We start from the raw sequence: 144,179 nt of genomic DNA on the forward strand, positions 1-144,179 counted from the left end.
TTTGTGAACTTCACATTTACAGCAACATTCTTCCTTTGCTGTGAACCTTTAAAGGAAAATCTCTGTAGCATATATCTTATCCGTCCCCACAATCTCTCATGGCCAATAAAATCTGAAGCGGAGAAGCTCTTGTCACACTGAGAATTTTTTTTTTTTGTATGTGTGTGTGTGTGTGTGTGTTGTGTTGCCACAATTTGTCACAATACTGCAAATACCACTATTGGATATGGTAAATTAAAGTTACTAAAGGTTTCTCTCACAAAAAACAGGAGTCACACAAACTGCATTAGAGGAAAAAAAAATCCACATACATACAATCTACTGGAAACATACACATTTCACCGCAAATATTAAAATATTTTTATAAACAATAACAAGGCTGCAAAAGCTAAATAAGCCCTCTAAAATAATAGAGTATTAAAGAAAACTGGAAGAAGAGATGATTCAATGCATAAAAAAGCAAAGTGTGCACAGTTTTGTCTACTAATGTGGTATATGTGTAAAAGTGTTCAGAAAAAGTGGACCTTGTATTAAGTCAAGTATGAAAACCACTGTAATATTCACATTTACTGCAACATTCTTCCTTTGTCTCAAACCATGTCTTAAAACCGTTGAGTCAGTGATGTATCCACTGTCTTTGCATCAACTTTATCTCATCTATAAGAACCTTACAAATCAGACATGAGACAGGTGAGAATATTGATTTTAAATATATCTGGGACCAACAGACTGATGGACAAACCTTCTTCCTGAGGTTCATGGACAAAATCTTACCAATATCATATTCATTCTTACAGTCTCTAATGACCAATAAATATTTAAAGCCACGCAGCATCTTGCTCCCAGAACAATGGGTTTTTTGATGACTGTATGCAGATTCCATGACTGAGTGTCTTATACTAACTTTAGTTCAATTGTTTTCATTCCATGACTTACATAGAATTGTGCCGTTGTAATAGTGGAAAATTATGAACATCTATCTTTGCTTTAAAATATGCTAAATTGTGCATGACCATTTCATTGCCACACTTACGTATCATAACAACAAACCTGATGTTGCTTATTTCATGGGTCTATTTTCATTTTTTTCTGGCACAGTGTGGCAAATTTTCATCTGTAATCTTATGTTTCATTGATGTGTGACATGAAAGCTGACTGTTTTGAGTATTTGAATCTTTGCTAAACTTACTGCAGTTTTACTGAATCCTGCTTGTGGTGAACTTTAGGAAGAACTGATGATTATTGTATGTGGTAGATGTTTGAACATGGTATTGAAGCTAAACCAATGTGCAAATTATCTAAAAAGAACTGCAAAGAGTAAACCCAATCTTTAATTTATAACAGTTTTTTTCAACCTTGGGGTCACCTGGAATTCAAATGGGGTTGCCTGAAATTTCTAATAATTGATAAAAATAAAAATAAAAACCAACTATAAAAATATATGGTGAGTTGAGAGAGACAATCATTATACATAAAAGACATAGCAAACTGTGAAGCTGAAACTGAAGCACTGTGGTACTGTTTATCTGTCAAATGTTCATTGTGGTCGGTTTCAGATGCTGCAGCTCTTTCATAATTCATAGTTTGAGTTATTTGTTCAGTATTAATTGTCAGCCTTGTAAATACAAGCTGGACTGACTGTACATATCCTGACCAAGAAAATAAAATTCTCACTTTGTGCAGTAATCTACACCTGGCTTTTCTGCCTCTGTCCATAATAATATACAGTATATAGACGAAATGTCATCTAAAATTAATGTTTATTTGCAACATAGTATACTATTAGCAATATATTATAGCAAATAATAATATACTATAGCAAACTATTACATGATCAAAAACAAATTAATTTTAACCAAAAAAAAAAAAGGTCTCCGTCTTGAACGTTTGGGGTCGCCAGACATTTGTGATGTTAAAATGGGGTCACGAGACAAAAAGGTTGGGAACCACTGACTTATAAAGACCCAGTGCTACTTGTCTATCAGTTCCCAAATGTCAGTTCTCTCTGTTTAATCTTTCCCAAGTGATCTATCATCATTTATTGCAATATCATGTTCTCTATTTTGCATTTTTTCATTGCGAATTAGGTATTTTTCAATATTTAATTCACTGATCGTGTAGATGTTCATTAAAGCTCAGATTAAAGTTGAGGGTTATTTTATTAGAAACAGAGAAAACTGATCAAATCCATCATTAACTGAACATAAACCAAGTGTCTCCATCCACTCCAACTCCATGGGTTTAACTGGTGAATCAATTTTGTAGATGACAGTGTTTCCATGTTTACTATGGAGCCTCTGAATGTCCAAATGGGTGGTATCTGATGACAAACTGTATTTTCCACCAATTATTTACATGGATTGATAGGATTAGTGGATCAACAGGTACTAAACATTTTAGATCAGCAGATGCTTTTGGTTGCTGGTGGATGTTTGGTTCTTTATGAGTTAAAAAAAAACTTCTTTCTTAGGTATCTCTGTCCAGATTTTTTTTTTTTTGTACCTATGCATGATAAAACATTAATCTTTGCAGTTAATATAAGCACCCCATTGTTGATTATGTAGAGTAATGGAGAAGCTTTTTCTGGAATAAAACATGCCGTGAACAATTTTCATAGGTACTATGTCTTCAGTGCTAAGTAGTTTTCAATGAAAACTATTTGCAGCAAAGCCTGGACAATATCCAGGATCGGAGGTAGAGTGTTTCTACAAAGGGATATTGGTTGTTTAATTTTAATTAAGCTACTGGCAAGGCTAAAGACAGAAATGGCAATGTCCTCCTGGTCTTCATTTCAGGCCAAAAACGGTGTCATTCAATGAAATATTAATTCTGTCCAAATTCATACAATGCTAATGACATTAACAGAGGGCTCGGTTTGACTAACATACATAACCTGCAAACATGAATGCATGGCATTGTCACTGGGAGTGTGGGAGCTCGCTAATAGCATTACCATGGCTTGATGTGGTAAAATACAGCTTCACACAACTGTTAATACAGCTGTAGGATTTTACATCTCATTGCGGTCGGTTCAACAAAAAACAAAAATGTAAATATTTTTTGTTGTAATTTGGGTGAACCAACCGTTTGGTGATGGCTGAAGTTTTGCAAATATGAACATTACATTCTCAGAGTTGACAGCTTCACTTAATCATACAAACATATCGCTGACATAAGTCAGAAAACACATGTCTCCTAAATGTCAGCTTCTCAGAAATAGGGAGAAAAAAATGTTGTTATCACGCATTTGTTTGGAAATATAATTGGCAATGAAAAGGTTTAATAAACCTGGCAAAGCGTTCTGGCAGCCTGTAGGCAGGACCGCTAAGCACCAGCCTTATCTAAATGTAAACCATGAAATTTACCAAGTTAAACAGGAGGTTAGGGACCTTAGAGAAAGACATACCAAGAGACGTTTCTGCTGACAGAAAATTCACATGTGTATGTATATTTCTCCATCCGTCTGTCATTCATGCTCTCTGAGGGACGTACAGTTACATCAGTGAGGCAGAGGGAAGGACAGCGACTGGCAAATGAGCCAATTTGTCAGATTAAGACAGACGCGTCCTCTGGGAGCAGCGGTGTTAATAGATCCATAAAAATGTCCACACTTTAATTAATATCATGTGGAGACTGTGAGGTAGTTTACACTGTGTTTCCATCAGTGTGAATGTGGGTGAGACTGGGTCAACATCAGCCTGGGTTGGCCCTCATTAGGACGTCTGTCCACCTCTTCTAATATTTGTAGATGTCATGTGTGTGTCTATGTGTATGAGGAGCTGTGTGTTTTACATTTGAGAAGGCCCTGAACGTGTCAGTATGTGTGTGTTTTCGTGGTGAGTTTTAGCACATGCAAACATTTATGTGTAACTAGAGGAATGCAGCGGTGCCTCTGCCTTCCTCAGTGTCAGGATGATGTGCGGAGGTGGCAAAAGTACACACATTCTTTACTCAAGTAGAAGTATAGATAGCATTTCCATTTCGTGAAGGTTTACACTTACTACTCCACTACATCTCAGAGAGAAATTTTGTACTTTTTATTTGTAGAGTTAGTACATTTTCATATTTCAGATTTAATGTCCTTCATGTCCAGTAAAGCCATTAAATTGCACTTAAATGGTATTTTTTACTTAGTTACAGATACTGAGTAAAAAATGGCATTTAATCAAAAATATAGGTGATTACAGGATACATATGAACAGGATATGTATTTGTTTTCCTTTATTACAGATAGACTTAAGTTTGTGATAAACATATTAGTGGACCACAAATAACTATAGTAATTGAGGTTATATTATAAACATGTTTCACAGACATTTGACAGTAATGAGTGTTAAAAAACACAGCTTAATTTAATCCTTTAGGTGTCTGAGTTTTTGGGGGGATTTTTCCGAAAAATATTCAGTATTAATATCAAGATTTCAAAACTTTGCTTATTTACTTACTAAACCAGCTCGGGATCACGTCTTTCAAATTTGATTTTCTTCTTGACTTTGAAACATGCTCTGAAATGGTGTGAGGATTGAAGGGGCACATGTCTGCCATTTATTGGTGGGAGGTGGTAACAAGACTTGGCTATTCTATTTGGAGCTATGGTCTGTTTCATCCAGTTATGTTGCTTGTTGCAATATTGCAGGGGTGTCCAATCCTGGTCTTCAAGGGCCGGTATCCTGCATGTTTTAGATGTATCCCTCTTCCATCACATCTGATTGACATGATAAGCCCATCATCAAGCTCTGCAGAAGCCTGATAATGACCGTCAGGTGTGCTGGAAGAGGGAAATATCTAAAACATTCAGGATACCAGCTCTTGAGGACCAGGTTTGGACACCTCAGCAATATTGTGACTCAAAGGGTTAAGCTTTATTGGCCACTTTAAAATATCATTATAAGTTACATTAGTTTAGACTCAGTAGCTGCATTATCAATAACTGCTTCTCAACCTAAATAAAGTCCTGTTCATTTTGCTGTAAAATGCTTTGGCAAGAAGCTGAAAACAGGACTCTTCCTGAGCTCATAGGACAGTGGTGCTACAAACACATAATGATCTAATAGAATGTGATGTATATTCTATACTTTATGTAAAGTAGTTCAAATGAGCTCAACCTTAAACATCCACATGAAAGAAGCAGTGAAAAATTACCTTAACATACAATAGTAAAACACTGACAGGAAACATTTTACTGCACAATGATTACTTTTGATTTTTTTTTTTTTTCATACTTTAAAAATATTTTGCTGATATGTTTTCAAACTTTTCTTGAGCGAAGTTTTGATCGTAGAACTTTTCCTTTGTATTGAAGTATTTTCACAGTGCGCTCTTGGTTTTGGCTTGGGTTTAGATGTCAGATCTGTGTTTTTTGGATTGCAGTGATGACTGAACGTTTGAGGCTTCAGTAGAAAAACTACCTACTGTCTGACATGACCGTAGAACATATGACAGACCTTCTGGTGCAGTAAAGAAGTAACAGTCTGACACCCACACAATGTATGCTACAACTCACCCAAACTCTGCTAAGACTAATGGGTTTCTAATGAGAGAAACAGTCAAGTTGAGACTTGCATTGTGTTTCCGTCTGATGGTCTGGTGGAGTTTGAAACAGTGGACTGTCTTAAAGGTGCAGGAGACTTTCGTGACTAATTTTTCATCAAATCTGTTAAACCTCAGTCATAGCTTATAAATATCATGAATCTGTAAGTCTTTCTGTGATTACTCACCTGAATCTCTTGCATTACGGTGAAAAATTTCGAAGTGCCATCCACCATAAACAAAGCATGTGTTTACAAAAAGAGTCGAGAGGTAACTCGGGCATCTTCAGGATTTTGTTGCAATGTGCATTGTGGGAAGCGAAGGCTCGTGCCGCTGCCTGACAGCGGCAGTGCGAGCATATGATATTATATGGCTCAAACACGATGCGGAAATGGCTGAAATGCAGAAATGGCTGGAGGAATATGCATAGAGGGAAGGGAGCTCCTGCCGTTTCCTCGTTGTGTCTTTAGCAGCTGCTGCTGCCAGACAGTGGCGCGAACCAGCGTTTCCCACGGTGCACGTCGCGACAAAATTCCGAAGATGCCCAAGTTACCTCCCGACTCTGTTTGTAAACATATGGTTTGTTTATGGTGGATGGCACTTCGAAATTGTTCACCATAATGCAAGAGATTCAGGTGAGTAATCACAGAAAGACTTACAGATTTGTGATATTTAGGCTATGACTGGGGTTTTACAGATTTGATGAAAAATTGGTCGCGAAAGTCTCCCACACCTTTAAACATCTAAAACCAGTGTCCTGCAAAGACCTGATGATAGTAAACTGTTACATATACTCTTTAAGTAGACAAAAATGGTAAATGCACGCATCATATCTAATTCCTTGTTTCAGGTGTGGCAGGTTATGATCAGCCTCAAAACACAAGATGTTCAGTCTGATGACTCCTGAACATCTATGAGCTGCATCAGGTGGCTTCGAGATCCAAATGTCTTTGCTGGAGGAGATTCTGATGGAAATGTCTCAAGAAGTGGTGAAGGGTTTCGGGCTGCCTCCTTCTCTCCCGGCAGCTTCTTAAAGTGGCTTTTGGAATAACAGACTGATGGAGTGGGTCTTTAGATCCCTGACCAGTGGTGTTCCATCCAGTCAACTTCTCCCACTCCATCCGGGATTACATGAGCTTGTCTATAACAGGAAATGGACAGATGTGCCCTACAGACATACTGAAGACAGGGTTTGACTGATTTATAGTCAATGTGATCAGCACAGTCTTGGATGTTTCATCAGGAGTCATCAAACTGTTTCAGTCATCTAGTGGTGCAGTCTCTCCCCACCTCAGAACAAGTCTGCCAAACCCGATCCCCTGGTCCCACCAGCCCCCAGGACTCCACCAGTGACCGCACCAGCCCCTGTGATCTCCAGCACCAATCCTCCTGCCAAGATCCAACATACGCCCTGCTGTGGAGTGGATGATACATATTCCACCGTCCTCTCCTCTGCCTTCTTTGACCTGCAGAGCACCAACGATCCAGTCCACAGAAAGACCCTGCTTTGGTTTGTACTCCATCCACTCTTACCGACCTCCACCCCAAGCCCTCATCCCAGGTGACCTGTGGAGTCTCTGCTGGGATTTCAGCTCCACCTGCTTTACAAGGCTATTTGTTGGAACTCCAGTCATCATCACTAGCACATCCATCAGTCAGGATAAGGTCCAAATGGAGACTGAGGGTGGAGTCTGCTGCCTCTTTGGCTGGGTTGGTGGAGCATTCAGCAGCTGCTTCCTGGCTGAAACTGAGGCGACTCCTTCCATTTTTCATGATCTATTTCCATTTAACTCTTAACAGTAATATCATGACTATAGCATTTAGACTCTATCACAATAATAATAATAATAATAATAATAATGATAATAATAATAATAATAAATACTTGGACTTATATAACGCCTTTCATGGTACCCAAGGTCGATTGACAAAGCAGAAAGAAGGAGGCTGATGAGGAGGTTAGGGGTCAAAGGACTTGGTGAAGAGAAATGATTTGAGGTGCTTTTGAACTTGGGTAAGGATGGGGCAGAGCGGACGTGGAGCAGTAAGCTGTTCCAGAGTGTGGGAGCATTGACCGAGAAAGCCCTGTCCCCAAGAATCCACAATCTGGTACAGGGGGTAGCCAGCAGGTGCTTGTCAGAGGACCGCAAGAAGCGTTGCTGACTATATGGATGGAGGAGATCTGTGAGGTATTGTGGTGAAAGTCCATGGAGAGACTTGTAGGTGAGCAGGAGGATCTTGTAGGTGATGCGTGACTTGATTGGCAACCAATGGAGCTGTTGGAGGATGGGAGTGATATGCTGCCAGGGCTTTGTGTGGGTTAGAACCCTGGCAGCTGAGTTCTGGACATATTGGAGTCTGCTAAGGTCCTTGATGGACAGTCCAGACAGGGCACCATTGCAGTAGTCCAAACGGGAGGTGATGAAGGTGTGGATGAGTGTCTCAGTTTCTGAATGTGTGAGTGAAGACCAGAGACCTGAGATATTTCTAAGGTGATAAAACATGGACTTGGTGATAACGTGGATGCGGGACCAGAAGGAGAGTGTAGAGTCCAGGATGATGTTCAGGTTGCGTACCTCGGGAGAAGGGGAAACGGAGCAGCCATCCACAACCAGGGCCAGTTCACCAACTTTCCTGAGCAGTGGTGCAGGGGCCACCACCATGACCTCTGCCTTAATACTGTTTAGTTTGAGTAGGTTTGTGGTCATCCATGATTTAAGCTCCTGCAGGCGCTTAATGGCAGATTTATATTGAATTGGATGTGCTCTATTGTACATTATAGCCATAAAGGTGTTAGCTGGATGTGAGACAGATAATAAACCTAGATTTAAAATAGTTTTATTTATACTTTGATGCAAAAAACTACCAATTTATATTGCATCCATGTTTCTACTTCCTCCCACAGTGATTTAAGTGGAGAAATGGTTCATAAACTCAAACCCCCCAGGAGAGAGGTTGATACAGGAAAAATTCCTTCTCACATAACAATCTCTTTTGTCAATGATAAAACTGCATTTTACCGAGTATTGTGGTTCTGTACTTGACTTGACTTAATGTATTTATTTGATAGGGAAAATGCACATTTATGAACATCTGTATTAGAACTATACAAGATGTAAACATTGTGGATTATAGCAGATTTCTAATTTACATCTGTTACCCTTTACAGGCAATGAAAAACAGAACATTATGACCAACAACTTACTGTCCTTAGAGGTATCTCTAATGTTGGAAGAAGAATGGAAAACAATTAGTCACAATCAGCGATTGCTGTTAAGCAAAGACAAGGTTACACTTCCAGTGAGTACTCTGCCTCCCAAGAGGTATTTGAAAGGACAAAGGGGCTGTTAGCTTAGATGTGCTTTTAGACAGAAAACAGCCACAGTGAAACCACAGATCACATCCATTTTCCATACAGTTTGTGTTGTCAATAGCTGCACCAACAATCCATTTTGAATTTTCCAAACAATGTTAGAAATTAGATAATAATATAATTTAATAACTTTATACCTTCACAAGCCTCATAATCAAACTCACCAGTGTAGAAGAAACTCTATTCTTTTCATTTAGAGCTGTGTCCAGTGGCAATGCTTCTATTTATTTCACTTACTTTATTTGACTCAAGTTGTTTCTGAACAGTTATTGTCCAGATCTCAGTCTTGGTGTTAGTTTTCCTCACCCTCTAGTATTTACATGAATTCAGAGTCACATGTTGACCCATGTCTGTGAATACATTCAGTTCATTTCTACGGTACAGGACACTGACATCTTTGACATAATTTCAGAACTTTGTTCGAAATACATTAATGATACTCAGAGATATTTCTTTCTCTTTTAAATAGAAATACTACATAAAACTCATTCAATGACACTTCCATGTTTCATTTTCTAAAAAGGCATTTTTCATTTTTTGCTTATTCCTCATGTGGATCCAGGACGTGTTGCCAGTTTGCCACAGGACACTTCCATGTTATGTATGCAATTTTACAATTTCAAGCCAAATGTCCACAAGCATTAAGGCGTTTTATTAGATTTTAAAATCACTTGGTATTTTAGTGACTGTGGTATCAAAACAGATAAACAAATGCCACTTTTTGCAAAATGTGAATTTGTAATGTTTCCATCTGAAAAACTCATCAGACACACATTTCTCTCTATTCACTGCTCTTATGACATAGAAAACTAATTTAGCATCACAAAAATTTCCCAGTTTAGAATATTATCTCTAAACATCAAGCACTTAATTGTAATCTCTATCAGGGTTCTTGCCTCGGGAAAAGTTTTCCATGATATTTACTGCACAGTTTCAAGTGCCGTGCAACATTAGGGGCCAAACTGTGAGCCTGTACATTCCTGGGCCTGTACGCTGGTTGCTGTCTGCAGCTGTGGGGCTGCTGGCTGCTTGATGAATGAACCAATAGCGTTCTGGCTATGTGATGAATGGACCAATAGAGGATGATGGATAACACTGGAGGGAGCGGGTAAGAAGCGGACGGTCTCACCGAAGCCCGAAACATGAATGTAGAAGCAAGATGTAAAAATCTGAGATAATACAGGAAGATAGAAGGAAAAAAGATAAAGAAAGATTAAGGAGACAGGTAAGATGGAAGAGTGTGTGTTCAGTTATAAGTGAGGAGGAAGAAGGAGGAATGGTGGGAAAGAGCAATGTGACAGTGTGTTAGTAAGGGGAGGAGAGCTGACAAAAAGAAGGAAGACTTATGGGCAGGAGAAGAAGTAATTTGAAGGACTGAGGAAAAAAAACAAAGACAAGGAGGCAAACGATAAGAAAAGGAGAAAAAAAAGAAGAAAGGGGGAGGGATGATAAGATGAAAGGGACGATGCATTGAGTAGATTACTTGTGGAATCTCTAAAAACTTGCGATAACAAATTCTTCTGTGTCATTAGTCCACAAACATACCACAAATAAGAAAGAAAAGCAGGCTGAATTTGCTTGGCAACATAGCAAACAGATTATCGCAAACACAAAGGCTACCTTGCTTTTTTTTTTCCATCAAACTACTAAAACCAAACCAAGAGTGGAAAAAAAAGGTGTGAGGTAACTCCTAGAAAAACTCTTAAACCGATAAAATCCTTGTCTCATTCAACATCAAAAAGCTGTAAAATATGGGACATTTTTTCGTATCTTTTGAAGATGTGTGCAAAGGTTTTCATGCATATCAAAACTATCCCGATACAGCTCCTCCTGCAAGTCAGAACTGAGCCTCAGGTGTCCTTTCTCCTGCCAAGGCGACTGATATCAGTAACAGCTACGTGGGGTGCAGCTTCATGCCACAAAGAGCTCCATAACCTGTGGCAACTTGGCAGAAAACCTGTGAGGCAGTCATGCAGGTTGGGCTCCGAAGGTCTCTGTCAACACCGAGCAGCATTTCACAACAAAAGAAGACTGATTAAAGTTGGGGAGCGTCTGCACACCTGCTCATCCTCTGATATCAAAAAGAATCTCCTGTTTCTATTCAGGAAACTGTGCACCGCATATCTGTCTGAGTCTGTAAGAGTCATTAGGAGCAGTGGAGCACAGAAGAAACTGAATGGATAGTTCATACACGTAGCTGAGTGATCCTTCTTGTGTTTGAAGTTGGCTGATGATGGAGAACATGTGGGTCAGTTTCCACCTCCTGGAGTAAGTCGTACCTTCAAACAGGGAATTTCTAAGTAGAGGTGAAGAGGAACTGGAGGGGGAGAAAAAGGAAATTGCAAAAAAGAAGTGATGTGATATCTCAGAGTGAAAAGAGCAAAGGAAAATATTGTACTTCACTGCATTATTTGTCAGTTTAAATTACTTTTAAGATGAAGATTTAACATAAAGAATACATTTCCCAATCAACAACTTACATGAAGCAGTGTGTAGTCAAGCTCATATTTCAGGTTTTTATGAGTTGTCAACAGCTTCAGCAAATAATAATTCTTCTCTCTGAATATCTTAACTCCCTTTATCTCAGAAATTATCCAATATGTTTACAAAAATTAAAGTCCAAAGAGTCAAGAGTCCAAAAAAACAACAGGATTTCAACTCTTTCATGCATGAATTATGAGAACCTTAGTCAAGATTTTTTTCCTTAGTATTTTTATTCCTCTTTAGGCATGAAAAAAACAATGCGGTTGAATTTTTTTTAGTGAACATTTTTTTCATGGAGTTGCAAAAATTTCCACTCAGCTGGACACCATGTATTTAATTTTTGAAGCAAAGAAACATGTATTTAAAATGCAATATCAGAAAGTGATAAACTGTGTGAAAACTATGAAATAAAAATATTTTTCATGCAGCTAATCGGATGTTTTGTCACATTTTAACATACTGTAATACTAGTTATTATTCACTTCATGGAGATAATATAAAAAACTAATTTTTTTAAGAAAACTGTACAGTCTAATAACAATTAGCAATTGATTTGCACACAAACATGTTACTACAGATCAGGTTTATCCAGAACAGCAAAGTTACAGTAATGGTATGAATGTCAGTGTTTGGAACGATGTATGGGTGTCCACTGTGTCGGCTGATATGGAACTAAAACAACAAAACCCATGAATATACAAGAACAGCTGTAGAATAGTTGTCCACTGTAGTGACCAGTATGCATGAAAGGGTTAAGTCTTCTTCCCTCTCTTATTAATCATGTGATGGACTGTCAGATTTATGTGGTATCCCTGTATATTCATTCATTCATTCATTCAAAAAACTATTTTTCAGTGATATCAAGAGCATAAATAGGCAAAATTACAGTTTTTCTGAACTGCTAAAACACTAAACCCCATTGTCTCGCTCAACTACTCAGTTGTGCAAAGTCATTTATCAAATCAAATGCTCTTTTGGCACAACTTCAAGCTGATTCTCATTCTTAGACACAATGTTCACACCTGTAACACACTTTTTGCACAACTCTACACACATTCTCACTCTCTAAAACACATTTCTCACTGTGGTACACATGAGTTACAAAATGGTGAAAACAGGAGGCAAACGTTAAACACAAATACAGCAGAGTTGTCAACAAGTAGACACAACCAGTCAAAATTGAACACAGTATTTTCAGACCAACTGCACATGATATGAATCAGTTCAGAGTGCACCGGACACCAACAATGGATGGAAACACCCAGAGAGGCAGAGGATTCTGTCTATGTTGTGGTTTAGGACAATGTCCAGATACAGGAGTGGTTCAATATCAGCCAGAGTTTCATAAATGTTTGTCTTCCACCATTCAGCCTTTTCCTGAACCCAATAGGAGAATGTTTATCTGGATGGCACTGGAAGGTCTATGATGCAAACCCATAAACCAGGGAACATCTTTTAGAACCAGTGGAGATGGTCTGGGTCTGTGGTGATGTAAGTGTGGAGTGTTGTCAAAGCTGGGTCCAACACACCAGAGGTTTTTCCTCCCATTGCCTGGAAAGGGACAATATTACCTGTGATGTGAATGAAGTCCTCAAAGACATGACACTGAGGCAGAATGAATCTGTCATCTATTTGATTTGAAGATGTACAAGATTTTTTTTTATTCAAGATTTTATTTGATTTTGTATTGGAGAATTTACATGTTTTACATTCACATGCGCATATAACATTTTACACTGTTGTTTTCCATATTTCTTTTCTTCTCTTTTCTTTTCTTTTCTTCTCTTCTCTTTTCTTTTCAGAAAAGAGCAAAACAATCTATCTGTACATTCATTTTCTTGTGTATATTTTCAGTGCTTCTTGGGTGTACAAGATTTTTGAGTGTTTTACAGTAATGTGCTTTTCTTTTACAGTTTTCTTTGGTCTTTTAAGAAATGCTAAATGTATTTACAATATGTAATAAACATTATATTGTGCATGCGCTGGATACAGTGTTTTCCTTTTTGTTTTGTGTGTGTGATGACTGCTCTGTAGTGTTTACATGTTGCCTGGTTGTGTGTGTGATCTGAAAGCAGTGTTTACAGTGAGTGCAGGTAAAATAGTTTTGAGGCAATTGTTTGCCTTGGCAAGAAGAGTGAGAGATTTTGTGAATGTAGTTCGATTTCTGGGTTTTGTGTTTACAGTTTTGAGAAAATGGGTGCAGCTTTGGAAAAATGTTTTAGCAATTATGAAAAATTGTAATAAAAATGGAACAAACACCAAAAGTCAAACATGACAAGTGACAATTTAAAAGAGAGTGGTTGGTAATCATAGGTGAAAATTGACATGTAGTCGGCACATTTATGTTTTCAAAAACTCTATACAGTTAAATGTTCCAGGTAAATGCAACATTTTGCTATAGTGTTTGCTGAGGATAGAATAGAATAGAATAGAATAGAATAGAATAGAATAGAATAGAATAGAATAGAATAGAATAGAATAGAATAGAATAGAATAGAATAGAATACAACACAATACAATACAATACAATACATCAGATCTTCATTGTCACTGTCACAGTAACAATGAAAATCAGTTTAGCTGCTCAGTTCAATTTAGCAGCAAAACACTCAGTGCAAAAGGGAGTGTATAAGAAAAAAATAAGATAAAATAAAATAAAAAATATCACACAGAGTATTTAAGAAAAAGTAGGACTGTTCAAAAGCTAAATGTGTTGAATGATGACATACATGTGACCAGTTAAATGAAGAAAGGTTATATGGTGCCTGGTCCGTCTACCACGGAGGTATAGTCCATCTAACATTGTGTGGAATGACTGTCTCTGTCTGAGTGAAGCCGATTCTATATAAAACTGTATATGAAGTAGATACGTACTGTGATATCACTGGTGCTTCTGTATTAATGTAATAATGTCTTGTACAATGTTCTATCTTAACTAATACCTCTGATGCTTTAACCATAATTTGCTGCTAATGCAATGCTGACAGTAAGATTTTTCATGCAGCACCTTTGCATGTTATGGAGCCTTTACTGAAATATAAGACCTGAATTGCTCCTTCACCACTGCCTCTGTCTGCACTGGCATGTCACCAAGTACTTTTCAAAATAAGGGAGTCATTTTGTTGTAATAGATCATCAAGCAGTCGACAGCTCTGATATCTTCATTTGCACTGTGTGTGTATGTAAAGAAAAAAAGGGATCATTAAAGGCGGGGAGCAACCTAGACCATTAACTGAAGAAAAAAAGACACAAAACACTGCTATTATCCAACTTCTCTCTAGGGTTGCCATGCTCCTGTCATGGTAATGAGGTAAAAACAAACAGTAACTGTAGCCCTGTGTGTGTGTGTGTGTGTGTGTGTGTGTGTGTGTGTGTGTGTGTGTGTGTGTGTGTGCGTGCGTGCGTGCGTGCGTGCGTGTGTGTGTGCAGACATACTATATCCCTGTGTGTACCTGCAGTGCTCTCTCGTCTGGTATCAATGGCAGTCACTTAGAGAGTGTGAGTCAGTGTGTTTACTGTTTTCACAGATGGAGCTCTGACACTGTCTGGATAACTGAGATAAATGACTTGCACTCCGGCTCAGCAGATGGGAAAAACAACAGCCAGTTACACACAAAACACACACATACACACACACACAAATCTACTGTATGTGCCTTATGCATGCCTTTGTATTCATGGATACACATGGCTGTATATGTGTGCAAATCCGAACACATGCGCAGAACATAAATAAAAGTTATGAATTGATCTTTTTTGGAGCTGGTTAATTCTTATTTGGCACAGATACCAGATCAACATTCCCCTAGCTGAAACAGACTGTGTCTTGTTAGAAATGGAGTATTTTATCAAGTAATATGATTTCTCTCTTAATCACGGCAGAGCAGAAAGTCAATGGAAAGAGAAGCTACTAATTAGTGAAAACGTCAGCTGCCGATTGGCTCAATATGGCCACCGACTCAAACCAATACACTGTGCAGAGAGCTCATCTGCAATCAATTAACAGCTGCAGGAACTTTCAGGGATCTGACTGTGACATAAAGCAAGCGAGAGGCACCCCACATGTAAAGACATTTAACTTACAGTGTAGTGATATGTGAGATTTTCTGAAAAATGTGGTCATCCATCTAGCTGTCTATAAATGACTACCAAAGGTTAATGTGGTTTAGTGGAGGCCAGTGCAGCAGGTGGGTTACAATCTGCAGCTTCTGGTCTGCAGATGACTGTGGTCTGCCTGCCTGCTGCAGCTTGTCCACTGAGTGTCCCTGATACGCCTGACAAACACTGCCCCCATGTGGCTGAACACACTACAGAGGTCAAGTAGGGGTTGCAGAAGAAAAAAGGCTGTCACAACCAGAAGACACAAACCCAGCACAACCAGTGGTGGATTCAGTTCCTTTACTGAAGTAAAACTACTAAATACAGAAATAAAGCCATGCATCCAAAACCTTACTTATGTTAAATTATTATTTGCAACATCTACTCAACATATGAAAGTTTTAAATGTCAGCTGAATGGTTTCTGTCACTATGTTTCCCTATTATATCTATATATGATGGTTTTGGGTTCATGAATATGTATCTTGCATTTTACTGCTGTCCATGTTTAAGGTTGAGCACTACTTTATATACTGTTGGAAATTTAATCTATAAGCAGGAGTTTCAAACTCATTTTCTTTCAGAGGCCACATTCAGCCCAATTTGATCTGCAGTGGGCCAAACGAGTCAAATAATAGCATAATAAGCTATAAATAATGACAACTCCAAATTGTTGTCTATGTTTTAGTGCAAAAAAACCCCAATTAAATTATGAAAATATTTACTTTTATTAACTATCCAAAAAAAAAGTTAACCTGAAAAAAACTGAAATTTAAATTTAAAAAATTAAGAAAATTTAGTGCAATTTTAACAATATTATGCCTCAACTTATTATTTCTACATGTGCATTATGGATTGGATCTACAAAGACACTAAACACCTAGTAACAGGCAGAAAATTTGTTAAAATTGTGCTTAATTTTCTTTAGACATTTCAGGTTGTTCCTATTTGTACAGGTTATTCACATTTTATTGTTACAGGACAGTGTGTAAATGTAAATACTTCCATAATTTAATGTTATTTTTTACGGAGCCCGGGAGGGGACATGCAAAAAATAAAAATTATTGCGTTATAACGCAAAAGTATTGCGTTATAACGCAAAAACTATTGCGTTATAACGCAAAAACTATTGCGATATAACGCAATAGTTTTGCGTTATAACGCAATAGTTTTGCGTTATAACGCAATCATATATGCTCTCTCTTGATTGAGGTCCGTACATAATACATTGTAATCCAGTTCGGGTCCGACCGTGCCAGGTCTGACACGCCCCCCTGTCCTGTGTAGTATGACCGTAACTCTTTCATTATTAGTCCGATCGGAAAAATTCCAACGGTTTTTGAATTAAATTCCTATTTGCCCAGCTTCACGTCTGTGTGCAGCTTCATGGATACAGATGTATGTGCGCCAAGTGTGAATGATCTGCGCATGAGAAGGAGGATGTGCGCATTGTATTAAAATCCTTTATACTCCTGAGCCTCAGATGGTCCACCTGGACTGGTTTTCTTATTTTGATCATAAAAAGGTCGGAAAATATGCTTTGAGTCGTTTTGTCAATTTTTGCAGACCACTTCGAACGTTCAATATTGCAATCACTATTTGTTTTAATACTGTAATAACAATTTAAAATGACAAAAAACACAAAAACGGAATTAGTTTTTTTTTTTTTTTTTTTTTTTTTTTTTTTTTTTAGTTTTAGCAGAAAAACACTGAAATTAGACATGGATACAACATTTGAAAGTTAAATATGAACTTTAAAAGTATAAAAACTGTTTAAAACAAGCTGTGTGAGTATTTCCCTTTTATTGTGCAAAAACAGGGTAAAAATCCAAACTCTACAGGTGTGTCCCCCCCCACACACACATACACACACACACACACACACACACACACACACACACACACACACACACACACACAGGGCATTTGTCCGTTCTGTGTCTGCAGAGTTCCTTCATGTTCGTGGTTCTGCAGAAACAGTTGTGTCAGTTCACAGCTCTGATCCAGGCAGTGCTCCTATGGCACAGTCTGCACATGGAAAATAGTCTGTTGAAACGAAAAGTCCGTCCTCCTGTGGATGTGTTGAATGTCTGTGGTATTTGGACTGATCATCATCAGGCTCTTCCTCCGTCCTTCATCTGTGTGTGGACTGTCTTCAGTCTCTGCTCTCATCACCAGAGCCTTTGCGCATCACCGTGACTTCTCTCTCTTCATCCTTGAATGTAACTACCGGTGGACACGTGGAAAAATAACACACATAGAACAATGTATTAGACAAACAAAACAAGGTCAAATTGTACTACTGAAGAAAAAAAGTCACCGAACATCAGCGTATGCGCTCTTATTTTGGAGAGCGTCATGCGCACTTTTACGCACAGAAAGTCCAACATACTCCGAACTAACACATATTCTACACGGTTCGTACTTTATTCTATAAAACCACGATGCAGTATAAGCGTCAGTTTACACATATACTAAAGTGAAACAAGTAAAAACTCCATAGAAAAAAGCAGACAGTGCTTCAGTCATGTAGAAAATCCACTAAATGGAACTGGGTGAACTTTACCTTTCTTCTTCAGATGTTGCTCCATCAGTCGCTCCTTCGGTCACAAATCCATCCGTAAACCTCCAGGGGGGTCATGGGACTTGGGATATCCGTCTTGCCTACATTTTCCAAAACTAGATCTAATCCGTTATCCACTCCGTTATGCGCTCCGGTTCTTCGCTCCATGAATCCGCTCTGCTGTGTGCGTCCCCAGTCACCGAATGGCTTATTTTGCGTCTTCTAGGACAGGTGCCCGTGAAATTTTCGCACTGACCCGAGAATGTCCATAAAGCACAGAGTCTCAGGTTTCAGAAACCGTTGGAATTTTTCTGATCGGACAAATAATGACAGAGTTACGGTCATCTGAACTACACATGCATAGGGCACAGGACTGCAGGTACAGGTGTGTCTGACCTGACGACCTGTCCGATCCCGAATGCAGATCCCAATGCAAAAACTATTGCATTATAACGCAATACTTTTGCGTTTAAACGCAATACTTTTGCATTATAACGCAAAAACTATTGCATTATAACGCAATACTTTTGCGTTATAACGCAATACTTTTGCGTTATAACGCAAAAACTATTGCATTATAACGCAATACTTTTGAACTATTGCGTTATAACGCAATAAATTTTTTTCTCTTCATGTCCCTTCCCGGGCTCCGTAATTTTTTGCACAAAAACAAAGAAAAAAAATTGAAGTTTTTATTATTTATAGGCATAATGTAAGATTATTTTTCTCACATCAAAGCAAGAAGAAAATATGGAGTCATTTTTTGTAGGTTATTATGCTATTATTATTATTATTTTTATTTTTTATTTTTTACTGCAGATCATATTTGTCTGTATGTGGATCCTGAACTAAAATGAGTTCCACATCCTTGACTGTGGAATTTTTGCACTTTACTAATTCATCCCGCAGGCCAGATTGGAACCTTTGGTGGGCCACATTTGGCCCCCGGGCCGCATGTTTGAGACCCCTGATCTACAGTAATACATCATATTTTATACCATTATCGTTTGTTTGTAAGGAATAACAAAGAGTCAACTTTTCATGGGCTCATTAAATCAGGCCTGCTTTGAAGAATTAGCTAATCTACTCTGAAAACGACAAGAATTTTCTTAAAGAATTTTGTCATTTCATTTTATCGTGAATATTCAAAATCAGCGTATTTCAAGATATGAGATAGGAAACAGATGGAAAAATGTAATCTGGAAAGTAACTAATGCTGTAACAGAAATGTAGAGATGTAAAAAGCCTAATATTTGCCTCTAAGATATTGTGGCACAGAATATAGATTTATACATATAGAATTGCATCAAATATAAAAAAAACAAACAAACAAACAAAAAAATTTATTTGAGCTTTGGCATTAAGTCAATCTTAACTGCAACACGAGTGAGTCTGTCTGAGATTATGGTTTACTGCTGTTAATTCATGGTTTACTTGTTGACTAAAAGAACACATTTTTGGAATAGCTGAGAGATGGACCTAAAATGAATGTTCTCTCCAAGATTATTGTATAATATTGGCGTAATTGTGTGTAAAACAATTGAAAAAGTAAGTAGAGTTTACCAATACCCCTGCCCGGTTGCACACCACTTTGCCCCTCCTGCTCAGTGATATCCTGCATACCCAGGGATGAATTTTGACTCTTAACTTATTAAAAACTTTTGAAAACATTTGTAAAAAAAAAAAAAAAAAGCAATAATTGAAAGAAAGGAACATGTAAAGAACGTGTGAAATTAGAAAAGAATTAGATGAATGTCTGAGAAATCATTTAGACAACATATCTAAGTTGAAATTTAAAAAAAAATGTATTTAAAAGAAAATCCCAAATTGAAATTCAGCCATCAAACTGGGCACTGCACATCTCCTCACGACAAAGAACATGTGTGAAATGTTTTAAAAATCGGGTGAATGGTGTCTGAGAAATGGGATGGACAAAAATCTTGGAAGGACAGACAGAATTCCTGGTATATCTATCCCCGCCCGCCCCAGAGGGTGGGGGTATAATAATAAACTGCTAGTCAATCATTGAAAAAGTCTAATGCTATTACATGTTCTTCTCCCTTTTCTTACTGCAGCAGGTCATTAAAATACTGCATAAATTGTGTATTACTTTTCAAAAAACAAACTAAACCTTCAGCGTCTTATTCTTTTCATTATAATGTGATGGGAGTCATTAAGCTGGCAAAACAAATATGATGGCATACATCATTTTATAACTGCTGACAAAGAACACATCATGGATGCTTTGTATCTGTATGCTTATATTCATGAACTTATCTTTTTTTTTTTCTCATTTTTATCCCTTAATAATGTAACTCAAGTCAAAATCATGATGCACATGATCACTTCTCTAAACGTTTAGGTCAGGATTGAGCAAGGGCATCACCTCACCCATATTGAGCAAGAATCTTTAAGGTCAAGGACAGCACACACACCAGCACACACTCTTATCAAAACACATTTGAAATATAATTTATTGCACATTTAAAGATCAACATAAAGTGGCACAATACCCATTTCAATCCTGTTACACCAAAACAAAAGACAAAAGAAGTCCTTACAAAATGCTCACACCTTCTCTTTATAACAATTGTTTTTGACTTTAGAACAAAATGGCCATAAAGTTGCAGGAATGCCAGACTGAAACTGCATAGATTTATAAAACCAAACAAAACCAAACAAAAAAAAAGAGAATAAATAAAAAGGCTTCTTTATATGGCACAGAAAATCCAATCATACCTTAGCTTTACTCATACTTGTCATGAGCACATTAACTTCCACATTGTCCTGATGACTAAAACGCGATTCAGAGTGTCAGAACAAACAGGGTAATTCCCCGCTCTAAAAAAATAAGGAAAGCACTGGATAATACATTTTATATATGTCAAGCCCAATTTTAAAATTGTCTTTTGCAGATACAGAGTCCAATATTAAGTCTTAAAGTCCAATATTAAAAAGAAACAAAGAACAAAAACATTCCTTTAGCCCCATTTACAGGAGCATCTTCAAACCTTATGGGAGTAGGCGTGCATCACTGTAAAAACCTCAGCATGGAGGTGCAATTCATCTGAGAGAAGAAAAACTATACAAAAACAAAATACATGATAGTCACAGTCATTTGTGTAAGATACTATTTACATCTTTGACCTTATTTTTCATCTCACATCACAACCGCAAAAACTGTAAGCCCCTTTTCATTGTGGCTTCATCCACATTATTAATTAATTTAGCCATCATTATTTCTTCAGTGAATATTCATTTTAGCATTGGCGGGTAATGATAACAACATTTCGTATTGCTGCATGGCTTGTATTTTGTGGTTTCATCCTGTTTGTTGGCAAAAATCTATAATCATACGTATTGTTCCTGTGCTGACTACATTATTAACCAAACCACTGTGAAATGAGTGACACCCAACATAAATATCTGCCATTTGAAAGTGGCTTACATGATACAAAAACCCAACTCTAAACAGCTACAGTATGTACAGTATGACAGTGATAACTGGAATCAGTGGGTAAGACATATTTTTTAAAAATAAGTTTATATAAGGTTGATGCCACAGATTGAAGTCTGTTAATGATCCCCTCTCCTCGCCTTAACCTTGAGTAAACATACACTTGTTGATGTACAGTACGGCATAAATACAAACCTTGCCAATGGTCAAGAGAAGAACAGCACAAAAGCATGCTAACTGATTTTAAAATCAACTCTCATAATAAGCAATAAACACAGTTTTATTAGGGTTACCTGATTGAAGTTTTACAGTTTCACTAGGGCAGCCTGGTTGCATATTTCATATGAACGCAACAGCTAAACCATAGGTATCATACATACCTCAGCTAACAGTAATGGGTTTATTATCTGTCCTGTCTACGAAATAAACTGATGTTTCATGGGGAAATTGTGTTTCATTAGGAAGTTATCTGGTCAGGAACTAAAAACCTGAGTATGATTCTTGATATTAAAACAGTATATACATGGACAGCAGTGAATTCAGGTGATGTGTTTGGCACAGAGCACAACAGGCTTGTCTTAGGTTCAGGGATTTCCCATCCGGAGCTGATTTGGATATTGGTAGCCATATCAGCCTCTTATATAGTCTAATAAATGCTTAAAAGCTACTCCATTTATGGCTCAGAGGAGCTGAGCTGATAACACGTCAAACTGCTCTTTAGTGCCGCCACAGCAGTGCTGATTATTTCAATGCAATTTCCAGTTAAATCAAGGTTAATCAAAATGACAAGCATTCAAACAATACCTGTTCAAAATCATTTTAATTATCCAGCATATGTCAGGAAATACAGGCTGGAAACAGGAGGAGAGATAAAGGCCTCATTTTAATTCAGATTACCTACTTTACAGCCTTACAGAACCCGTGTGTGGAGTACATTTACCCTGGCACTACCATGATAGTGGTTCTAACAGCCATGCTGATTGAGAATCACTGAAAAAAAAGAGGGGAAAAATATATTGTCTGCCACTGAACAAAACCTTGAACTACAGGAAACATACTGTCCGAGTAAACATAAATAAAGATGCAAGTTCTGGAGCTGAGCAATTTGGAGATACTTTGAAGAAGCAGCATTTGAGAGACTGGAGAGAGAGAGAGAGACATACTGAAAATCAGACAGAAACTGAGAAAGAAGAGAGGGTGAAGGGAAATAAATGACATTAAGAGACTTTCCTTTGGCACCTGTGCCACTGTGGCAGTGCTCTTCTGTGGACGAGGTGGAAAGGTACCAGATGAGGGTGAAGAGACATGAGAGAAAGGGGAAAGAGGGACCAGAACAAACACCCCCCCTCTGGTTCTCTCTTTGTCAGGAGGTTTCATCTTTTCCCCTCTCGATCCGTCTCTAGATCCTGATTTGGTTTCTCCCACACCCGTCACACCTCTCAAAAAATGTACCCGCAATTGTAGTCCCTCGATCAAAGCCAGAATCAGCCCAACAGGAGTTCCCCTTTTAAAGCCATGAACCTCAGTTCTGCACCAAACTGTACTGACAACATGGAGAGAACAGTAAGTTCCTGCAGAAAGGAGGTTCTCCTGGTTCTTCTGTTGCAGTTCCTTCCTTTATGGCACACAAGGGACTTCTGCAGCTCTTCTTTTTACTTCCACAGAGGAATCCTTACCAGATGAGTTTCACAGGCTCTGATCCTCCCAAAGGCGCTCCTCTGAGGTCGGTTAGTGCAGATCGCTCTGTGTTGAGGTTCCCCCCCTAAGGTTGGTTCAGTGTGTGGTTCTATAGGTTCTCCCCAGGCTGATACTGGGGTTCTGTGGAGGTGAAGTAGTCCTCAAGGAAGCCCTGCAGGTACTCGAACGTGGGCCTCTCTTCAGGATCCTTCCTCCAGCAGGAAAGCATGAGCTCGTGTAAGGAGCTTGGACACTCTGACGGACAGGGCATCCGGTATCCACGCTCCACCTGATCGAGCACCTCGCGGTTCACCATACCTGCCCAGAGAACGACAAGACAGATTAAGGGAAACGGAGCTAATTCCAGTCTGGACCAGCCAAGGCCATAACCTGAAGCACACTTGTTGAAATCTGCTGAGAAATGTAAATGTAAATCTGCAGACCTATCTATACGAAGGGGCTCCAAACACTTAGTGGAAAAAGAACACAGCTTTGACATGGTTTAAAATCACATGACCCTCAGTTTTACACAGATGGACTTAAAGGCTGGTACCAATGCTTGCAGAAGTGTATTGACCTAGATCAGGGATGTCAATCATGCGGCCCGGGGGCCAAACCCGGCCCGCCAAAGGTTCCAGTCCGGCCCGCGGGATAAATTTGCAAAGTGCAAAAATTACACTTAAGATATTAACAATCAAGGATGTCGACACCTCGTTTTAGTGAGGTTCCACATACAGAACAATGTGATCTCAACTAAAATAATAGCATAATAACCTATAAATAATGACTCTAAATGTTCTTAGTTTAATGTGAAAAACATAATATTTCATTACACCTATAAATAATGAACTCCAAATTTTTCTCTTAGTTTTAGTGTAAAAACTTACATTAAATTATGAAAATACTAACATTTACAAACTATCCTTCAACAATAAAATGTGAAAAACCTTAGCTGTTGAAAGTGAAATTCTAACATTATTCTTCCTGTTAATAAATATTTTGTGCCTTTGTAGATCCAATCTGTAATATACATGTATAAATGGTAAGTTGAGGTGTAATATTGTTAAAATTGCACTTATTTTTCCTCAAGAAATTTCAGTTTTTTCAGGTTATTCATATCATTTTTGTTTGGATAGTTTGGAAATGTACATATTTTCATAATTTAATTTTGATTGCAGTAAAACAAAAAGAAAAATTTGGAGTTGACATTATTTGCAGGTTATTATGCTACTGTTTTACTGGTCCGGCCCACTTAAGGTCAGTTTGGGCTTAATGTGGCCCCTGAACTAAAATGAACTTGACACCCCTGACCTAGATGGAGCATATGTTGACAAATAATCATAACTTAAACTGTTTTTTCCAATTGTCCTTTTTCCACAAACTTTTTGAAGCCCCCCCCTCCATATATAGGTCTATGGTTTATTCCTCAAAGTAAAACAACAGTAACTGAGTAAATTTTAATCTAACTAATTCTATGCACATTTCTTTTCCATCTACTGGATATTTATTGTTTAAAGATGGGGCACTGCAAAAATCAAAATCTTACCATGCGTATTTTTATCATTTCTACTCAAAATATCTCATCACACTTAAAATAAGACATAATCACCTAAAGAGTAACTTTTCAGTGAGATATAAGAACTTATTTTTAGACAATAGATCTTGAAAATCTTATTTCAAGAAATTTTACCAAGATAATTTTCACTTGTTCCATTGGCAGATTATTTTTTTTTGCTTAATTCAAGATTTTTTTTAACTCAAGTATAGACACAACAAATCAAACACCTAATAGAAAGTATATTTGATTAAAATTGCTTACTCCATCTTTAATTAAATTACCATACCATATTATTACCATACCCACTTAATGTAAAAAGACTTATTATAATCATTACTGTCACCTGTATAGTCTACACATTTGACACTAGACGCACTTTGTGTGTGTGTGTGTGTGTTATATTTTTACTTGACTGTTTTTGTACCTATATTGTCTTTTTTTACGGGACTGTTTTATACTCATATCTTTTATTCTTGACTGTCTTACCTTACCCTTACAGAAGATAAAACCAAATTTCGTTGCACTGTACAATGGTATTTTGCAATGACAATAAAGCCTACTCTATTCCATTGTATTGTATTGTGTTTATTTCTATTTCTAGTAAAAAAAAAAAAAAAAAAAAAAAAAAGTCATTTTGTGATCCTTCACCTGGATATGGGACTCTGCCTTTAGTTGCCAGTTCTGTGAGCAGCACACCAAAGGACCAGACGTCAGACTTGATGGTGAAACGTCCGTACAGAGCTGCCTCCGGTGCTGTCCATTTAATTGGGAACTTGGCTCCTAAAAAAATAATGAGAATTTTAAGAACATGTCAGTATAATTTGAACACATGAGGCCATGGAATAAAAAAACATAACAAAAAACAACAAAACATCCCGTCTGACTATCTTTACCTATATAGAAGACAGAATAGTGTGTGGTGGAAAGGGGAAGTGTGGACTTACCCTGTCTTGCTGTGTACTCATTGTCTTCAATGAGTCTTGCCAGACCGAAGTCAGCCACCTTACACACCAAGTTGTCTCCCACCAGGATGTTGGCCGCTCGCAGGTCTCTGTGGACATAGTTCATCCTCTCTACGTAGGCCATACCGGCGGCAATCTGGAAGTAAAGGAATGACGAACTGCTTTCATACTATGTCACACTTTTCTTTTGGTTGTTTTATGCGTAAGTTGAACTTCGACAGCTCAAGAAACCACAGGCTGAACTTTACCTGAGCGGCCATGTCTACTAACTGAGGCAGACGGAGCATCTTTCCTGCATCTCCTTTCAGGAAGTCCAGAAGGCTACCTGTGAACGCAAGATTTAACATTAAATCTAAAATCTATAATCCCAATAAGTTTATCATTTCAGTTATTATTATTATTATCACTTATTTCACTTAAATGAGAGATATTTTTCTTTTTTAAATGAAATTATGCATTTAAAACATTTCCCTGTGGTCTACATAAACTGTAAATGCTATGCTTAGGTCTGAATTCTTTGTTAATTCAACTCCACAGGTCCATCTTCAACCTTATTTCTGACTAATGACACCAGAAAGGTCCTTTTGAACGCTGTCCCTTTAAATGCAAATGAGCTACTTCACAACCCACCCCCTCTAGGTTGTTGGCTGTGCTGCTCTGTCCCATTCAACAAACAACTGAACATTTTAGGTAATCAGCTCTATGTTTGTACATATTTTCAGTATGGACTACAACTGCTGACAAATAATTATGTCATACTCGGAGAAATGTTTGTCAGAAGTCTTGACCTTCTATGTGCAAATGCTGTGACATAACTAGTTACAGACATAACAAATTAAGCAGGAATTAAAACAGGTTACAGAAATCCACTCAATTTTTGCCAAAATGAATATAAAGATAGTTGTGCAGCACCTGGAGGGTTCAAATTCAAACTTTTTGAACTATTAGGGTCCAAATACAGAAATAAATGAACCAAAGACTAATAAAAGTGGGTTTAGCTAAATTTGACCCCTTTAAATGTTGGGTATGAGTGAAACTTCTGATAGTACTCCGGATATGATGCTTATATTTTGGTATCATTACCTTTTCCATCAAACTGATTTTTCACCCAAACAAGCAACAACTTTAACTCTTTCGGTGCCAGACAGTTAAGGGGCTAATAAGCCTTAAAAGTGCCACAGAATTTGGCCGTTTTTCAGTATTTCGCGTCGTTTTTATAATATTTGAAGAATCCTGCAGGAAACCGCTCGGTAACATCCGACCGATTGCTGATTAGATTCAAAACGCACCAGACGCAGCCGATTCATTATTGATCGTAATTTGCATAATTCATAATAATAATAATAATAATAATAATAATAATCTTTATTTATATAGCACTTTTCATACATTAAAAACTGTAGCACAAAGTGCTTTACATATCAGTTTAAAAATCAGTACCGCCCCCCACCCACACCCACCCGCACACACACACACACACACACACATACATGCAAACCCACAAGCTCACACATACTTAAGAAGACTGACTGAGCACGGGTAGACCAGAACAAAAATGTACAAGTAAAAGTAAAACATCAATTTAGGAGGCGCTGTCTCAGGGAGCCATCCGCACCAGGATGCAGCCGCCGACCCCGGCGACCAGGCACCAGCAACACAGCCCCGCATCCCAACTAGTGGGAGAGGGCCAACTGGGACCCCCACCCACCAGAAAGGAGCGGACCCCAGTGAGAGAAGGTGCCACAGCCCCCGGAGTCCACAGCCACCCCCCGGCATGGAGGGCTCCCTCTGATGAAACACCGGAGAATAAGAAACATTAAAAAGATATAAAAATATTATTCGGTCGCGTGACCTCAAATTCCCGTCTGATTGGTCTCAAAAGGGGGACACAGAAAGAACGTCATCGAAATGTGAGAAAGAAATGGGGGTGGATGGTTTGTTTGTACACAAATGTGGCGTGTTCTCCAAAGCCGATCTGATCGGCCCGTGGCACTTTAAAGGTTGTATTCGTAAAGCTGATTTAATCGGCCCATGGCACTGAAAGAGTTAAAGCAAAATGCAGGATTTTTGATCAGGAATCAGTGTAAAATCTAAAGTATGTGACTCACTTTTCACATCTATCAGTTTTGACCTGTGTTACATAAAACTGTTCCACTTTGTTCCCAGCCCAAGTTATTGTCTTTATCCAGTGTTACCTTGACTCATATACTCTGTCACAATATAGATGGGTTCCTCCGACACCACGGCGTAGAGCTGGACTAGTTTTTCATGCCTAAGTTTCTTCATGACCTGTGCTTCTTGGAGGAAGGCCTCTGGAGACATGGTACCAGGCTTCAGTGTCTTTATGGCTACCCGTGTTGTACCGTTCCATGTCCCTGTAAGAAAACACAATAAAAAAGGATTCCTTACTGATAAGACTAGTTTTAGTTTAGTTTTACTACAGAATCAGTCACATGTTCTTATGTCCTATTCATATGGAACTAGTATTACCAGGAGACCTCATTGTGATTTAGAAGGTACCCCCTGATGTGACTCATGTGGTGCATTCACATGGGATGAGCAAAGTTTGTGTTTTACTCAAGTTTAATGAGATCCCCTGGACATGATGTCGAGGCTCTGTGTAATAAAACCCAGAGTGACATAAACCTTCCTCACTGTACCCGTATACCTGTATATCTACGTATATATTTTTAGTGATTTCAACTTCAAGCAGATTTGTAGTGGACTAATATTAATATCACCTGATCTCTGTGTCTGGTGAAATACAATCAATGAAATTTTATTTATATAGCGCCAAATCACGACACTTTACATTTAGAGCTGGCCTAGACCAGACTCTTGTTATGAAATGGACAGAGTTCATTTTTGTTTTTGATATGGGTATTGTTACGGCTATGAAAGGGACAGAGTTTATTTTGATGTGACATGCTGTTGCAAAATGGACAGAGTCTATTCTTGGTATGTATAACATTTTTGTGTTCTGTGCTTAGTCAGAATTTAGTCTGATATGTGTAGGATTTTTGAGTTACATATGGGATCTGACATAAGAATTTAGGATAGGTAGAAGGATGGGGTAATGGGGCAGGAGATTATAAATTAAACTTCACCCCGCTCCTTTTCAAATGTTTTCCTTTCTTTTTATACAAATCTTTTTGTGGTTTGGTTTTAATGTCATATTCAAAATAAATAAACAACTCTTAATAAGCCAATTCACAGAAATTCAACAGAATCCTGTTTGAATGACAGGTACATTATGGTGGAATTTTACTTTACAATTACATACAAGGGAGATTTGTACAGGATCTATGCTGGTTCCAAGGAAATGGGGCGATAGTTTTTTGTCAGTATTTACCTCATCTAAGCCTTTTGCAATGTATGTTTATTCTCTGTATGTTTAATTTCTGATCTATGTGACATTGGGTGAGACGGACGTGACATGAGGAATCTGTGGTGTTCAGTTCTTACCCATCCAGACCTCTCCAAAACAGCCCTGTCCCAGTTTAAGGTCTAGGCGGAGGGACTCTCTGGGAATCTCCCAGGCATCTCTGGCGAGTCCCTGGGTCTGAGGTTTGGCCACTGGACATACATCTGTTAGAGCGTGGCACAGCCCATCAGAATGCTCTGATAGAAAGAAAGAAAGAAGGAGACGAGGTTCAGGTGAAGGGCAACAGCACGACAAAACTGACTGGAGTAAGTGTGAGAGTTTCTGTTGTGTCCTGAATCAGATGTGGTGGTACTCACTGCGGTAGTGGAAGACTAGCTGCTGTAGGCTGGTGAACTGGGTGCGAGAGGTGATGTAAAAACCTCCGCTGTCCAGCTTCCTGATCTTGTAATGTTTAACATTCAAGCCTTTTGTGTTGTCATAATCCAGCACTGACAGGCAATATGCCCCTGTGAACAAGACGAAACAACAGACAGAAACAGGTTAAACCAATAAAAGCAGGCAGATCCCAGCCTGTGCGACAGCTGCTCTGTGGGGTTTCCTAACAGCTGTGGTGGGAAAGCCCCTGCTGACCCCTGGACACTGAGCTAAGCCCTTCTGTCCTTGTCCGTTTCAAAGTGAAGGCTGATTGTACAAGGCGAACATGAATAATAATTTACTTTTTATGTGTTATCTGTTTGCGAAAAGCTTCCTGGTAACAGTGTTTAATGAGTGCTAAAACACGCAGTGATGAGGTCATTTTGGGATTGAATTAACAATAAAAATGGTCTTTTAGGAAGTGATTCTAATGACTGAAGAGATTTAGCACATCTAGACCCACTAAGAGGTTGTTTCAACAAAGACAGAAAAAAAGAAGAAAATCAATCCCTCTTGATCTGACTTAACTGACTGTTCTGTCCTCACCAGAAAGCAAATCTAGTGCAAGAAAAGCTCCTCTGAACTGACAGCATATAGACGAATGCATCAAATGTCAAGTACAATACAGCAGATAGATCAGATCTATTTCCACACTTCTGTTTTAGAACTATACCAGCACTGAAGATAGGTCTGGATGAAGCCCTTATCATTCTGAAACAGGGTAAAAACTGTGTCTTGTGTGTATTCCTTTAAAATAATCGCACCATCTTAGGCATTACTAAGCCCAGACTGCCTTTGCAAAATATGATAAAGGTCGACTGGTCCACATCGGGAGAGAGCCCTGGCAGTAAATAGCTGTTCCCCCACAAAGGAAACTGGCACATAAAACAATAAAAGATGTAGAATATGTGGACAATGTGATGAGTAGGATGCGTAGCGTGTGGTGTGTACGCAGCTGGCTCTGGGGTTGTTGTTAACAAGTGGAGGTGAGTGTCAAGAGTTAATGACAGGTTCCAACAGACTACCACCGATGAGTCACACCACAGCAGAACACTGGCACTGAATTTAACAGATACAACATGTAATCACTAGGTTAGTTAAAATAAAGACAACTAGAACATGCACCGACACAACCACCACATAAACGCAATTTCTTTTACAAAGACAATAATGGATTCAATTTATTTAACACTTTTCAATTAACGCATACTCAAAGCGCGTACAAAGGATCCATTATTCATTTGCGCTCACATTCACACTCTGATGGTGGTAAACTATAACTACTACTACTACTACTACCGTTTCTACTACTCCTACTACTACTACTACTACTTCTGCCGTTTCTACTACTCCTACTCCTACTACTATTACCGTTTCTACTACTACTACTACTACTACTACTACTACAACTACTACTACCGTTTCTACTACTCCTACGACTACTACTTCTACTACTGCCGTTTCTACTACTACTACTACTACTACTACAACTACTACTGCTGTTTCTACTACTACTACTCCTACTACTACTACTACTTCTACTGCCGTTTCTACTACCACTACTACTACTACTACTACTATTACCGTTTCTACTACTCCTACTCCTACTCCTACTATTACCGTTTCTATTACTCCTACTACTACTACTGCCGGTTCTACTACTACTAAACACTACTACTACTATCATTATTACCGTTTCTACTACTACTACTACTACTACTACTACTATCATTATTACCGTTTCTACTACTACTACTACTGCTACTGCCATTTCTACTACTACCACTCCTACTACTACTACTTCTACTGCCGTTTCTACTACTACTACCACTACTACTATTACCATTTCTACTACTCCTACTACTACTACTGCCGTTTCTACTACTACTACCACTACTACTACTACTATCATTATTACCGTTTCTACTACTACTACTACTACCACTACTACTACTATCATTATTACTGTTTCTACTACTACTACTACTACCTTTTCTACTACTACTACTCCTACTACTACTACTGCCGTTTCTACTACTACTATTACCGTTTCTACAACTCCTACTACTACTACTACTGCCATTTCTACTACTACTACTACTGCCGTTTCTACTACTACTATTCCTACTACTACTACCTCTACTGCCGTTTCTACTACCACTACTACTAGTATCATTATTACCGTTTCTACTACTACTACTACTACTATCATTATTACCGTTTCTACTACTACTACTGCTAGTACTACTACTACTATTATTACCATTTCTACAACTACTACTACTGCTACTACTACTACTACTATTATTACCATTTCTACAACTACTACTACTGCTGCTACTACTACTATTATTACCATTTCTTCTACTACTAGTACTACTACTACTACAGTTTCTTCTTCTACTACTACTACTACTACTACTACTACTACAGTTTCTTCTTCTACTACTACTACTGCTACTACTACTAGCATTATTACCGTTTCTACTACTACTACTACTACTACTATTATTATTATTACCATTTCTTGTACTACTACTACTACTACTACTACTACTACTACTATTATTACCATTTCTTCTACTACTACTACCACTACTATTACCGTTTCTTCTACTACTACTACTACTATTACTACTACTATTATTACCATTTCTTCTACTACTACTACCACTACTATTACCGTTTCTTCTACTACTACTACTACTACTACTACCACTACTACTACTACCATTTCTTCTGCTACTACTATTACTACTACTATTATTACCATTTCTTCTACTACTACTATTACTACTACTACTACTACCATTTCTTCTACTACTACTATTATTACCATTTCTTCTTCTTCTACTACTACTACTACTACTACTACTACTACTACTACTACTACTACTACTACTACTACTACTACTACTACTGCAGGGTTATGGAGGCATGGCTGCCAAACTGTGCCAATGGCTGCTCTGACCACCATCAAACATTCACACTGGAGTCAAGGTGGGTGAAGTGTCTTGCCCAAGGACACAATGGCACATGACTAGTGGGATTCGAACTGCCAACCCTTCAATTATTGGATGACCCTCTCTACCTCCTGAGCCACGTCTGCCCAAGATCCACCAAAAGCTAAAGGAGATTCATTTCCACATCTCATACTAAAACAGCGCTTTAAACAATTTACAGCTTTTTTAATACCGTCATGACTGGAGTAACTGCACTGGGGTCAGACTTTAGTGATGCTCCTGGTGCTAATCCAGAATAATATTGAGGTATGGTTGACAATTACGGGCTTTCTCTGTGGCTTTATGTTTTTCTGTCTTCTAATACGACACCAATGCTTTTATACTTCCTAACTGCTGTGTTTTCATGAACGTTTCATATTCATTATTTTCAACAGGTTTGAACAACTAAACACTAAAGCCAATTCCTTTTTAAGTACTGTAAATGAGTATTTAAGACATTTTAAGGCTTAAAATTAAGTCTATTGGATTTTAATCTTTTGAAGTTTAAGGACCTGCAGACCCTGTATAAGCTTTGAAGTGGGTCACATCTTTGGTGTTTGTAGCTTGAGCTCAAACGATCAAATCCATGTACGAGCGGCAGACTTTTGCTCATCTGTGTCACACTGTGAACCTCATATCTGACATCTAATACAGAACGCACCCCAAGGCCAACTCACCTCCTGCCAGAGCTCCTCCCACTTTCCCCGATCACATCTCCCACTTTACTGCTCTTCATGCGTCTCCTCCCCTTCCTCTGACTGGGTGGGTGTGTGTGTGCGTGTGTGTGTGTGTGTTGGGAGAACAGAGACTAATAGCCAAAGGGAAATCCAGCACCCTCCTAGGTTGACCTAGTTCTGGCAGAATGATTCACCCCTAACCATTCACAAGCCCCAATCCACTCCATTCGGCTTTTTCCTTTTCCCACTTCCTACAAAGCAATCCCCCAAAGAGCCCACCTACGTCACAGGGACTACAACTGACAGGAGGCTTTCACAGAAACATGCCAAACTCCGCCACAAGCCCAGAGAACAAAGACAGAGTGCTACAGGCCGGAGTGAAAGTTAACAAATGACTTAATTATAAGGTCTGCCTATTTCACATTGAGTCCCTGAAGAGCTACTTAATTCAAAGTGAGATCACTTCTACTGAGCGGGGTACACTCCAGGGATTTTGGGAAATGTCATCACTTCCTTGACTCATACACTGTAAATGCCCAATGAGTGCAAAACAACAACCCTTTTGTCCAGTTTTTTTTTTTTTTTTGGTTTTGGGGTTTTTTGCATCAAATTCCACTCGGAGCTCTGTCCTCTCATTCCATCCTTTGATCTTTGGAAATCTAGTGTGGTATTTGTAATGTGTTGCTATAATTCTAAGCTTTTTTCAAACTCTAATTCATATTTTGCTGGTTTAATATGTTATATTTGTGTTAGATTAGATTCACGTGCTTAAATGGGGTTTGTATTGTGGTGGGAGGCAGTTGTTCATTGCTGTCAGTGGACACCATTAATTTTTTTTTTCTTTTGCTTTTTTATGCTTTATTTGGTACAGTGTAGATTAGGGAAGAGAGAGGCCATAACATGCAGCAAATGACCTGAGCCAGAATCAAACTGTAATCATACTGTGGCTTCAGTCTATGTCAGGGGTGTCAAACTCATTTTAGTTCAGGGGCCACATTACAGCCTAATATGATCTGAAGTGGGCCAGACCAGTAAAATAACAGGATAAAAATTTATAAATAATAACTCCAAAGTTTTCTCTATGTTTTTGAGTGAAAAAAGTGTTTACATCTACGAACTGTACTTGAACATAACATAAAATATATATATATATATGAACAACCTGAAAATTCTTAAGAAACATAAGTCCAATTTTAACAATATTCCACCATAGTTTATCAATTATACAAGTGCATTACAACTTACAGATCACAGTGAATAGAACAGAATAGCCTTTATTGTCATTGTGCAAAAAGCAAACAATGAAATTGGTGTGGTACTTCCCACCCACAGTGCAAAAATGAAGTGTAAACATATAAGAATTTAAAAGGCATAAAAGACAATAAATACAGTCCACAGTTGTGGATCTACAAACACACACAATATTTAGGAACAGGCAGAATATTGGTACAATTCTACATACTTCTCTTAAGACATTTCAGGCTGTTCTTATTTGTTCAGGTTATTCACATTTTTTGTAAAAGGCTAGTCTGTAAATGTAAACATTTTTGTGTAATTTTACTTTGTTTACACTGAAATAAAGAGAAAAAAATTGCTTTTTTCATTATTTATAGATTATTATGATAGTATTTTACTGGTCTGACCCACTTCAGACTGAACTGACCTAAAATGATTTTAACATCCTTGATTGTTAATATCTTCAGTGTAATTTTTGCATTTCACAAATTTATCCCACAGGCCAAATTGGAGCCTTTGGCGGGCCGGTTTTGGCCCCCGGACCACATGTTTGACCCCCTGTGGTCTATGTGGTACCAGGTGAACAACTGGGGCACCCATGTGGACCCCGTTTCTAGGTAAATAGTAAATGTGTTACTGCTGAAGGGGTCCTCCTCATAGAAGTCACTGTACAGACTGCTGAAGTACGTTACAGTCCCTTTCTACATTGGAAAATTAAACAAATTAGTTTCACTGTGTAATATTCCGTGACGTCGTCGACTAACGGAATATCACCTGCAAAAAGGCAAAACGCCCCCTTTTGTTCTGTCCATCCAGGGGTTTTTGTTTCTTTTTTTAGTAAAGGGGATTTCAGCTTTACTCCATATAGTCATAGTGACAGTAATGCACCGATCTCTGCTCGATGCTCGATCTCACCTGCTACCAAACCCTATATAATGACCACAAAAGAAGAACAGGAAGTCAATTCTGTGACACTGTAGAAAGATGGTGGACTCTGGAGGCGGTTACACCACCACAAACACACCACTTCCTATTTTTGCGGATGTACACTTATGCATATCACGAGTAGGAGGTCATGAAGTATTGTTACATGAAACAACACATATTTAAGTTTAGGACGCAGTGAAATAGAATATCCTGTATTCATGTTTCAGATATCTTTTTGTTTTTTCGGTTCCTTTCTGGCATTTTCACATGCGAAGTCTGGACAATACCCAAACCTGTTCTGAAACAACAGTGTGAAGTGCTACTTGTGTGAAAATGAGTTACACTTTCACGCATATAACACACAACAGAGGACGCATTCTTACCTACTGGAAATACTCTGGTTGGTTTAGGTTCATATTTGTGCTATATGTCTGATGATTTATCTACATTGTGAGCAGAACAGCGTACAAACTAGCTTTTTTTTTTCTGTCACTCAACCCGACTGCATTTTCACCTAAATACAGGTCACAGCACAAAAGCTAAAAGCACTTCAACCTTCTTGTCAGTGTGGTTTTACCTGTAAAGACCCAGTTTGTGGCAGTTCCCAAATATTATTTATTATTATTTTATTTATCATTTTTTACGATTATTACATTATTCTCTGTATTTTGCAATTTTCACTGTAAATCATGCATTTTCCTATATTTAATTTCATATACTTAAATTAGATGCTTATGGAAACTTACAAGTAAATTCAAAGGTTATTACATCAAAACAGAGAAAACTGAAGAAAAAGTAACTTTTTCAGCAATTATATCAATAACTTAATGCAAATACAAGTGTCTCCATCCACTGTCATTTATCAAACTCATTGGGTTTTACTGGTGAATCAATGTTGTAGAAGATGACAGTGTTTCCACATTCACTACGGAGCCTCTGAACGTCCAAATGGGTCATATCTGATGACCATGAAATGATGACAAACTACATTTTACACCAATTATTTACAAGTATTAATAAGATTAGTGCAGGGGTGTCAAACTCATTTTAGTTCAGGGGCCACATTCAGCTAAATTTGATCTGAAGTGGGCCGAACCAGTAAAATAATAACATAATAATATAGAAATAACGTCAACTCCAAACTTTCCTCTATGTTTTAGAGCAAAAAAAGTAAATTTACATTATGAAAAGGTTTACATCTGCAAACTATCCTTTCAAAAGATGTGAATAACATGAACAAACTGGAAAAATAAGTGTAATTTTAACAATATTCTGCCTCAGTTTGTCATTTGCACATGTACATTATAGCGTACAGATCACAGTGGATCTATAAACACACAAAACATTTAGTAACAGACAGAATCTTGTTAAAATTGTACTTACTTCTCTTAAAACATTCCAGGTTGTTCATACTTGTTCAGGTTATTCACATTCTTGCAAAATTATATTTTTGAGTGTAAATACATGAAAACATTTACATTTACAAAGACAAAAATGTGGATCTTATGATAGTATTTGACTGAATCCTGCCCACTTTGTCTGAATGTGGAACCTGAACTAAGAGGATTGTTAATATCTTAGTGTAATTTTTGCATTTCAGAAATTCATCCCAAGGGCCGGACTGGACCCTTTGGCGGGCCAGATTTGGCCCCCGGGCTGCATGTTTGACACCTGTGGATTAGTGGCTAAACAGTAGATGCTTTTGGTCGCCAGTGGATATTTGGGTCTTTATGGGTTAATGTTACACAGAGTCACATATTAACAACAATGAAAGAAACAGATGAGTTCAGTAGACCATCTAAATAATGACAGCAGCCTCTGGAGTGATACAAACATCTGCTCGCTCACCTTTAGTCGTCTCGCTCTCTCTCACCAAAAAGGTTCCCCGCCTGTTCTGTAAGTTCAAAAGGAGCCTTTCAGAGTCACGGCGAGTGATCTTCCCAAAATACCACCTGCCAAAGTGGGCCAGAGAGAATAAGATCAGTGAGGAGCTACGGTGGAGCGACAGGAGTAGGCAGGCAGGGCTACATTTAGACTGGAAATATAGAAGACAGCGTAGGATGGTATATCTCAAAATAGGGATAGTCTTTAGCTTGTGGAAACAGACCAGAAAAAAAAAACTGTCTGCCTTAAATTTTTGCAGGGGAAACTGCTAAACAGAGTGAAACAAGGAGAGGATAATGTACTCTTCTGCCTGGATGGAGTCGGATGGAGCGACATAGTTGCTGGGGATATATCCACTTTCTCCTGTCGTCAGGGAGCGAGCAAGCCACCAGTCCCCTTCTCTGTGACAAAGACAAAGACAAACAGATAGACAACAAGAGTCAGCCACCAACAGACAGCCAACCAGACATCCACAAAAATGAACCATCCTTCAGTTTACTCCTTTATATTGTATTTACTAGAGAAACAACACACAGAGGAAAAGACTGGTGTTAATCCATAGTCTTTTGATTTGATATCAAAGCCCATTAAAACACAAAAATGATGCATCTCGCTTTACGCCATTTACTGCTACAGAACATAAAAAGCCTATTCAGTGGGTGGAAATATTTATCAGCATTTGACATTTACATTTTATATAGAAGTGAGTAAGAGAATGATGAAAGTAACATCACCCAAAGCAGCGATGCATCTTACAGATGTGTTTTTAATAGTTTTTGGTCAAAACAAACTACATGTTCATGCAAAAAATATTATGTTTTGGCCTTATGTTTAAACATTATTCCTGCACCTTATGAAATTTAACCCTTTAAGTGCCACAGTCGCAATATTGTGACAAGCAACATAACTGAATGAAACAGACCATAGCTCCAGATAGAGTTGCCAAATCTTGTTACCATCTCTTGTTCCCCTTCAATCCTAACAACATTTAAGGTCATGTTTCTATCCAAAGTGAAGAAGAAAATTAAGTTTGAAAGGTGTGGTCTTGAGCTGGTTTAGTAAGTAAGTAAAGATAATCTATTTAAGCAAGTAAAGTTTATTGAGTTTTTTTTTTTTGATGGATAAGGACAGATTTGGCTATTCTGCTGCTTGGCTTAAAAGCTATTAAAACATACAGCATTTTACTTTCAACTCATGTTCAAGTTCATTTATTTTAAGGAAAAGATGACAAAACAGCAAAAACACAAAGAAAACTTCTATGTAAATATGTTCAGTTTTACTGAAAGTTAACCAATCTAATACGGCTACTGCCCTGTGATGACACAATATGCAAATTAGATGAGTAAATTTACCCCCATCATGTCATTTACAGTATGCCTTTATCCACTTCCAATCTACAGCTTTTTGAAATCTTGATATCAAAATTGAATATTAAAAAACACTAGAAGCACTCGGAGAGCGCAGACCTCTGCCAAGGCTGATCAGTGGCCCCCCCCGTGGGCCCCCCCACCCCCAATCACCACCAAAATTTAATAATTTCTTCCTTATCCCATTTCCAACAAACCCTCAAAATTTCATCCAAATCTGTTCATAACTTTTTGAGTTATGTTGCACACTAACGATCAGTGCCCCCCACCCCCCACCACCCACCCCCCGTGGGCCCCCCCACCCCCAATCACCACCAAAATTTAATCATTTTTTCCTTATCCCATTTCCAACAAACCCTGAAAATTTCATCCAAATCTGTTCATAACTTTTTGAGTTATGTTGCACACTAACAATCAGTGACCCCCCCCCCCCCCCCCGTGGGCCCCCCCACCCCCAATCACCACCAAAATTTAATCATTTCTTCCTTATCCCATTTCCAACAAACCCTGAAAATTTCATCCAAATCTGTCCATAACTTTTTGAGTTATGTTGCACACTAACGGACAGACAAACAAACAGACAAACAAACCCTGGCAAAAACATAACCTCCTTGGCGGAGGTAATCAAAACAAAAAACAAAACAAAACAAACTCCAGCACCTAAAGGGTTAATATTCCTCTAATATTTATGTTCACATGCATCTATGCATAGGTCAATAAGCGATGCCCTTACTTAATATGGAAAAGTAGTTGGAACCACTTGTGGAATTTTACTTCTACTTCAAAGTAGGATTTTCCACCTGTGGAAAATTGGTTCAACCATGTGAACACGGCTTCCTACTTTCGTTCCTATAACCCTCTTCTTGAAAAGACAAGGGTGACAATCTTTAAAAGTAGGCGTGTCTCCTAAGAGTCTTTTTCTTTGTGTCCTCTTACAACAGCCTTGTAAACTGTAAGCTGGTTAGTTCGATTACGACACATTGAACTTACTGAAATCAGGTAAGAAGGCGCATGTTGTAAACTATGGTAAAAACCCCAACTGAGACACATATTCTGAGAGTTCAGTATACATGTCCAAAGAACATTGGCAAAACTTGAATAATATCTGCACATCCGTTATGTCTTAATCACAAAATAATGCGGAATATCTGACTGGAAATGGATACTGAAATATGCTCAAATTTGGCATAATCATATAATAAGCTATTTTGATTATGAGTCTTTTTCACACCATTTGTTGGCAGGAAAAAAACACAGAATACCACCAGTCTCATCCTTTAAATACCATGCTATCTGCAGCACAGGGTGTCTCAGATAAGGTCCTCATATCAAGACGTCACTAGGCATATCTTTGTGAAAAAAATCTCTCTATTAGAGGCTGAAATATTCACACAATGTTCTTTTCTAGGCCATGGGAAAAAAAATAGACATGCTTTCAAAAAGTATGCATCTCATCCCACACCTAGAAGTGCACAAAGTGATGTGAAGAAGAACATTAAGAGAGGAAATGGACAGACGTATGCGACCTTTTGTTCCACTTGCAGTCCCTGTGCTGAAATGGCTTTTAATATAAGGCACATGTGTTATCTTCTAAGCAAAGTAGTCTACATCAAAACAACTGCAGTTACACTAAGAGACAAATTCATGCAGCAAAAAAGGGACTGTGAACAAAAGACTATGTTAGATTTTTTTTTTTTAACTGCATTAAGTATTACTGACCTGAAGCTGTACTTTTTCCTAGGAGAAACCATGGAGCATGAGAAAGAAAGAGAGGGGGAGAGATAACAGACACAGCAGACACATCAAAACACAGCAAGGAGGCACAGCAAGGCAAGCAGCACAGCACAGACAGGAGCGGAGGAGCTGCGTACGCTGTGGGACTACGCAGTAGGGTGGCACTTTAATGTCACAGAAATTTGGAGAAAAAAAATTCTACAGTAGTGAGCTGTGAATCTATCACCCATTAACTTTCCATATATGATGAAATCCCCATATCTTTAAAGATTCCTGGAAGAGTTCCAGACAATCCAAGAAATCAAATGTATTATTAATATATGTTCAAAGTGTCCCATGTTAAACTGCTCTATAGTGTAGATGAGGCCTGAATTAATTGCATTTCTCAGCCCTACCATGTAGTGCCATGTAGACTATAGATAAAGAACAGCAGCAGACATATGGCAGGAAGTTATGGAAGGAGCTCATAGGAAAAGAAAAAAGAAAACCCCATTGTTCTGACTTCGAACACCTGTGTGAGAATAATGTTCCAGATGCTTTAACTTAGAGACAGTAGCTTTAAAAAACAAAATGGACTGAAATTTGTGTGATATTCGCTGTGTTTAAGTTATACTGAGCTAAATATCCAACAAGTGAACACATTTCTGAGACATTATCTATGTGGAGGAATGAAACATGACTGTAAATCTCCCATAAATGATGATAATAGTTGCCAAAGAGGACCAGATTATATTAGTACAACATAGTTTTAGTCAACAGATGGGGCGGACTGTGATGTCTGGATCACTCTGCAGTTACTAGCTCTGACACTTAAGTCTCATTCAGATGCACATTTGCTCACACTCACACTCACATGTGCGCCTCTGAATCTGTTCATTTACATATTTGTCAATGTGTGGTGGAAGAGAGAGAGAAAGAGATCATTGTCATTTCTTACGTGTTGTTGACAATCTGCAGCCTATCGCCTTTCCTAAAGGTCAGATCAGACGCTGTCCGTGACTCATAATCATACAGTGCCACAAATGTAGTGACGCCTCCTGCAACAAACAACACACACACAGAAATAGGAATTTAGGGAACAGTGTAATAAAGTAATGAACAGTGTAATAAATGGTACTTCCTTTTACATACCGTTAGTCTCATAGCATAGTTGCCTAAGTCATACAGTATATAAACAAAAGTATTGGGACACGTCAAATTCAGGTGTTTCTTTTATAACAGGGGTCTGGGATACAAAACAATAATGACAAATGTATTAATACAGTTTAGTATAGCTGATTATTATTAATATTGATGTCTTTATCTCAAAGCAGCATGAACAGGACATCTTACAGCTATAGCCATGATGCATTCCAATATTTTTGTCCATATAGTTTATAAACATCAATATTTCCTTTAATAAGAGATTTTTCATCCTAAGTGCGATGTTGAAGAAAGTAGATGGTCAGTTGTGGTAGAAAATTATTATTTACATTCAGAGCATGAAAAATATCTTAGAAATTTAAAGGTAGAACATGTAAAATCATAGTCATTCAGATTTAAAATTTTAAAAAAAAATAATTAATGTTGACAGAAATTAAGTAAAAACCATCTCTGAGGCATTTTGGAAGTAAAGATAACAATTAAAACAAAACTAACCAATGCAATGATATTTACCACAATATAAAATTATAGTATGACATTTGTCATTAGAGCAGCAATTGATTAATTGATTCAAAGTGATCCAAAAAAATCATTCAACCACAATTCTCCTGAATCAAAACTTTGTTTCCTTCATTTCTCTGCTGTTAAACATTGGTTCCACTGTTGCGTTTCACACGGACGCTTATTGTGACGCACAAAGAAGCTTCAATTCAGGAAAACTGCAATAGAATACTTCCCTTCAATCAATTCGAGTCAATTAATTGAATCGTGAATTTTTGCATTCGCTTCAAGCACCTTATCGATTAATCGGTTGCAGCTCTATTTGTCATTATTGTTTTGTATCCCAGACCTGTTAGAAAGAAACACCTGAATTCAACATGTCCAAATACTTTTGTCCATGTAGTGTATGACTTAAGCGGTTATACTACGAGGCCAACAATATTCACTTCAGTAATCTAAAGTTTCATAATGTAGGTCCAGGCATTGGTGATAATTTGGTGTGTCCAGCTACACACTATGAATCTAAAAGTCCTTTTGCTCTTGCGCCAACACCTAATGGGAAATATTGACATTTAAACCGCCGGTGACTGATCACCTGTGAAGGACAATGCCATCATATCAGCAGCTTTCTATTTTCTCAGCGTCTGTGTCTGCAGCTTTCTTGCCCTACCTTTTAATGAACTGTGGTGTAAACCTGGGAACTCTCTCGGCAGTCATCGATTGGCTCATTACATGCATGGGAGCCGGCAGCCAGCAGAACGGTTCCTGATACACCAGCAGCCCTGCACTCTCTGAACGGGGCCACATTAACCTAACCATCTGGACTGTCTAGACACATTACAGCTTAATGTCAAGGAAAATCTGCAGTGTTTGTCACAACAGACGTTGGAGTCAATGGGAAGGTTTTCAGTCTGTTTGACGGATGAAAGTGCAAAGACGCAGTTTCCAAATGACAAAACTTTTAAACAGAAATGTGACTCAGTGTCAATCGGTGCCTAGTTTTTCCAGTTTCTCCAAGTAGTGGTTGACTGACTCATAACTGGTCTCAAACTGAAAATGCATTCTCAGGTCATTTTACAAGCAAGTTGTTAAAATACATTCACCCCGAAACACCGGAACTTGACCACCTTTCTGCTCATGTCTGTCCAAATCAAAAGCTTACACATAAATATAGATGACCCAACACTGTCTCCCAGTTCTATGATAAGTCACATAGAGCAATAGAAAGGTAACTGAAAAACAATCAAGCACCGTGGGCTTAAATATAGTGACACTGAACTCATAATAGTCAAAAAGGTGAATATGTACTGGACACTTCTCATCCTCAGTGGTCGCCATCTTGGCTATGTAGTTGAAAGGACAAACACTGACAAATGCGTGGAAGTAAGTGATAGCAACAAAAATGCAGTGTAGGTTGTTTCTACTAAAGCACATCCTCAGTGCAAATAATGACATAATTTCACATACAAGTAAAAGTAAAAACATGCTCATTTATATTGATTAATGCTAAGTGAACAAATAAGCCAGTGGATATTTTCGTGGGTGACAATAGTGGTCAAATGTTGGTAATAATGTTTCATTCAGCTGCAACTGGCATTTACAAAGAATATGATCGTCATTTCCAGGAAGTACAGAAAGCCTGTGCTGGACTTGAAATATTACATCCTAAATGCACACATTATATGAGTAACACCATAGTGCACTTAGTGTGCTAATGGAAGTGGGAGGGTCAGATCAATAAAGTTGTGATGTCTTCATATTGCAGTTTTATCTTGTTTTTTCAATCTGCTTGAAGATGGATGCAAAAAAATTCTGGTTTTGGAAGGTTTCTGAAGACTTTCATTGGCCAAAAGCAGTTTACCTTCTGGTCTTCTTCGAGCAAGCAGAGTTTGGGAAGTCACTGTGCCAAAACAGGAAATGGCACCAAATGGCTTCATATTAAATGTACATCTGAGTGGTATTCATTTCCTCATTCGGCAATTTTGCACGAATGCTTAGACGCAAAATTTAGTAACATCAGTTATGCTTTAAATAATATTAAACTCAGGGATAAAACACAGTGAGTGAAACATCCACACCACTCTGCTCACCTGACAGGGGTCCCCTCTGAGGCGAAGTGATGGTGCCAGTGTGATCCACACCTCCGAACAGAGCGAGTTCAGGAGTGTTTGTTGGGGCGTGCTGGTGCTGCCCCTGATGCCCCCGCCTGCCCGTCCCCACTGCAGGGCTCCTGTTGGGGGTTTGGGTCTGCTGGGCGGGGCCCAGGTGGTGGAAGTGCCCGCTGTCGGAGCCTGTGCCGATGGTACCGTCCAGGCTCATGGAGCGCTGGCCTGGCTCCTTGGGCTTGCTCTTGCCTGCCCCCATGTGCAGACCTGGGATGAGAGCCAGTGATGAGTAAGGATGCAGGAAGTCCCAGAGGATTTAAAGTGTTCTGTTCCTCACACCCACACAAACCACCGCTTTACTAGACACAATAGAAACCTCAAATTCACCATGAACGTAGAATACTATTCAAAACATATAATTAATATTTAATTAAAAAAAAAAAAAAACATCCCAAAAACCTTAACACTGACTATTAAATGAGATTTATTTTAAATATAAAATGTAAAGTCTCTTTCCATTCAAGGACAGGAACTGACCCCGTTTCAGTTTCTATTCATTCACCTTTCTGAAAGCAGAGTGTGCTGTGAGACTCGCGTTCAATTTTACTCTCCTAATCCACCACAGAGTATCCTTGGAGCTGTTCCAGGTTCAGTTAGAACCGTTTACCATGCAAATCCTCAAGGACACCTTGAGGCAGTCAACACACTTGCATTCAAGGTCATACCTATCTGTTGATTCAATCTCTTATGAATCAATAGAAGAAAACAGAGCTTTATACAATGAGGCAGTGGGTAATGAAACAGACACTTAATACTGGTGACTTGATGAGGACAAAGGCAGTTTTATCTTCTGTAAGATATTGTACCACTACATCCCCTTTCTAATCATTACTGAACATATATTACTATACTACAAAAACTTTATTTATAAAGCACTTTAAAAACTTTACAGTTGGCCAAAGTGCTGTACACAAATCATAAAACAAGGGAAAAAATAAGTAAAACACTGATAACACAAGATGCAAAGTGGGCCTGGATAAATGCAACAAGTGCACCGTCATGATGAGCACAGAAAAAGACAAACATGCTCAGACAGAGAAGAGCACCTGCAGAAAGTTAAGTGCTGCGTTCATACACAAAAAGTCCAATCCTCACTTCAGGGCATTTCAGAGTGACTCACTGTGAGACTGGCTATTTCAGGCTAGCTGAAACAGAGACAGTCATACACACATGAAACAGCCTTGTTCCTTTGTGAGTAGAGGCACTTTTAGTTCCAGACAGAGTGTATGTGCATTGTTGTGTGTGTGTGTGTGTGTGTGTGTGTGTGTGTGTGTGTGTGTGTGTGTGTGTACGTATGTGAGCAGCTGTTCCTTGGGAAATGAGGCTCTATCACACACTAACACCCAGCCACAGTTGGGTCTCACATCCTTTTTCCAACACATGCATGTATCTGTGGGAGTGTTTCCACCACACTTGTCAGAGTCTGATAGGCAGGACACACAGGGTTATTAACAGACAAGGAGGAAGGAACTAGCAGTAGCTGTAAAAAGAATGTGTGGGTGGTTGTTGTATACTGCATGGACAGCTGAGGCTTAGTGGGTGTTTTAAGTGTAATGTGCATGCATAACATAATTACACAGGTATGGGAATTCTAAAGGATCCCACTGTGGGGATGTGTGGGTGTGTAAGCTGCCGAGTGTGTGTCACAGTACACAATCGCGGGACGTTTCAAGCTCACATGTACGGTGAGGCGTAGCTTTGATTTGACTCCTGCCAGGATGTAATCTGGCACACCGGGGGGTTAACGTATCCCACAGTGCAACCCTGAGTCACACAGAGAAAGACCCACAGGTGATGGACAGCACTGTGTGAGCTGTGTGCAGAGTGGACTGTTTGATTTGAAGGGACGGTGGAGGCGTCAGTCAAGGATTTTGTGGCAAAATATGCACAAAGTGGGCTGATAAGACCACCAAGACACATCACAGCAGATCTGGAACAGCAATGCATTGTGCAACAGAGTACAAAGAGTTAAAGTTATTATTGTGACATATCTGCATTAAAATACCTAGAAAATGACAAGGCCTATTTCTTGACTTGTGAAGTTACATTAGAATAAATTATTGCTAGAAAATACATCAAATTAAAGGTGGTTTCTTCTCTGAAAATGGTGAGAAATGCCTAAAATGGAAAAACCAAGATTAGTAATTCCTCACTGCAAAATGATTCCTGTGTGCTGTAATATTTTATTGTCAATATTTTCCAAGTTTTCACATATCAGTGGTGTTTTATATTTTTAAAACAAGTAATAGGCACTGACACCCTTGCAAGTGCTGTTGTTCATTGATTTTGCAAACGTACACTTATAGTATGCATATAGTTTTAGTAAAGACACTGGAAACAAACCACCCAGCTGTATGATCAAAGGTTTCCCATATAGCTTCTACAACATTGTGATCTTTCTGAAACACATTTTTATTTTTAATACTGTTAACCCTTTAAGTGGCAAAGTCATAATATTACAACAAGCAAAACAACTGAATGAAACAGACAGCTTTTTGAAATATTGCTATTGTCTATAAGATCTGTATATTCCAGTTGTACAAATATTACTGTCTGTGTGATTATGTATTTCAGGAAAAAAATCTGAATATTGTAGAGGTGGTATGGGATCATCTGGACACAGAAAAGGATACAAAGCCATAAAAGCCTCTGGGACAATTCTGAAGTTGTGTAATATTACACAAGATTATTTAAGAAAACATCCAGTCAACCCAAGACAGCTGAAGACGTGCTTAACCCAAAGGGAGGTCACATTAAATACTGACTTTACCTGCAGAAACTGTTTAGTTCTGATTTGTGTGTGTGTTTCAATACTGTGCACATGCCATCAGCATATCTTGTATTTTTATCATAACTTTGTGCAAAACTTTGGGCACTCTGTGTTGTTTTAAAAGTGCTATATAAATACATTCGTCCTTGAGATATCTCCTGCATATTTCTTGTTCGAAATAAAAGGCACATGCCCACTGAAACCCTGGAAAAACAACAAAGCTAAATGTTGCCTTACACTTTTGAACAGTACTGAACAAAAATGTCACTTTTTCTTTGGTCACCTGTCGATGATGTCACATCATCATGAACATTACATAAAGCTATTTCAGAATTTAAAGACATAGTGTGAATATGTCACTAAATATGAAGTGAATAAAGCTCCAAAACATGATTTTGTCTGTAAGTAGTCAGGTCAGAGTTTCATGTGCAGTGGTTCTGAAAACAGCAGCGTCCATGATCCCACTGTACTTCACAAAAGCAAACTACATGTTTTGTTACTGTTTTGACTGGGAAACCTCTAGCAGCAGAAGATACATACTGTGCATGAAGTACATGTGTCCAATAACAACTAACAAGACTTAATTAAAACAAACTGGTAACCATAGAATTTTTGACAACGCTGCATTACAGCCGCCACATGTCTTTGGCTTTAAAATTGGATTAGAGCTGAATAATATGAAAAAACAAGGATGACTGAGGTTTTTACCAAACAAACACGTTCCCTTACATCCGAACTAGGGCTGGGTGTATCGATGTAAATATCGATAGTACCCATATCAAGGGGAGTACGGTATCAGATTGATACTAACATGATGAGATATACGATTGATACTTTTGTTGCAGTTTCGCTTCTATACATCCAGCAAATCTCTCGAATTTCCTCACAGCGTTCATGCAAGTGCAGCTTTTCTCTAAGTCTGTCTGTGCAAACAGCGCCCCCCCACCGGAGTGAGCAGAGAGTCAGAGCACTGGAAAGTATATTTTGTTGTGTTGTTGACATTGTTACCCCCGCCAGGAGGTATTGTGATCACTTTGCTTTGTGTGATGCGTGCGTACATGTTTGTTTGTTTGTTAGCAAGATAACTCATAAAGTTATGGACGGATTTTCATGAAATTTTCATGAAATGTTAATACTGGCACAAGGAAGAAATGATTACATTTTGGTGGTGGTGGTGGTGGTGGTGGTGGGGGGACAGATCTGTCTTGGCGGAGGTCTGCGCGCTCCAAGTGCTTTTCTTGTTATATTTATATTTTGTTACATTGCTGCTTTTTTGTTATTTTGCAATCGTGACTTCTATTTAAAAAACTGTGTGTAGTAAAAGGTAATTTTTAAAAAAAATTATTAATATACTATTAAATTGTTTTACATTGTAGTTAGTTGATAAAAAAAAAAAAAACATGTTTATTTCCCTAAAATCTTTGTCCTGTGTTTTATTATAATCATAATCAACTAACTAAAGGCAAAATCTCAAAATTATAAATGATCATGACATTTCAAGTAAAAAGTATCAGTATCGGCAATACTAGCCCTGTATTTACTTGGTACTGGATCAATACCAAAATTCCCAGTATCACCCACCCTTAATCTGAACAATACGATTTGCTGTTCTCTGGCAGCACAGAGCATTGTGATACATTTATCAAAAACGTCCACTTTGAACATTTCCATTCATTGCTCAGCCCAATGACACATGTATCACTAATGGATTAAACCAGCATGTACTTAAACCTTAGCACAGTTGCATATTTTAACTCCAAATGTGTGGATGAAGAGATGTCAAATGGATTTGAAAAACTGACCTATCATCAGATTTAAACACACACATTGATGATTGTCAATAATCTTCGACCAGCACTGAAAACATATGTTAATTCAGTATTGACAGAATCCGTGTCCCTGAGGAGTCACATAGTGTCCCAGGGGTTCTGTCTATTACACAAGAATATCCTTGAATGTCTTTCAGCCTGCGTACAGTATGTAAACAACAGAGCAAGCACTGTGGCCAAGCCTCACGCCTTTTCCTAATATGGTAACAAAGCACTGGAAAACCAATAATCACGCAGCGCTGTGATATAAAATAAAAGCGGAATGGAGGAGTGAGGAAGAGATGGTCAAATATAATGGGTAGAAAACACACATACAAAGAATTAAATTATTAACAAAGATAGAAGAGATGAAAAAAGCTGAATAATTAAGTGAAAGAAGAGGATTAAATGAGAAAAGATCCATTCCAAAACCAGAACGCACTGTGCCACAAGAGGCACCTGAACAGCAGGAGAGGAGGAGGAAGATGAAGAGGAAGATGAAGACAAGGATGGGGTGGAGGGCAAAGAAGCTCCATTTTCCTCTTCCCCCGTTTCAGTATAAAAATACAATTCTAGTGTAAAGTACAGTAGTGTGAGCAGCACTTCTTTTATGATGGGAAATAAATGAAGTTGTTCACCGTGTGGTTTAATAATGTCAGAAACGCGATGATACATTCAGGTTCAATCTGCCTGCATGTGGGAAGAGAGACTTTGGAGATTGGACATGAATCATGGAGAATAGAGGCTTCATTCACAGGCACCTCTCGGAGCGGTGTTTACCTCAGAGCCACAATAGTGTTGGAACACTTTATCCTCCATACATTTATCAACAATCTGCGTCTTTCTCTCGGCCACTGTTGACTGAGGTTTACAAAATCTATACAACACTCCGGACTTAACCAAACATGGGAGTGAGACAGGAATACTACAAGAAAAGAGCAGGAAAGTGAAGGAGAAAGTCTGAATGTCAAAAAGGAACGCAGCTTTATAAACACCTTCCATCAGAATGCCGATAGTTTCATTTTTATTTGCATTGCTGCTTAAATCTGGCGTAGAAATAACTAAATAAAAAGGCTACACTTTTGTTTTATTTATCCGGTACATTATGAGCATGTTACAGCTTGGTGGAGAAGACATTCACTCTTCAGGTATGAACCATTCTCTCATTTTATTATATGTTATTACCTCCGCCAAGGAGGTTATGTTTTTGCCAGGCTTTGTTTGTTTGTCTGTTTGTCTGTCCGTTAGTGTGCAACATAACTCAAAAAGTTATGGACAGATTTTGATGAAATTTTCAGGGTTTGTTGGAAATGGGATAAGGAAGAAATGATTAAATTTTGGTGGTGATCGGGGGTGGGGGGCCCATGGGGGGGGCGCAGACCAGAAAATTTCATCAAAATCTGTCCATAACTTTTTGAGTTATGTTGCACACTAACAGACAGACAAACAAACAAACAGACAGACAAACAAACCCTGGCAAAAACATAACCTCCTTGGCGTGGGGGGGGCCCACAGGGGGGGCCACTGATCAGCCTTGGCGGAGGTCTGCGCTCTCCGAGTGCTTCTAGTTATGTATAAATCATTCAAGCCCAAAGGAGGAATAGATGCTACAAACACAGCAAGGGACAAAATATTCATAAGGAAATGCTTTGTATTACTTTATATTGTAATACACCGCAGTCAGGTATTGATATGTATTAAAACATGCTGGTACTCTAAACAGACTCCAGTGCCACTTGGACTCACCACAGTCACCACTCTGTGTGTTAATGGGCTAATGTTAATATCCATGTGTTCTCCTGTGCTTGAACTACAGTTACACACTTATCATTAGAGCTGCAACACTTAGTTTCAACAACTACTTTAACAACAAATAATCACACTGAGGATTTTTTAAAAGGGGTCATATTTTGTATATTTTGTGTATTTGGGGACCCTAATAGTTCAAAAACTTTTAATTTGAACTCTCCAGGTGCTGCAAAGCTGTCTTTATATTCATTTTTGGCAAAAATCGAGTGGATTTCTACAACCCGTTTTAATTCCTGCTTAATTTGCTATGTCTATAACTAGTTACATTGTGATATTTGAACATATAAGGTTGAGCCGATTACCTAAAATGTTCAGCTGTTGGTTGAACGGGACAGAACAGCACAGCCAACAACCTGGAGGGGATGGGGTGTGAAGTGGCTCATTTGCATTTAAAGGGTCAGCACTCAAAACAACCTTTCTGGTGTCATTACTCAGAAATAGGGTTGAAGATGGACCTGTGGAGTTGAATTAATGAAGAATTCAGCCCCAAGCTGAGCATTTACAGTTTACGTAGACCACAGGGAAATGTTTTAAAATGCATAATTCCATTTTAAAAAACCAAAATATCACTCCTTTAAGACAGGAGAGGGAAAATCCTCTATTCCAGCACCTTAAATTTTATTCTTTTTTTGGTTTATTTACTCCTCCACCAAGAGGAAACAGAATATCTTCAGGTTGTGGATGAAATAAGACATTTGAGGATGTCATCATTTTCACCATTTTAAGGCTTGGCACGAGCCATCTACATACAAATCAGTGTGCAGGCTGTTGTCATGGATGCAGGGACGAGACAGTCTGGGACAGTTTTCATTTTTTATATATAAAAAAAATAACAATCCATTCACACATTGGGAATAAAAAAAAGATTAATACACATGATTTTTCTCATTTAATGTAATGTTACAGACTGCACTTTTAAAGAAGCAATAATGGTTGCACTCATTCAAATTTTATTTTTTATTTTTTGCATGTTATTTCATCCCATTTGGCCAAATCTGTGACAACATAATACAGAAAATAAACACTTTTTTCCTTTTTTGTAAGTATTTTTTCTTCTTTTGTACTTTATCTGCCTTTCCACTGCAGGTAAAGTACTCAACCACCACCACGGCTGGTTGTCATAGTGACACAGCGTAAACTATCATTACCACCTGCAGCTTTGACAGCAATGACAGAGAATAAAACTTAAAAAAAAATGTTGTATTAAGATTTTTTCAGGGAAGAATACAGCTGTTCAGAAACAAATGAGTGGTTGAGTTATCAAGATAGAACCTATGCAAAAATCCAGTGTTTTCAGAGATTTCCCACTAGCTTGGCCTATGATGTCCCACATTGCAACATCATGACACATGTATGTATTGATGCGGCACCATTTCTGGACTGACCGATCTGTGACCTGCATGATTTTATGTCATATTTACTACTGTTTAGACTCACTTGGAACCTTAGTAAAGATGATACTAGAAATAGTATTTGACAGGATCTGCTGGTCCTTGCTCTCGTACAGTGGAAACCCCATCGAAGGCCTGCTGAGGTGAAGTCAGTGGCAAAGAAGCAATATTGTATTGTATAGGATTGTATTACAATGCATCAAAAGTATCCCAATTTATTACAAATATTGCACTATTGTCATCCCTGCTGCTGTTGCTGTCATATCTGATGCTGTTCTGCTCCATTATTCACCTCATAATCGTTGCTGTTTTGCACTACCACTGCTTTTGTAAATACACTTACATAGACACTTCATATTCTATGATAGTTTATTCTTTATACCACCTATTTATTCTTATTCTATTTTTACTTTTTCAACATTTTCACATGGATTTTTTATTTACAAGGTGAGCGATTCTCTGTATATCCTTTGCATTTAGTGAACTGACAAAATAAAACTCTTTGTATCCAAATGCAGAATCACTGACACCATAGTTAGTTGCATAGAAAAGGTGGGGGAGTCTTCTTTTATGGAATATATTGTTTTAGACCATGTTAATGGTATATATTATAATACCGAATGCTCTGTAATTGAAATTAAGAAAGTGATTGAAATAGGGCTGGGCGATAAACCGCTAACGATATATAATCACAAAATAACTTTTCCTCGATAGAAATATGAGACATGCTCGATACAATTTCAATAGAATTCATTTGTCCATGTTTTGACAGACTTAAGAAAAGCCAATCATAATTAAGTAGCGCCGCATCGAACCAATCACACTCAAGCCACGTCAAGTTAGGTTGACATACACAGCACAGGTGTAAGAGCAGCCGCAGCACACATGCTAATGTTTGGGCTGAAGCGGGAGATAAGGAGTGTTCCCTCGGAAGAAAATCTGACCGAGAACTCGGGCAACCAGGGTACTGAAAAGTAGGGTGTGAACCATTTCGGTTCCGGTGTACAACAGAGGCACAGAAGCCGGGAGTCGGACGTTCAAAGCATGTTAAGTTTGACTTTCGGTTTTATGGTAGTTACAGAACGCACTCCCATGTATATACCCCCGGCATTGTTTGGTGAAGATGGTCTGTTTTGTTTGTGTTCTCTTTTAAAAGTTGAAAGCTTTTGTCTGCTGCTCAGACTTTTAGTTTTAAATATATGTACCTGTTTTATTCATCTGAAACAGTTGTATAATGTTCTTCAGCACATCTGTCATGTTCAACTTCTGACAGAAAATAAATCATATTTAAATCAAAAATAACCTTCTGATGTCTGCACATCAAACTTACGAATAACCAAAAATGTAAGCTTGACAAAATTAGTGATTTGATTTATATCGTGATACATATTGATATCATCTGATATGAAAGATATTATTGTGATATGATTTTGAGATTGAAATAAGCATAGAGTTCTCTACATTTCATCTTTTTTGAAATGCTCATACAACTTGTCTCCATTCTGTGCCCAAATGGCAAAAAAATGTGTGCCTCATGATACAAAAATACTTCATAATATGAAACAATATACATTTCTGTTATCGATACAGGTTTTATATCAGCGTATCGCATATCCCTGTGTCATGGCTTATGTCACACCTCTACTGTAAATGCTTTGTTGCCATGTTCAGTCATTCATTAATGAACTCTTTGGCGTCACATGTTGTGTTTGGCCACTGTTACTGCTGACAGGTCTCCACATATTTTCCACAGGTTCCAGCTGCATCAAAGTTCAACCTTTGCATTTGTAGTCTTCCACCTGATGCAAAGAAACCCTAGCTGCTCATTTCTGGTCAAGCCTATTAGCACATTTGGCCACGACAAACCTCAGTGAGTCACAACGGACGGTAACAGTTGGCACTGTGCTGCAGAGGGTGAGGGAGCTAAGCCTATGTTCAAACGGGAAAATTACAGTTTGCCGTGGGGAGGAGAACGAAGGAGGAGGAGGAGGAGGAAGGGGGGTGGGGGTGGGGGGCAGCCGAGCTTCCTCTAGATCAAAACAAGAGGAAACGTGCACATTAGCATCGCTGTCTCATCCTGCTATGCACTGGAGTCCACATCCATGTCTCGTACACAGATCATATATATGAGCTAGAGTCGGACTGATCAGCTGACACAGAGACGTATCATCAGTCTTATGGTGGTTTTGTAAAAGCCTGAATCACATGTTTTCTTTCTGTTGTCTTTTCTCTAAATGTTATTGTGACCTCACACACCTCAGTAAATCTGAGCCTGTGTCGGCTTGTCCTGTCTCAAAAGGAGAACAGAGAAAGAGACAGGGGGATTGTCACACTCAGCTGATAAAATCCACTTCAGTTCTCTGTCCATCTTTGACTCGTGGCTCTGGCTGCTAGTGAGTGATCCAGGACGGGAGGAATGGCTGCTACGGCATTATTAATTCAGAGACGGAAGGCAAAGGGTGGGGAAGAGGGACATGAATGCCATTTCATTCCTGAAGTACCATACTCCTGGCAGATGATTAACTCTACTATTCCACGGTGCACTTTTAAACTAATGACAATCCATTTTTAATAGGTTGCTTCTCTCCATGATTGACCCAATATAGAGAATACACAGCTTTAATATGCATAGATGCATCATTGATATATGTACTTTGTACAACAGTAACATTAGAAGCCATTAACTCTTTAAAACCTGATGTGTCATCGCTGACACACCCTGCGCATATGCAGTTTGGATGACTGGAACTCTTTCACTGTTTGTGCAATTGGAAAAATTCCAACAGTTTCTGAAACCTGAGACGTTGTGCTTTATAGGTTTTATTGGGTCATTACAGTAATTTTACTCACGTCTGTATTAGAAGCTAGAGAAGAAGCCGTTTTAGCAGAATCATAACATGCAGTAAATTGTAAATGATTGCTAGATTTGGAAAGATATGAAAAATGTGCTGTGGAAAAATGGGCAAATTAACTCACTCACAGCCTATTTTCTAACATGTTTAGAGTCAAAATAAGACAAAAAGTCCAGGCAGACCATTTTAGGCTTAGGGTTTAAAGTAGAGCTGCTACCGATTAATCGATTAGGTGCTTGAAGTCAATGCAGAAAGTCCTGATTTGATTAATCGACTCGAATTGATTGAAGGGAGATATTCTATTGCAGTTTTCCTGATTTGAAGCTTCTTTGTGCGTCACAATAAGCGTCCGTGTGAAACACAACAGTGGAACCAATGTTTAACAGCAGAGAAATGAAGGAAACAAAGCTTTAATTCAGGGGAATTGTGGTTGAATGATTTTTTTTGGAACACTTTGAGTCGATTAATCGGTTGCAGCTCTAGTTTAAAGGGTTAAAGCCAATGTAAACCTATTAAGTGCTATTGGACTTGTAGTATATGCAACTCTTAGATTCTAAGAACCCCTTTAACAATCCAAACCCATATTTTCTGGATGTGCACACTCATAGAGCAGTTTTCTGATAGGACTAACATGTCATGTCTTCTACCACAGGTATAAATCCCATGTTGAGGTTTCCCATTCATTCCAAAAGCGAACCCACTGTCTTATGCAAATTGACTGGAACATGTCCAAAGCACCCCCTCCTCAAAAAATACACCGCAAACAGATTAGCCACATAATTAAAATTCTATTTCCACGGGATTTAACACCAGTTGTTGTCAGCAGGGCTGCTTTCAAAGAAACAAGGGGTGGTGGTGTGGGTGTGTGTGTGTGTGGGGGGGTGTCTGCCTACAGGAGTAAACAGCTGTCACAGGGATAACGTCTTTGCTACAGGAAGAGGCATTACAAATAAACTAAATCAATAAACATCCACCGGCCTCTCTTGCCAAACCGAGCCACATAAGTGCACGTAAACATGGATTTGTGAATGGGGACCGGGGGGGGTGGGGGGGTAAAAGGCGACAAAGCCGCTACCGTCGGAGGCTCCGGCTCCCATACATATGAGGCCTGATGAATCAAAACAGGTGCTGCTTCAGCTCCATTTTGAATCCACAGGAATTGTTTGCCTTATTTTCTCGGCGCAGACGCTACCTCTACGCGTTTTTCTTTAATTTGCTCGTGAGAAAGAAAAAAAACACAAAATAGGACATTTTATTCTCTGGCCGGCGCTGCGTTTTCAGTGGGGTGTAGTGAAAAAAAACAGTCCACAGCCCTGACACAGACCCAGACCCAACACTGACTGACTGACTGACTGGCCTGTGCAACAATGAAATACAAGTCAGCCAGGGCAAAAACGCACTGTGTGTAAAAGCATCCTTGTAGGAAAATACGCAGTAACGAGCCAAAAGCAGCGGTTGTTACACACTAGCACAGATTTTCCATCTCCGGTGTTAAAACGTCACACGCTTTAATTCACTCACCTTTGACGCGTCTTGAGATTCAGCCCAAAAAGCGGAGACGCGCAACGAGGAACCGTATTAAATCCGAATGTCTGTCCTCATTAGAGAAGCGGCAGAAGCGGATGGACAGTTGCTGTGGAAACCTCGGGCCGGCCACGAATCCCATTTAGCGGATTTCGGCAGAATCGCAGCGCGAGGAGGAGGAGGAGAAGGAGGAGGTCATAACGGGGACTGGCTGGAGGAGCAGAGGGCACAGCTGCCGGCGGAGGTGGCGGCGGTGGGGGCCGGACCTACGGCCGGCCGAGGGGGGCAAAGGAGAAGCCGCCTCTACGGTCACAGGAGCCGACGTCGCGGTGGATTCATGCGACGAAGAAGGAGTGGTGTGGAGTAGGAAGACTGGGCTCGCAGGGGGAACGGCACGGGATAGTGCATCACTGACGAAACTCGAGAACGCACCGAGGATGGATTTACGCTCTTTACGCAGCGGCGGTGTCAGGATTCACGTTGTGTCGCGTAAAGCGGACGCGGTAACATCAGAGGCGTCGGCGGCCACGAGAACACCCCCGGGTTTACGTCCACGAGTGTTATTTAGAGTCACGATTGTTTTATGTTTCAAATATAATAACACATAGGAGGATTAAGGGAACATTTTTCTGCACGCCCCCATTATTATTATTACGATTATTATTATTTTAATTTTTTTTTTTATTATTATTTTTTCTTGGCCACGAGAACACCCCCGGGTTTAGGTCCACGAGTGTTATTTAGAGTCACGATTGTTTTATGTTTCAAATATAATAACACATAGGAAGATTAAGGGAACATTTTTCTGCACGCCCCCATTATTATTATTACGATTATTATTATTTTAATTTTTTTTTTTATTATTTTTTCTTGGCCACGAGAACACCCTCGGGTTTAGGTCCACGAGTGTTATTTAGAGTCACGATGTAAGACCTGTTTTATAGTACAAATATAATACTATATGGAAGGATTAAGGGAACATTTTTCTGCACCCTCCCCCGATTATTATTATTATTATTACTATTATTATTATTTTATTATTTGTTTAAAATTATTTTTTCTTGGCCACGAGAACACCCCCGGGTTTATGTCCACTAGTGTTATTTAGTCACGATTTAAGACCTGTTTTATAGTACAAATACAATACTACATTGGAGGAGTAAGGGAACATTTTTCTGCCCCCCCCCCCAATTATTATTATTACTATTATTATTTTAATTTAATTTTTTTTTCTTTTCTTAGCCATGTGAACACCCCCGGGTTTACGTCCACTAGTGTTATTTAGTCACGATTTCAGACCTGTTTTATAATACAAATACATAGAACTGCAACCGATTAATCGATTAGGTGCTTGAAGCCAATGCAAAAATTCCCGATTCGATTAATCGACTCGAATTGATTGAAGGGAGATATTCTTTTGCAGTTTTCCTGAATTGAAGCTTCTCTGTGCATCACAATAAGCGTCCGTGTGAAACACAACAGTGGAACCAATGTTTAACAGCAGAGAAATGAAGGAAACAAAGCTTTGATTCAAGAGAATTGTGATTGAATGATTTTTTTGGATCACTTCGAGTCGATTTATCGGTTGCAGCTCTACTACGACATAGGAGGATAAAGGGAGCATTTTTCTGTACCCCCCCCCCCCGCATTATTATTATTATTACTGTTTTTTTTTAATAAACACCCTGTACTAATGTGAATTTCCTACATTGCAAGAAATACCAATTTGTACATAAGTTACATATCGTTAGTCTCTTAGCATAATAAAGTCATATTTTTTGGCCAAATTGTCATGTCTGCATAACTTTACTCTCCTACCACTGCTGCTTCGTTTTTCATCACTGGCTGTCACCTGAAAAAAAAAAAAAACTGTTATGTAATTAATGTTATGAGGCTAACGATATGTTCAAAGATATTAATGTGGAATTTATGTATGGACTGAAATACGTATGGCGTATTAAATGTCTCATGTACGTTTAAACATATTTGTCATCTTTGTATGCAAGGAAATGCTGCAATTTTTTTTACATAAAATGATGAAACAATATGTAAATTGTAAATATATTTCCGAATATGTTCAAATATAACAATATTACAGTTCTACATAAGCATACACACTGACGTTATAAACATGTGTCTCCCCATCATTTATCTTGTTTTTCCTGATTCTTTCATGTCTCTGCACTTCATCTGTTGTCAGTAATTTTTCATTTTAATTTATCCTTGAATTCTCCTCAAAGGCAGCTGTGGTTGACTAAAAAACACTCGACATCTCTTTCAATGTACAGTGAGTATTTTATTCTTTCGCAATTAGTAAAAAAAAAATGTGAAGAGGGGCTGTTGTAGTGACAGAAAATATTAACTGATGAATTGTATTAAATAAAATGAATACAATGGATAAAGAGAAAACATGATGTCATTCTGAGTCATTTTACCAGTGAATGGGGAGCTAATGGTAGCACATACATACATTATTTAGTTGTCTGTTTTGATTACAAAAACATTTCATATTGGAATAAACAAGAGAAAATGTGAAATTATTCCCACAGGCCTATATGAAGTTAGTGAAAGAGTAATACTGTAATAAATGTGACCAGGGTTTATGGTTCAATGTCAAGTGTCCTAAATTCAAGTCAACTTCTACTGTTGACATTAGTGTTTGAAACACCTGTAGTGATAACTGTAACAATAACTGCTTATGTTGACTCACTCATGAATACGCACACATTCACACACACCAACATGGACACAAGGATCTATCGCTTCTTTTTGCTCTCTTTCTTTGGTTTCTGTCTAATCTGAGGTGCAGGTCCTTTGGATTTCTTCATCTGTTCTGCGGCCTTGCTGTCAGTGTATTCAGCCTCCTCCTGTAGAGAAAATACACAAAACACTCAATGCCCTCCTCTTCAACAACAACCTGATTCACTGTCATATGACTTTAAAATCTATGACATATAAAACTGACAAGGTAAATAAATCTGTAAGATGTTGCTGGATAGTATGTTTGCTGTTTGTGTTTGATACAGTATGTGACTAAGCTCACAACTTAACAATAAATCAAACATTTTTCACAGTCACTTTATTATATATTTATTATAGACTTTCAGATGTAATTATCTCAGTAGTTAAGCTGCTCTAAAAATACGAACATTCATATATCACACAAAAGAAATTCAAACATGTTTCCGCTCTTTACTTCTGCTGTAAGAGATTCTGTAAGCGCGGCTTTTCGTAATGTTCTGGCAGGAAACAAAGACAGCAGTCTGCATTAAAGTGATGAAAAGGCGACATACTGTGGAGAGGAATCAGTGCATCTGATAACAATGTCTGAGAATAGAATAATTAGAGAGTGGATTTAATTGCTTTTGCCTATAAATAATGTCTCCTGACAGCTGGTATTACGGAGATTGTGAGCGTAACCCTTTGTGGCTCTGTCTTCATGGACATAACCACCACTTACACCACTTAAATTAATTCCTGAGACAATGAATCTGATAAATGTGATGTTAGCACAATCTTAATAATTCTTAAGAAAGACATGAAACATAACAGACAGTTACCAAAATCAAACGGTTGCAAATGTTTGCCAATGTTACTCGCACCTTTGCCAAAATACAAATGTTTTGGAAACTTCAGTCTTGCCTTTAACCCAGATGTGACAGTGATACACCGCAGTATAGCATCATGCCACTTTTATATTTATATAGACAATATGTATTGTATAATGTCTTGTAAACATGTATAATGTCTTATAAACTTGTAATCATCAAAACCTACAAAAAAGTAAATCAAGATTATCCAGAGAGGCAGCAAAGGGGCCTCTTTTATACCTAATGGGTTATTAATTTTTTTTTAACAAAACCTGTTCAGCTGTCCTCACTGTTATATTCTGAAAAAAACAACAACAAACAGGTAATCTGGGGAAAAGTAAGTCCATCATTCCATTGATCTATGATGGACAAATAGTTAGACAGTAGGGATGCTTAATTTGGTGCAAAAGTCATATTGTTATTAGTGACCTGAATGGTCATCTATGAAAATGCACAGATGACTCATTTACAAGTGACTATCCAAATATAAAAATTTACATAACATGCTGCGCAGTTCTAATACCTTTCGGCTAAATATAGTATAAGACTCTGTTGAAAGTTACTGTCCTATAATTTAGATTAGATTGTCTTTGTGTAAAACTTGTTACATACATATTTGTATTTGAAAGTAGTAAGAAAGTAGTCAGACTATTATAACTGCACAAGGCCATTTGACCTTGAAAAAGTAGGTCAAGGTCACCTATTTTCAATAGGCCTCTGCTCCATGCCAAGATGCATCCACAGTGTAAATTTGGTGGAATTATGCAATTATGTTGTTGAATGGATGACAAAACAATTACAAGACCCCTTTGGCCAGAAGTTGGACGAGGGGTAAAAAATACTGGCTCAGGAGGTAGTGTGGGCTGTCCAATTAACGGAAGGTTGGCGGTTGGAATCCTCGAGTCATGTGCCATTGTGTCTTTGGGCAAGACACATCACCTACCTTGCCTCAAGTGGCACTCACACCAGTGTATGAATGTTTGGTGGTGGTTGGAGGGGCTGTTTGCAGATTGGCAGCCAACCCTCTGTCAGCCTGTCCTAGGGAAGGCTAACAGATACCTTACCACTACCGGTGTGAGAGTGAATGAATAATAATGCCTTAAAAAGCACTATAGATATCCAATCCATAACAATAATAATAATAATAATAATAATAATAATAATAATAATAATAATAAAAAGTACACCATTTATCTCCGCTCAGTGTCACCCAATCCAAACATGTCAGCTGACAGGAGAGGCTGAGTTTCTATACTATATTTTTTAGTTTCTGCAGTAAGATCACACACCTAAAATCCCACTCTGGATCTTTAAATTGTACCTTTCTGTGATTATATAACTACACAGGCTGGTACTGTGCTGGTACTATTATGATGGCAATATGAGTTATTGCAAAGCTCTAAAAGACTGATAAAAGTATGTAGTGTAAATGTGGGAGGATTTGCATTGTGAGCCTGGCCAGCCATCCGGTTTTCTCAGTGTATTCAATACTGAGAAAATAGTCTGGCATTGGGCCAATCGCTGTGAAATATGTATGATCCATTCTATACCGACCAATCACAAGTCTGTGGGTGGGTGTTTCACAAGGCATCATATGCACTGAGTTCTTTTTGTTACAAGTCAAAGTCAGTTCAAAGTATACAAATCACTTTACAACTGTTGTAGGTTGTTTACTTGTTTCAAAAATAAGGACTAAATTACAGATTACACCCTATATTCTTAAATTTCTCTGACAAAAATGTCACGCTCATCTTATCTGTGATTGGTTTACTCGGTGCCTGTTAGTCCCACCTTCATATTTAGAGTCAAGCCCCGCAATTTCAGACGGATTTCTTGTTGAGAAAGACGGATGGCTGGCCAGGCTGTTGCACTGTAGAGAAGTCAACATTACACTGGCATAATAGTGTTAACTAAGTAAATATCGTCACCTTCCTAAAATAACTGCCTATGTCATTTTTGTGAAAATGGCTTCCTTTTTCCCCCTTACTCATCACTTGTGTTTCCTGAAATACTGGAAAAAGTGACTTTACCAATTATTTTAGGAAGGTAGTGAAATGTACAAATTAAAAGGCTTCAAAGTGCTTCTCAATCCACAATATCAGCATACACATGGGGGCTTTAGTAATCAGTAAATTTATAATAATATCTACGGGCTGACAATGACATTTGAGTAATTGTTCAGCTCTAACACACATGCAACATATCTACTGAGCACCATGCAAAAGTTCCTGCCTGCTTCTCTACTCCCTGGAGGACTACTTACTTGTTCATGGCCCTTGGATGTGGGGAAGATCACAGCCAGAATGCAGATGAGCTGGAAGATGGCACCAAGAAACAGCCCATAGCGCAGTATGCTCTCTAGGAATGTGGGCTCAGGAACCTCAGGAGGGGACAGGTCCAGGTCTGCAGACATGATGCTGCTCTGTAAGGCTTTTCCTGACTGGATAATCTGTGCAAAGAACGCATGTGTAGTTTTATTTTAAGGATATTTTCCATCAATACCCAACTAAAATGAAAGGAAACTTGACAATCAACGCTTACATAATTTAACACATCATCTGTATTCACCAGTAGCCCCCATCCACACTGTAAACACTTCTACATGACCACATAAAATTAATCAAATGACAAATTCCTCTCTCGTAAATACAGGACGTTGATAAAACAGTCTCCTATATAGTCAGTCTGTTGTCACTGTTATGAAACATTTCATTTTAATGCAGTTTTGTGTCTGGTAAACACAGCTAACCTTTGTGGCCACATTCTTTAACATAGCGAACAATTTTAAGCTCTAAAATCATAAAAACGTCAGAGAAAAAATACTTACCGGTAGCAGGAATATTTCCCTCTCCTACTTGTGAACAACAAAATAAATATCAAAGCAAGCCAATTGTGATTATTACTGTAAAATAATGTCAACAAAATTATGTTCGGTTAGCATGCTGGGCTACAATAGAGATAGAAAAATAAATTTATGCCGATCGGAAGTGACGCCACAGATCAGCGAGGCACTTCCGGTTCTGTGGAGGATTTGTTTTAAGATGGCGCCCCCCAGTGTTCGAGTTTGAACTTATACTGGTAGTACTTTGCCCTCTACGGAGTTTTACTTCATTTAACTACAAATACCACTGTGCACTGACAATGAACAAGTTCAAGTCCTGACTTAAAGATGTTACTACGTAAAAGTAAACTACAAAACTAGTGATATTAGCATCAAATGCTGTATTGTTGTAGAATATTATAGGTTTATAGTCTGTGACCTGACATGTATAATGGTGTAGTTCATCCATGAGGAGCCACTTTTACACAGCCTAAATGACATTTTTTTCTGGAGTAAAGAGAGACATTACTACCCTTTGAAATACAGTAGAGTATAAACATGAAGTGACATAAAATATTAAATATAGTATGTTGCAAATGTACTCGAGTTCAGTGCTTGAGTAAATGTAGGTCTAATATTCTACCACAGATAGTAAAACTGGCTGGGTTACTGACTGACTTAAAGCATGCATAAATATATCAGCCATGCTTTAAGGCTATACATTTACCTCACAGTTTTAACTACAGTAGCTACTTAGAGATGATTGATGGGTTCAAAGACACTGGTGTAATATTCACTGCCGGTCAAAAGTTTTAGAACACCCCAATTTTTCCAGTTTTGTTTTGAAATTCAAACACTTGAAATGGTACAAAGGTAATAGGTGAACTGCCAGAGGTATTAGAAAAAAGAAAAAAAAAGGTAAGGTTAAATAAAACTGAAAAACACTCCAGCAGTTTACTTGTTATTAGTTTTCAGAAGTTTTTATAATATAGAACTTCAGTTTGCAAGATGAAAACAATGTGACCAGTTATGTGGCAATACATTGCTCTTATGACAGGACATATTGACAAGGTACAACACAGGTATGAAAATATTTTATGCAAAATAAAACAAGAGTTTTAGGATCACTTTTTACTTGATGGTGATGTCATACGCATAGTCATTACTTTGAGTGTCTTCATGACATTTTACTGAAATTTCTTGCGAAATTTCCAAATCTGAACAGAACCTGCAAACAGCAACATACCTAAACATAACCTGAGTTTTTGTGATGTAACAACAAGGCCTTCAGTGCCATCAATGGAGGTGACCATGGACAAAATCAAAACATTTTCATTTGTGGTTTAATAATATTGTGGAATGAAAAAACACAAGGAGCTCTTACAAGTAACAACAATTGTTCGTGGGGGGGTTAGCACAAAAGTGAACCCTGGAAAACCAATGTATTAGTCTTCGCTTCAACCATATGTTGTACTCTTCAGCTGTGTGTGTGTGTTATACTCAGATTAACTAGTGGAAATAAGGTCAGTTTACATTGAATTTAAACAAAATATCCTGTAACTTCATCTGCAAGATTCAGTGACAAAGTGTCCACAATTGTGGGTAATTCTACAAATATGTCTATATCTAACTCACCTCTGCCTGATGTTTAATATCGATGTATCTATGTGTGTGTTTGTGTGTGTGTGTGTGTGTGTGTGTGTGTGTCTCTCTCTCTGTCTCTTTGTATCAACATTTTCTCTAACAAACCAGTTAAAAAAACAGTTAAAGAAAATGTTCATTGAATGTACATATGTGTGCATTTCTGTGACCCGTGCTTAAAGCACAAATTCAAGGTCAGAAGCACAGTACCACATTCGTGCTGCAAGGCTTGATCTGCATTCATACTGGAACTCTGTGCACAACCACCTGCCTCCATAGTTGCTATGGACATAAATATACAGCGTGTTGTATATTAGGAAGTGGTTTGGTGGTTTATGCTGTTTTGGAACCAGTGTTAGAGACTTTAAAAAGAGTGCAACATCTGTGGTTTTGTAAACTTTTTAAAACTGCAGAGAATCCTCAAAGCCTAGCACATTGATTCAGACTGACATCCAGCAGTTCAGACAGCACCATCTATCTCCAAGATTACCGTACCTCTATAGGAAACATAATGAATGTAGGTGAAGTGATGTACATGTTGGTGGAGGTGCTCATTGCCATTAGCTGCTGTGTGGGTAACATGCTGGTGATTTTGTCACTGTGGATCAGTAAGAGTATCCAACAGCCAACCTACTGCCTTATTGTCTCTCTGGCTGTGGCTGACTTCTTGGTTGGATGCGTGGCCATACCACTGGCTGTGGTCGTGGACGAACAAGTGGACACATCATTCAGCGCTTGTCTCTTCATCAGCTGTGTGGTCATCCTGCTCACTCTGGTCTCAGTTTTGACTCTCACAGCTATTGCAGTGGACCGATTCCTGCGGGTGTATATCCCACTCAGGTAAATTTTGTCTTATGCAGTTTCAATCCGAACTATAGATTCTTGTGTATTTTTTTTTAACTCATGTACCTCCAATCTTCCACTGCAGAAAGCATGATTGACCTCAGTAGCTTCATGATTTCATAAATAAATGATGATGCTCTTTTCTGTAGGTACAAAAGGACTGTAACACAAAGGCTTTCCTGGTTTGTGGTAGCAGCATGTTGGCTCATAGCGTTACCACTCAGTTTTACACCCATGTTGGGATGGTACAACCATGAAAACTTACCTAAGGGAGACAACTCCACCATTGTCTGCAAGTTCATAACTGTGATCCCCATGTCCTACCTGGTCTACTTCAGTTTCTTCCTCTGTAACTTCACACCTCTGTCAGTGATGGCTGCTTTGTACTGCTTCATCTTTTGCACCATTCAAGGAAACCTACGAGAGAAACCCGGCAACAGCACCCAAAAACAGTCTCAGAAGTACCTGAGGAAGGAAAAGCAACTGGCAGCATCTCTGTTTCTGGTCTTGGTCCTGTTTGCTCTGTCCTGGCTCCCCCTCCACATGATGAACTGCATTGTGTACTTTGGTTGGTCGAGTTATGTACCACACTCAGCTTTCTATGTTGGCATCCTGCTTTCACATGCGAACTCGGCTGTAAACCCAGTTGTATATGCGTTCAAAATAGACAAAATCAGAAGAGCCTACTTGGATCTTTGGAGACAGTATATGTCACAAGAACAAAAAGAATTGCAGAGCAGCCAGACAACAGACAACAATCTACTCAGCAATACCAACAGTGTACCGAAAAATGACTGAGGGTACATCTGCGTGCTCTTAAGTGTTCTGCATTCATGACAATGCAGGAAGATTTGTTGTTTTTACCAGGCTCATCACTCAGTTTTTATCAGATAGAGAGATTCCATGCTGTTTTAATGAGTCATTAGCTGATTAGATTTAGTGGTTTTGTTGTAAGATGCATTTTATTTTTATACATTGCTTTAGCCATTTCTTAGGTCATAAATACAATGACAATGTGCCTGCTTTTTGTGCAATAAACATACACTTTGCATTTACTTTCTGTCAGTCATTAGAACATTTGTGTACAATATTCTTGTCACTGTCTATTTGAACTGAGCTGGTATATGCACTGTATGTAGTGGATGCACAATAAAATCAGTGTTCTCAATAAAATGTCCAATAAATATACTTCCCCAAATGGTGCAGTTTGAGGTTTTTGCTATAGCTATTTGTGAGTGTCTTATGTGGATAAGGAGAAAAAACAGATATAATAAATAAAACAATAAATAAAATATAAAAAATTTGCCTTTACTCATAATGGGCCATTTTTAAATGGTTTGTCACATAGAAATGGTTAAAGATATCAATATAGTTACTATTGAGACTGATAGGAAGTCATATATGGACTTTCATTTAATTAGCTGAGTTACCCTATAATGAAAATACCACCCACTGCTATTGGGAGGTTGATCTCCTGCATCAACACCACAAGACTCATTCAACTTCTTATTTATTCTTGATAGAACATGTCGGTGAACCACAGGGCCACTGGTCCTTTTTTTTAATATAGCTTTTTCTAGAGCAGTAGCTGCTGCTTCTATGTGCAGGTGGATGTGGAGTCAGGGATGTAAACAGCTTCACTGAAACAGATTCCATCCCACAATTTCACTTAATTCAGTCACTCTGGAGTGATACAGGTAACATGCAAACTGATATGACTGTTCAGATTGAAGTCACACTCAAAAATATGTGTCCTGTGTCTGGTTTGGGACCACATATGGAAGTGGAACAAATTGGAATTGAGAAGATCATGTTTGTGCAGCCCATGTGATCTGTGCTAATGGTTTTTTTTTGGGGGGGGGGGTTGACATGAACTTTTATTGGTTTTTCAGAAAAAAAACAAACAAAGAAAAAAGGGCAATGCTTTGACTTACATATCAATCTAGATACCTGCACAAAGTGCATAGATTTAAAGAAAACAAAAAAATTGGAACGAGAGAGGGACTTGTGTAGCTCCGTGGTGAGAGTGCAGAGGATAAAATCAACAAAATCAAGGCCACTGGGACCATCTATCTAACATGGGCCAAAGGAAACATAGACCATTTATGTTGCTCCAATTTGTCTCAAGTCTCTGGGGAGTTTGTCTTTGGGAATGTTTGAAGCCAAAGTCCCTCTGTCAGCTGATCGGCATCCATCCAGTTTGTTGCTATCAGTCTTTGTGTAACACTGAACACTGAACTCACCACCATTTGCCATCACCTTGCACCAGCAATATTTCCTAAAACTCACATCAAAGTTCTTGTGCAATTTTGCCAACTGATATATCATTCATGCATATAATTCTTAAATAGTGCCTTAAATACATATCCAGCTCCATATAATGACCAAACATGACCTTTGACCTGAACTCATTTGAATATGGTGTTAGAAAATACAGCAAAATCATTAGGTTTGACTTTTAAAATATAAAATAACATTCTTGCCCACCTTGTAGGCTCTATTGCTTGAAATATGTTAAACACACTATATTTATACATAAAATATATCAAGCTTTAGAATCTACAAGGAGGGCAAGATGTTCAATTTTAAGGTAAACTAAGGTTTAAAAAATTATATATTACATGCAGAAGCGAATGTAACATCCAACTGATCACCTGAACATGTCATATTTACAAATGTTTGTTGTTAGTATGATCGTAAGTATTTGTTGCTTTAATGGAACTCCTTTCCAGTTGAGTAAATCATGTCATTATTAATCCAAAAGAGTTCCATACTTAGTATTACAGACATTACCAGGCTAAAAAGGATCCATTTTGGAGATGCTTGATATTGCTGCTCTGCTTCAGCAGCTGAGTCATGCATCACTGAACATGGTCCAAAATGATTTTCTAGACATTATTATGCATTTTACCAAGGCAGACACACTTATTTTTAAAATAAATCCAAAGTGGGCAATGTTCAGTCATGTTTTACCTACTGCCCATGTGTGTATTGGAGGAGATAGGAGACCAGAACATGTCCTTTGGGCTCAGCTTCACACCAGAAAGCCACTGTTGAGCCTAAATGACTGCTGATGCACCATCATAGCATAATTTATAGACCCATGGAGCAGATTTAAAGGTAGATTCATGGTTGAATATATTTTGATTAGTATTTCTGATTGAACTGTAATGCTTGTGAATAACTGTTGCATTATTTAGTCAAAATTGAAACAATATTAGTCAGTGAAGGACATTCATTCTGCAGCCAGGGCCTTTTCCCACCATAGGGTCAAACAGAAAAATGACAAGGGGAAAAATATAAACACTAATACACAACAAACAAAGCGCCAAAACACTTAAGACACAACAACTAACTTACAATATCCTTTTCCTCACTATTGTACAGTGCAACACGACTAATATGCTGCTAAGGACTTGGATGAGTAACTGTGCAATATTCCCTGTGTGCTCCAGGACACACAACCACCATGACTGATCTGTTTGTCTGTTGGACCCATGTCAGTCTAAGACTTGGTCCTAATAGTGTCAGTTTTCCTGCATTGCACTAATGCACCTTTTCTATCACAACCCCTTGTGTCAGAACCCCATGTACTTCATTCTCACTATATATGGTCCCTGCTGTAGATAAGTGTTCATGACAATAAAGATGACATTTTCTATTATTTCACATTTACATTGTGAGATTTTTCAGATATTTGTTTCCTTTTATATTTCCTGAGTTTCAGTGAAACTTCTGTTGATGTTATACCACAAACTAAACAGAAATAACCTCTTGGAATAACTCACTTAACCTTTATAGTTTGGTTGTTTACACAAATGAGTCAAGTTTTCTGTTCTGTAAAACTATCAGTCATGAAACAGAACTCAACTATCATACATAACTGATATAACTATGATGTATTCCAACCTGTGAGGCTTATATGAAAGGAAATTTTACAAACAGTATCAGGTAAGGACACAATTTTTGTTAGATGTTTGAAGAGGTTTTACAACTATTGCAGTGGTCATTAGTTAACTACTTCCTTGCTGGCCAATTTACACTAAAATACTAAATCAACAGTTTCTAAGTCTACAGTTTGTTGTGGACGCCTTGAGAAACGTTTGAACTCTACCCCCTTTAACCCTCTGTGAGGATCGAAGCATTATTAAAAAAGAAGTATTTGTTTGACATTGATTGACCATGTAAACCTGGAGATATTATTAATAGTTAAATAGTTACCTTCATATGTTTTCAGAGTTAAAAACAGTATTTTTCCCCAACTTGAATTCTATTGCTTTTGTGTATTTTCGGGTCCAGTATGTTAATAAAGTAAGATAAAGTGTAAAAGAATTATCAGATAATATAAGTGAAATTAAAAAAAATACCAAACATGGGTATAGTTAATATTTTCTATGTGTTCTATAAAGGTAAAATTAGAAGTATTGAAAGACGGCCGAAATAGGCTCAGACTCCTAAGGGTTCAACACCTTCTTCCACTACAAACCACTAGATCAGTTGGTACAATCCACTTATGACATGACATGTTTATAAAACCAACTGAACCTCCGTCTTGGGTCTTTTACAAAAACAGAAGAAAAAGATAAAGTTCATGCAGTTTATTGTAGTTACAGTTTCAGGTTAAATGTTAGTCCACAGTGGAGTCATTTTGGCTTTTTGTGGGAAGGTCTGGTCTGGGGTCTCTGCTCCCCCTCACAGGTCCACTGTTGACGTCTCCTCTGATGTTGCCTGCACCAACATCTAGAAACATCAATACACAATCATTAAACACTGTGTGGATGTAGAAGAGTTGATTTCATGATTCGTTTTTGTATATGTGGGTCCTGACCTCTGGATATACTGGATCTGATGGAAAATGACCCTGATGGGTGAACAGCTCCATCAAATAGGCCTTCCTTGTCCTCCATCCATCTTCTTCCACTTTATCTGGGTCCGGGTCACAGGTGCTGGAAAAAAAAGAACAAGAAAGTTGCAGATGAAATGACACTGAACATGAGCTTTGACAAAATAAAAAAATATGAAATCTGACTGAACACATGACCTGGACCCATTGAGGGTCCCGTGCCCTATTGTCAGGTCCTGACTGGACATGACACCTTTGACACCAGGTCTGCATCTGGACTGGTCCTGTTCCTGTGGTCTCTCTCCCCTGGTCTGCAACAAAAATTATGAAAAAAAAAAAGAAAAAATGACCCAAAATGTAGAGAAAAATATCAACAAAAATACACATGTGTTTTTGTAAATGTGGGTCCTGAGGAAACAGGAAGTGGATTTGTACTGACCTCTGGATCTATTGGATCTGATGGAAAATGACCCCTGATGGGTGAACGGCTCCATCAGATAGGCCTTCCTTGTCCTCCATCCATCTTCTTCCACTTTATCTGCGTCCGGGTCACAGGTGCTGAAAAAAAAAAGAACAAGAAAGTTGCAGATGAAATGACACTGAACTTGAGCTTTGACAAAATAAAAAAAATATGAAATCCAACTGAACACATGACCTGGACCCGTTGAGGGTCCCATGCCTACACTTTCTTTGGCACTCTTCTATGCTGGTCTTCACAAGCATCTTGTCCTAGAAGATATGCAAAATAGAAAAATAAATAACACACAAACCAAAAAAAATTGTGTTAGTTTGAGTCAATAAAGTTAAGTTAAACTATTGCTAAGGCTGACAAGAAATTGTCTCCTTGAGGAAACAATAATTCAGTTAAGGTTTCCAACTGATTGCTCACTTGATGTGATTCCAACAACTAGACAGGTTTTTTTTTTTTTTTTTGCATTACATCAAAAATCTCCAATAACACAGTAGTAGTAGTGCTAAATTACGGATATGCATCACATTAATTATCATTGCTTATTCATAGACAAGGAAATTTAAGCTTGAGAGTTTTGTGCATCACTGCTCTTATCTGTCCTGGGTTCACCAACACTGGTCTGAACCTGGGACACTGATAAGTAACTGCAACACCCAGGCTTGAAAGTTACAACACCAGCAAGATAAACAAGATGAACTCAGAATGCCTGATTCGTATAAAAAGAAAAAAAGTTAGTGTATAGTGATGTGTGTCAAACCTGTGGTCGTGATCTATCTGTAGTAGTGAACCAAACTGAAGCAAAGTGAAGACAACGCACAAATACCAAAAACTGAAATTCCTTGAATGACACTTCAGCTTGTCTCCAAAAGAGAACAAACCCCCATAATAGCCAATGCTAAAATGCCCCACTTTACAACAGAAATAAAAATGTTCACAGCCTGGAAAAAAAAATTTGTTTTGATCTCTATAGCTAATTTCCCTGCCCATGACAACGATACGGCGTTTAATTTTCACAAAAAATTTCACAATTCACTTTTTGCTTTATAGTCAACTTGGCTTACCTTCAGAGGGAGGAGCAGTCTCAGTTACTGTAGATGACACTGACAATACAGACCCTGCTGAACAGATAATTTGACAAGAGTATTTTTTTTGCACGGAAAATAACACATTTTATAGACAGAAACAAATATAATGTGAGGTAGCTTACCAAAATCTTCCATCTCATGAACTTGCTCTTTGATTGTAGCGTCAGTATCCATAGGCTCCACAGTTCCACATTCTGTTGCTGTGACTGCCGTGCTGCAGTCATCAGATTCGCTTGCACTGGCTTCAGCGTCACTGAACACAATCTCATCTGGCAAGAGGCGTAAGTGAAACTCATATGAATAGATGGACATAAAAACAACTGAAAATGTGCAAAATAAATGAATTAACACAGCCACAGTAAAGTAAACATTTTAAACTAGCCTGCTCTGAGATGCAGCAGTGATGTTTATATCAGGGGTGTAACGATACACGTATTTGTATTGAACTGTTTGGTACATAGCTTTCAGTTTGGTACACATTACAAACCAAATGTTACATTAAACAAATCTTATAATATATGGAAAACGAAATGTATAGCTCAAAGTGTATTTAAAATGAAGTTCTCACTGCACTCAACCTGCCAAACCACAACCAAAACACTATACCATGTTACTCCAGTAAGACACACTGGGATGCATCTTTGCTAAGCTACTGCCAGCTAGCCGCAAGATAGTTAGTAACACTATTACCAGGCCAGAACAAGATCCTCTGATAACCTACAGATCTGGTGTTTGGTGCCACATCAGTGTCAGTTTTGTTGTAAATTATGAGGCCAATGGTGAGAGAGTGGTGGATAAAAACATTCCGAACTGAAGAACGAACCACTGCAAGGCTACAGACTTTCCTTAGTGGCTAACCTAGTATGAGCTGCTGCATGGTGAACGACTCATGTCAGGAGTCGGACCTAGAGCACACACGCATCCTGAACCAGGAAATGAAACCCGCTTTGGGTGACAGCTTCTCGTTCAGCAGCTGACAGCAGTGAACATTATCCCAAAGCAGCAGTGTGTAGTAAATGCCAGCGCACCAATTTGGCCAAAACGACAGAGAGGTACGTTAGTGATGGCTGTTCAGCTTGTGTTTATATGATTGTAGCATTAAACACAGATGTTAATTCATGTATTTATCAGACTAAAAGAGCTCAGAGAGCTCAGGGGACATGACAAATTCACTGCTGACACACGGTGGGCAATAGAAACGACAAAAAGAAAAAAGGAGGCCACATTACATTTTTTAAATGTAAATAATAAAGTCAAGGACATTTCTGTTTGGCTGTACCGAAAACATACCAAACAGTGACACCACTGAATCATACTGAACCAGCCCGTGAACTGTGTGTACCGTTATACCCTAGATCAGGGCTCTCAAACTCATTTACTTTCAGGTACCACGTTCAGCCCAATCTCATCTCAAGTGGGTCAGACCAGTAAAATAGCTGCATAATAACTTATAAATAATGACACCTCAAAATTTTTACCTCCGCCAAGGAGGTTATGTTTTTGCCAGGGTTTGTTTGTTTGTCTGTTTGTTTGTTTGTTTGTCTGTCCGTTAGTGTGCAACATAACTCAAAAAGTTATGAACAGATTTGGATAAAATTTTCAGGGTTTGTTGGAAATGGGATAAGGAAGAAATGATTAAATTTTGGTGGTGATCGGGGGTGTAGGGGGGCCCACGGGGGGGGGGGGGGGCACTGATCAGCCTTGGCGGAGGTCTGCGCTCTCCGAGTGCTTCTAGTTCCTCTATTATACAGCGTGTGTGATAGACAGACAGACAGACACAGCAGGTGTCAGTGTTTTAGAACTACCGTAGTTCCTAGGGGCCAAACAACGTCCGTCTTTCCTCGTTGTTGTCTTTCACCTGGACCTGAACTGATCCAAACTGGACTGGACTGATGGTGGAGGGTCTTCAGTCTCTTCCTTCCAGGTTCACATCATATTTGTTGTTTTTTTTAACCTTATATCAACTGCTATTTCATATTTTGGGTCAATCTGTGCGTCCTTCCATATGTCTGTGTGAAACTTGCGCAGATTTAAAGTTCCGCATCAAACGACATCTTTCCTTCCTTTTTCTTTTTCTCAACATACTGTGCCGTTTCAGTACAGCTGTGTACCGAACCAAACAGGTGTGTACCGAAACGGTTCGGTTTGGTACGTGTACCGTTACAGGCCTAATTATTATGGATGGAGGCAGAAAAGCCAGGTGTAGATTACTGCACAAAGGGAGAATTTTATTTTCCTTGGTCAGGATATGTACAGTCAGTCCAGCTTAATTTACAAGGCTGACAATTAATACTGAACAAACAAGAACTCAAACTATGAATTATGAAAGAGCTGCAGCATCTGAAACTGACCACAATGAACATTTGAAAGATAAACAGAACCACAGTGCTTCAGTTTTAGACTCACAATCTGTCTTTAATGGATTGTGATTGTCTGTGTCAACTCACCATATATTTTTTATTACCTCCGCCAAGGAGGTTATGTTTTTGCCAGGGTTTGTTTGTCTGTCTGTCTGTCTGTTTGTTTGTCTGTCCGTTAGTGTGCAACATAACTCAAAAAGTTATGGACAGATTTTGATGAAATTTTCAGGGTTTGTTGGAAATGGGATAAGGAAGAAATGATTAAATTTTAGTGGTGATCGGGGGTGGGGGGGCCCACGGGGGGGGGGGCACTGATCAGCCTTGGCGGAGGTCTGCGCTCTCCGAGTGCTTCTAGTTGTCTTTGTTTTAGTGCAAAAAAACCCAATTCAATTGTGAAAATACTTTTATAAACTATCCAAACAAAAAAGAAGTAAAGAACCTGAAAAAACTGAAATTTCTTGAGAAAAATAAGTGCAATTTTAACAATATTCTGCCTCAACTTATCATTTACACATGTGCATTGTGGATCGGATCTACAAAGACACTGTTGTTCATCCATCAGTCTTAATGATGACCTTGACTTCAGTTTTGTGGGTCCTGGAGTGGCTTGTCAGCCCTGTTTTTGCCCTGAAGTATCTGCCACAAAGACCTGTTGACTTTGAGATGAGGGAAACTGAAGTGTAAAAATGCTAACTAATTTCCTGGTGTTAGGATTTATTTCTGTGGCACTATCCTTCACAGACATGTTACACTCTCTGGTTTGATCTTTGTGGAGTAGGACTGATACTGCAGCACGATCACTTTGCCCTAAAAATGAAACAATATCAATTTATAAAACAATATAAAAGCAGTTGCTCTCTCTCTTTCACCACCCAGTGCAAATATGAATCACCTCAAAATAATACTCATAACAGAGACTTCAAAAGGACAGAAACGTTTAAATTGCCTTAACCACATGTAATAGGCTAAATGCACTAAAGCGCAAAAGCAACAAATTTACCCCTGTAACTTGCTGACAAAACCATTGCGTTACAGTAGATTTGTCCAGTTAATTTGACATGTTTATCATGGAAGTAGTGACTAAACGTAATCGGGAGGAGTCAAATCACCTGCTCCTTTGAGTTAGCACAAGACTGCCTGGGATTAAGAGCCTCTTTATGGGTGAAAACATGACACCATTGTGTTGAATTTCATGGGTATATAGTCTTTATTGTAGAGCTCAGGCTGTTGATGTGGGAATATGCATAAACAGCTATAGATTAAAGATTTTTTGTCTTACCTCAATCATGCAGATAATTTGGAGATCAGTGTTTATTAACTGTAATGTGATTATTGAATTTAAGAGCACTTAAGGCATTACACTACAGCATTACAGACAAATGTCATGTGATTACTTTAGTAAGTTTGTATTTTAACCCCAACACTGTTTATCATTAGAGCATAACACATGCTATACATCCACTTACTGTCCTTTTACACACTGTATGAATTCACTAAATATCTCACCTTTGCATACATAGCCAAGCCACTTGTAGGAAGATTTAAGTCCCAGACACTCGACACACTTGTCCACGGAGGATACTGTTGCAGATACCAAGCGATAGTTTTGACACTGCCCGACAAACATTGCAAAACCTTGAATGTAACACTTACATGTACCACAGATTTACAAGTTAATATCTACCAGTGAAGAAAAAAAAATTCAAGTTAAATGTGACATTTAATTTACCTTTGTGCTAACAGTTGGATCCATTTGACCTGGACAGGAGAGCTGATTGTAGTGATCAGTGGCCGCCTGAAAAAAAGAAAGAATGAGAGCAAATGGGTGCTCTTTGTGCATGAGTTGGTATTGTTACAAAATTTTAAACCATGAAAAAAGAACAAAAATTGAGTGGCAAATCAGCAGTCTGAAAAACAAGAATTGACATTAAAAATATTATGCTGTGTTTATGCATGCTTAATGGTTACTGTATCGCACTGTACACTTTGAAGAGCATGTTTTGAGAATAGCTTAACACACCATTGTCAATATAAACCAGGGATTAAAGCAAAAATTTTTCATCTGACTGAAAATTTTCTTCTGGTCAAAATCATTGGCCACTATTAAAAATGATGCAATACAATACTACTATAGCGTACAAGTTTATATAGTCAAATTTGGCAATACTGTAAAACACACTGAATGGGAGAGTGTACAGGTGTAGAAGATTAGTAACATGGATAGAAAAAATGTCATGAGTGGTACTGGCGGGGGGTCTGGGGGTCCTCCCCCAGAAAATTTTTAGAGCTTCAGGTCAATTTTGGTGCTCTCTGGTTAATTTTAAAGGGTATGAAAACCTTTGAAGCAAGTGAAAATAATAACTAGAAGAAAACCTTACTGCAAAAAATGAGCGAAAAACTTTTTATTTAACAATTTAGGAACTCCTAAAACATAACTCCAACAGCACATGAATTTTGGGGAAAATGTCTGTGTAAATGTAACCCTAACCAACTCATACAGAATTTTCTTGTGGCAAACTCCGCACATGCACGCACCAGGCTGCTTCATTTTTTTGCACCATGATCCAATTGGAGTTCCATCGTCTCCCTTCTCATCAAGCAACGCCCACCTTCATCTATTTTTCACGCATCTCTCAATAGTTACCACCTCAGCACCTTCCTCTACAAACGTGTCCATGATGTCATATATGCTGGCCAAAATAATCTGTATGTCGTCAAACCTGCGTCCACAACCCCCTCCCGCCAATATCATGTTCTCTTCTGATTGGAAGAAATTACGTCAACTGAAACAGAAATTATATTCCGTTACAGATACTCTCTGAGGGTATTTAAAGTACAGTGGCTTTGCAAATACCAAGGGTGTTACTCATTCATTCAATTTTATCTTCGTACTGTACCACACAGATAGAAATAAGATGCTAAACGGGTCAAAATAAAGCACTTATGCAGTCGGGCGCGTAACCGCGTAAGGCCGCGGCGCGCACAGCCGCACGCACGGGAAGGGCACATACACACAAACACACACACTAGTCATATACCGGCAAGAGGAGATAAGCTATGAACCCAAACATGAAGGTCCATGCAGATCAGTTCTGTCTTCTTCCCTTTTCACTGTGGTTCTTTCATAATGAAAGCTACTTGTTAGCACTAAACTAAAGTTAGCATCTGGAGGATGAACTTTGGTAAAGCTGAACTTGTCCATGTGTTTCTGAGGCACAGAATGAGCAGCGTTTCCCTCCAAAGAGAAATAGTCATCAATCTCTCCTCCCGACATAAAAATAAAGAAGTCATCTTCTTATCATCACTGTTAAACCTATCAGCCCCCTGTGCGTGGCGTGCCTGTGTTAAACACCTGCAGACCCAGGACAGGATTGCGGTGCCAACTGGACTCCACGAAACACGTGGGGAAGTTACTTCAATATGACTTTTTTCCCCCCTCAATTTTTCCATTTGATGGAAATCCGTCGTGGTGACGGAGAACTTTAATCCCTGTCTTAGACAGAAACCATCAATGGTATTCAACTGTGTATTCACTCATTTTTCCTAGAAGGGAAATTGGAGACAGTGGTCCCCTGAAGGTCAGCCTGAAAAGCTGTTGGTGAAATTGACTCATGGGTGTGACCAAGTGTCAAAGAGGGGATGGTTAAAGCACTAAAACCACACTGGTGCTCTGTAGGGTATGTGCATGTGAACCTGTGACAGACATAGCCTCAGCCCCTTTGACATTCGGTTTGCCACATCTCCTCGTTTGAGATTCTGCTCTGAATCTCCAAACCCTTTCCTACTTCTCATTTCAAACATAATATGCTCTCTTGTTGTGCTGCTTTCTCTCCCATCCTCAAACAGATTTGTCAACAGGTAGCTGTGGACCTGTCCATTCCAGCCTCAGGTCCACTTCACAGCCTTCAACCAGGTGACTTCATGCTGGTCACAGACTTCAGAAGGCCCAACAAGCCACCAGGGTTCACGTCAGTCACTGCAAAAAGGTCATCTCTGCATCAGCCGCCTAAAGGGAGCATGATCCAAGTCAACACCCAACGAGGTAGACCAGGACGAGAAGTGGCTGACATCAGTGGTAAAGCCAAAACCACCACCGAACAGATAGTGAATTCAAACGCTCTGTTCCACCTATGAAGCTGATGACATTCCTACGTGGGAGCGACCCCCTGAACGAGATCAAGAATGTAAACTTTTCTCTCACTTTCTGCTTTCACACATACAGCTAAAACAACCCTGAGTGCAAGCCTAGCGCTGCTCATGGGTCACATGGTTGACATCACACAACCACTGCACAGTACATGTTTAGGCCTGTGTCTGACTAGGTCAAACAGAGGTGGGAACACAAACCTCTGGTTCATGGAAACCCTCCGGTGTCAACTAAAGCCAGCCCTAGTGAGACATAGGGGTGGTTCACAAACGGACTGTGTTCATGAACTCTGACGGACAGTTCAGAGACATCACTCCTTCTACATCCTCGCCTGAAGAAAGGGCCTGGACTCAGCTGATGGTCATCACACACCAACCAACCATCTCAAGTAGCGTCCCTGACTGTACTGATCATTTTCTTTGCTTTGCTATTAAAAAACTTTTGGTACAGTGATATTAGGGGTTTGACAAGGATGATACGAAAAAAATGTATGTGTATCCTGTGACTGAGGGTGAGCAAAGTAATCAAAGCTAACAACAGACTCATCTTCATCTGTCTCCTTTGTGCCTAGTGGTTCAGGGTTGTGCTGCTGAGCTGCTCCTCTGTCATCAGTAGACTCTGCTCTCCCTTTCGCACTTCCTCCAGTTTCTCTAGACTCTCCTGCATCTGTATCACAATAAAAAATTATATCGACAGACATTTGGACTTACTTAACCAATTCAGATATTTACATTGGCAAAATATGCAGGCTTATTTAATATTTCTTTATGCTGTTGCCTATCAGTTGTGGGCTTTGTGTATTTACTGTCTCACTTTTAATGATAAAAAATAAAATCGGTCAGGACTATGGTTTGGGTCTAGAAAGTGGTTTTACTGGAACTAATGCTTGTTCACACAGTCTATTCTAACAGCTCACCTTTTCCTTCCATCCTGACAGGAACAATCCCCTCATCACTACTGGCTCCTGGCTCTGCTTCTGACACTAAAGCACAGTTTAAAAATGCTCAGAATTCTCAGCACAAATCTTCTATTTTGCAAAGCCTTGGTGTCAGTTTCATTCATGTAGTGCTGAATCCTGGAGCACCTTTCATACTGAACAGGCCAACACCATACTCTTCACTGGAGGCTATTTATTCTAATAATCTTCCCTCTATGAGAAGTCCTACCTGCCCACTCTGGACTTGTGGGCTCATGGCTGGTGTCTGCTGCTGGATCTGCTTTCTGACTCTGAGGAGCTACAAGACAAAGTTTCCCAGTTCTATGGCGTCGCATCATACTATTATTTAAAATGCATAACGTTATGTTCCACGCCACAATGCCACACAATTCACTGACTCAATAATTAACTAACTTGAAAGGTGGTTTACCCGGTTCATTGTCCTCATTAGTTGTTTCCAACCGGGAGGTCGTTTTTGTGAAAAAGTTGCTGATTTTGTCACATTTGGCTGCATTTGCTTCCAGAGCTTTCCTCTTTTTAATTCTTGTCTTCTCCACACCACCCTTGTTCTTTCTATTATCCATGTTTCAAACAGCAAACACAGCTGACCATGGACAGCCCACAGAGCACAGATGGCATATGCTCCACAGCTACAGTATAGAGCTACTAACCATATGCAAGGACAGATTACACTAGGTCACGGTACGTCTGCAAAAAAGAGGAAGAAAAAAAAAACAAAACAGTTTGCTAGTAGAGGGGGTGGCGGCCCAGGAACAGCAGCAGCAGCTTACATGATCAACCCAGTACTATGACTGAACCCCCACCCACCCCCACCCCCAGAGTATGGAGTATGGTGCTGATCCATCCTGCTTATGTTGTGCCAATGCATACATGAAGAATGTCACACGTCACTTTTTAAATCAACAGTTTACTAATAATAAGCATTTCTGTAAAGAAATAATTCTATATTGTTCTTTCCTCTTTAGTCTGATGATGAACTATCCAATAAATAATTGTGATCCTAGTTTTTGCACAGGGATCATTAGTGTAAACGGTGACATGGCTGCAGAGCATCAGTATGATGGGATCCACAACAACCATGTCACATCCGTCCACTGACACATTTAGCGTTTTTGTGTCAGCTGGTATTGTTTTAGATCCACAATACTAACATTTATGAAGAAGAGCACATTTAGCAATAGTAAGTCTATAAATTTATTCCTAATAAAGTACTGGTACTGACCAGAGCGTCATGGGTAATGTCACGTCCGTCCACCAGCAAAAGTTTTCACAAACACCTGCTATTAAAATCCAATATTTATGAAAATATAGGTTGCACTGTCAAAGAATATCAGTAGTCTGTGCACAAATGGATTAGCATTATTTCAACACAGTTCTATGCATTTCTTACCACTTTCTTTTGACAAAAATGCAGTAGGGACGAGCTCTCACTGTGGCCTGTGGCACCACTGCCAGAGGTGCCGGTGCCTGTGGTTCACTGTTTCTGGTGTCAGTGGTTTATTTCCAGTGGCTGTGGTACTGCTGCCACTGTTCTATTGGTAAAGAGCAGTTTACAATGGCAGGCGCATCATACGACTATACGGACGTTCAAGCCAGGCATGAAGTAAGTCTGTTTGTTACCTCCGCCAAGGAGGTTATGTTTTTGCCAGGGTTTGTTTGTCTGTCCGTTAGTGTGCAACATAACTCAAAAAGTTATGGACAGATTTTGATGAAATTTTCAGGGTTTGTTGGAAATGGGATAAGGAAGAAATGATTAAATTTTGGTGGTGATCGGGGGTGGGGGGGCCCACGGGGGGGGCCACTGATCAGCCTTGGCGGAGGTCTGCGCTCTCCAAGTGCTTCTAGTTGGTTATGGAATGGGAGTCAGGCTAATAATGCAGACGTAAGTTTGTTCGTGAACATAGACCAGATTTTGTTGAAACAAGTACTTTTGAGATTGAGTGACGCGGACATTTTTTCAACTGAAATTTCGTTAAATTAAGATTTTTTTTTTTTTTTTTTTTTAAGATACGACTTTATTCCCTCAAAATTGTGACTTTTATTCTCAATATTTCACTTTATTCTCGTAAAATTATGACTTTTTGTGTTCGGCTTTATTCTCATGAAAATACAGGTTTCATCTTGATATTTTACAACTTTATTCTCATAGCGACAAGTGTTTTTATTTTCTTATGCGGCCCTAATATGCTGTTGTGTTTAACAGGTTCTTCCAGTGTGGAATATTTAGCTGATTTCTGGTTTTCCAGTGGAGAACGATTATTTTCTTTGCGACAGTCAGGGCTTTGAATAATCGACCGGCTCTATTTGTAAAGTGTCATGAGATAACTTTTGTTATGATTTGGTGCTATATAAATACAATTTTATTGGATTCGACCAGTATCAATTATTTCAAATTTATTGTGTTCCTTCTGTCTTCTTCTTCCTGTCATGCACTCAGCCATTGCTCATACCTTGTTCTTTTCATGACAAACTGCTCCTTTTTCCCCCTCAAACATTTTCCATTGCATATCTATGACATTGGATTGTATTAAAATTATACAGGCCCCAGTTTTCCCAAAAGGTTTTATTATTCACGTTTTCGTTAAAGGGTTGCCAAAAAACAGTGGGAAGAATATGACAATTACCGTGCAAACACAACAACGAAGTCAGTGTTTACAATATGAGAATCTGTTTGGGCAGGTACACCTTCTGCTGGTAGTGAGTTGGAACTCCTCTATGTAGCACTGACATGGTTCAAAACACCGCTCCGAACAAGGTGCTTCCTTAGCTCACAGTCCAATGCAATTGATAGGAACCCTTGGCACCGCACCATGGCACCTGGTACCGAGCTGAGCTGTGGTACCGAGCCATGGTGCCATGGCACCTGGCACCAAGCCCTGGTATCGCGGTGCCACGGCACCTAGCGTTGGCCCCGAGGTGGTACCGCGGCACTACGGCACCTGGCACCGAGCCGTGGTACCTGAAGTGAGCCACCGGCGGTGTCGGTGCCTCAATATGCACTCGCTGTCTGTCCAAAAATGGCCACTCCTTTGACCCCCTAAGGCCATTTGAGCTGTAATGTAAATGTACAGAAGGATGTTTACCCACAACCATCATGTTAGCTCTGCTCTGCACCGCTTCCAACTGCCTCTGCCCCACTAAACTAAGCTCAGTTGTCAACAGCCCTCTTGAAAGCACACACTTTAGACTGAAGTCGACACAAAACATATGCTGTGTGTACATTTCAATAAATATGACCACATATAAAACACTACTCGCCAACAGTCGTGTAGCTAACGTAAGTGGTAGCTTAAGCTAACCTTAGCATTGACACTGACAGATTCATGTTGCTCGGTGCTAATAGCATAGAACAGCTTGGCTCTGTGAAAACAGTGCATAAAGTCATTCTGAATAACGTTGTATAAGATTACATTCATCCTTACCTTATACAGAGTGGTCCAAAGCAGCATTATTCTGAGTCCCAGCGAAAAACTGTCCGACTGCAGCTGAGCTTTTCCCTCCTGAAGCAGGAGTGTTTCAGAAGTCAACCTGACCCACATATGTTAGGAGGAAGAACACAATTAAACTGTTGTATACGTTATGAATTAAACTGTGCTGTATATGCCAAGTACATATTTGAAAAGTGAAGCACCCTCCCTTTGCCCTTTTTTCAGTGTGTTTCCATTTGTTTGTTTCCTTCCTTCTGGAGGTTCAACTGACGGAAAACCCGTCCGTTCAGATCAGACCAAATCACTCTATTCTTAAACTAATTCACTGAAACTGAATACTAAGTCCTGTTCGTAACAGAAGTTCAAAAACTCACAGTTGGAGTGAAAAAAGCAGAGTTGGGTCAGGCCATCTTCAGCAGCTTTTCCATGGGTACACACAGTAAACACACGGGCTGTTCTCCGCAAGAGCCCACAAGCTTCTCCACTCTTTTCCGTCCTTCTAGAAGGTTCGGCCTGTTTATCCACCGGCAGAAATTATCTACTTATTTCTATCCCCTACAAGCTCTTGTTTTCTTATTAAATGCTCTTTGGTCAGGCACATCTGTGTTGTTGACCTCCTTCCACACACACTGGCTCATTTGGGCTCTTCTTCTCCCTTCTTCTGTTTCCTCTCAGTTCGGTAGCAGCTGTGCGGACACCTGCCCAGACTGTGTGTGCCAACGGTCACATAAGCAGGGCCCGCTCCATGAAGAAAACAAACAGAGGATCCCTCTACAAAACATGTACAAATGACTGAATATGGGAATCCCTGTGGCGGTGCATCCAGGAAGGCTAAAACTAGAACTGCACAATTAATCAAACTTAAACTTACAAGAAATACTGCTTTGATATTTACCCTAAAAATTATCGACAACTTGGCATTTATGTCAGTCACAATATGTCAAATAACAAAATGTCAAGTTCTACAAGCTGTAGATGTGTCCTGTTATTTTTATGTCTATTTAAAAAAAAGGAAAAAGATAGAAAATAATTATTTAATATAATTATAAATTTAATATAATTATAAATGTAATATAATGTAATTATAAATTTAATATAATATAATTATAAAATTTATTTTATAAATTTAATATAATTATAAATTTAATAATATAATTATAAATGTAATATAACTATAAATTTAATATAATTACAAATTTAATATAATTATAAATTTAATATAATTTATTAGGTTTAAACATACATGCATTCATCCATTCACCCCTATTAAGGCGTCTGTACATAAAAAAAGAAAAAAAAGCATTCTCTATTTCTATTCTAGAATGTGACCGTAATGACGTAATTTTGACGCACGCCCAAAAGGACAGCACGCCAGCGCAGCGACCCTCACCCAAGCTCACCCACGCACGCAGGCATGCACGCACGCACGCACAACCCCTACTTGGAGTCGACACGCCTCCAGGGGCGGGTGAGTTCTGTTTCCCTACCAGCCAACCTCAACGGAACCCATTGGCCCCGCCCCCTTCGACGTATGCCCCTGGGGACGTACTGGCACGCAATCCCCCCGTGGCCCCCCCAAAGCCACGCCTTGCCAGCCCGGCCCGCACAGCACTGGACCAGGGATGTTTACGCTCTTCCAGACGTGGGCGGAGCCTACCTCCCAACCACCCCCTCGGTGGGACCGTTGGCCCCACGCCCTTCCGCTCGCACCCTGAGCACCATGCCGACCAGGTGACGTAGCGTAGCTTGGCCCATTGCTACATTGCTAATGCCAGTACGCCTGACCATAGGGGTTTCCACCTGGACTTGTACCCACAACATCTGCTTTGCGAGACATGAGCTTAGACCACTGAACCAACGTCCTGCCCCAACTATAATCAGCTCGGTATTGTATTTAACCCTTATACAAATTACGTCACGCCTCACCCCTCCCACCCCGAAAAACGTGCTGCCCCAACTATAATCAGCTCGGTATTGTATTTAACCCTTATACAAATTACGTCACGCCTCACCCCTCCCACCCCGAAAATGCCAACTGAACGTTCTAAAAAAAAACAAAAAAAAAACAAACAAAAAAAACAAAAACAAAAAAAAAACACTATTGACAGCCTGCCTGGGAAATGAGTAAACACCTCAAATCAAGTCAAATAAAGATAATAATAATTAAAAATAAGTAAAATAAATAAAGATTGAAGTAGCCAATCGCGGAAGAGCCTTTCTAGCCAATCAGAGGCAAGGGTACGTGCAAATTAATGTCTGCAAACGGGAGGAAATACCGGATTTAGACCAAAGAAACTTTCTCATGTTCATCAACACTTACTTTTATGTTGGTCCTCCATAACTTTTCCCTCACAAATGTTATACAGGGTGTCCCATAAGTCTCCATACATAGGAAAAATAAACGTTTCTTGACATAAACCATTTTGATTTCTAGAATATGCTCTACATGACTGCCATTTTGTCGGGAACACATTTCAATGCGTGTCCTCCACTGCTGAAGAAATAGAAGAAACAGAAAGAAATACATGTTAGAACCATGGAATGGATTATGTCTCCTATGTATGGAGACTTATGGTACACCCTGTATATGGAATAACCGGAACATATGTTTTAAATGTAAGTCATTGTTTTTAAAGAATTGGGTTGATTATGGAACACTGCTTGTCTGTCAGTTGTTTAACAGGGAAGGTCACTTATTTACTTACAGTGAATTTTGGTTGGAATATAAAACTCCGGTACTCCCTAGAGAATATGCAGTTGTGTTTGATGCTATCCCTTCAGGTTTAAAACCTTTGCTATCTTCTACTATTAGTCCTTCAACAACCATTAGCCCTCAAACTGCACAATCAGAATTATACACAGGAAATTTACATCCATTCTTGAGTAAAAAAAAACTAATAATAAATGCATTAGAGAAGTGATTCAAAGGGATACAGTTTGTGAGCCAGCTTCCATCTTTTTTTTTTTGGAGTAATTTATATTCTGATGTGAAATGGGAAAAGGTATGGTTATTACCAAGGAAGTGTTTCATTTCCAATAAAGTGACAGAGGTGTCTTTAAAACTGTTCCATAGGTGTTATCCAACTAATTCAGCTCTGATTAAGTAGAAGATCAGTGTCGACCCTTTTTGCTCATTTTGTCATAATTCAGATGAAACATTAACTCATTTGTTTTGGGAATGTGCCTTTTCTTCAACTTTTTGGTGTGTTTTTTTTTTTTTTAAATAGAAAGCTGGATATTTCTTTTAACTTCAAAATTGAAGATATTTTATTTGGTTTCTTTATTACTGATTTGCCTGTTCGGAAATCGTTTATTCTTAATCTCATTTCCTTATTAGCTAAATTTCATATACATACAAGTCTGCCAATCAGAAACCCAGCTGTGTGGTCTTTAAATCTTATTTGAAATCCTATCTAGACACACGTAACTTTTGCACTAACCCTAAAGCTGTGAAGACTAAAGCCTTATGTGAAGAGTTTAAGTTGTAATTTCTTTTTTTCTCTTTTTGTTTATTCCTTTACTTTTATTTAATTTACTTACCTATTTATGTAATTGTATTTAATTTCTTCCTGCCTCACCTCAAGCATTATATTTTTTTTCTCCATGCCATGTTCTGGCCTATGTGTATATGGTATTTTGTAAGTAAAGTATGAAAAAAGGAGAAAAATGAAAAAAAAAATAAAGATAAAAATTTAAAAATTCAAAAAAAAAAAAAAAATACAAAAGTGCCTTTCATTTTGAGGTCAACTGTCAACTAATAACCCTACACCAAACCTAATGCCACTGGAATAAACCTACCTTTTACATGACTGTAACCGAATATTTCATGTTAATTTGGGCTTTGATCCAAGTTTATGACCGGTGCGGCGCTTCTGTTTGGCTACAATAACGGTTTACGAGGGCCTTAAGCTCTCATTGCTGGCTCAAAGGAGTCACAACATCAACTCAACATTTTCAGTATAAAAAAAAAAATAATGGAAAAACAAATTTACAACAGCCTTGAACTAAATAATTCAGGCTTTTATGTACATTACAATAAACAGCATTAGATTTAAGTCCAAATTAGAAGTATTATTGCATCTTTTAAAAACAAACATCTGATTGGGTTTGAATTCATGTTTTGACACTTAAATCTAATGGTATGATTGTTCATTTCCATATTTTAAAGTTTAACATGAGACTGAACTCCAACATAATTAGTTTACTATTTCAACAAAAACTTCCAAAGGCAATAATTAAATCAGTGGTATCTGGTGGCAAATATTTGATCCACAAGCACCAGGCTCATTGATTCCAAAGTAATTAACTATACAATAAATATACAACAGATGTAAACAATGTGAAAAACCAAAAAAGTAGGGCATACCTCTGCAGAGAGTCATTTAATTCAATCAAAATCTCGCAATGAGGGAAAAAAAAAAAAAAAAAAAAAAAAAAAATGTAGGATCCAATTTGTACATGTCTGCTCCAGAAACTACTGGGTTCATCCATGGCCGACGCTCTACGCTTCATCCAGGTTTCATGAATATATGTGCAGTGGATATTCAGAGAAATAAATGAACAAGCAAATGGAGGAGAGAAAATAACATCTTCAGAGGACTTAACAAAAATATGGCAGACAAAAACAGATTTAACATGAACAAAACATTATGATGGGCGACACGGTGGTGCAGTGGTTAGCACTGGTGCCTCACAGACAGAAGGTCCTGGGTTCCATTCCAACACCGTTGATGGGGGGTGGGACCTGTCTGTGTGGAGTTTACCTGTTCTCCCCGTGTCTGCGTGGGTTCTCTCCAGGTACTCCGGCTTCCTCCCACCATCCAAAGACATGCACCGATAGGTTAACTGGTTCATCTAAATTGCCCACAGGTGTGAATGTGACAGTGATTGATTGTCTCTATATGTTCAGCCCTGAGATGAACTGGAGACTTGTCCAGGGTGAACCCCGCCTTCGCCCCTATGTAGCTGGGATAGACTCCAGCAACCCTAGTGAAGATAAAGCAGGTTCAGAAAATGAATGAATGAAAACATTATGATGGGCAATGAAGGCCACAATTTCATCTCATTTATATTCAGGAATGAATGTCATTTTAGCAAAATTGTGTAAAAGTTATTCTTAAAGCAGCGAGCTAATAATTAAAAACCATTTCACGATACAGTCTGAAACCACAGACGTCAACAGGGTAACTGCTGATCCAACTAAATAATCTGCTACAGTGCTGTGTAAAAAGTTGGGCATTAAATCGTATCACCAACAGATATGACACAATTAAAGAAAAGCAGTTTCTGTGAATTACAGGCTTGTTATTTTAACCAGAATAAAAGCCAGGGATTGTAGTTTTGTCCTCCGTGAAGCTGTGGCAGCAGCTCAGTCAATGTGAAACCTCAGAGAAGTTGTTCATCTGTTTGACTTTTCCTTCAGTTCATCAGCATGAGCTTCTCCTCGCAGACAGATGGGAAAGCACCACATTCCTCTTTATCTGCCTTCGAGCGACTTTTAAAAACTCACTTTTAAACAAGCATTTCATTAAATCAGGACAGTGTAGTGTGTGTGCATATATTTGCATATGGAGGTTTGTTTCCATCTATATTGTGTCTGTGTGTTGTTGTATTCAGTGTTGGTTGTGGGTCTGTCTTAGGGGTTGTTTGTGACATATGTGGCCATGGTGTTCGTTCAGTGTGTGTTGCTTGTGCCAGAAAGTTGGTATCTGCATGTTGAAACTGTTTTCTTATTCTTGTCTTTTCTATTTGTTCTTATCTATGTCTCCTTTATGTGAAGCACTTTGTAACATGTTGTTTTAAAAAGTGCTATATAAATAAAGCTTGACTTACTTACTTACTACAGTGTTGACCATTCAAAAAAAAACCAGACACTATTGTGGTTGCATGTCATGTCAGTTTAGCCAGTCCAGATCATTGTCGTTGTCGTCACTGAACATTGGGGCAGGTGGAGAACGCCCCGTCAAGCTTTGAACACAAACAAGAGAGAAAAAAGAAATCAAATATGAGTGATGTATGAGGAAAGATCTGGTACAACGCTGTCTGACGGAACACAAGGCAGGGGTCGGGGTTTGAAGCGGTGTTTCCCACCAAATCTGAGAGCTCAGTCTGGACTGTACAGATGGTTTCTGACCAGTTCCTCCTTCTCTTCCTACTCGCTGGCCGGTGCAGAGGGTTTGGCAGGAGATGTGGTCTGGAAAAATGGCCCCTCTCCATTTTCCTCACCCATTCCCCCAGTCAGACTGAGAGAATAGTAAAAGAAGGGATGACAGAGACAGAGACATGAAGCGAAGGAGGGGGGTTAGACAGGCAGTTAGAAACACATGCAGAGAACAGAGCGGAGGGAGAAGATTCAACATTCCTGTTATTGTCACTGTATACACAGAGCATACACAATGAAATTCTGATGTGCTTGTTAAAAACCAGTCAGTGTATCTTTTGGTAATTGGATTTTCTTTTCAGAAACAAAAGGAAAACTAGTGGGTAACTGATTTTCATTTTAAAACAGACAAATTAAAATGGAATTTCAAGGTGTTTTTCTTTTTCAGTGTCAAAACAGAGAAACCAAATTTAAAAAACAGATTGATTTTCATTTTCTTTCTAGTAACAAAAAAGAAAGTCCAGAAGTGTCTAACGATATTAATTTTCCTAATTTCATTGTACACACAATGACAATAAAGGCTACTCTATTCTATTCGATTCTATTCTATTCTATTTGTTCATCTGGCTGTTTCTAATCTGTCTGTACATTTCAAAACCAGCAAAACATCAGTTTCACATCAGTTGCTCCTTTACTGTACTGTATTTGGTTGCTTCCCAGACAAACTGGATTCAGACAATGTTTACCTCCTAAAGATTCTGTTGACATCAGCTAAAAGAGTCACAGCAAAATGTTGGCTACAGAAAGAGCCACCTGCAACAGGCTTTTATATTTCTATCGCAGAAAACATTTGACTGATGGAACAGCTGACTTTTACCCTGTGGCTCCAGGAGGAACCCTGAAAAAGGCGCTGGAGAAAATGGACAGACTTTACAAACAGTGACAGTACTAGTTAATAAAAGCGTTTGATGTTGTATGCATGTTTGATGTTATAATCGCCATATCTAGACCTCAATTTCATGTTCTTGTTTTGTAAAACTAAAATGTTTATAAAAGTGTCAAAAAACAAAACAAAACACAAAAACAAACAAACAAAAAAAAACATTTTGTGTTTGTGCTCACCGTTAACATAAAGCCTGGGTGGCTCTTGGCAGCAGTCACTTGTTTCTGATGGCTCAGATACAGAAGCAGTTTGTACTGAAGAAAAGAAGAGATGCGTTATTCATTTAAATCAAAAGTTAATGTCAAACAAGTGACTGTGTGGCAAAGCTCCCACCTCATCTCTTTTGTTGTGTGGCTTCCCAGTCCGGCTGCTCCCAGCTTCCCTTGGTTCACGTACTGTCGGTTAATGCTGCACCAGACACAACAATCTTTGAACTGGACTTCATTATGAGATGATTTGGTGGATTGTGACTTGATTGAAGTTAGAAAAAAGTGACATCAAAGCTCCTGACTGAAATGTAAAGTGGAGTACTCACTACCTGAAGGCTTGAACTTCTGTGGCAAACAATAGAGGGTCTGCATGTGGCATCAGCGCAGTTCCACCCACTGAGTGGCAGAGAGAGGTAGATGAGTGACAGTGTTGGCTTCAATCCTGTCTAAACTGAAGAACAATATTGAATCCAAAATGGGGCAGAGCTGTTGTGAGATTGATTGTATTTTCAGGTTCTTAAAGCAGTGGGAGCTATCGTTTTACAGACACCCAAAGACAAAGAAAATAGAAGGAGATGGATCCACAAATCCAGGAAACCAAATCTAGATCTGTGGATCCTGTTTGGTGTCAGTTAACATTCATTGATGCTGTATTTTTGGGTAAAATTACACCTTAAATGACCTATTGTTTTGGCTAACATTCCTTCTTAGTGCAGTTCTTGGTTTCATGATCAGATCTTTCATGGTTTTTGTCTTCATTTTGTGATTGTGAACCTTGTGCTCCTACATGATTAGTAAACTAACTGAACCAACCTAGTTTTACAAATACAGGGGAACTGGAGAATAAAGCTATGACGGAGTATCAGGACCACAGAAGAAAATAAAAACACTTGTGACTACGAGTATAAAGTCATAAAACATCGATATAAAACCTGTAATTTTATGAGAATAAAGTTGAATACAAAAAGAATCACAATGTTATGAGAATAAAGTTGTAGTTACAAAAAGAACTCAGAAAAATGTCATTCGTTTATGAGATTAAAGTCGTCATATTCCAACAATAAAACCATAATTTTATCAGAATAATGTCGCAATTTAAAAACAGGTGGTGTAAATCTGCTAATTTCCCAGAATCCAGTGGTGCCCTGCTGGTCCACAGCAGTAGTATCTGTGTTGGATAAAGGCCTGGATCTGAACTAGACTCAGTAAATCTGCTCAGTTCCAGTAGATCATGCATATATTTACTGGGGTCAGTCCATGGTCTACTGGAAATGACCTTTGGATCAGCTGGTTCTGGGCCCTAGTTTTGGAGCCTTTGGATCAGCTGGTTCTGGGCCCTAGTTTTGGACCCTGGTTGTCAGTCCTGATGAAACCATGTATATTTGTTTCAGGTCCAAATAGCGCTGATCCCCTCCCCCCTGGGTCAGGTCTGGACCCTCCATTTGTGTCCACATGTCAGTGTTCATGGACCACTTGTTCTTTGTCCGCTCGTACAGATCCATGTCCCGTCCAGTTGTCCTTCATTTAATTTCAGATTTCCCATGTTCCTTTTCTCTGGCTGTGTTTACTGCTATACTCCGTCATGTTGAGCAGGTTGGTTTAAGACACTCAGTCTGACTGAGAGGGGCGTAGCCTGGGGGAGAAGTGATGTATGTGCAGACCCTGTATACTGTAGGAGCTCCAGGTGGTGGCGCTGGTGTCATTGCTACAAAGAACCATAATGCTGTTCATTTATTGTTACTTCTCTGATGTTCGTTTTGAATGAATGAATGTTTATTTCAGTTAAATACAAAATACAAAACACATACATATTAAAAAAAACAACAAAACAAAACACCTACATATAAAAAACAAACAAACATAAAATTAACACATTTTGTAACTGAAAAAGGAAGAAGCTGAAGCCGGAGGCTTATTTCTGCTTCTCCTATTCACATCCTTAGTCCAAGTCCACACCTTAAGTTGCAGCAGATAAATACTTAAACTTAAATTATACTACATTCAGTGTAATAAGTTATTTTGTAATCATATTACTTTCATAGCCCTTCATAATTTGACAAATTAAATTCTTTTTGAAACTCAACAGTGAGCTACACAATTTCACTTCATCCTTCAGTTTGTTCCATAGCTTGACACCAATAACTGAAACACTGTGATATTTAACGTTTGTTCTTACTTTACATTTTTCCAACACAAACATCCCTCTTAAATTATAATGTCCTTCTCTTAACTTAAAAATTTTCTAAATACAAAAAGGAAGGTTTTTACTTTTAACGCGAAACATAAATTCCGTTATTTTTAAATATACAATGTCAAAAAATTTTAGTAAACCAGATTCTACAAAAAGTGGATTACTTGATTGGAGATAACCAGCTTTGTTTATGACTAACAGCTTTTTTCTCTTTCTAGTAACAAAAAAGAAAGTTATTACCTGACAGAAATGGAAAAATGGGCCAAAAATGCCTGTCTTTTTCATTTTCTGAGACCGGATGTTGTCATTTTCAAGGAAAGAGCGCTAATACCTAGGTCACAAAGATTCTTAAAAACGATGGGTTTGTACAAAATCTGGACATGGTAAACATGCCCCCTCCACGAACGTCTACAAACTCCAGATTTCATGTGACCTGGAAAATTTGTACATTGTGTAGCTGTGTTTACTCTCATTTTTGTGCAGTGGAATGACTTTTGCTATTTTCATTTTATTTGGGAAATGACCTGAATGGAATGATAAGTTACAGATATGGGTTAGAGGTTTTGCAAAGTTATTTATGACTCTTTTAACAATCATGTCAATATCATGACAGTCAGTGGATAGCTTACTTTTGCACTTTAGAACAGTGTTTATCACCTTCTGCTCATTTGTTGCACACAGAAAAATTAAATATGGATTCCTTTTAATGGTTTCATTACACTGGTCATCACCTTGGTTGGGAAGATCTCAGGGATTAAAGCAAAAATTTTTCATCTGACTGAAAATTTTCTTCTGGTCAAAATCATTGGCCACTATTAAAAATGATGCAATACAATACTACTATAGCGTACAAGTTTATATAGTCAAATTTGGAAATACTGTGAAACACACTGAATGGGAGAGTGTACAGGTGTAGAAGATTAGTAACATGGATAGAAAAAATGTCATGAGTGGTAGTGGTGGGGGGTCTGGGGTCCGCCCCCATAAAATTTTTAAAGCTTCAGGTCAATTTTGGTGCTCTCTGGTTAATTTCAAAGGGTATGAAAACCTTTGAAGCAAGTGAAAATAATAACTAGAAGAAAACCTTACTGCAAAAAATGAGTGAAAAACTTTTATTTAACAATTTAGGAACTCCTAAAACATAACTCCAACAGCACATGAATTTTGGGGAAAATGTCTGTGTAAATGTAACCCTAACCAACTAATCTTCAGCTTCTCAGATTGATGGTGGATCAGGACTTTTTTACCATTGGAATCATACAGAATTTTCTTGTGGCAAACTACGCACATGCATGCACCAGGCTGCTTCATTTTTTTGCACCATGACCTAATTGGAGTTCCATCGTCTCCCTTCTCATCAAGCCATGCCCACCTCCATCTATTTTTCACGCATCTCTCAATAGTTACCACTTCAGCACCTTCCTCTACAAACGTGTCCATGATGTTGTATATGCTGGCCAAAATAATCTGTATGTCGTCAAACCTGCGTCCACAACCCCCTCCCGCCAATATCATGTTCTCTTTTGATTGGAAGAAATTACGTCAACTGAAACAGAAATTATATTCCGTTACAGATACTCTCTGAGGGTATTTAAAATACAGTGGCTTTGCAAATACCAAGGGTGTTACTCATTCATTGAATTTTATCTTCGTACTGTACCACACAGATAGAAATAAGATGCTAAACGGGTCAAAATAAAGCACTTATGCAGTCGGACGCGTAATCGCGTAAGGCCGCGGTGTGCACAGCCGCACGCACGGGAAGGGCACATACACACAAACACACACACTAGTCATATACCAGCAAGAGGATATAAGCTATGAACCCAAACATGAAGGTACATGTACATCAGTTCTGTCTTCGTACCTTTTCGCTGTGGTTCTTTCATAATGAAAGCTACTTGTTAGCACTAAACTAAAGTTAGCGTCTGGAGGCTGAACTTTGATAAAGCTGAACTTGTCCATGTGTTTCTGAGGCACAGAATGAGCAGCGTTTCCTTCCAAAGATAAATAGTCATCAATCTCTCCTCCCGGCATAAAAATAAAGAAGTCATCTTCTTATCATCACTATTAAACCTATCAGCCCCCTGTGCGTGGCGTGCCTGTGTTAAACACCTGCAGATTCAGGACAGCAGACCCAGGACAGGATCGCGGTGCCGACTGGACTCCGCGAAACACGTGGGGAAGTTACTTCAATATGACTTTTTTCCCCCCTTAGTTTTTCCATTTGACGGAAATCCGTCGTGGTGACGGAGAACTTTAATATCTGATATAAACCATGTCACACTCATGCAATATTTCATCAAACATTACTAAGCAGGAAATTGGATTTAATTTACCTTTCTGACTGTGTTGGGTGGACTGACCACTGGACTTGTCTGATTCTGGTCGCTCACAGCTGACTGGTTCTGATTGCTGTCAGTTGGCACCTATAACGGATAAAACAAATAGGAGAGGGACAATAAAGAGACAGGTACTGGGAATGTTCCACCAGAAAGGATATCTCTGGTATCTCTAGATAACTTTACAAGATACAATCAATGTAAGATACTGATTAAAATCTATCACTTATGAAGCTATACCTCATTAATATTTTTGACTGTGGATGGGGAATTTGAAGCTCCACAAACTGTTGAATGCATTTCCTCATCAAGACCCTCCAAAAAGAAGGAAAAAAAAGAGGGATATCTTAAATATGTGAAGATAGGATGTTGCTTATGTAACATTACAAGAAAGGTATTATGGCTGTGCCTCTGAAAGTCTTTTGTAAGACACAAATCCACTCTGAAACAGTTCTTAAGTCACTTAGCCGACCACATGACTACAGTCTGTAGAGTCCAAAAACTACTATCTTCTAAGGTAACACTGACTCATGAAATCAGCACTGGATTACTTCATTGTTTATCAACTGCAGACATGTAAGTCAACAACCCACCGTACACACTTAACTAACATAAAAAAAAAAATCAAGTATAGTAATTCAAGTATTTCTCAAAAACCAATATGATGCTTCTTTCAATTCCATATGGTGGCAGGACCATATAAACCATAAGCACTTCGTAAGTCACATTTGGTTAGGCCACAGTTTGACACACATATACACTCAGATATACTGACTGAAGCTTTGAAAAGAATGTTATGAGAGAATCCTTCTATACCATCGTCCACACAAACCATGTCCACATAAACCATAACACTGTCCACACAAACCATGCCATACTCATGTCAGTACACACACTGTGTACTGACATGTCACTGTAACACGTGTTTACATTGCTTACACTACTACTACTGCGTTTTTTAAAATCTTAGCCTTTCATATTGTATATCTCCAATTTGCATATATTTTTCAATGCACACTTTTATAATTTTAAGGTTTTTTTTGTTTTTTTTAAAGATATGTCTGTATCTTATTGTTTTGTTATCAGATGTATGTGCACTGTCCCTGGCAGAGACCATCTGCAATTTCATTGCACAACTGGTGTAATCATAATAAAGCCTATTCTATTCACACACAGCATCAATGAAACATGTTTGCAGTCGTGAAGTTTTGCCCCAGTTAAGCCATAAATCGGATTTAATTTACCTTTCTGACCATGTTAGGTGGACTGACCACTGGACTTGTCTGATTCTGGTCGCTCACAGCTGACTGGCTCTGGTTGCTGTCGGTCAGCACCTGTAATGGATAAAACAAATAGGAGAGGGACAATAAAGAGACAGGTACTGGAAATGTACCACCAGAAAGGACATTTGAGGCTTTAATAAAAGAAACCATCCTCTTGCTGACAAGGACACAGAGGAAAACTTTGTTTTGAATCTCTAGATAGCTTTACAAGATACAATCAATGTAAGATACTGATTAAAATCTATCACTTATGAAGCTATACCTCATTAATATTTTTGACTGTGGATGGGGAATTTGAAGCTCCACAAACTGTTGAATGCATTTCCTCATCAAGACCCTGCAAAAAGAAGAAAAAAAGAGGGATATCTTAAATATGTGAAGATAGGATGTTGCTTATGTAACATTACAAGAAAGGTATTATGGCTGTGCTACTGAAAGTCTTTTGTCAGACACAAATCCACTCTGAAACAGTTCTTAAGTCACTTATCCGATCACATGACTACAGTCTATAGATTCCAAAAACTACTATCTTCTAAGTCAGCATCCATCCATCCATCCATCCATCCATTCTCTTCCGCTTATCCGGGGCCGGGTCGCGGGGGTAACAGTCTAAGCAGGGATGCCCAGACTTCCCTCTCCCCAGACACCTCCTCCAGCTCTTCCGGGGGGATCCCGAGGCGTTCCCAGGCCAGCCGAGAGACATAGTCTCTCCAACGTGTCCTGGGTCTTCCCCTAGGTCTCCTCCCGGTCTAAGTCAGCAGTTCCCAACCTATTTAGGCTTTAGGCCACTTTCTACCTCCTACCTTATATATATATCATCGTCCACACAAACCATGTCCATATAAACCATACTACTGTCCATACAAACCATGTCATACTCATGTCAGTACACACACACATAGCACCACATTTGCAGTTGTGATATTTTGCCCAAAGTTAAGCCATAAATTGGATTTATTTTACCTTTCTGACTGTGTTGGGCAGACTGACCACTGGACTTGTCTGATTCTGGTTGCTGACAGCTGACTGGCTCTGGCTGCTGTCATATGCAACAGGAGGAATATGGCCCTTGCTACTCTTCAGATAAAATGTTGTTCAACAGTAGGTAAACAGGTTCACATTTGAAGAACCCATTAAGTTTCCTGGCTGTATAGTGCATGTGTCTCTCCCTAAGTGGAGAAACACCTTTCCACTATAGAAATGCACTGTTTGGAGTCTGCATGACATTAACAGGAGAAGGATGACCGTTGCTGTATGTGCAGCTGTTCTTGACTACATAAGGCTGAACTGCATTCTGCCACCCAATGCTTTAGTTGTTACATGTTTTGATAGTGCACAATGTCCCCCACAACATGAAACAGTTTCACTTATAGAACCAATTCCAGTGAACTTCCAAAAGAACCACACTGACAAGGCTATGGCAAGGGAAATATTTTAACTGGAGTCCACTAGCAGCCATGGTTTTCATATAAAAAAAATTAAATGGTGTTCAATCTGACTGATTCTCTGCATCACCATCCTCAGTCTCTAAATCACATCGTCCTTCTTTCACTCTACTTCACTCACTATAAATTATTACTGCAATAATATTACACTAATAAAAATAAAAGCAGGTCAGCAGCATTTTGATTTTGTGATATGACAGTGATAGGAGCCACATTATGATTTTGGGTCCAAGAACCTTGTGAGATTAACACAAACCGGGGTTATCACTATAGTGATTTTGACATCAGATTAATTTCTGATTGTTTGATTCTTATTTAAAAACATAACTACAAGAGACTAATTACTGAGAGAGTTCAGCTAGACACATGCTTCAAAAAACTGTGAACCAACAACAGGAGAAAGACATTCAGATCCTTCTCTACCTGTTCAATCTGTCAGTCCCAAACTGATGAGTAATAAGAACTAGTGTAAAGGCCAACATTTAAAGCAGGCTCAACTGTGTGCTGATTGCTCAGAACACCTGCCCCTGGCCTCCTCAGTTAACTACATGCACCAGGTACAGGTCAGGTTTGTTTCCCCCTCATGTGTTACACAAAGCAGGCCATGAACATTTTAAAGTGGTATCCTATCATCACATAATCGTTACAGTATAAAATGTTCTGCTGTGGTTCATATTTTCCACCAAAAGCCAAACCTGAGCTGTCCTGCTGCTGTCTGTCCTCCTCTCCCCCTGCCCCGCATGCACACCGGAACGTTAACGAGGCTTAATTAACAACCACCGTAGCTTGCTGCACATACAGAAAACTAACAACGGTGTCATATTATATACAGTGCTGTTACTTTTCAATCATAAGGCCAAACCTGAGCTGTCAGACTGCTGTCTACTCTCTGTGTACACTTACAGTTAAAGACTGCACAACGTAATGTTAATTAGGCTTAATTAATGAGCAAGCTATAGCTTGCTGCAGGACACAAAACCAACAATGGTGCCATAACACATACTGGTTTATAACTATTGAATCCAAAAACCAAACCTGAGCTGTCGGCTGTCCTTGACCTCTTATTAGCAAAGCTTTTAGCCATAGCAGCGTTAGCTAATGAGTGTTAGCTCTCTCATCTAACTTTACCATGTGCAAAGAACACACACATCGATGGCTTGACACACAATCAGCAAAAAGAGGCTGAATTAGATTAAAAACCCTTACCTGTATGTGTTTACTCCGTTAGTTAGTCCACCAAGCAGCGACTTCCTCCTCCAGTATTTCATTTTTAAAGGTCCTGAAGGTCTGGAGACGGTGTGGGCGGACCTTGGAGTCGTCGTATTGTAGGTACCACCCACTGACAAAAACCAGCCAATCAGAAGAAAGCCCGCTAAATCGCCCGCCAAATTTGACGTGTGTATCGAAAATGTGTAAGGGAGTGCAGTTCCACCACTGGCCAGTGGCGACGCTGTCCTATACACTGGGATACACTCACAGTCAGGTCAAGTGGTACATAAGGACTTTCAAAGAAAAAGCAAAAAAGTGTTATTTAGACACTCAATAACACAGTAACACTCTTTGTTTTATGAGGACTCTGGCATGGTCCGGCTAAACCACATAGGTCCTCGGAGCCCAGGTGTGTAGTCAGGTGAAATGTCCCTCTAAACCACAAATACCAATGCGCACACACACACACACACACACACACACACACACACACACACACACACACACACTATATATATAGAGAGAGAGAGAGAACTGCTGGTAGATTTAAGTAATAATTAGTAAACTGAGTTTATAGACAGGTAACATTATGTATCCCATTATTGTGTAGTTTTGATGATGATTGCCTATATTGTTTGGGGTCATTTGTTCATTTTGTTTATGATTTTTGTACCATATCAGAAGAGAGAGACTCCAGGAACAGGACCAGTCCAGATGCAGACCAGCCACAGATCAGGACTTGATGACATGAACCAGGACCTACATGGGTCCAGATCATGTTTTCAGTTGGATTTCATATTTTTTAATATTGTCAAAGCTCAAATACAATATGATTTCATCTTCAACTTTCTTGTTGTTTCTGTTTTCAGCAGCAGGACGAAGATATGCAATCATCTCTAAATGTAAGTCAATGTGTTTATTCTTTGCAGATCCATATTTCTGTGTCTCTGATCAGAAATGTCCACCACAGTTGTACATTTGTCATGTGTGTCAGTGGGTGTCATAGTGGATAACCTAGGTCTTATTTTGACTGTGTTTCAGGAAAGATGATAGTGATGCAGATCATCTTTGAAGGAGGAGGCCTGTCTGATGGAGCCGTTCATCCATTGGTGGTCGTTTTCCATCAGAACCAGTAGATCCAGAGGTCGGTACAAATCCACCTCCAGTCTCCTCAGGACCCCCATTTACAAAAACACATCATGAAACCAACTCTTCCACATCCACTCAGTGTTAAATGATTCACTCTTGATGTTTCTAGATGTGGGTGTGGACAACATTGGAGAGCATGTCAGCAGTGGACTCAGGACAGACCACCAGCCAACTGAGGACAGATCTCCAGCTGACCCAGGACAGACCAGGTGAAAGCTGTGGAACCCCAGCAGTCAGACAGGTGACACTTTTAACTGATTCCTTTGGAAATTGCTGTTTATTTTTGTGTATTTTTGTTGAGGATTTTGTCTGTGTTTGGGTCATATTTTCATTTTGTTCATAATTTTTGTAGCAGGCCAGAAGAGAGAGACCTTGAGTGCTTGAATTTTATTTTAAGTGCTTGAAAGTGCTGGCAATTATAGCCAAAGCTACTTAAAGAGAGATGACACATTTTGAAAAATAACACTTTATGTCAAAAAGAAAATTAGCAGGTGCTCTCAGGTCGACTCAGGTCCATTTTTATCTTAATCTTCGTCTTCATGCAAGTGTGTCTGAAGAACGCCAAGCGGCTTCCCTTTTTTTGGATAAAACTATGCGATCTCTTTTAATTTCTAAACTTTTTGCTATTATGAAACATAATTTTAGATGATTATAGCAAAATACAATGGATGTAGAACAAATGTTAAATCAATAACTGACCTTATTGTGCTTCAGTTTTATCAGCACACTTCATCACAAAGGGCACATTTAAGTGTAAATATTTACTTTTTGAGTATTACATTGTCTATCCAACACTTTTACATGGATTGTGTAATTATGTAGACTGTGTATTTCTGATTTCATGGTAACTCACATTTATCAGCAGGGCATAAACTGACCTTTTCCCTTTTTCTTTAAATTAACTTGATAAAAACTACATCCTGTTGGTAAAAGTTGCTTAGAGACTAAAGTAGTCATTTTTAATAGTGCATAAGTCCTTCTTTCTTTATACATAGCACTGATAAATGTGAACAGAGTTTATTATAAAATAGTTTATACAAGTTTACAAAGCATGATAGAAATAAACAGATGAGGAGGCTGAATAAAGACACAATATATATAGAGGAAAATGGTACAACATGCTCTACTTGTTCACTGAGGATGTTGTACATACTTGTACATCAGGGAAACATTTAACAGCATTAAAATCAATCATTGAGCTGATGTAAAAGGACAATGTTTGTCTGTTGTGTTCAGCTTTGATGACTATTAACAAGGCTTATTACAGATTTTACACTGTTTAGAAAAAAAAAAAAAAAACATCCATTGAAACATGTTGAAATGAAGACATGAAAAGACACAAACAATAGGAAATACTCTGAAACAATTATGTCCATTCAGATGCATCTGCAGGATGGACATCCCAGGCTGATGGTCTTTGGTGCTGCTGCAGACCTCCAGACTTAATCCCCCTCATGTCCTTTTAGGTCTCTTCTAATGATGTCATTCACTGAAAACATCAGAGAAGCTTCAACATTCACATCATCACATTGATAAACAAAATCAGCAGACTTATTTTTGGAATATTTAAAGTAATGCATCGTCTTATTTTTATGTTTTGGAGGGCTTCACAATATATCAAATTATTTTAATCAATCAAGGTTTTGCTATCTGAAAATTGTGGAATCACAAATTTGAGATTATTCCTCAGAGATCTTTCTTGTTCAGCAAAAGTTAGAAATGCTTTGTTTGCATTTTGCTCCTTGAGTGGATGTGTTTCTCTCTCTCTGTCTTATAAAATTTTTGAAGCTTTTTCCACAGTTTATGTTGTAAATTGTCCATAACATTGAAAAGAAATTGATTTAATTTTTTAATTGACCACCTCTAAGGACATGTTCTGGTATCCTATCTGTTTTGCCCACTTTGGATTTATTTTAAACTAGAAAAGCACTCGGAAAGCACAGACCTCCACCAAGACAGATCTGTCCGTCCCCCCCCTCCCCCACGATCACCACCAAAATTTAATCAGTTGTTCCTTGGGCCAGTATCAACATTTCCTGAAAATTTCATGAAAATCCATCCATAACTTTTTGAGTTATCTAGCTAACAAACAAACAAACATGCAAACACACAAAGCAAAGTAATCGCAATGCCTCCTAGCGGCGGTAAAAATAGGAGTGTCTGGCTCAGTAAAATGCATGATTATGTCTAGAAAATCATTTTGGACCATGTTCAGTGATGCTTGACTCAGTTGCTGTTGGGTCTGATCAAGTGAAAGTGAACATCAACATGAAAAAGTAAATTTACACACATCATTTATGAAGTGAGATTATTTATCAAGAAGAGTAGTTGATGTACTGCATCAGCTAATGGGGATTCTAATAAATAAATAAATAAGTGGGCTAATTTTTTAGCTAAAGATATTTATTTTATGGAACTGTTATCCTTTTTAAAATACCAGTTGTAGAAAAAAAGTTACAACCGATTTTATTAATTGTACTTCTTACACCATATGCCTCAGACACAAAAAATATAGCTCGAATTTGACACTAAAAATTATGTCCAAAAAATTTGAAAATTTATTCAATCTGTCACATTTAAAAGACTATCTGTGAACTGTTACCAAGAAATCACTCTTTATATGTAAATTACCTACATCAGTATGGACTACCACAAGTTGTAAATAACACTGTGTTAGTCTTGAATACATTAAATAAAGCATTGTGATTATATCTGGCTTGCAGTTTTAAAAAAATAAGTCAACATTTTGGGTGATGCATACAATGGTAAAGAGTCATCCATATGTACTATGGCAGCCTGTCCACATGTTACCACATTCTCATGTCAATAAAACAGAGACTTTTCAATATTTTACACCACGATTTATTTTCAACATAATCGAACATAATATCTCAAAGGTTTTGTCCTACTTGATATCAATTTCTGGTGAGAACTGCATTTTTTGAATGTTTGCGTAAAGCTTTAAAAATTGAAGTCCGTTTCAAGTTCACGTGTTACCGAGCAGTAATTGGACATTTTTCACCCAAAAATTGTATCTCCCCAAATTTTGTCATGCATAATGTTAAAGTGCTTATAAATACATACTCAAATATTCAAATATATATAATACATGCATATAAGTTATTCTACTTACATGACAGACTGTTGAACACAAAATGTGTCCACATGTTACCGCTTGATCAAACCCTGAAGCAGAACAGCAATATCAAGCATCTCCAAAATTGATCCTTTTTAGCCTGTTAATGTCTGTAATACTAAGCATGGAATTCTTTTGGATTAATAGCGACATGATTTACTCAAATGGGAAGGAGTTCCATTAGAGCAACAAACATTTTTAAATAAGACATGTTTAGGTGATCAGTTGGATGTTACTTTCACTTCTGCATGGAATGTAAAATTCTTAAACCTTCTTAGTTTACCTTAAAATGGAACATCTTGCCCTTCTTGTAGATTCTAAAGCTTGATATATTTTACATGTAAACGTAGTGTGTTTAACATATTTCAAGCAATAGAATCTACAAGGTGGGCAAGAATGTTATTTTAGATTCAGAAAGTTAAACGTAATGATTTTGTTGTATTTTCTAACACCATATTCAAATGAGTTCAGGTCAAAGGTTGTGTTTGGTCATTATGTGGAACTGGATACGTATTAAAGGCACTATTTAAGGATTATATGCATGAATGATACATAAGTTGATAAAATTGCACAAGAACTTTGATGTGAGTTTTAGAAAATATTGCTGGTGCAAGGTGAAGGCAAATGGGGGTGAGTTCAGCTGCTGCTGTAGCAGCAGCATCTGGAGGTTTAGATAGTTGGAGAATAGCAATATATGACATCATAAGATGGATCCTTCTAGGAATAAAAAATTCAACTATTTCTGAGTAAGTCTATGAAAGTGGGCTGGGTAGTTACAGAAAGGAGACAAACCCTTTACTTGTTGTGCCGTTGTGTTTAGATTTTGCAACATTTGATAACATGCTTTAGATGTACAGAATGAATGCTCTTGTTTAACTTTTATGGAGGGAATAACACAAGCTAGACTTTAGAAAAAGGAAAACATATTAAGAAAAGAGAAATGAGGGAACAGAGATGGGAAATGACATTAGACATCCCTACACTAAATTGACTGTGCGAGGTATTGCAGTTCCATTGGTGTCCACTAGATGTCTCCCTTTAATAAACAGATGTACCTGTCTGTAGAAACGTGTTTTTCCTTACACAAATACAGACTCTATGTCATTAACACGTGGCAGAAAGAATGAAAAAAAAAATATCTCTCACATAATCTAATGAAACAATGACAAATACACAGTAGTCTGTTTAGGTTTGATTTGCTTTTGGTGCTTAATAATAGCCTGTCATTACCTTAAATATGACTCCAGGCTGTATCAGACCTCAGAACAAAGGGCTTTGCTTTCATTACCACAGGTGTGCATGTGTATTTGCTTATACAGTATAGTACTTCCTGTTTCTATCTTTCATCACAGAGGTGTAAACAGAAACTTTCCCCTCACAGCAAACAAGGTCAGGGTAACCTGTTCTCAATGTGCTGCTGCTTCTTTGTCCTCTGCTATATACTTGTACAAATACAGCACAAGTCATGACCATTTATTTCAAGTTCAACTAGAAGCTTCTGAAAGTGTTTGAGAGAGAGTGAGAGTGAGACTAACAGGCAGGAATGTGGATTGAAAGGCCAAACAGAAAACCACAAGCCAGGATTTGCAAGCATACAGTTGCATGAATGCATGAGTGCATCTGCAGACTGGACCACAAATACTCTACACAACTGAGCAGAACATTTCGGTTTTAGTTTGTTGGGTTGTAAAGGACTTTTTAAAACCACACTGAAGCACTTGAAGAGACACGTACTTAAAAAGACATCAATAAATGTCCCATTCTAAAGAAGTGGGACAAAGTGCTGTCCCAAAAGCATAAAATACATAGATTAAAAACCATGTAAGCAGAGTATGTAAATCTTCGCTATGTACACAGATCCAGACAGCAATTCATATTATAGTTTACTCGTCATATATATAGAGACCTGGTTTATAACTAAATCTCACTTATGTAGGAAAATCTTTAGAACTGCTGAATTTTTAGTTCACTTCCAAAATAGTAAAGCCCACACTTATTACATAAGCATCATATTTAAACTATATGAAATAATCATGATCATTTCATGTAATTGCATCTAGTTTCTTATATCATAAAATAATTTCTATTCACCTGCATAACAGAAATAGGATAGTGGTAGTAGCAGTAGTAGCAGTATTCCCCTATTGTTGACCACTGATTGACTGAAGCTCTTATAATGCGTCTTATCACACATTTATCTTCTGCATTCACTAGAGAACTGGTGACATGGATGTTCATTATCCCGCCCCCCGAAAGGGAGGCAAGGGCTTTTGTTTTTGGATTGGGTTTTTTGTTTGTTTGATTGTTAACACTCTAGCAGCAAAACTATTGGTTAAATTCTTACCAAATTGGGTTCATAGATTGCCAGTGACCCAGAATAGATGTGGTTACATTTTGGGAACAGTAGGTCAAATGTTTTTATGAATTTTGAAATCTTTTTTTTCCCTCCCATTTACTCATAATGGGTGAAATTTCAAATGTCTGTAATAACATCATTTTTGTTTCATTTTACTTCCATCTTGGCACATAGGCAATTGATATTCTGATATCAACACACGCATAAACATGATGACATCAGCTGGATCAATGGCAAAATAAGCTACAATACGCACAAGGGGTGGGGTTTGTTGTGCCTGGCACCACGTGTTTTGAATTTGTACCTTTGTCCTATGTTTCAGTAACATACCTTAGAGCTACGTATGACTTTTGTCACCAATTTTTCATCAAATCTGTAAAACCCGAGTCATAGCTAAAGTATCACAAATCCATGAGCCTTTCTGTGATTACGCGGTTTGTTGTGCCTGGAACCAGTTGTTTATGTCTGTTTTTATTTTATCCTACTTTTACTTCTATTCCTCTTTTACTTTTTGTAACATTCTATATTCTATTTTGTTGTTTTAGACACTTTTTTAGTTTTTGCTATTTTATATTTGCTCTATTCTTATTTTCTTACATATAGTTTTTATTTTAATTCATGTCATTGCACTGACTTGAGTAGCACTCCTAATTTCATTGTGCACACAATGACAATAAACGCTATTCTGATTCTCTTTGTTTGTTACACAACACAGAAACAGTTGGATGCTTTCCTCTAAATCTAACATGAGAAATGTGTGGGGTGGAGGGTGTTTTTCACTACTTTCTTTTAGGAAATGCATTTGCTTCTTGTTACTCACCATCCTCCAGATAGCTGAGATTCTCTTGTTTAACCGTGGTCCTCTCTGCAGCCGGATCCTCATGGTGGCTTCTTCCTGAACCCATGTGGGTGAGGGGCTCGCAGCCCATTTGGCCCTGGATGTATCTGGATGGGGATGACTTTCCCAGAGGCAACACTGTCTGCACTAAGCCCTGATGTCTCGTTACGGAACAGGCCTCAAATGACTCAGCGACACGAGGGCCTTCACCCAGTTTGCCCGTAGCGGTTCTGGCAGCGGTACACTGGTTGGGAGAAGAAGTGTTAGGGGGGTGGGAGGTCATCGGGGAGCCGCTGAGGTGGGGGGTACTGCAGTTGATGTAACGCGGGTTTGCCGGGTTGTAAAGCACCTGATTGCTGATCAGCGTGCTGGATCTGGACTGGTAATACACCGGTTGGGTGTCGAGGAGATCAGAGGCTAACCCATGGAGTCTGGGGTCTACGGTGGATGCATGAAACACCGATGGAGACAAATTCAAGGCTTGAAGGTTGCTGTCCTGTTCTAGGTGATGGTAGAGTGACTTCATGGACAGGCCGGACACAGAGTGATTTTCTGTGTAACCATATGAATTCAGCGGGTAGTCGTCCACTGGTTCTGCTTTAATGGCTGCAATAGAAAAACAAAGGTCATGTGCTTCTGGGAGACAGATTGGACAGATTAAATAATACAGACATTTAGGGAATGACACAAATGGATTCTTTGTTTAACCTCCTGAGACCCAGGAAAGTAAAAGATTGGGCTTTTTTTTTTTACATTTAATAATTATCTTTATTGGAAACAGCATTAAGTATTTTTTTCAAATACCACTTTTTAAATACAGTGTTCTTTGCAGTGGACCACATTTAAAAAAAAAAACTGGCACTCTTTATTTATTTATTTATTCATTCATTCATTCATTCATTCATTCATTCATTTTAAGTAAAACTGTGAAACTCTCGTCCCCTACAGAGGACAAAAATGCATTGCTGGGTCTCAGGATATTAAACTACAGAATGATTCTAATTGTTCCTCAGTGTACCTGACAAACACAGAAATCAGAAAAATAGAAATGTTGGTAGCAAATTTTTGCAAAAGACAAAGTTCACTCTTTGTCTTAATAGAATAGTTCACACCTACCTTGTTTGATCCTGACTTTTGGACCAGTTTGGTCAAAGCTATAAATATAGGTGTGAAAACTCCCACAGACCAACCAAAAGAGGCAGTCTTGATTTGGCACAAATTAAACTATGGTTTGGTTCAAGTTCAGTGTGAAAATACTTACTGTGGAATTTCAGAACAATTACAGGAAGGACAGACCTAATGTATACAACGTAAAAAAAAAAAAAAAAAAAAAACTGCTGTGGACAGAACAGCCACAAAAACTAAATTTTAGCTACTTAGTGTGAGATTTAGGGTAGTTTAGGGCAATCTAATGATTGTAATGAAATATAATAGTCACAGTTATGTTTTCATTTGTGTATAAGTGCAGAAAAACAGCAGTTATTGTGTTTTTCATTACCTTAGAATGAGCTGTTTTTATCTACTGAGGTGGTTGACTGATGGAGTCCACCATGTCTTCATTCAGAACAATATGAGCTAAAGTAAAATAATAGCATAGTAATCTATAAATAACGACAACTCCATTTTTCTTGGTAGTTCTTCTAGGTTCAACTGGACTAGTTTTGCTTCAAAAGAGCAAAACTAGTCCAGTTGAACCTAGAAGAACTACCAAGAAGAATGATGACCTGGGCAAATGAGAAACTGAATGAGAAATTGTTCTTATTTTAGTTCCAAACTCCAAAATTTTAACAATATTATACCTGTTTCCAGATGTTTGTGTAACTTTGTGTGTAACACACATGCACAGTATTGTTAAAATTGTACTAATTATCTTTTTTTCAGGTTATTCACATCTTTTTTGTGAAAGAATAGTTTACAAATGTAAATATTTTCATAATTTAATGTTTTATTTATTGCACTAAAACAAACAGAATTTTTTTCTTCCATTATTTTTAGGTTATTATGCTACTATTTTACTGGTCCAGCCCATTTGAGATCTAATTGGGCTGAATGTGACACATAGAAGAAATGAGTTTGACAAAAAAAGTGTTGTAAGTTATTACAATCTAAGCACTTTACACATACATTCTCTGTTTCTACCTTGTCTTTCATTTCCTAAAATGCTTTTCAACATGTTTCAGGTTGTGTTTCTGCATTTCACTTATTGCATGTGGGTGGAGAGGGTGCATTAGCAAAAACAGTAGCAGAGTGGCAGATTTTCCCCTTGAAGTGACAAGGGTTACCACCCTACGTAAAACCCATGGCTGCAGTTCGTTGTAACTGAATGATTGCCGTCTTATGGTACGGACTGATATACTAAAAAAAATGTAAAACATCACTGCAGAAAGTTCATTACTGTGACAAAGTTTTTGTTTGTGTTCACATTTGGTTAATGGAAATTTTAAAGGAAACGTCTATATGAAGTGCCTTTTAGATTCTCAGTGTTTACAGAGACATGAGAAGAATATTTCTATTTCCTGTAATTGTTAAATTTCCAGGTTTCCGGGTACCCTTCATTTGTGTGAATAAAGATAAACTCTAAGAACAGTCATACCAATCACAGGAGTGTAGATGAAGTGTTGGGGCTGACTGCGTTTCTTCTTCCCATTAATCACGTAGAAGTTGACTTTGGCTGGGTGACAGATGCTCTGGTCTTTATACGGGGGGACCTCCACAAACAGCATATTCTACAACAACACAGAAGATGATCTAAATAAAAACTGTTCTGTTGAAACAGAGGAGCATAAGCCACTCCCATCTCTCACTCGTGCTTAGATTAACATCGAATCTGAAATAAAAGCTCATATCAGTGTGTTATAGTGTGTATGTATGTCTCAATGTAGGTCTACAGATTGAATATATTTACAAAAAGCCCATCATGATTTTGTACAATATGCAGCTGGTTAACTCACAGCTTGTGTCTTGTCTCTGTCGACTGTTGCCTCCACTTCCCAGACTTGCCGCCCATCTGAAATCAGATGGAAAACAGAAAAGGGCAGTGAACTTTTTTTTTTTTTTGCTCAGTTTGATCAAGTAGACAGATGTTCATAAAAAAAAAAAAAAAGTCTATTTCATTTAAAGTACAAAAGGCTATGTAAGTAAGATTATACAGTGGAAAAAGGTTTCTCTTTTATGTCTGGTTTAGTGTTTCATTCCCTCCTCAGTTTTTACCTGCTGTATCTGTTTTCTACCCACGCTTGCGAAAAAAAAAAAAAAAGACAGAAAAGTTCTGGCTCTGGGTCTGAATCTTTATCAGTCTGTCAAACCACATCCTGTTGCATGAAGCCGCACACCAAGCAACTAGGAGCCTTTACATACACTCGACTGTATCTATCCTGCTCTCAAAACATGAGACCCAAAAATTGTAAGTGGGCAGACGAGCGACGGCAAGAGAAGTGAGAAATTTCCATAAGTAAGATAAATAAATAAAGTTGTCACTGGTTGTCACTGTAAACAGTAAAACTTTTAAGTAATGTTTCCTTCGGGGAGGGGTAAAAGTGGGGGCTGAAGGAAGATGTGCGTCACTGAAAGCTGATGTTACCCGGCTCCTATATGCAAATAATCTGACAATATAAATACTCTGTGTGTAGGTGGATATGACTGAGCCACATATTATGCAATTATAGACTAAATAATAGTATATTTTAATTATAGAAACCTAGTGAAGACATCAAAGAGAGTTTTAAGGTGTTTTTTAAAGAGTATTTTAGTTTTTACAAAAGCTTTACTTTCTACTCCTTTACCATTCAACACAGATCTGTTACTTTAATTTATTTAATATTTGAGAAGAATTATTGATTACCTCTGCCAAGGAGGTTCTGTTTTTGCTGGCGTTGGTTTGTCTGTCTGTCTGTCCGTGTGCAAGATAACTCAAAAACTTACGGACGGATTTGGATGAAAATTTCAGGAAATGTTGATACCGGCACAAGGAACAAATGATTAAATTTTGGTGGTGATCGGGGAGGGGGGGCACTGATCTGCCTTGGCAGAGGTCTCGGCTCTACATTGCTTTTCTAGTTATTTATATTTTGCATCAATATGCATATGCTAAACAATAAGACCTGTTTCACCTCAAATGGATGCAACAGCACATATGTGACAACATGAAAAGCATAAGATGAAAAATGAAACAAAAGACACAAGACACAGATCACCAAACCAGAGGACATTCCAGAACCTGTTCTTTTATACTTCAGTACTACTACTTAAGTGAAGAATGACCATCTGTGTTCCTCACCTTGTGTCTTCTCTGAGAAGATCACCTTCGAGTCAGATGTGAAGTTCTGTCCGGTCAGAACCATTTGTTGACCCCCAAGGACCGAGCATTTGTCCAAGTCCTGCCTTTCAACCGCTGGGACCTCTTGAGCTGAGCGCTGGGCTGAGGAAACAAAACCGACCATTATGTCAGAATAAAAACATCCATTTAAAGCAGTGGCAAAATTCATTTTTATGACTAAAACCCAGCTCTGCAACAACAACTACTATCAAGGCACACAAAAGGCTTTATATTATTGATCCATTATTCATTCACTCTCACATTCACACACTGGTGGTGGTAAACTACATGTGCAGCCACAGCTGCCCTGGGGCAGGCTGACCAGGGCGTAGCTGCCAATCCACCCCTCCGAGCACCACCAAACACACACAGGAAATAAGGTGGGTGCCAAAGACACAAGAGCACATGACTAGGACAGAGTGGGACTCAAACCACCAACCTTTTGGTTATTGGACGACCCACCCTTCCTCCTGAGGCTCTACCTCCTGAGTCACAGCCACCCCATGCTATAGTAGTATGAGAGAACTACATCACTTAAAAGTATTATTACCTCCACCAAGGAGGTTATGTTTTTGCCAGGGTTTGTTTGTTTGTTGGTTAGTTAGCAACATAACTTACAAAGTTATGGATGGATTTTCATGAAATTTTCAGGAAATGTTGATACTGGCACAAGGAATAAATGATTATATTTTGGTGGTGATTGTGTGTGTGTGGGGGGGGGGGGTCTGCACTTTCTGAGTGCTTTTCTAGTATTCACATTAGATTCACATTATAGGACTAACCCTTTAGGTGTCAGAGGTTTTTTTTTTTTTTTTAATATTCAATTTTGATATCAAGGTTTCAAAACTTTACATACTTACTTACTAAACCAGATCAAGATCACACCTTTCAAACTCAATTTTCCTCTTCATTTTGAATAGAGGCATGGCCTGAAACAGGGTTAGAATTGACAAGGCACATGTCCACCATTTACTGGTGGAAGGAAGGGGCGCCGCTACCAATTATGGGCCCCATGAAAGCATAATCTCAATCTGTTGGATGGGGGGGTGGGAAGGTGGGGGGTGGAGTCCATAAACAATGTCACTTATGATACCTTGAAACCAAAAACAAAACTTAACATGCTTTCAACGTTCACCTCCCAACTTCTAACCTCTCTTATACAGCGGATCTTACAAGAAATTTTCACAACTTCTATTTTCACTGGACCCCCTCCACTGCTCTGTGGGCCCCCCACAAATACACGAATACTGGGCCCCATGAATTTCTCATGTTTAAACCCCCCCCTTATCGGTGCCCCAGGTGGCAGGTTGTAACAAGATTTGGTAACTCTATCTGGAACTATGGTCTGTTGCATTCAGTTCTATTACTTGTCGCAATATTGTGACTTTGGTGCTCAATTGGTTAACGGGATGTAAACACAACTTACAGCATTCAATAGGATGAGAAGCAACTTGAAGTGAGACAAACTGGCCTCCGGGTTGAGGAATGTGGACTCGAAACACTAAACGCACTCGAGTGTTTTTTCGTCCGATGTCCGTCTCACCGTTTCTTAGTTCAATGTCAGCATTTCTCAGTTTCAGGATCCCCACGCAGTCAATCCTGTTAAAAGGGAGGAGCAGTGAGGATATGATCACCCCTCCACTTGACATACAATCCTAGAAATCTACAGTTGAACCAAGTAACAAGAAAACAACAGGTTCTGTCATGATTAATTAGTTCTTGGAAATAGTCCCTGGCACACAGGAAGTGATGCATGTTATGTTTCCGGGACCAGAATCAGTGAGTTGAGACTAGAAAGCAGTTTCATGTAACTCTGATACGGTGATTCAGATTTATTCAGAAGTCTGCCTTCATATGATAGAACACCTTTACCACATTTTCAGAATACAGGCATTTGTAATTTGTTAATTTGTTATAATATTATCCTCTGTATTTTGCATCTTTCACTGTAAATTGTGTATTTTCCTACATTTAATTTCCAATCCTAAATTTAGATGCTCACAAAAACTCAAAAGGTTAAAACAGGAAAAAACAGAGAAAACTGAAGAAAAAGTGACTTTTTCAGCAGAGATATCAATAGCTGAATGTTAAACCAAATGTCTCCATCCACTGTCATTGATCCAACTCCATGGGTTTTACTGGTGAATCAATGTTGTAGAAGATGACGGTGTTTCCATGTTCAATATGGAGCCTGTGAATGTCCAAATGGGTCATATCTGATGACCGTGAAGGATGACAAACTGCATTTTACACCAATTATTTATGTGTATTGATAGAATTAGTGGAACATTTTAGATCAGTAGATGCTTTCAGTCATGGGTGGATGTTTGGGTCTTTATGGGTTAAAAGGCTCTACTCACACTACTCCCATGTGGTTCTTTGGCTCCAGAGGGATCTCTAATACTTTAGTCCCGTTGCTCATCCTCTCCATGCTGGGCGTAGTCACAGTCTTTCCAGTAATGCGGTGGACCTGGTAGAAGGCGTGGGGTTTTAGGAGTCTCTCATCAGCCGTGCCTATGAAGACCTGCAGCCCCAGTGGAGCTGTGCCTTGGTACCCGTGGAGCTGGAGAGGAAAACAAAGGCGTTTTAGTCTTTGCTTCTCACTGAATTAAACTGAATGTAATCCTATTAATGTCTATGACCACAGAGAGCAAAATTCCCACTAAACAGCAAACAGTTCACTGGATTAACAAGAGCACTGCTTTGTATTGTGTGTTTGTGCAACATATCCTGGAAACACTTACAGACAATCTATATAATAAAAGCTAAGTGGCCTCTGTGTGCGTGTGTGTGTGTGTCCTGGAATTCACACAAAATCCAAAAAGAACTGACTGCTGCAGTTTGGCATACTTATGTATTTATGGTCAAGGAAGAGACTAGTGAAAACGGCAAGTTGATAGGACCAATGTTTTAGGAGATATTAGTAATTTTGGAATACAACAGCCTTATAATCACATTGCTATGGCCATTATGCTTTAGGGGTGACTGCTGGGTGACTGCTGGACAAATGCAGTACAGCATGCATGAATACACAACAGCATAAAAACATCTAGAACCTGTGGATCCCCACAGGTCAATGCATTAGTTACTAATTAACTGTTGAGGACCGGCATGAAAACCCTGGTGTCTCATCTACACTTGCACAGCATTTTATGACAAAACAGAGATTTCTTTAAAACATTTTCCAAGGTGAAGATGTTTTTTAAAGAACTCTGGTTTCTGTATATTCATGTAAACAGGAAAAATAAACATATGAAAAAAATGATGGCATCACAATCCAGTTCATACAGGCCTATTAGTATATTTACCAAAGATGCACCTGAAACACAGAATATAGACTGAATAGGTGTGTAAGTCAGTTTATAGTCAGTACAGACACATTTGGGAAATGGACACACATGCAGATGTTTTGACAATTCAACAACCTAAGCCAACACTTTGAGGCTAATTTAAGTTTATAAGTTAAGTTGTCATGACAAATTCAGTCACTCAATCAATTAATCAATCAATCAAATTTTATTTATATAGGGCCAAATCACAATAAAAGTTATCTCATGACACTTTACATATAGAGCTAGTGGAAACCAGAGTCTCAAGCCAATTTACAGAACCCAACAGAATCCTCCAGGAGCAAACACTTGCAACTGGTGACAGTGGTGAGGAAAAACTTCCTTTTAAAAGGCAGAAACCTGGAGCAGACCCAGACTCCTGGAGGATGGTCGTCTGCCTTGACCAGTTGGGATTAAAGAGAGAGAGAGGGTAAAGGAAGATAAAAAGGGAGAGAGCAATTGGGGGAGAAGGGGAGAAGTAGGGAAGTCGGAGGAGCGACATGGATGCACAGCAAACTGAACTTGAACTGTTAAAACTTTGTCACTGTTGTCACTGTGCTTGCTATGTCCAATACTTGTCCACAGTTTCAAATCCAGAGCAAACAATGAGTTGTCTGAATGTTTTAAATCTTTTAGAGATCTTTAGTAAAACTAAGGTCATGTGGACAGAACTTGTTTTAAAAATGGAGGGGGTGGGGTAGCTATAGCTATTTATAAAATGCCCATATTACCATAGAAAGGTTATGATATGCACCTATACAGGCCTCTAGCAAGTATTAAATATGATTCTCTGATATGAGTCTTTTTGTATATTACAGTTATTAAATTTTTATTTAAAATGTCCTGTTTACAACACCAATAAATTACTTTGTCAAAATATTATTAGTCTTACTCCATACTAGAGGCATAAAAGCAACAGAAAAAGATATTAAAAGCTGCTCACAGTTATTGCATCCATGTAATAATATTTACAAGTTACTTAGTGACTAGTTATTATATAATTATAATAATTCATGTCTTTTTAGCTGAATTGAACCATGTTGTAAAACTTTGCTCCTGTTGGAATAACAGCGTCACAGTGACTTGACACTCTTTTGTTAATTTGCATGGCTGTAGTTGTACATAAACACAACATTGTTCAGGAATTAGCAGCCCATTGTTACGGTCTCAACCTGATGGACACTTCAGGGAAACACTTTATATGTATAATCCACCCACAGAGACTTTACACAGTGTTTGTAGCATTTCAACTTAATAGATGTGATCAAGTAGTTCATCTGTTTTACTTTATCAATATTGACTTTGCATGACTTGAGAAAAATTATCCTTATTTCTAAGGTTATATTAAAACTGCTAATGTTTTGTAAACAATTCAGTTTAGTGACACCTAACCAACTCACCCTCCCACATGGTGGTCATAAAACAACAGAAAGTCCCTTGTTAGAGTCGGTGTTTGGTTTGTCTGTTTTTTTTTTGTTTGTTTTTTTTGTTAACTCTGGGCCATATTCAAATACAGTAGGTGACGGTAATGCACCTCGATCCTGGATGCCTGCTATAAAGCTAAAAAGCAAGAGGGGTCTATTCTGAGACCCTGTGGAAACATGCCACCACAACATAGATGTGACCAGCTCTCTCTGTTGAAACAGTTCATTCTGAGGTAACAAGAACATAATAGGTCTAATTTTTGGGAACCTACATAAAAATGAAACAAATCTTACAGTCTGGACCTTTAAATATTAAGGTATGGAAATTTGAATTACCCTAATAAAGTGTTGTCAACTATTCCTTTGGAGAATGATAATGGAAGAAACAATTACCTTCCACGGACAAATAACGATCTTGATTGAATGAGATATCTCTTTCATGTTTCCTTTCCCTCCGCGCATTCACACATCCACACACACTTCAAGCATGGAGCAAATAAAGTACCTGAACTTCAGGATGTCCTCCATTAGGTGTCTTGACAGCTCCCCTGCTGCCCTCTGTCTCATAGTGAGCTCTGTGGTGAGACCTGGGCTGCTGCTGGATCAGAAGCTGGTACTGGCCGGACTGACAAGGCAGGGGCCACTCCAACGACGGAAGTGGAGTCATGGGAAGACTGCAAGACGGCGGCAGAAAGGAAACAAAAGGCTGAAATCAACAGGATTACAAATCATTTCTAGGATGATGTTGGTTATCATTGATCAAAGAGATGGATAACTGAGTTGGAACCAGTATATTTGCAGGGAAATTTAAAATGCTGCTGTCAAATCTTAACTTTAACTCAAAATTGTGTTAAAATTATTTTAAGAAAATGCAATTCTCTAGTATTTCAACAACATTTCTAGTCAGTTTTCAAAAGGAACAAAGTCAAATCATTAAATGCTCTTTCCTCATGACATTATTTATAGACTATTACTGGAATTATTGATCAGTCAAAGTATCTGATAATTATCAGTCATTAATAATCAACAAATACCTAAACAATATAAGTCATTATCACTCATTTCAAGCTCAGAAAGAGAAGAAAACATACCCAAAAGTTGGATGAGGACGAGGCCATGCAGCTGGTAACATGTAGAAGGCCTCAGACTTGACCTCGGGTACTGGTCTAGCTGTCTTCTCTGGCTCCAGAGCCCAGTCATACCCGTCTCCGTACACACAGTCTGGTCTCTGGACCTGCCTGTGTGCACCATGTGCTACTGCAGAAACTACAGGACTGGTGCTGAGGCTGCTCAGCATCTCCTTCGGCACCGGGGTTGAGGCCTGAGCTTGGGGATGGAACTCACCTTGGGCCTGGTACTGGTGCAGATAGTAGGCCCCCTGCTGCTCATGCGGTGAGGGTATGGGGCTGGGGCTTCGGGAGCGCTGCTTGACAGGAGTGGCCCCCTGACATGAGTAAACCTGGTCATAGGTGCGTTTACCTTGTGGCGAGGCGGAGCGGGAGCGCTGGTGTGGCCGTGGTGAGGAGATGCGTTGGTGGGCGTGGAGAAATGTATCGTCTGTGATGCCGTTGTGGGGTGAGGTTCCTGGGGAGGAGTGGGCAGAGGAAGTGTGGATACCCTGGAGGCCTGGGCAGAGGTCTAAAGCAGACAACCCCACACCACATCCAGCAGCATTTGAGGGGGAGACGCAGGGTGAGGTCAGGGGAGAGTACGCCTCTGCTGGCCAGCCTGTGGAGGAGTTACTGCTGGCGGGACTCACACACTCCCTGTAGGCTTTGGAACTGGGGCTCCGGTCATGGGTCTGGGAGCTGAGAGAGTCACCTGATGGAGTGATCTCAATCCTGGGGCTGGGAGCAGGGATGGTACCTGGTCTGGATGTGAGCCCAAGGGAATCAAACACGGCCCCTGACAGGTTCTCTGTAGTGGGGCTAAAAGAGGAGGGGTCCCGGCTGGATGCTGGCTTGTCAGAGGTGGAAAGGTAAGCTCTGTGATGGTCGACTACCACTAGAGAAGACTGGGTGTCACTCTGGAGGAGAGGCCCTGGGTCATCTGTCAGCACACAGAATGAACATGTTACAGAATGAACAGGTGCACAGGATGAACATCTTTTGACTGTTTCATTATTATATTATTTATTGTATATATATATTCAACAAACAGAGTAAGTGCACTGTTGCCCATAAAGTTGGAATAATTTTATTTTCATTTAGTAAGTTGTTTATTTGACAGGGACATTGTGCAGTCACACGATTGCACCAGAGTTAGCGAAGAGCTAATTTGCATCTGCAGTACCTGGGCACGTAAACAGACAACAGTTAATACAGAATATAAAAACAAGACATTACATAAAACAGTGGACAGATAATTTAAAAATGAAGCATAGATACAAATACGACAATATAATATAAAGCTTTAAAGGTGCTGGAGACCTTCATGACCAATTTTTCATCAAATCTGTAAAACCTCAGTCATATCCTAACAGTGGCGATTTATCATAAACTGCAAGGGAAGCCCGGCTTCCCCTAAAATTACGAAAATTAAATGGTTAAATATGTACGGTTGTGCTGACATTTCATTGACTACAAATGCGTTAGAACACGTTCATCTCAAAGATGAGTTCGTTCAGAATCAGCTTTATCACAAACCAACGGACGCGATGTTGTTCACTTCTCATACATTCCCGTTACGCTGTCTTCTCATTCGATCTCTGCTCAGTGCATTTGTCCGTAGACTGTGGGCTTCTATGGGACTGAGTGGAACAGTTTTTTTCATTGCGTCAAAACTGGACGGTAATTGGATAAATGCCACGATGTTGTCCCGCCCCCGGACACTCAGCGTCTCTGGGGGTGAATGGAGCTGTGGGCGGAGCTCGGCCGGGCTGGACGCCAGAATCCCACGTGCTGATTGGAGGATCGGTCGAAAGGCTGAATCCCGTTTGATTGACAGCTAGTTTCAGATCTCCTCCTTCACTGACACAGTTCAGTTTAATACCGTCACACATTCTGCTGTGAAAGAGAGAGAGAAACCACTACGAAATTACTCGTTCATTTCTTGCACTGCATCTAAAACCCACTCATTGTACTTCCTTGTTTCAATTTAACATAGTTTCAGCGTTTTCTTGTTTCAGTTACATAATTTAATCGTTTCTTGTTCGACTTTAATATCGTTTTGTAGATAGTTAAATCAATCAAACTGTCGGCTAGGTCGCAGTGAAAGGAGCATCTCTAGTTTAAAAAGGTTGAAGTCTTACACCCACAACACAATGGGCCAAGGCAATCTGAGCAGCCTAGCTCTGATGGACATTGAGAGGACAGTGGTCCAGTCCCTGGAAAAGACGCCTACTGTGTACGATAAGGTCACTGAGCATTTTCTTAATTCTTTTTTTTTTCTTTGTTTTTTATGTAAGCCGACAATGAGCTTCCCCTGTCTGAAAGACGAGCAGCCGCCACTGTTGTAGAGAGAGTATACTGGTTTGAGGGTGGTGACCTCTGCCTGGGACCAAGTTGTTATGCAACTGACGGGTGAAAAAGTATCATGGAATGTAGGAAAAGTTTTGCAGTGGACATGAACATTTGATGCCTGATGCTCTTAAAATTAATCAAACTGAGCTTTACCTCAGAAGCATTCCTCATTTTATTCCTATTTCTACACATCAGTAATCACCTTTGACCTTGCACAGTGATTACATACTGAGTCCCGGTTACACTTTCTCTATCAGCAGCATATTTAATTCCAACTTTGTGGGCAAGATATTTGCCAGACACAGACTGACATCAGAGTACAGAAGAATCCTAAACACCAAGATACATGCATACAACTCAACACAAAGCCACTGAAAAACAACCTTTTATAGGCTCAGAACAAAAGAAAAACATACCACTTCACAGTAAGAATGAACTTATAAAGCATTTATGAATGGTTTATAATTGAGTTATCAATTGAGTTGTGGTTGAGTTATAGCAATTTTATGGTTATATTCTGTTTATTCTATGTTTGCAGTTGTATTCTATTTGTTATACTTTTTACTATGCTCCTGTTTGCAATGTGGGCCTTAGAGTTACACAATTTCAGTCTTCTGTATGTGCAGTACGTATGGCAAAACTGACAATAAAGCTGACTTTGACTTATTTCAGACAAACAGGATAACGTGGCTGGTTGGCTGTCAAATAGTGAGCCCACATTAACCTCTTATGTTCTCATTGTTTACTGCCTGTGCTGTACTGTCTCCATCAGCAGCTTTTAAACCTGCCAGCCTCACCTGATGGAAGGCTCCTATATTTGCTGGTTATTTGGTAGTAACTCATTTGTAAATGGCTTAGACATTATGACTTATAAAGTGACAACGAGAAAGCAGAAAGCGAGATTTAACATACAAGATAAAAATGTAACGGGTCTGAATTGTTGCATGAAATAGTGTTATATAAAACTGTTTATTAAGCCATAAAGACCCAAATATACACGAGTGTCCAAAAGCATCTACTGATCTGAAATGTTTAATAACTTTAGAGCCAATAATCCTATCAATACATGTAAATAATCGATGTAAAATGCAGTTTGTCATCTTTTCATGGTCATCGGATATGACCCATTTGGATGTTCAGAGGCTCCGTAGTGAACATAGAAACACCGTCATCTTCTACAACATTGATTCACCAGTAAAACCCATAGAGTTTGATAAATGACAGTGGATGGCACTTAGTTTATGTACAGTTATGATAGATTTTACTGAAAAAGTCACTTTTTCTCAAGTTTTCTCTGGTTTTGGTATGGCAACCCTCAAATGCAATCTCAGCATGATGAATAAAATACACAATTTACAGTAAGCTAAATATAGGAAAATATGGGATTTTCACTGAAAAAATGCAAAATGGAGAGGATAATGTTATGATAAATGGTGATAAATCACTTAAGAAAGGTTAAATAGAGAAAAAATCTTTGGAAACTGTCACAAACGTAGCACTGGGTCTTTATGGGTTAATAACTTGTGTTGTATTTACATCCTTGTTTATAACCTATTGATAACCATTTATAAATCGTTTATAGCACAGGTGTCAAACATGCAGCCCAAGGACCAAATCCAGCGCACCAAAGGGTTCAGTCTGGCCCTTAGGATGAATTTGTGAAATGCAAAAATTACACTTAAGATATTAACAATCAATGGTGAAAAAATCATTCAGGCTCCACATACAGACCAGTTATATCTCAATTGGGTTACACCAGTAAAATATTATCAGAATAACCTTTAAAAAATGACAACTGCAGATTTTATCTTTGTTTAAGTGCAAAAAAGTAAAATTAAGCAAAAAATGTTTACATTAACAAACTATCCTTTTACAAAAAATGTGAATAACCTGAACAAATATGAACAACCTAAAATGTCTTAAGAGAAGTAAATGCAATTTTACCAATATTCTGCCTCTTAATAAATGTTTTGTGTATTTGTAAGTGTAATGTAAGTTGTAATGCATGAGTAAATGATAAACTGAGGCAGAATATTATTAAAATTGCACTTGTTTTTCTTAAGACATTTCAAGTTGTTGATGTTATTCAGATTTTTAAGGAAACGTTATAGATGTAAACATGATCATAATGTAATTTTACTTTTTTTCACTGTTATTATTTTACTGGTCACTTCAGATCATATTGGGGTGAATGTGGCCCCTGAACTAAAATAAGTTTGACACCCCTGGTTTATAGTAAGAATAGTATAGTAATAATTGTATTCCTATTTTAAAATTGTTCCAGAAATAAAAATTAGAATTAGAAAAAGTTTGAAGTAAAAATACAGAACACACCTTTATCACAGCCAACACGAAAGTCCTCTCCAGGGGGATGATAGAGAAACAGATCCGAAAAATCCAGCTCCTCCTGACTGACGTCTGGACCCAGGGCATCGGTGAGACCTAAACCTGCAGAAGTCATGTCCAGCTCCGACTGAAGACCGTTTCTTTGGCTGATATCTGTAATAATTACTTCTAAAAACTCTCACTAACAAAGGTTGAACAATCAGCTGAAGGGAGATGATGTTTTTCTAAGCATTTACAGCAGCTCGAGTAACAAACATGAGCAAGGCAACATGAAGAAAAGCAGAGACAGACGCTTCCTGTCCCTGCAGATGCTGGCATGCAGACAGTAGGTGTAGAGAGTGTGTGTGTGTGTGTGTGTGTGTGTGTGTGTGTGTGTGTGTGTGTGTGTGTGTGTGTGTGTGTGTGTGTGTGTGTGTGTGTGTGTGAAGCTCACATATGCCCCATTTCCTTCTGTATGAGTGAACTGACACAATATAATAAAGTGTAAATCAATCTTATTGTGCAACAGCATGATGTTTTTAGCAGTATTACAATGATTTTCTAACCACTGCATTAGTTGGATTTACTTTTATAATGACCCAACGATTTTCAGTTTTTCAGGAGTGTATTGTCAAATGTGTTCCTAATTATTAGTTAATTTGAGGAGCTGAAGTATAATACAAGAGAGGGGTAAAAGATGCTTGCGATGACAAAATAATAAAAAGAAAGAAAGAAAGAAAGAAAGAAACTAAACTGGCCGCTAGATGGCAGTATAGGCCACTACAATTCCAGCCCACTACCCACATAAAGGATCAACTCACAGAAATTATACACTGCATTTTATTTTATGTAAAATCAGACAAAACAACAGCAACGATTTTTTCATGTTAAACTCATTAATACACCAAGATGTAAAAATACGTAAGATTCTATATGGACTATATTACGTTTATATGTATATATATACTTTTATCTTTATTTATTGTTTGCATTCTGTACAATACAGAACAATCAAAACTTAAGCAAAACTTAAAAATGTCTTCTTCAATCTGTGCATTTAAAAGGATGTATAAATCCACTATAATAACAAAATATAGAACATTAGAAGTACTCATAAAATAAGATATTATAGTTAATTGGTTATCATGACAGGAATATACTATCATATTTACTGATCATTATATTTGGAGTAAATATTTAGGGTGGATATGTATATTATAGTTTATATTGAAAGGGTTGATTATTGCAAATCTGATTGTGTATGAGGTGACTAAAAAAAAGTGTATATGAATGGTTTTTATGGATGTTTTGTGTTATTGTAAAAAATATACAGAGGAAAATGTGTGTTAACAAAGCAAAGGAGGCGGATCTAGTTTGATTATTAGTTTGTAAAAAGGGGGTGGGAGTTAATAAGTTATACTTCTTCCCACTCCTTTTCGAGCGTAAAAAAAAATTGTATTTATTTGTTTTGACCATGTTGTATGATTCTTTGTTATCTGATGATTCTATGTGGTCGAAATAAACTACTACTACTACTATCATAAGGGACATTTGGGATACACTGACCATATAGTTGTAAGTGGTTCTAATCTGCACCATTTTTTTGGTAATAGCCTTTTTACAGGCTGCTAATAATATTTTAAACAAATATTTATCATTTTTTTCTTACATTATTACCAATAATATATTCGAAATACATCACCAAACATGTTTTAGGGATTGTATAACCCAGTATCTGAACAACTGTTGAATATCCACAATCCCATAATGATGAAAATTTAGTCTGGTTTCGACCAACTCGATATGTAAAGTGCTGTGAGATAACTTTTGTTATGATTTGGTGCTATGTAAATAAAATTTGATTGACTGATTTGATATGGAAAGGGGATTTTCTTCAAAATATGTATGACAGCTAAAATCTTGTTGGAGGCTTTAAAATGAGGTAAATGCTGAACCCAAAATATTCCATCTGAAAAGAATCTGACAGTGTCCAAACTCTGCAATTCTGCAACTCTTCATTCTGCAAATACAAAACAGCACAGTGATATAAAAGACACTGGAACGTGTTCTCTCTTTAGTTGAAGTATCACTCAGAAAAAGAAACAGAGCAGAAATCATTAAAGAAATGCAACTTTGTGATGTTCCAGAGGCCAGAAATTAAAATGTTTTGTATGCACAAAGATACATATATGACATAAGCAAAAATGACATAAAAAATGATAAGAATAACTACACATGTCCCAGGTGTTCCCTGACAGTAGACAGGAAAGGTTCTGGCACAGACAAGATCCTCCAGAGCACAGGTGTCAAACATGCAGCCCGGGGGCCAAATCTGGAACACAAAAGGGGCCAACGCTGAATGAATTTGTAAAATTAAAAAACTACATTGAAGATATTAACAATCAATGGTGTCAAAATCATCTTAATTCAGGTTCCACATGCAGACATATACAGACCAATTAAATCTCAATTGGGTCAAACCAGTAAAATATGATCATAATAACCTATAAATAATGACAACCACAAATTTTCTCTTTGTTTTAGTGTAAAAAAGTAAAATTACATGAAAATGTTTAAATTCACAAACTATCCTTTTACAAAAAATGTGAATAATCTGAACAAATATGAACAACCTGATATGTCTAAAGAGAAGTAAATGCAATTTGACCAATATGCTGCCTGTTCCTAAAGGTTTTGTGTATTTGTAATTGCAATGTAAGTTGTAATGTACATGCGTAAATAATAAACTGATAAATTGAGGCATAATATTGTTAAAATGGCCTTTGTTTTTCTTAAGACATTTCAAGCTGTTCATGTTATTCATATTCTTAAGGAAAGTTTGTAGATGTAAACATTATCATAATATAATAGAATTTTTTTCATTGTTATTATTTTACTGGTCCAGCCCACTTGAGATCACCTGCTCTAGAGGACGAAGTGGTTTGGAAAATGAATGAATGAATGAATGAATGAATAGTTAACCTGTTCTATTTTTTGAAGTTCTAGGGATGAGTCTGGATTCAGATAGGTCTCAAAGTTGACAAAATTTATTCAAATCACAAATAAAGTGGACACTCAGCGCTGAGGACTCAAGAACAATGAGCCCCAAACGTTAGATGAAGTGTACATTTATTTTCCCTATAGGCGGGCTCACCCGTACAAAAATGGGTTGGTCTTTAACTTAGCATTATCTAAACAGATCAAACAGAGGTGGGGCCTTAACTCTAAGTAAACTTATGCCAACAATAAGTTTACCCTTATCACCTATATTTGACAACACTATGTGTGTAAATGTGTGTGTTCAAACGTGTATCTAGACGAAGAACAGAACCTACTTAACTCTTGTGCAGACAGATGTTTCCTATGTTAACAAACTTAACGTAGTGATAACATACTTAAACTACAACAGAGTACTACATAAATCCTGGTCACAAAGAACTCACTATTAACATTATTGAAGTAAAACAGATTAAACAAAAGAATCCAATGTTAAAACAATAACTGCTTAATACTAAAACGATTCATCTTAAAACTTCAATATCTAAAGTACAATATATTTAAGAATGAATGAATGAATGAATGAATGAATGAATGGAGATCCTTCGAAATTATCTGCTGATACAAAACATAATATTTGTCAAAGTCCCATCTCTTACAAAGATTATGCACTTCAGAAAATGGATGGATGGATGGATGGATGGATTGCACAGTTACTTTCAGGTGCATTATGACCAGAAGGTTTAAGGCAGAGGTGTCAAACATACAGCCCCCGGGCCATAACTGACCTACCAAAGGGTCTAATCTGATCTGTGGGATGAATTTGTCAAATGCAAAAATTACACTAACAATATTACTGTAACAATCAAGGATGTCAAAGTTTAGCTCAGAGACCATATACAGACCAATTCAAACTCAAGTGGGTCAGACCAGTAAAAAACTATCATAATAACCTGCAGATAATTCCAAATTTCCTTTAAGTGTAAAAAAGTAAAATTACATGAAAAGGTTAGCATTATACACTATCCTTTCACCAAAAAAAACATGAATAGCTTGAACAAATATGAACAACCTGAAATGCCTTAAGAGAATTAAGTGGAATTTTACCAATATTCTGCCTGTTGCTAATTTTTTTGTGTATTTTTGTGTGTTTTTTGTGGATCCACTATGATCTTTAAATTGTAATAATAAGCTGAGGCATAATATTGTTAAAATGTTACTATTTTTCTTAACACATTTCAGGTTGGTCATATTTCTTTAGGGTTTTTCACATTTTTTGTGAATGGATAGTTTGTAAATGCAAACTTTTTTTTGTTTTATATAATTTTACTATTTTACATTAAAACAAAGAAAACGCGGAATCATTTATAGGTTGTTTTATAGGTATTTTTCTTAAGAAATTTCAGTTAGGTCATGTTATTCAATTTTTTTTAAAGGATAGTTTTTAGACGCGAACATTTTCCTTAAAGTAATTTGTCTTTTTTCATTCTAAATTGTAGATTAAAGTTTGGAGTTAACATAATTTATAGGTTATTATGTTATTATTTAAGTGGTCTTAGTGGTTTTGAGATCACATTGGCCTGTATGTGGAACCTGGACTAGAATGAGTTTGACACCATTGGTTTAAGGTGACTAAGGACGACAGCTGTGCTTGTTGTGATAGTTCTACAGTATGTACTCTCCATTATATGAACATCGGGAATGCTCTTTTTATAATGTCATCTATTTTTACTTCAGTTGATTTTAATATCATGACAAAACATGTATTTCAGGGATGGATTGTTTTCTTTGTGGTGACTTTTATTGTTCAAATCCTGGAAAGAAGACACAATGTAGTGTTTAAGATATGGATTTTATTTACATTGTAATGAATTATAATTTACTGTTACCAGTATAGCTGTATTTATTGTACTGCATACCCATGAGGATTTCTATTTTGTGTTCCCATCTCAGTAATGGCATACCTGTAGTCACTCACATGCCAGTGTGATACTGATATGGACACAGCCTGTAAATAAATCACTGCGTAAATCTAAGTCACCAGTCGTTAAACATAAGGTACTGTCTTCATCCATGTGGCCTCATCTTGCAGTTGAACCTTTTCAGGACATCCATGTGTGTATGTCAACTGAGGTAAAAGTCATTGCATCACATGGCCATGATGTGAGAGTTGTGGGTCACATGAGTTAAGGTATGAACTGGAGTGAAAGTGCCTGTCACATTCTGATTTGCTGTTCACAGAGACACTGTGTGTAGTGTAGTGTAGTGTAGTGTAGTGTAGTGTAGTGTAGTGTAGTGTACAGGATGGGGAAGAAAAATTTACAATGAACATTTAGTTGTTTTTTCTCAGCAGGCACTACGTCAATTATTTTGAAACCAAACATATATTGATGTCATAATCATACCTAACACTATTATCCATACCTTTTCAGAAACTTTTGCCCATATGAGTAATCAGGAAAGCAAACGTCAGAGTGTGTGATTTGCTGAATGCACTCGTCACACCAAAGGAGATTTCAAAAATAGTTGGAGTGTCCATAAAGACTGTTTATAATGTAAAGAAGAGAATGACTATGAGCAAAACTATTACGAGAAAGTCTGGAAGATACTATTAAAGAAGAATGGGAGAAGTTGTCACCCGAATATTTGAGGAACACTTGTGCAAGTTTCAGGAAGCATGTGAAGGCAGTTATTGAGAAAGAAGGAGGACACATAGAATAAAAACATTTTCTATGATGTAAATTTTCTTGTGGCAAATAAATTCTCATGACTTTCAATAAACTAATTGGTCATACACTGTCTTTCAATCCCTGCCTCAAAATATTGTAAATTTTGCTTCCCCACCCTGTAGTGTAGTGTAGTGTAGTGTAGTGTAGTGCGACTCCTGCTTCAGGCCTCATCACACTGATCGGCTGTAACATTGAGTCATATAGTAATAGTTCTAGTAGTACTTTAAGCCCAGACTTTGTATTTACTAAAAATGCTTTAATTACAATGTATTTAAATGATTTAAGTTTTATTACATTACTATAAAATGTTAAGTATATTCTACTAATTTGTAGACATAGTCGAAAGTACAAAAAAAGTTTAAGTTGAATGGATTTAAATCACTAAGTTTTAGTCATTACCACACCTTTTTATCTCCGCATTGAATTGTGGGTATTGGGCATGTTGTTGAAAATGTGTTATTTTTATGTGCTGGGGTTCAGCGGGGTGGTGGTGTTAGTGTTAATTTTGACTTAATGTGTGTATGGCAATGTTTATTGGCCTTTTTTTGTTTGTTTTGGAATTTTTGTAGAGCTGCACCATGAGTGAGAGCCTTAGGCCCAACAATGGATTTCCTATTAATCAGCACATGTTCTAGGGAAACAAAAAATTCTATATTATTCTGAAGGCATTTACTGTACTGGTGAATTACTTTCAGCTAACTTCCTGTTAATTTCCATCCACTTTTCAATATATTAGTGATGGGACTATTGGCTCTTGGAAGGGAGCTGTTCAATCAGGAGCAGTTCATTGAAAAGAGCTATTTGGAAGACTGGCTCTTTAATGTTTTTTGTATTCTTTTGAAACACCAACGTTTTAATGACTAAATAGACTACATGAGATGATTGACATTACATTTTAAAGGTGTTTAATTGGCGCAGCAGTAAATATTATCTTACCATAAAAAAGAATAGTTAGTTCAAATGTGTGGGCTAAATACATGACATGAGAGGTGACATTAGGCAAATGCTGGAATTTGACAAAAAAACATCATGGTACATTATGTGGACTAGTCTGTAGCCTAAAAATGAAGAAGAAAAAAAAACATTTTCTTATGAAATAACATTTTATTCTCCTCAAAACAAGAACAATAAATGTGTGTAAACATATGGAAAAAATTGCACAAAACACAACAGTGATAAATCACCGACTGACACACTTGCACAATCATTGTCACTTTCAACTGCAGAATTCGTATCATCTGTGACTGTGACATTTGGCCTGAACTGTTCCACAAGTACAGTTGGTGCTGAGTTTTCAAATGGCAGTGCAAATTATTCATTGACCCAGACTTGAAAGATATATTTTTTTGCAAATATTGCAAGTTGCATGCCCATCTTTTCTTTCTGAAAAGTGTTCCCAAATCCTTTTTCTTTGGCTCATTACTCACAGGTGGTCACTCACTCACTCTCAAACTTTTCTCCGGTTTCGATGAGTCTTCCAGCTCCGCCTCCTCCAGTATGCTCACCTCACGCTTCAAACTGTTGTTTTTTTGCTAACTTCTTGCCATGAGACATGCGCAGTAGAAAAGCACTCTTTTTTTTCTGCTCCAACATTCTCCTCCTGCCTAATGCCTCCCCAGTGACGCTAAATTGACAGGCAATCAGACACTCCCTCCTTAAAAAACAAAAAAAATCAACGGCTCTTTACAAAGACTCAGTTCCCATCATTCATTTTAAAGAGCCGTTCAAAAGATTCGATTCGTTCATGAACGTCACATCACTACAATATATTAAGTTGAATAATTATACAGAGCAATTTATGTTGCAAGAGATTTTAACTTAAATAACCTTGGAATTGAGTACAATGACCTGATGATATTAAGTTAATGATCATACAAAGCAACTGACATTGCAACAAATTTTAAGTTAAATTAACTTGGCATTTAGTGTGCTGTACTTAAAATAGCATTTCCATTCAAATCAAGCATTTAAGTTTAGTACACTCAAGTTTTCATTACTCATTACTTAAATTTTTTAAGGCAAGTAAACTCAACTTATCCGGTCTTACAGTGTAGTAGCATATGTGTGTTTAATATTTATCCTGGAGCCTACATTTTCTTTTTTTTTTTGTCATTTAAGTTTTTATCTATTTCATCGTATTTTCAGTCCCTTACAATAAGGAAAAACAACAAAGTGAAGGACAAAAAAAAGAAAGAAAGACAAAAAGGAAAACAAAACAACCCACAACCTAAAAAGGCAGCCGCAACCCCCCCCAGCACCCCCACAATTTTTATACACATATCTACATACACTTACAGCATGTACATAAACACAAACATATACACATACTATCCAGCCCCCGCCCCCCTGCACCTTCTCTAAGATGTTACCCTCGTAATATGAGCCATAAATATTTGCCATATTTGACTGTTTTTATTTGAAACCTTATTCACCCTGGCAATCATATTTTCAAAAGCAGCAGTCTCTGTCATGAGTTTAAGCCACTCTGTAAACTCTGGCCTATATGGGCTCTTCCAGTTACGCAGAATAAGCCTGGCAGCTACCATAAGATCCACTACTATCAATCCTGACTGCCTACATTTTCTTAGCATTTTGTGTGATTTTTTTTTTATACAGTCCTTTTTGCACTGAGTGTTTTTGCTGCTAAAGAGAACTGAGCTGCTAAACTGATTTTCATTGTTTCTGTGACAGTGAAAATAAAGATCTATTCTATTCTATTCTATTCTATTCTATTCTATTCTATTCTATTCTATTCTATTCTATTCTATTCTATTCTATTCATGTGAGGCTCTACAGCTCAGTGGTTCCTAGTCATACATTCAGGACTTATGAGGTTAATCCTCACTGGAGCCTGAGGTTGATTTCGCATTATTTGAAGGTGACTGAATAGTAATCAGCTCTTATTATGGCACTTTACCCTTAACTGGGTATATGTGGCGGAGTGTTTCATGTCGTTAAAGACACACTGTTTGTAATACTACTAGAAAATGTCACACTATTGTCCACTAATTGCATCGATATACTAGGTGCAATGATATAGTAGCATTAATGTAACCCTTTCATGCATGAATTATGAGAACCATAGTTGAGATTTTTTTTCCTGAGTGTTTTTATTCCACTTTAGGCATGAAAAAAACAATGCAATTGAAATTTTTTTATTAACTTATTTTTCACGGAGTTACAAAAATGTCCACTCAGCTGGACACCAAGCATTTAATTTTTGAAGAGAAAAAAAAAAGAAACATGTATTTAAAACCCATCATCAGAAAATGAGATACTGTGCAAAAACAATGAAATAACAACATTTGTCATGCATCTAATCTGATGTTTTCTCACATTTTAACATACTCTAATACTAGTTATTTCTAACTTCATACAGATAATATGCAAAAATACAGTAATGGTATGATTTGCAATGTATAAGCGATGTAAGTGTATAAGTGTATAAGTGAATAAGCGTCCACTGTGTGCTGAAATGCAACTAAAACAACAAAACCGATGAATATACAAGAGAACAGCTGTAGAATAACTGTCCACTGTAGTGACCACTATGCATGAAAGGGTTAAATTGTTTTGTATTGTATTCTATTATGAATACAGCATTTGTAGTTTTAATTAACAATAGCAATCAACATTCATGTACTATGTGTGATACAGGAAAGGTCTTGGTGAGTGTGAAGCATGATTTTGGATTATTATCAGTGGATTACTGTGTTAAGTAACATTTGAATGTTTTAGGAGATTATTGCTGTGGCTTTATGTGCTTTTGCATGAGTTTTAACCCCAAATATACAGTAGAATACATATATAGTGTTATCATACGGTACACAAATGTATGAAGGAGATCAACACTCAGTACTGACAACTAAGTACAATATTAGACAAATATATAGGGAGGATGAATGCTATTGGCGGTTTGTCCACTTTTTAATGTTCCAAGGTTCTTTGATTTAAAAGAACAAAAAAAAACTGTGTTTAATTATTAAACACAGCTGGCATATCATGTGCATTTCAATAGATGGTATTTGATACATAAGTGACCAGAATTCTCTTTAAAAGGATTAGGCCAAAGTTTTTCTCACCTAAAAATAATTCCCTGACATAGCAAAATAAGATAAATATATATATAAATGCTCAACTTATTCAAGTAAACCTTTCAATACAGTATTTATTCCTTATTTCTCAAGCTATTAAAAAAAAAAAAAAACTTATCACCCATAGACTTAACTGTAAGTGTTGACAGTGTAACAGACGGAACCACACACAGCTTGTATCAAGTTCACAAATTTATTAATGTTTAAATCCAGTGAATAAAATATTTCTCTACACAAAACAATGTACAATATTACATTATGATGTCACTTTATATACACAGTGAAAAATAAACTATATATATTAGCTATGTAACTTGAAAAATGAAAGAACAAAAGTAATGGTTTGACATCTACAAACACACGTCTGAGGTGAGGACGTTACATTAGATTTGAGGACAGCTGCCTTGTTAAAACATTCACTTTGCACACAACAATTGGTATTTTGGTCAGCCATTAGCAATCATAAGAAATAGTTTTAAATACATGTAAGTTTGAGGTATTTATGGAATAATTACAGCTATAATCATTTCTGTGTCTTTCTATTTACAGAGCAGCAATACAGGGAGTCACTGGCCCATGAGGGCCGTGACAACAGAGGTATCGTCTTTCTGTCACAGTGTCAGGCACAGTTGAATATGGAGGCTGGTGGGGAAAAAAGAAATAATTCATTAGTGCCAGTTGTGATTCATGTCCGTCTAAAGTTGCAACAGGTAAAGCGATTGATTTGAGATGAATCGCTCGATAAAAACAACTGCACACGGACTGTAAACTGACATCAGATGTTTTCTTCATACCTCATCTCCTGATGAAAGCGACAGGCAGTTCTCTGTTCGGAACCAAAAGTCCTGAGTGGATCACATCGAGTGGCTTATTATCTGTTGCCACAATCTCAAAGTCTCTGACCAGCTACAAGAAAGAGAGTGGATTTACATCAGTCAGTTAAAGGGTCATGCGACTGGAAAATTAAAGTGCATCCCTCCTCACTAATCCAAATTCTAGCCTGGCTGACCTTACAACTCATACTGTAACTTGATTTACTGTTACTGATAATTATGTTTCTCAACTTTGTTTGATCTTACCCAGCACATGGCTAGCTGCAGCTGCAGTTCGGCCAGCCGGCGGCCGATGCACATCCTCTTTCCAATGCCAAAGGGAACATAAGCAAAAGGGTTGATGGTGCTATTTTCCCGGACCCAGCGCTCAGGTTTGAACAGCTTCCCTTCATCGAAGTACTTCTCATTGGAGCCCAGTGCGTGGCTGTTGATCATTAAAACTGTCTGTGAATAGAAGGGGAATAACAATGAATAAACCATTCATTCATTCATTTCTTCCATACAGTAAGATACAGTAAGCATAGTTCAGGGATATTCTTTGGCACTAATTGCTTAAAAGAAGCATGTACAGAGCTCATTATGAGATTAAATGAAGCCTTTGCAATCCTTCATACAATGGGATGTTATGATAGACTTTGTACAGTATGGGAGGGGGTTTCTACCATGCTTCTCTCAGGCATCAGTCAAATGTAAATTAATACAAGAATGTAATCTGCTCATGTTATGTGTATGGAAATAAGCCACTTACTCCTTTGGGAATGGCATAATCTCCCAACACAGTGTCTTTGTCCAGGGTCCTGCTCGTGAATGGAACTGATGGCGATAACCTGTGAGAATTTGAAAAATGCACATGGGAATATGGCCTCAGTGAAGCTATAGTATAGCATGACACACATGTCTAAGCTGTTTAAGGGGAGCTAAACATGCTCCTATGTTTTGTACAGTGCCAGATGAGGTGAGATATAATCTCCAGTCACAGGTCATATACATTCCCTGAATGATGCGGTTAAGGCATTAGCCTTCAATAACATATCAGACAACTTGTGACTGTACATGAAAAAGGGAGAATGTAAAGGGGTCAGATCTGAATGTGACCATATAACACATTTTAAGCTGCGACCACTGGTGATTGCTTGCTAGATTGTTTTTGAGCCAGTCGTGCGTGTAGGTTTTAACCTCTGTGGCACAGAGTGAATCAGGATGCAGTTAGTGAGTCTGATGTGAAACTGCTGACTGTTTAGATAACATTTAACAGTAAATTATGGGCAACATTTATAGCTACAGACATTTTTCTTGACTCGTAGTTCATCATGTTTTATCTCCTGCTAGTGTTGTATTAGTTACATGCTGTCCTGTGCAAGGTTATAATAGTTTTGGATTTTTCATTATAGTTTAGTTTTATTTAGTTTTGACTTTTTTTTCCCTCTAATTTAGTTAGTTTTAATTGGTTTTTAGAGCAGGTTTGCTAGTTTTTATTTGTTTTCGTTTTCTTGTAAATACTTAGTTTTAGTTTAGTTTAATTTTTTTCATATCTTTGCCAGTGTATTCACATAAATCCCAAACAGGACTCTGCTGCTTTCTCCCAATTTTAGTCTCCATTTTGCAGGTAGAATGGGGACGAGAAGACAACTCTAAACAAGTGACGAGAAGTGACGGACTTTGAAGTGCTATATGGTGCCATCAGCTAAAATTGCTCGAGTGAAATAAATCAATTTCATATTAATCATCGACAAAGATGAAAACGAATTTTATCCATAGTTTTTATATGTTTTAGTTAGTTTTGTAAGCACACAATACAGTTTCAGTTAGTTATAGTTTTTTTCTTTTAATTATAGTTTCTATTTATTTCAGTTAACGAAAATGTTTTTTCAATTCTAGTTTTCGTCATTTCATTAGTTTTCGTTGACGATAATAACCTTGGTCCTGTGGCTAAGTTTTCTCTATTATTGTGCAGAGCAGCTGCATGTTGTACTGTACCTCATCGACTCCTTGAGGCAGGCCTTGAGGTAGGGCATGCTTTTGATGTGTTCTCCACAGGGGTCCTGGTCAGGAGGCACCACCTCTCTAATCTCATTCAGCAGCTTCCTTTGGGCGCCAGGGTTACGTGACAGGTTGAAAATAGCCCACAGCATACTGTTGGCGGTCTGAGAAACGTAAACACAGTGAGAGAAGGAGCGGGAGAGAAAGAGAGAAAAAGAGGGAAGGAAACAGAGGGAGATGTCACTTAGTGAAGCAGCTACTATAAAGTGCATTCCACTGTGGGCTCCTGAAAGGAAGTGTGGAATGTTTGGGTTTCCTCAAAGGCTTCTCAGTTATGTCCACACCACATTCATTTTACACTTTTGAAGTACTGTAACTGCAGCACCTGTTTGTTTTAGAGCCTCAACAGTTTTTTTTTTTTTCATTCCCAACCCGAAGGAAAATAGGCGAAAGGTAAAACATATAAAAGTTTAGCCTATGGTGACGTACTGCAGGTGCATAAGAATTTAATTTGTGCTGGGCAGCGATTAAAATTTTTAATCGCAATTAATCACGTGGATTTCTGCGATTAATCATGATTAATCGCAGATTAAGTTATATGGGGGGGGGGGGGGGGGTCCAGACTCGAAGTACTCTGGTGATAAAAAAATAATTCCACATTGCAGTGCTTACAAACAACTTTGGCCTTATCAACCCCACCATCTGAAGACATTTAAAATGAAAATGTCCATGTAAAAGACCGGTACTTTTCTCCGTGTTTATGTCCCCACCAGTTTATTTCCGTTTGTGAGTGACTGACAGGAGTCTTAAGCCCACTAATAAGTACTAATACTAATAAGCCTAATAATATGTGATGTTCAGTTGTTAAAAGCAAGCAAAGGGGGCCCTCTAGTGGTCGGAATAAGTTGCACTAACGTATGTTTTGTCCTTGCGGTGTTCCTGTAGTCAGTTTGGACATAAGAAGGAACTAACAGACACGTTTCTTTCACTCTGTTTATATAGCCCGAAAAACGTTTGCCTGTGAGTATTTTATGTTCAGTTGTTGTAAGAATGAATAGTATAAAATATCACTGATGTGAACCTTTGTTGCTGGATAAAAAGATGTTGTAAATCTTAAATTAATCTTTAAATGCTAATCGTTAGCGTGTCTATGGATTTTCTCATTCAAGTTAGCATCGAGCTAGCGATCTTTTTCCCATTCATTTAAATGTATAATGCCATGTAAATGTACTAAGCCAATGAACAGAACTGTGACATATTTTGTATGTATGTTACAGTTTTACAGTGAGTCTCAAGTAAAAGATTTGGAGAGAAGTTTTCGGCGTCCGGCTTTTCTTGGTAAACCTGTTGTCTATCTGCCGAGCTAATTGCTACACGCACACAAGCAGAGGCAGAATAATAGGAGTTAGAATAAAACGGCATTAATGTGAGATAAAAAAAAATTGTTGGCGTTATTTAATGAATGCGTTAACGCGATAATAACGCATTAACTTGCCCAGCCCTAAATGTAATATATCCGTGAGATCATATACTTGTAATAAACCAAAAGCTTAATGATAATATTTGTTAATGATGTTCAAAAATACATAGAAAATACTCACAGTTTCAACTCCTCCAATCTGTAGCTCTGTGATGGCTGCGTACAGCTCCTTCTTGGAAAGGCAGCTCTGGTGTAAGATGTCTCCGATTAAGTCATCAGGTGCTCTGTTGGCATTCGTCTTCAGTTTCTTGTCAATGTAGACTTTGGCTGAGGACAAAAGGAGAGAGGAGAAAGTGTCATATTTGGTTCATATTGATGCAAGTTGCAAGATACATAACATTTCCACCACTAAACCCTCCTTATGAACACTGCCACTGGATCATTCATTGAATTTAACACCTTTAACTGGTATATTCAGCCTCTTATGATGCATTCAGGATCCACTTGCTGTATATCTTTAAGGCAGAGTCAGTTTGTGAGTGTTGTTCCTAGCTGTCAGTACAGTTAGTCAGTTTGCTGTCACATTAATAATTAATAATGTGACTGTACTGTCATTGAGGTTGCAGATGTTCATAGTTCTGCTTGACCTCATTTAAGTTTGATCTGCACTGACTGTTTAACTTCTTATGTCGCTGATAAACTCGAAGCCGTCAGCGACTGATAAAAAAAAAAAAAAATCAATATGAGCTTCGTAACCTTTCTGTTTTTTGATTGTTTTGTACTAAGAAGACAAAGCAGTCCTGTGGTTTAACTAGTCTACATTTATGCATATTATGTTTAAGCTAACGACTGAGCTCAAGCTGTTATGCTCATAATAAATGAACAGAAAACATGCATGTATTAACTGGCATATTATTTTCTTTTATATTTTTAAATATTTCAGGATGTTTAGATCTTATGTTTGTTTCTTATAGTTTATCTAAATGAAGAAGCTAATGGTTACACTGGAAAGTCTCTTTTTCTTCTGTTTGTTTGATCCTTATAATGTGAATCATTAGCTTCACAGTGAGCAGGATTAAAACACATAACCCTCAGATGAACTGAACTAACTTAAAGACTTACTGTCAATCTGCAGAGAAAAACACAAATGAGAAAGTCCCTCTTAGCTTGTAACTGTTACAAAGTTAATCACTATATCCTCCTGAGACCCTGTAAGTAAAAGTTTTTTTTTTTTTTACATTATTCATTAAATAATTGCCTTGATTAGAAACCGCACGATGCAACTGTTTTTTTCACATACATTTATTTATTTATGGAATGTCCTTTGCAGTGGACAGCATTTCTTTTTCTTTTAAAGTAAAGCTGTAAAGGAATCAGATATTAATCATTTGTGCGTTAGAAGCTGTGACTAACTGTAGTCAAAAAAACATTACAAGCGTCATCAACTTCTTCCTGCCTCCCGTGTCCTGAGTCCTCAAATATTTGGCAGATTAGTCTTCTGTTTTCTCCGGCTGCCTTTTACCCACAGGGCCATTACACATTTGTTCACCTCTATGACTCATCTGACTGGAAATGGGTTCAGACTGGTTTGATATATGAAGACAAACTGTACTTGAACTTATGAAATGTAAGGATTTAGTGTACAGATGGAGGTTGTGTTGGTGTTACTCAATAGTGAAATCGAATCCAATATTTGTGTCGTTTTACCTGTGCTGAAAATGCGGTCCCATGCTGCAGTGTGGTCCTGCCATGTTTTGGTGTTGAGGCTCTTGTGGAGCTCTACTGGTGTGACCATCATCGTACCGAAAGTGCTCATCATCTACAGGGAGAGCAAAAAGGGATTAGATTTTAAACTAAATCATGGCCGTGCTCACTGAAAACCTTCAGTTCAGTCCTTTTTTCTTGCACCCACTGCCCTGTAAGACCTCTGTGAACCTACACCTGTTATCTCTTAAGAGCATGATATTGGTTTGCCCCAGTGAATTCCAGTAAATCCTGCAAGACTGTCAGTCAAATGCTGAACAACTGCACAAGTTCAGCTGACCTCAGCTGAGGTGAACCTGATGAACTACACACTGATTCTACAGTCTCATGGTTAAAGTCAGTCAGTCATACACTGTAAAAAAAAGTCTCGTTGTTTTTACAGAAAAAAAACTGGCAGCTGTGGTTTCCAGAACAATACTGTAAAAAACACATCCAATTGTAATCATAATTACGGAGTAACGTAGATTTAACATTTTAAACATTTATATTTAATATTGGATTTAAATGGTAAATGGACTGCACTTATTTAGCCCATTTTCTACACCTTCATGGTGTCCAAAGCACTTTCCAAAACCACCAGGTCCAACTAGGAACAATTTAGGGTTCAGTGTCTTCCATGGACGCTTTGACATATGGACAGATGAAGCCAGGATTCGAACCACCAACCCTCTGGTTATTGTTCGAGCTGCTCTACCAACTCAACCAACTCATTAATTTACAAGTTTAAAATATTACATTGTTCAGTGTTTACTTTTTTGTAACTTATATATATATATATATATATATATATATATATATATATATATATATATATATATATATATAAATATATAATATATATATATATATATAAAGCAAACATGCCGTTATTTCAACATTATGGTCTTGCAATTTAAACGGCACCACATTGTATTTCAATTTACAGTTTTATTTTCTAAAAACAATAGAAATACATCATTTCTACATACAAATCTGGTTTTGTTCACATACTCTTCCTGTAAAAACTACAGCTATATTTGATTTAATCGTTAACACAAAAATCTTTTCAAATAAACAACTTTGCATCATATTGACACTTACAGTTTTTTTATGTTGCAATTTTACAACTTTTTGGTGTTAATTCTACTGTCATTTTTTACAGTGTACTCACCGTTTTAACAGCAGTGATGAAGTTCATGGCTTCCTCATTGACTGTCTCCTGAAGCAAACCAAATCTCTTATCGTAGAGGACAAGGCAAATAGCTGAACAACAACAATAAAAAGAATGAGATTAAGAGCCAGAGCTTGGCTTTACAAACACTTTTACCAATTAATACAAATAGAGGAGAGTGATTATTTTAGATTTTGTTTTTTATGGTTAACAAATCCATTTGACCACATGTGATTAATGACATTTCACATTAGACACAAAAGTATAATTAACAGAAATACGTGGAAAAAACGTGCATTTTCATTTAATTCATTCTTTTCAGCAAAAACGAGAAACCCAATAAAAACAGCTGACTTACTCTCAAATGACCATTTATTCAGCTCGAAGTACAAATCTTCAATCTTCCCATTATTGTTAATATTTCCAATCCTGCTGACAAAATCCACCAGCACCTGTTAAAACGAATAAAAACTGGTCACTTTTAAAACATCAAAAAACAAAGAGAAATATCACCAAAAATGTTTCTAGTATCTCAGTCTTACCTGGTTTATTTTGCTGTCAAGTTTCACCACCTCTGTCGGTTTCATGAGTTTCTGCTGGAACGCACTCCTCACCCTCTGCCAGTCTTTACCCTCCCTGCACAAACATTTTACGCACATATTACTTTCTTTTGCATTCAACATTTTTGCAGTGCAGTCGCTGTTTAGACTGCCTCTTCTTTCTTTCTTTCTTTCTTTCTTTCTTTCTTTCTTTCTTTCTTTCTTTCTTTCTTTCTTTCTTTCTTTCATAAACACAGATCGTACTCACAGAATGAGGAGTCCGTACGCCTCGTCCCTCAGGTCCCTGTATGCTTTCCAGGGTTTGATCTCCAGTCTCTGGGGGTAGTTTCCCTCCTTCCTGTAAAGCGCCTCCAGCAAACAAGGTGCGCCAATGTGGACCGACTCAAAGGAGCCCAGCTTCATCCGGAAAATCTTTCCAAATTTCTTGTGGTAATCAACCTGAAATATATGTTTGAAAAGAGACATTAACTAAATAAAACGACTTTCTTTGATATGAAATGTTTGCTGGGTAAAACATGCATAAAAATAATAAAATAATGAAAATAATGAAAATAATGAAAATAAAAAATGACTTTACTGTACCAGTGCCTCGTGTTGTCTTGTCAGACCTCCTTTCCGGAGCAGTTCGACCAGACTGCCGACCAGCGGCCAGTTGGTGGGTCCTGGGATCGCATCCAGGCTGTGCGCTCTGGAGGCGGCGTGAGGGCACGGCGCAGCCTCCACAGCATCCTTCTCCTCCAGGACGCACACTGAGGATGTGGGCTTGAAGTGCTGCAGCCCTACTGACTTCTTCTTCAGCAGCTCAACTATCTGAGGAACTTTCTGAATCTGTGCCCTCATCCCGAAAAGTGACTTTTTTTTTTCTTTTTTAAAAAAAGCGGAATAATCTAATGTTTAAAAGCAGATGTTAATTATCTTGACAGTTACTCGTTTCTTAGAACTGTCACACTTTACCGCAACATATATACCCTGAGAGTGTTTATTCCTACCGTGCTCCGAACCAATCAGGAATCGGTCCTGCATGGTGTGGCCGTCGAGCCCACCATTCATTTATGGATCCACGTTGAAAGGATCGTATGACCCCAGATAGACCGAGGAAGTGCCCCCACCACACACACCACCCCCACCCCCGGGCTTTATAAATAAACACAGAGGACACAGTAAAGGTGACGCGGTTCGCTTGAACCGTGTTTAAGAACGACCCACGATTGGAAGAACCGAAACTTTGGCAAAGCAAATACTACTGCCACACTTATGGTCCGTGGGCAAATATTTGACAGGTTGCAGGTAGTGTGTGTCCTTTGTTTGTGTTTTGCAGTGTGTTCTTTGTGGAGAAGTGACGGGGGGAAATCAATGCAACTCTCATTTTGTTTGTATGTCAGGTTGTTTATTTCAAAATTATATAAAACTATTCAATTACAAAATTACGAGTAAATGATTTAGAAAAAGCAACTAGAAACTGGCCAGAAACCATCATTTCTTAGTTGCAAAAGTTTGAGACATAAGCTGAATTTTCCAAACTTTTCCTACTTTTATTAAAAAAAAAAAACCTGACATATGTATGTATACTTGTGAGGAACTCTTTATAACCCTTTAATACCAAAAAGTACATTAATTCACTCTTAATCTGGTCCACACTGTAAAAAAAATCCTGTTGTTTTTACAGAAAAAAACTGGCAGCTGTGGTTACCAGAACAATACTGTAAAAACACATCCAACTGTAAACATATTTACGGAGTAACATGTAGATTTAACATTTTAAACATGTAGATTTAAATGGTAAATAGACTGCACTTATTTAGCACATTTTCTCCACCTTCATGGTGTCCAAAGCACTTTCCAAATCCACTAGGTCCAACTGGGAGCAATTTAGGGTTCAGTGTCTTCCATGGACACTTTGACATATGGACAGTCAGAGCCAGGATTCAAACCACCAACCCTTTGGTTATTGGACGAGCCACTCTACCAACTCTATCAGCCCATTAATTTAAAATGTTACATTGGTAAATGTTTACTTTTTTATAATTTTGTTATTTAAAAAAAAAAAAAAAAAAAAAAGCAAATATGCTGTTATTTCAACAATAAAACAATAGAAATATGTCATTTCTACATACAAATTTGGTTTTGTTCACATATTCTTCCTGTAAGAACTACAGCTATACTTGATTCAGTTGTTAACACAACATTTTTTTTCAAACAAACAACTTTACATTGTAGTGTCACTTACAGTTTTTTTATGTTGCAATTTTACAACTTTTTGGTGTTAATTCTACAGTCATTTTTTACAGTACATCACATTAATTTGCCTTTAGATAAGATTAATGCATTACTTGTAGTGTTACCACTTCTTTTTCCTATCCCTCTTCCTTCTCTCATGCAAATCAAAACATTCCCACATACACATATGTGGACACACACACACACACACACACACACACACACACACACACACACTGCCCCCACTGAGATGGCATGACTTAAATAACATGTGAGGGGCCCCTTGTTGTTAGCCTGTAAACGTGTTCATACACAGACTCTCAGTGGCATCAGGAACAACTCTGAACCCTGGCTGATGTTTACTGTATACTGAGAAGTGAGCGCTTCCCCAGATGTAACACACACAGACACATACACACATTAATCACAAAGAAAGAGAAAAATACCACCCACACACCTACCACTGCACAGAGCGTACCTTTTAACTGCTACTCATTGACATTACACGATATTAAGCAACTTTGGTAATTTGTTTACATTGTCTGCCTTTTGTAAGTATGATGAAAATATCTTTCACATAAACTCTACTGATAAAACAGACTCTTTCATAACATATATGAATATACTTTTGGGACCTAATGTTGGTCAATCTACACGTCTTCATGTCTGTAAAATTCCACATGGGAAATTTCTATTGATTGATGCTGTAACGGTTGTTTTTCAGGCCAGTAAATGACTTCACTGATGTCTAAACTGATTTTCATGTGAAAAGATACACACTTCATACAATTTTTGCAAATACTTGGAAAATGATGGTTGATGAACATCACTCTAAGATTTATAGGAAAAAAGTCACTAAAGTGTGCTACACAACAGAAAAAAAAAATCATTAACAAACTATAACTATAATTAGAGAGTAATAACATTTTAAATGTACAGAGCTTCAGCTGTGGACATACAGCTGAGGAATAGCATGCATTTTCATTATTCCTTTTATTACTTAAACTGACAAAAAAAGTGAGTAGCAGGCTGTTGAGCAAGGCTTAACCACAGGACTTCAACCTCACAGTGCCCCGATGTGTAATGCCATATTGAACACAAGGTAATACTGGCAGTGTCACGGACAGCTGGCACAGCACAGGGTGAAAGTCATAGAGAAAACATGTTTTCTCGTGATGTTCTCTGTACTCAAACAGAACAGTGCAATACTTGGTCCTCTATGACCTTGTAGAATAAGGGTTTATTGCAGTAAACCAAGAAACAGCAAACCATTAATAAGGTTTGCCGTTCTCTTCATTAAATGGACTAATTACATTTCAGTCATTATCTGAAATCATTAAATGCAAATTTTAAAATATCAACCAAAACAAAAGCAGAGCATTTGCTTTAGTGAATAGAATATAACTATGATTTTCAGGCAAGTTAAAGAGAAATTGTTTAGAAGAAATTCTTGGCCTCTTTTTTTTTTTTTTTTACATACACATGTCTCTATTGCACATTATAGAAAAAACAAATGCAATTTTTATGAAATTTATATATTTTGACAAATATATATATTTTGACACATATATATATATATATAATAAATTCTTTTCTATTTAAAATGCATATCTGTGTTGTTTAGTACATGCCATTATATTAAGCACTAGTATAATGTCCCCTTTGAACAGATGGTTAAAAAACATAAAGCTTCATAAATTGATTCCCTCCGGAAATCTTGTCTCTTGACCCATTTAGCAGTCAGACTTAATGTCATCATCTCATTCTTTATCATTTTTATTCATGAGCTCTGTTGCCTCTGTTTACTACAGCAGGAGTCCCATAGCAGGAGCAGCAGGAGAGTAAAATCAGGACGTTGCAGTAAGGACATCAGCAGGCCGAAAGATAAGTGGTGAACTGAGGCAGGGGGCAGCTGACCCTCTCAGGCAGCAGTGGAGTCATCAGCACACAGGGCAGGCAAACCTAATGACTCAAACCCACTGTCCAAATTGACTGACAGGTCAGTGAGTTCGGTGATTGGGTTTGAAGCAGAGCTGTACACCAGTACAGGCACATGTGAAGAAACACAGTCATGCATGCACACAAAGTACAAACACACATTCATGTACATACTAGTGTGTGGAGACCACCATGATCTTGGAAAAATAATGTGGAGGCCACAGAAGAGGAGATTAGTTCAGACTTTGGGATCCATCACAGAGATGTAAATCACTACATACAGTCAAATCAGCCTAAGTGGTCACATAACGGCACTGACCTAGAATGTGAGGTGCCCCTTTCTCCGAAGTCCACCCTTACACTAAGAATGAAAATATTTACAACATAGCAGGAGTGAAGTAATGCAAGGAGAACCCAGCCACTGCCCTCTACTTGCTCTGCATGTCAGATCAGAAACAGCAAGAGAGTGGCTCTCATGTTGTTCACAGAGATGGTCCAATAGACACCAGATTTACTTTCTCATCATTTTATAAGTTTACTGTAAATGTCGTTCAGCCGTTCTCTTCACAGCTTGAATGTGTCCCGATTCATTGCACATACTGTGTGGCTTGATTAAGCATTAAAATTCTTGGCACCAAGCCTGTGTTAATATCATTAAAAATAAAGTTTCGTCATGTCCACTAACAATAGCCTACAGATTATTGACAGTGACCGCAAAGTAGGTCATGTCCATTGATAGTGATGATGGGGAAGGGGCTAGGGCTGGAGCAGGAGCTCATAAGGAAGGCGATCTCCATGAACCTGCTGACCTCCTTTGCACAGAGTTTGCTGTTGCTTCGCAGCTCCATTCAGCCCTGTGTAGCAAAGGGCCAACATAAAATCTGGGTCAGGATTCCCTGGATGGTGGAGGACCAAAAACAAGAGTACAAACTGTTGATGCAGGAACGAGGCTGTAGAAAGGAGAAATGTCACCTGGCAACAGCAAAGTCATGTGTCAGGTCAGAAATGTGTCAGAAATACTTCCTCATAACATTCATGGAAAGCAGCACTGCTACTAGTAATCTGCTCAGTGATTTTAACACGCTACAGTTAATTTTATAGAAGGTTTGTTGAGGTCGGGGTGACTCTAGTGGACTAATGTAACTCAGAACTGTTAACAAAAGTCTGAACTGGAGAAGCTACAGCACCCAAAAGGCTCCACGGGAGCAACAGTCACCAGAATAAGATGCTTTTAAATTCAGTCTTGTCCTGTCTCTATTCAAAGTGTTTTTTATTTCATACACCAAAATAATAGTGGAAAAAAAATTAAACTTGAAGTACTGTGGGTTTATCAAGAGATTTTTACCTCTGGCTTTTAAGGATATTATAGTATACATGGTGTCTCATTATTTCCTGTTTTCATAAATGTCCATTGAACAAACACTGAGGGTGTACCCCGCCTTCGTCCATAAGTAGCTGGGATAGGCTCCAGCGACCCCCGTGACCCTGGTGAGGATAAAGCGGGTTCAGAAAATGAATGAATGAATGAATGACTGAATGAGCAAGAATTTGAAGCATGTGTTATTTATTCAAACAAATTCCTTTTTTTTCCCAGTTGTATATCATTTTAAAGTAAAAATACAAGTAAATTCTTCCATAGTTATGTTTAGTAGTTTATTACTTATATTATAAAATGACCATTGGTTTTGTATTTCATTTTACATAATACCAATAAAATATTAATGTTGTAGTTTATTACATTTGAAAAAGAATATTTTATTATATACAAGCCTTTCTGAGTCAGTAAAAATACTCCAGTTAATAACAATATATACAGAAAAAACAGATTTGTGCTGGAAGTTGGCCATGCAAAATTTCACCTGAAAAATATAAATAAATGTTTTCTCTTTCATTCTTACATAATGTTTTTGTTTTGTAACCTCATGGATCATATGTTGAGGAAGTCAGTGGGTCATGCACACATCG

The 144,179-nt window shown here is 38.2% G+C and overlaps 6 protein-coding genes across 8 annotated transcripts; 1 reads left to right on the forward strand and 5 right to left on the reverse strand.

Annotated features, from left to right (window-relative positions):
• Positions 1 to 23,289: 23,289 nt before the first annotated feature.
• Positions 23,290 to 56,408, reverse strand: LOC115419579 (proto-oncogene tyrosine-protein kinase Src-like). 2 transcript variants are annotated; one of them, XM_030134458.1, is made up of 13 exons: positions 56,287 to 56,408; positions 44,061 to 44,342; positions 41,264 to 41,363; positions 40,312 to 40,329; positions 37,528 to 37,626; positions 37,190 to 37,293; positions 29,442 to 29,591; positions 29,166 to 29,321; positions 27,896 to 28,075; positions 25,949 to 26,025; positions 25,683 to 25,836; positions 25,387 to 25,518; positions 23,290 to 23,498 (listed from the first exon to the last, which is right to left on the reverse strand). In XM_030134458.1, exons 2-13 carry the CDS (start codon positions 44,332 to 44,334, stop codon positions 23,290 to 23,292), a joined length of 1,653 nt encoding a protein of 550 aa, XP_029990318.1. In that variant the 5' UTR covers positions 44,335 to 44,342; positions 56,287 to 56,408. The 2 variants fall into 2 exon arrangements, with proteins under 2 accessions (XP_029990318.1, XP_029990319.1); XM_030134459.1 differs by lacking the exons at positions 40,312 to 40,329; positions 56,287 to 56,408 and having other exon boundaries at positions 44,061 to 44,334.
• Positions 56,409 to 58,569: 2,161 nt separating this feature from the next.
• On the reverse strand, positions 58,570 to 65,291 carry manbal (mannosidase beta like). 2 transcript variants are annotated; one of them, XM_030133727.1, is made up of 3 exons: positions 65,284 to 65,291; positions 62,143 to 62,328; positions 58,570 to 59,156 (listed from the first exon to the last, which is right to left on the reverse strand). In XM_030133727.1, the coding sequence occupies exons 2-3, from the start codon at positions 62,290 to 62,292 to the stop codon at positions 59,046 to 59,048; spliced, it is 261 nt and encodes an 86-aa protein (XP_029989587.1). In that variant the 5' UTR covers positions 62,293 to 62,328; positions 65,284 to 65,291; the 3' UTR covers positions 58,570 to 59,045. The 2 variants fall into 2 exon arrangements, with proteins under 2 accessions (XP_029989587.1, XP_029989586.1); XM_030133726.1 differs by lacking the exon at positions 65,284 to 65,291 and adding an exon at positions 62,707 to 62,867.
• On the forward strand, positions 64,721 to 66,062 carry LOC115419097 (adenosine receptor A1-like). Its single transcript, XM_030133720.1, has 2 exons — positions 64,721 to 65,181; positions 65,334 to 66,062. Exons 1-2 carry the CDS (start codon positions 64,853 to 64,855, stop codon positions 65,980 to 65,982), a joined length of 978 nt encoding a protein of 325 aa, XP_029989580.1. The 5' UTR covers positions 64,721 to 64,852; the 3' UTR covers positions 65,983 to 66,062.
• A 3,177-nt stretch (positions 66,063 to 69,239) lies between these two features.
• Positions 69,240 to 98,256, reverse strand: LOC115419095 (uncharacterized). Its single transcript, XM_030133718.1, has 15 exons — positions 98,197 to 98,256; positions 95,808 to 95,882; positions 95,507 to 95,596; positions 94,503 to 94,577; positions 94,260 to 94,349; positions 75,674 to 75,739; positions 75,451 to 75,556; positions 71,707 to 71,853; positions 71,561 to 71,617; positions 70,711 to 70,756; positions 70,467 to 70,585; positions 70,281 to 70,338; positions 70,013 to 70,130; positions 69,689 to 69,924; positions 69,240 to 69,656 (listed from the first exon to the last, which is right to left on the reverse strand). The coding sequence occupies exons 2-14, from the start codon at positions 95,865 to 95,867 to the stop codon at positions 69,877 to 69,879; spliced, it is 1,080 nt and encodes a 359-aa protein (XP_029989578.1). The 5' UTR covers positions 95,868 to 95,882; positions 98,197 to 98,256; the 3' UTR covers positions 69,240 to 69,656; positions 69,689 to 69,876.
• Positions 98,257 to 100,338: 2,082 nt separating this feature from the next.
• On the reverse strand, positions 100,339 to 120,840 carry nfatc2b (nuclear factor of activated T cells 2b). Its single transcript, XM_030133710.1, has 10 exons — positions 120,542 to 120,840; positions 115,838 to 116,795; positions 115,252 to 115,420; positions 112,354 to 112,556; positions 111,420 to 111,592; positions 109,955 to 110,095; positions 108,630 to 108,685; positions 108,272 to 108,404; positions 105,661 to 106,284; positions 100,339 to 100,837 (listed from the first exon to the last, which is right to left on the reverse strand). Exons 1-10 carry the CDS (start codon positions 120,666 to 120,668, stop codon positions 100,791 to 100,793), a joined length of 2,631 nt encoding a protein of 876 aa, XP_029989570.1. The 5' UTR covers positions 120,669 to 120,840; the 3' UTR covers positions 100,339 to 100,790.
• Positions 120,841 to 130,531: 9,691 nt separating this feature from the next.
• cyp24a1 (cytochrome P450, family 24, subfamily A, polypeptide 1) lies at positions 130,532 to 139,003 on the reverse strand. Its single transcript, XM_030133717.1, has 12 exons — positions 138,642 to 139,003; positions 138,307 to 138,497; positions 138,042 to 138,135; positions 137,858 to 137,951; positions 137,500 to 137,591; positions 136,293 to 136,404; positions 134,767 to 134,912; positions 133,163 to 133,329; positions 131,934 to 132,012; positions 131,432 to 131,629; positions 131,147 to 131,258; positions 130,532 to 130,994 (listed from the first exon to the last, which is right to left on the reverse strand). Exons 1-11 carry the CDS (start codon positions 138,897 to 138,899, stop codon positions 131,148 to 131,150), a joined length of 1,542 nt encoding a protein of 513 aa, XP_029989577.1. The 5' UTR covers positions 138,900 to 139,003; the 3' UTR covers positions 130,532 to 130,994; position 131,147.
• Positions 139,004 to 144,179: the final 5,176 nt, after the last annotated feature.

The sequence above is a fragment of the Sphaeramia orbicularis genome, chromosome 5 (assembly GCF_902148855.1).
Source record: "Sphaeramia orbicularis chromosome 5, fSphaOr1.1, whole genome shotgun sequence".
NCBI classification, from domain to species: Eukaryota; Metazoa; Chordata; class Actinopteri; order Kurtiformes; family Apogonidae; genus Sphaeramia; species Sphaeramia orbicularis.

Bases quoted from the DNA above. Each gene is read 5' to 3' on its own strand.
- cyp24a1 (XM_030133717.1), bottom strand. From the start codon at position 138,899: ATGAGGGCACAGATTCAGAAAGTTCCTCAGATAGTTGAGCTGCTGAAG. The intron at 134,913-136,292 runs GTAAAACGACAC...TTTTGTCCTCAG, and splicing joins GGACCGCATTTTCAGCACAG to CCAAAGTCTACATTGACAAG. The intron at 132,013-133,162 runs GTACAGTACAAC...AAATTCTCACAG, and splicing joins TGCCTCAAGGAGTCGATGAG to GTTATCGCCATCAGTTCCAT.
- LOC115419579 (XM_030134458.1), bottom strand. From the start codon at position 44,334: ATGGGGGCAGGCAAGAGCAAGCCCAAGGAGCCAGGCCAGCGCTCCATG. The intron at 41,364-44,060 runs GTGAGCAGAGTG...TGTTTGTTGCAG, and splicing joins TCAGAGGGGACCCCTGTCAG to GAGGCGTCACTACATTTGTG. The intron at 28,076-29,165 runs GTAAGAACTGAA...GTTTTCTTACAG, and splicing joins TTTTGGAGAGGTCTGGATGG to GGACATGGAACGGTACAACA.
- manbal (XM_030133727.1), bottom strand. From the start codon at position 62,292: ATGTCTGCAGACCTGGACCTGTCCCCTCCTGAGGTTCCTGAGCCCACA. The intron at 59,157-62,142 runs GTAAGTAGTCCT...TTTTCTCTACAG, and splicing joins CATCCAAGGGCCATGAACAA to GAGGAGGCTGAATACACTGA.
- nfatc2b (XM_030133710.1), bottom strand. From the start codon at position 120,668: ATGACTTCTGCAGGTTTAGGTCTCACCGATGCCCTGGGTCCAGACGTC. The intron at 111,593-112,353 runs GTGAGTAGAGCC...CCCTTTTAACAG, and splicing joins AAGAACCACATGGGAGTAGT to GATTGACTGCGTGGGGATCC. The intron at 108,405-108,629 runs GTGAGTTAACCA...GTGTTGTTGTAG, and splicing joins ACAGAGACAAGACACAAGCT to AATATGCTGTTTGTGGAGGT.
- LOC115419095 (XM_030133718.1), bottom strand. From the start codon at position 95,867: ATGCATTCAACAGTTTGTGGAGCTTCAAATTCCCCATCCACAGTCAAA. The intron at 94,350-94,502 runs GTATAGCTTCAT...TATCCGTTATAG, and splicing joins CAGTCAAAAATATTAATGAG to GTGCCAACTGACAGCAATCA. The intron at 70,586-70,710 runs GTAGGCATGGGA...TTTTTTTTTCAG, and splicing joins AGAAGAGTGCCAAAGAAAGT to CACCTGTGACCCGGACGCAG.
- LOC115419097 (XM_030133720.1), top strand. From the start codon at position 64,853: ATGAATGTAGGTGAAGTGATGTACATGTTGGTGGAGGTGCTCATTGCC. The intron at 65,182-65,333 runs GTAAATTTTGTC...TCTTTTCTGTAG, and splicing joins CGGGTGTATATCCCACTCAG to GTACAAAAGGACTGTAACAC.